Here is a 144179-nt window from a genome sequence, read left to right as displayed (position 1 = left end):
TTAATAATTTTGATAACTTCCATTATGTTGGAAAAGAGGGTTTTAAAAAAACATAACCTATGTTTTTCTGAGTTTTAGTCTCCCACTTATAAAGTGGAGAAACAGTATTTACATCAATTTCCTAATCTCATAATGCTTTGTAGACCAAGTAAATGAAATGCTAAACAAAATGTATCACTTATAATGAGTATAGCATTTATATTATATGTGATTTTTATTATCAATGCACATTTTCAGCAAATATTAATGAAAGGGTCATATAAGAATTAATTGGTGATATCATAAAGGCATTCTAAACGGTAATATGTAGTATGTGGATTCCCTGGAGGCTTTGAGTTTCACTTGCCCCTCTCTTTGGCCTTAATGATAAGGCCTTATGATTACCAAGAGGGGTACTCAAATTAACCAGAAGAAAAAAAAGCAACTTAGTTCATTGATGGCTGTTAGCTTTTGCTGAGTATATGGCTTTGTAATAATGAATTTGAACAGTACTTTGATTATACTCACCACAAAACTGTGCAGATACAATTTAGTTGGTTACCATTTAAAATCATCATCATCTCATAAAACAAGCAGCCTATGTTCATTGCATCTTCCTTTATAACTCTGGAATTGTCATCTTTGATTTACTCCTGAAAAAAATTATGTCAACAATTTATCAAGTGTCAAGTAATATAAGGACTGAGAAACAATATTCTAAGATATAGACAATCTCCATCTTCAATGAGCTACAGAAGATAAGGACTGGTAGGGAGATATGTACAAATAAGATAATTCCTACTCAAACTGTTAAGAGCTAAGACAGGTAAATCCCAGAGGGTAGGGTATCATGAGGGCACAAAGAAAATAGTAGGCCAGAAAGAATTCATGCAGGATGTTTCAAAAACTGAAAATTAACCGGAATAAAAGGGCAGAGGGCACCTGGAAGGGAGAAAAAGTTGTTCTAAGCAGCTGATATGCTACTATTTAAGAGTAAAACTAAGCATGATGTATTCAGGAACTAAAAGAACTTCATAACTAGAAAGGGTGGGGAGAGATAATGGAAAATACTATAGATATAAATGGAGGGTAATTATTAAAAATATTGAATATCATGCTAAGTATATTTAAAATTTATCTTGAGGGCATAATGAAAAGGGATGGTATGATCCTATTTATATTTTGGGAGAACACTGTCCCTGCAGGGTAAAGAACAACCTAATGGATAAGCAGAGGGCAAAGCTAGGTGAAGGCATCTTGGTGAAGAGGTTTTTTGCTGAAACCCAGGTAAGAGGTAATGATGTCTTGAACTAGGGTGATGGTTTATAAAGAATGGAGAATGCCATTTCCAAAGTATCAAAGTTGAAGCTAGAGAACTTGCTAATTGAAGAGAGAAGGAGACACAGGAGCCAAATATTATAAACAGGTTTCTGTTTAGGTAGTTGAACCTATGTTATTTTTGTATGCAACATAAGAAGGTGATCAATAAATTTTGTAACCAAGAGATAATTGTAATCTTGCACACACAGTTTAAGTGAAGTAACTGGGAAAGAATCTAGACTGCAGTGGATTGTAGAGTGTGTAGGAGGTGAGGAAATGGAGGCATCAATTGAAATGAATATGTTCAATAAAATTTGCTTATGAGAGGAAGTCCAGAGCCAGAGCAATAACTGACAACTATATGGTAATTGATGTTCAAGGAAGGAATTTGTGTTTTTTCATGAAAAGAAGGCTCAAATGGAATAAATGCCAACAAAGGGGAACTAAATGTAACAGGACAAGAAAGATAGAAGAAGCAACAGAGGGAACTAGAAGTCCCTAAGAAGATGTGAGGAAAGAGAAAGTAATGCTCACTGGAGAATTTATCAAAGGAATTATACCTGTTCCTCTGTTACAGTTGCTCCTATTTCCTGCTTTTACTTCAGATTCCAAAAGTCTGGGACACAGAGATGGGAAGTTTTATAAAAGTATCAAAAATTGTCTTGGTAGTTATTTGTGATGTACTAGTCATCTTGAGAGCATTTTAAATGCTGTCTTTTAAAATATTTTTGTAACTTATTTTATGTTATTGTTCTTTCTTCCTTCATGATGCTCTAAGATTCTTTCAGTCATTTTATTATTTTCTTTCTGTATGAAGAACTTCTTTTAGCCTTTTACAGAATCAATCTGCTAGTAACAATTTCTTTATTACTTCTGAAAATAACTTTATTTCTGATATGTTCCTGAAGGACAGTTTTCCAGATATAGAATTAACTGTTGATAGTTCTTTCAGCCCTTGAAAAATGTTGTGGTACTTCCTTATGGTCTCCTTGGTTTCTGATAAGAAATCTGCTGTTATTTGAATAGGAGTTCCTGTATATGTAATGTGTTATTTTTATCTAGTTGCTTTCAAAATCTTTTGTTGTCTTTTGTTTTCAGAAGTTTAATTTTGATGTGCCTTGGCTTGAATTTCTTTGAGTTTACCCTGTTAAAGTTTGCTCAGTTTCTTGAATATGTGGGTTTATGTCTTTCAACAAATTTGTGACGTTTTCAGCCATAATTTCTTTGAATGCTTTTTCAGCCTACTCTCTTTCTCCTCTCCTTCTGGGATTCCAGTGATACTAACTTTGTATCTTTTGATATTGTCCCACTGGTCCTGGAGGCTCTGTTGTTCATATTGGGTAAATTTTACTGATCTATCCTCAAGTCCACAGATTCTATCTCCTATTATCCCCATTCTAATATTGAGCCAGGAGCTTGTTTTGCAGATTACTCCTTGCTGGTGCTTGCTGTCCCCTGGCCATGCAGTGTCACAAAGTAAGTGGGATGAGAGAGCCTCAGGACTATTGCAGAAGGAGCAAACTTTCTCTGGTCTTTTACTGTTAGTATGGCAAATGGACCAATGATCCTCCTTGCTGGTTTAGTAGGGAGATCCTTGTGTTGTTGGAGGATTCTCCTTGGGTCCTGGTAAGGAAAGAGTTTACCTGGCCCATCTTTAGTTCCTTGGTCAGAGATCAGGAAGCATGGACTTGGATTATCTTCTTCTTTTGGGTAGAATTGTGTAAGAGTTATGCTGCTATATTGTTCCCCCTCTCCAGAGCTTCCTAACCAATTTTCCTTCCTCTTACTACATTTCATAGTTCTCCTCTGTTCATCTGTTAAGGTATTAATACATTTTATAGTTATACTTAGGAGGTAGAAGCAGGCAGAGCTGATTCTATACTACATTATATAGCAGATCGAAAGTCCTTTTTCTCTAAGTTAAATCAGTGGTTCTTTACCCCTGATGGTAGCTGACAATGTCTACAAGCATTCTTGGTTGACAAAATAGGAGTAAGTGCTACTGGCATCTAGTGAGTAGAGCCCCCAGGTGCTGCTAAATATCTTACAATGAACAGAACAATTTCCCACAATCAAAAATTATCTAGTCCAAATGTTGGTTGTGCCAAGGTTGAGATATCTTGATTTAAATATTCTCCTTTATTAAGAGGAAACACGTTGGCTACTTTTAAAATGTTTTAGGATTGGACATTGGTATTACTTTTTCCCTTCTTCATCATAGTCACTGGTCCTAAGGTAAACTTGAGCTTTCTAACTTGCAAAGAGCCTTTCCAAAAATATGCTTGTAGATTTATAATTTTGAAAAATGCAATTTTATTTAATCTGCTGCACTTATAAATGAAAAAGGCAGTTATTTCATCATATGTCATTGAGACTATGTACATTACACTCAGGCAAGGAAATTTTTAAAAAGCTACTAACATTTGCCCCTCCCATTACATTTCACACAATTATATGCACAAAATTGGTCTGGGGCTCTGGGCTTCATTTACATATCTTTCCTTTTTATGCTAAATATAATTTGGCATGCTCTTTAATGTTTATTATTCTGGTATCGTTTGGTGTTCTAATTTACTCTCTATGTCAGCGTCTAATTTACTACTAATCTTTTCAAGGGTTGAGTAAAGATCCTGGAAACCTTGCTTCTTTAAATACTGCTAAAGATTTGGGAACTCCCAGAGTCAAAGAAGGAGTTGGTGTGGCAGCTCATTACTGAACTGTGAGCTCTAGATCTATTGAGTTACTGACAGAAAATGTTTGCACTCTATAGTCATAGGCTTTATCCTTTCATCAATGAGATCTAAAGCAGGCTACCTGAATATGGTTAATGCTTCCTGATGATCTTCCTTGGAACTAAGGAATCCTTGTCAATCTCACTGTAGCTCTGCCCTTTAAAAGTGGTGTGCCAGGGCCAATAAAACAGGCAGGTATTGTTCCTGAATAAACAGCTCATCAAAATTCAGAGAACATGGGCTTCCCTGGTGGCGCGGTGGTTGAGAGTCCGCCTGCCGATGCAGGGGACACGGGTTCGTGCCCCGGTCTGGGAAGATCCCACATGGCGCAGGGTGGCTAGGCCCGTGAGCCATGGCCACTGAGCCTGCGTGTCCAGAGCCTGTGCTCCACAACGGGAGAGGTCACAACAGTGAGAGGCCCGCGTACCGCAAAAAATAAAAAAAAAAAATTCGGAGAACAGAAGGTTTCAAAAGTATCAAAGCAATTGGCACAGTTGTTCACTAGTTAATTAGGAACACAAAGGCACTTTCGTCAAGCTGCCCAGACCAGGGGGCCAGCTGTGTGACAGCACTGCCTCTCTGATGATATGTACAAATAGAGCTTAGCCAGAGCTTTCAAAGGAAGGCTTACTGACCTTCTTGCTTTAAAATATATATAAAGCATACAGAAGAGATGAAAAAATTGAATATAATCATCAAATGAGCCCCCTTTTTAGTGTTTAGCCTTCTGAAGAATTTCCTGGGGACTTATGTCCTATTTATGTTGGTTTCGATAATTGCTCTATTTTACTGATACATATTTTAGTAATAGTTGTAATTATTTCCAGGGCACTTCTGCTGCAGTAATACATAATGTATTATCATTGTTTAAGTTTTCTGCCTCCTCCAGTGTGTTTGTGAGGGTAGAAAGCATATCTATTTTGTTTAATTTTATGTCCCTTCTACTTAGTACAATTCTGGAATGTAATAAAATTATGTGATGTTATTGGAAAGTTCTGTTTATTTTTAAAAATAATGTTTTTGGTTTACTCTGACTTCTGAAAACCATATATTCACATTCATATTTGTAAACATATATATTTTAATATCTGAAATAGCTTTGTGCAATTATAGTTTTGTTTCTTATCATTCTTAGAGTTGAATGAGGGAAGAAAGTGATTGAAATGCCCTTTCTACCACCTTGGACATTTGAATATCACTTCTCTTAGTTAATTCTATACTCCTCTTTTATGATCTAAATTTCCATGATCATAAACACCATATGTTTATGCCAGAAAGATGCCATGTGAGGTCAAGGAAATTGTTACAATTTCCTTTTTAACAGGTCAGGCACTGATAATGAATGCGTCTCATTTCTGGGATTCTTTATGCCTCACCCATACATTACCAAGAGACAGAAAGAACTAATATACATGCATCATCACCTACTTTTCTGGTAAGTTATGTTTTTTCAGTAGAAGTAGATGTTTCCTTTTTGCATCAGCAAAGTTCCTGATACTTCAATTATAGACTTAGGAATGTGCATGTCTATTTACCCAAATAGACAGTGAATCTTGGAGTCCAGTGCCATATCTTATTTCTTTTTTAAAAAAATTTAATTTAATTTATTTTTATACAGCAGGTTCTTATTAGTTATCTATTTTCTTATTTCTTATTGCATACATTCCTCGAGTGCACTAAGGCTGAATGCACATAAAACATAACAAAATAACAATATGGGTGACCCTTAATGAATACTTAGTGAATATATTATTCGAATTAATCAAATAGGGACTCAACAGTAGATGACAAAGGTGTGTGTGTGTGTGTGTGTGTGTGTGTGTGTGTGTGTATATATATATTTACCTGGCATTTTTTGAAACTAAGGAGACTTCCATTCTGTTCCTAGTAAGAACAAAGCAGTCTTTCTATAAATACAGTCTAGTATTCAAATAAATTCTAAGTCAATCTCTCTAATCATGACTATTATTATCTTTTGTCCTTTGGAAGTCATTTCTTCCTTTCTAAATCACTTAAGCACATGGCTAACATCCTTTCTTGTCATTAACTTTATGGCAAGACCTATCAGAACAACAGACTCCATAGAACAATAATTCCACTTTGCTATAATAATGCTTTATGGATATAAATAAATAAATAAATAAATAAATAAATAAATAAATAAATAGCTTGTCTTCTCAATTCTCTAACTTCTTCTAAAATTAACTCTTTCCTTCCTTCCTTGTATTTTTTTTTTTTTTTTTTTTTGCTTTTTCGCTTTTTCATTGAAAAGTCTAACCTCAGCCTTGAATGTGCTAGAAAGACATACAGGACTCAGTTACACCATTATACAGTAATAACATTTACAGGTTATTATTGCAAAAAGATACAGACCTAAGTCAGCAAAGGGAAAAAACACATGGTCAAAGCCCAGGAGAAAGAAGGCACAAGCTTCCAGTTGTTCCCTCCCATGGGAGTCACATTCAGATGCAATCAATTCTCCCAACAGTACTAGACAACACATGCAAATTGTTGCCAATCAGGAAAGGTCAACCAAGCCTTACTGTCCAGGGCTTTTTATTGGGGGTGGGTCATATATTCATGCAGCACGCATATGACTGACCTCAGCTCTCAGGTTCCAACCATTCCAACCTAAATCCCAGAGCAAAGACTGGCATTCACCATAAATCACATTGTTAGGTAAACTTATTTGGTCAAACTGATACAGCATAGCCCAAAGCCACAGGCATACAAAAATAGGTATTCTTCATAAATACTGCATGGCCCAAAGCTTTAGGAATGCAAAAACTCAGGATATTCCTATCAGGCAGAATATTCCAAGGACTCAGAAGCTATCTCCTAAGAGTGGGTCAAGGATCAATCTTTTTTTTTTTTTAACATCTTTATTGAAATATAATTGCTTTACAATGGTGTGTTAGTTTCTGCTTTATAACAAAGTGAATCAGTTATACATATACTATGTTCCCATATCTCTTCCCTCTTGCATCTCCCTCCCTCCCACCCTCCCTATCTCACCCCTCTAGGTGGTCAGAAAGCACCGAGCTGATCTCCCTGTGCTATGCAGCTGCTTCCCACTAGCTATCTATTTTACGTTTGATAGTGTATATATGTCCATGCCACTCTCTCACTTTGTCACAGCTTACCCTTCCCCCTCCCCATATCCTCAAGTCCATTCTCTAGTAGGTCTGTGTCTTTATTCCTGTCTTACCCCTAGGTTCTTCATGACATTTTTTTTTTCTTAGATTCCATATATATGTGTTAGCATACGGTACTTGTCTTTCTCTTTCTGACTTACTTCACTCTGTATGACAGACTCTAGGTCCATCCACCTCACTACAAATAACTCAATTTCATTTATTTTTATGGCTGAGTAAGACTCCATTGTATATATGTGCCGCATCTTCTTTATCCATTCATCTGTCTATGGACACTTAGGTTGCTTCCATGTCCTGGTTATTGTAAATAGAGATGCAATGGACATTTTGGTACATGACTCTTTTTTTTTTGTTTTTTTTTTTTTGTTTTTGTGCTACGCAGGCCTCCCACCGTTGCGGCCTCTCCCATTGCGGAGCACAGGCTCCGGACGCGCAGGCTCAGCGGCCATGGCTCACGGACCCAGCTGCTCCGTGGCATGTGGGATCCTCCTGGACTGGGGCACGAACCCGTGTCCCCTGCATCGGCAGGCGGACTCCCAACCACTACGCCACCAGGGAAGCCCCATGACTCTTTTTGAATTATGGTTTTCTCAGGGTATATGCCCAGTAGTGGGATTGCTGGGTCGTATGGTAATTCTATTTTTAGTTTTTTAAGGAACCTCCTTACTGTTCTCCATAGACAGGCCTTTCTTTGAAATACGTATGCAGGTTTTGAGCAATTCAGACCTGCTGAATTAACCTTTTCTGTGTAACAGTCACAGAGTGAAGTACACATTGTTTACTGATTTTAAGGTAAGAGCTCGATAAATTATTACACATGGTACAACTATACAACCACCATACAGATCAAGGTACACTTTATTTTTACTTTTAACTATCTATATCACATTTCTAATGAGTTTGTTGTAAATTTCATCTAGTTATACATTTTTTAACCACTCTGGTAATCTTAGATTTTTAGCTGATAAGAAATTATGTTAGTTGAATTTGTCTATTATCTCTCTATTTTTGTTTTCCTATTTGTCCCAGTCATGAAATTCTTATTTTATGGTTCTCACATACCCACTTTTACCCCTTATGTCTCAATTCTTCATAAATTAGACAGTAATTTTTCTTGCCTTATTTCTGGATATAGGGCATTCAGTTAGAGATTACATTTCCCATTTAGCCAGATGTGGCTATGAGATCAATGTCAGACTCATGGGAAATTAGACAAAGTGATCTGCAAAATGGTTGGACAATCTATAACTCAAATATATACATATATACATATAATCAGTTTCCCTTCAGTTAGTCTCATTTTTCCTTCTGAAATTCTAAAATTGAATAGACTAGTAACCTAGATATTTCTAGGTAGATGAGGGCAACACTTCAGAGAATCATAAAGGAACAAGTTAGAAAGAACCCAAGTCCTGGAGTGACTGTTCCACCCAGCTGCCCTCCCAGCTTAGTCTAGCCACGATATTATGGGAAAGAAAAATAAACTTCTATCAAAGTTAAGTCATTGTATTTTGAGCACATTTAAATGTTATTATCTTTTAATTATCACAAATAATAATTAGCATCATACAGCAATTTACAAGGATTATTTAGAATTAAACATACTAGGTACTGTCATAGCTTGTAAGATAATTTTGAGATGCTTATTATATTATATTATATATATATATTAGCACTTAAGTCTGATATTTTATTATTTGCTCTGGTTCTTGTTCCTAAATTTGTTTTATATTATCTCCCTGTGGGTTATTAGAATATGTTTATGATTTTATTTTGATTTATAGTGTTTTTCAGTGTATCTCTGTATATTTCTATAGCAGTTGTTCTTGGTATTATGACATACAAAAATACACAAAACTGATATAAAGATAAAATAAAATATATTAAAGTTAATAATAAAAGTATTAGGCAGGGGCTTCCCTGGTGGCGCAGTGGTTGAGAGTACACCTGCCGATGCAGGGGACACGGGTTCGTGCCCCGGTCCGGGAAGATCTCACATGCCACGGAGCAGCTAGGCCCGTGAGCCATGGCTGCTGAGCCTGCATGTCCGGAACCTGTGCTCCACAATGGGAGAGGCCACAACAGTGAGAGGCCCGCATACAGCAAAAAAAAAAAAAAGTATTAGGCAAATGTTATCAATTATTATAGCATTTGATTATCCACCTAGAAACCAGAGTAGTTTGACATAAACCAAATTTCCCATACTCCTCTGTTTTTCTTGCTAAAACAACAACACCAACAACACAGTTTATTTGCAATCTCAAAGCTTATATTTTACATTAACTTTAGGATAGATAGGGGTTCCTGATCAAACTACTGTATTCCATCATTCTCTCCTCAACCAAAGAGTTGGTTAATCACCAGGGATTCTGTTGCCTTCAGATAGAATGGTGATCTAGTTGACAAATCAATGCCCAGTCAGGAATTACATTTATTAACCCCCACTTTTGCATGTAGGTGAGGTCATGTGACTTGTTCTGGCTGATAGAATGTGAGCTAATGCGGAGTGTCATTTCAATGGCAAGGTGTTTAAATTTCCTGAGTGTTTTTGGCAAACATTTTTCTTCTTTTCTTCTCCTCTTCTTGGTTGCAAGATAGATGGCAGAAAGATAAACTTGAAGGTGGGAACAGACTGAATACCCAAGTCACCACTTGGAAGAGAGCTGCCCCAAAAGCCAACAGACCAGTAACATCTATACTTGATTTTGAGTGAGTGAGAAATAAATTTGTTTTTAAGCCACTGAGATTTTGAAATAGTATATTACAGAAATTAGCCTATTTTTCATATAAATATGTCTTTATAGAGCACCCCCATTCTTGGCATTTTCCCCTCTCTACTTCCTTATATTACATTTTTTTAAGACAGGCTTTTGTAGATTGGAATATCCTTCTCAATTCTTCAATCCCTGTTGTCATGTGATATTGCAGTGTAAGGGAGAGAGTAAAGTCTATTTACGTACCCATTGGTGTTTGAATTGCCATATAGTTTTTTATTTCCTGGTTAGTTATATTTGACGAACAGTGAAGTTGTGCTAGTCTAGAGCAAAATCCTTAAGAAACAGTGTGCATTTCTATTCATAATCTTGACTCTGTTTGATCTCTTAACAAGGAGAACTAGACCTGGATAGACTGGTCTACCTTATTCTCTGGTCTAAGGTGAATGAATGAGACATGTGATGTCAAACAAACTCCAGCCTGAAGCCTTGAGCAAAAGCCCAGCTGAAGCTAAGCTGAAAGAGAAAAATAAATGCTTATTTTGGGGAGATATAAAATTTTGGAATATGGAAATTTTATTTAAAACATCACTGTTTTGACAATAACTGATGAATACAATGCATAAACTGAAGGAAATTGTATTTACATTTCCCAGCATTTAACAGAAGAAAAGAAAACAAACACACAAACAAACAAAAAGCTAATTGGCTTAAAAGGAAATTACTAGTCTCTTTCTATTCCTGGTTTGCTGAGAGTTTTTAGCAATGGGGTTTTCATTTTATTAAAATGCTTTTTCTTTGTTTATTGAGCTCATTAATGTGCTATTAATGTGACATGTTACATGAATTGATTTTCTTCTCAAAGAAACAAGTTTTTTTTTGTTGTTGTTCATTCTGTTGTTTTCTCCATTCTCTATTTGTTGATCTCCATGCTAATCTTTATTATGTTCATCCTTCTGCTGGCTTTGGGTTTAGTTTGCTAGTTTCTTAAGGTACAAATTTAGGCTTTTGATTTGAGATCTTTTATTCTTTTCTTGATGCATGCATTTCCAGCTATAAAATTCTAAAATTATGACTTAATTACATCAATATTTTAGATATTTCAAGTGTAGGCAAGGATGTGGAGAGATAGGTACTTTCATACACTGCTGGTGGTTCATAAAATGGTGTAGCCAAGGTGGCTGCAGTTTGGTGGTTCCTCAAGAAGTTAAACATAGAGTTACCATATGACCATCAATTCACTTCTAGGTATATACCCAAGAGAAATTAAAATATATGTCCACAAGGGAACTTGTACACAAATACTGATAGCAGCTTTACGCAAAATAGCCAAAAGGTAGAAACACAAATGCCCATCCATGGATGATTTGATAAAGAAATTGTGGTGTATACAAATCATGAGTGCCATAAAAAGGAAAAAAAAAAGTACTGTTATAAACTACAACTTGAACGAACCTTGAAAACATTATGCTAAGTAGAAGAAGTCAGAGAAAAGGTATCATATTGTATGATTTCTATAAACACAAATATATTCAGTACAAGCAAATTCATAGAAACAGAAAGTAGATTAGTGGGTTACCAGGGAATGGGGAGTTGGGGAGTGACCACTTAATGGGTACTGGTTATTTTTAGGGGGACACAAAATAGTATTGAAACTGGAGAGAGCTATGTGCTTCACAACATTGTGAATCCACTAAATATCACTGAGACGTGCACTTGAAAATGGTTAGTTGTATTTTATGTGAATTTCACCTCAATAAAACAATATTTTAAAAGCAATTAAGAAACAATGACATGATTGCAAGCTCCCTGAGGGAAAACACTTCCTATGTCCTGCATAAGATCTCAGGAAAGTGCTAGAAACTGAGCAGCTGAACGTAAGTCCTTATTGACTGTAAAAAGCTACAGTAAGCAATGTCCCTGCAACAAGGGCAACTTAAAATTACAACTTGCTAAAGCAATAACAAAAATATATGCTAGCCATTGTTCAAGTTGCCTATGTCAGTGAAGTAAAATGGAATATTCAAAAGTCAGTAGGGATTCTCCAAAGAATGCTGGCACCTTCTCCCCTCTGCACTGGAGAAGCCCTGTCAGTTGCTCTAGCCCTTCACCTGCAGTGACAGGCATTTAAGAGGCGTGCCAACTAGAAATACTTGCCGCCACCTGGCACTGAATTCCCCCTAAGCTTTTCATGTTTTGGAATTTTTCTGTAGGTCAGCAGATGTAGCAGTGCTCTTACTTCCAAGAAAGCAGTACCCCATTTTCAGAATGTCATTACCATGGCAGAAAAATCATCAAATTAGGATACACAAGTATTTATCCTGCTCCCTAATGCAAAGCAAAATTGTTCCCAACAGCATATTCTCAAATGCTTGGGTGCTGTTTAAATTTAAATGATTCAGCTTCTACAGATTTTTTTTTTTTCTTTTTTAGTGCATGATATGGCATCCGGTGATTTAGAGTCTGCAGCTTTGCTATTTCTGTTATTTACTGGAGGACACTGTTTGTCCGAATCTGAATAAAACAAATGCTCTCATTTCCATGGGAATAGGTGCCCAGAGAGATGTGGGCACTCCACCTTTGTCAGCTCTTTTTGAAAAGAGGAGCTATGTATTGTAGTGGGGGAAAAAAGGGGTAAATACTGTAAAGTGACTCTAATTGGGACTAGGTTTCTGTCCCCATGACAGCACAAGGTTTCCAACTGTCTGGGAACCTTATGGGCATTTGAGGCATTGCCCCTCCCTCCCCGTTGCTGTTTCAGTTCACGGGCTATCATAGGACTCCACTCTGTCATTCTCCTAGATGACACTCTGTGTCCTTGAGCACAGCTTAATTTTCCAAGTCCACTTTAGCTATCAATAGATTTCTCACTTGCGTAAGAAGTGTTGGGAAAATTCTGTCACAATCAGCAGATTTGTGGCTATTTGGTAGAAATAATGTAAGAACCAGGAAGATTACATAAATGAGTCTGTTCAGAATCATTCCAGTATGAGAGTACAACTCTTTCTACTTGTAGCATGAGGTTCTAGGGATACAAAATGTATAACACATGGTCTTTATCCTTATACTGATCCTGCAGGACCTCACCATGAAAATGAAAAAGTATCATCTGTACAAGGAAATTATCAACAACTGAAGAAAAGGCACCTACGAAAAGAAGTCTGACTATATCCCTGGGGAGAGCTCAGATAAGGGTGTTCCTAATCAAGGGCATTAGTAACTGTGCTAATGCCCGGGAAAGAGTTGGGATTTAGTCATTGTGGCTATTCCCCAGAAGGGGTGACAATGTGTACATATGCAAATTAGCATTATAGCAACATGCTTCACTGGATGGTACTTCTTTAAGAGACAGTGATTTTTTGTGTTACATATTTTTTCTACATGTGATACATTACTCTTTCATCCACTTTACATATAGCATCAAGATCCTGGATGAATTTGTTAACTAAGAGAGAAGAATCATATATGTTTAGAAAGAATTCTTATCACAAAGTTACAGACACTTTATTTTTATTAAAAGAAAAGCTTTAGAAAGTTTAGCTAAGCAGATTTCATGTGGATGCTGATGACCCAGCAAAAGCTGTAGGATTTTGAAAGGCCTTGCCCATTAAACTCTCAGAGTCAGATGGGGATGCACTGCCTGTTCCCAGGGTCCTGGATCAGCCTTCTCTGCCAGATGCTTGTTTGTTGCTTCTGCCCAACACACATCTTCAATGTATTCTCCAGCACCATCTCTTCAGTATTACAATACTGCATGACTTTTGCTTAAATCTTTGATCACAGACCATGTGAGTTTCTCATGTAACATTTGGAAAAATTCAAGCTGATGATTCTCAAATCTTGGTTGCCATAGAAATTTAAGAATATAAAATTTATCTTAGGTTTTTGTACAATATATAGTGCATTTAATATACTCTGTTTGGTGTTATTATTTTTAATAATTTGCTTGTAATCTCCAACAGTGGAGATTGCAGAATAAGTATAATGTCTTATCTGTTATACAATATACCTTAAGATCATAAAAATGCACGTTGTTTTATTTAATTAAAATACAAGTCTTGAATTAAAATAGTAGCAGTCATAAAATAATGTAATGAATCACCCAAATCAAAATTAAGTTGATCAGACACATGGCTATGTTGGTATATTTAGGGATGCACACCAAACTACATTGATGGAAGTGGTAGAAAATCGAAGCAAAAGCAGCAGTATCATAAGGTCTAGCATGCTGACTGTGACTTGCACTTTCACTAAATATGCCAGTAGAATTTAGGAAAATTGAAATGCAGAAGTCACAGTTAATTATTTCATTGTACTTTTGCAATGGTCATGGAAATTTATTCAATCTTGACTCATGCATTGTAAAAGAGTTGAAAACTGAGGAGAGTTCAGATAGGAGACAAATAAGATAGAAAAAAATAGCTGTGTCAAAGACTCACAGAAACTAGGTTAGGAGTAAGTCAGACTGTCAACCAACTAGTCAATAGATATCATATAGTGCAATAAAGGATTACTTTCTTGAAACATAATGGGCAATTTAGCTTGTGAAAAAGGGACCTAATTGATTGTTTACTAGACATTTGCAAGTATATAATTATTAATGTGAGGGCACTGCAGGAGAAAAGCAGAATACAAAGAACATATAAGTAATCGTTGTTGATCACATTATCTAGAGAAAAATAAGCAAAGTTAAATTATGGAATAAAGGGTTGTGGAGGAATAAGATCCTTAGAGCTTAAATCCAAGATGCCGTTTCAAGGTTCGGCTCTTATGATATTATTTCTTAACTTTTTGACGGTTCTATTGTGGATCTGTGTGAGATGGGGCTTGAGCAGATGATTGCCTGAAGTGGATTCCAGCTCTGATTCCTCCTGTAGCCCTTGAGTGAGTTTATAGGGATTTAAATTTTAGAGTTACTAGGCCATTAGAAAATCAGGTTTTGTGAGTGAACTCAGGCAAACAGATGTACACCCAGATACAATGATGAAAATGGTTCACAGATGTGTGACTTCTCACAAAATAATTTCATTCCGGATATAAGATGTATAATAACTATTAGCTTCCATTTCTACTGCAGACTTTCTACAAATGTTTTGCATTTCCTGGTTCTACAGGTACCTAAATAAGTAGCAAATACTAGCTTTTCTCCAGGTACTTTAATAAGTATGTGAAACACAGCAAGTAGCCTTATTAATAGTTTGGCCTTCAGCTCTGAACCTCATTTATTTGAGTTCTTAACCTATTTACTGTTTTTGAATCTGTGCAAAGCAAGTGAAACTAAGGTGCAAGTATTCTAAAGAGTGAGAATGAAGGGTAATTATCCAAACTGGCCTTAAATAATGAGTATGAAAAAGGGAAGAGTATCCAGTGAGGTCAAACCCATGGCAGAGGTGTTAACGTCACACTTCATAGCCAGCTGCCAAGGAGAAGAGAGGAAAGGGAGAAGGAATAGTGGAGTGGAGAGGGAGGCTCCAGAAAAGGGCAGAGGAAATGTTAGGCATGGTTTGAGATGAGCTGTTTACAATGTGAAAGGCACTGATAACTTCTGCTTACATGGTGAAATACGTATTTGGGGGTTAGATGTGGCAACTATAACTGAATCCTTTCCAATAGTGGGCTTCATAACTTTATTATCATTGTTACTGTTTTTCTGTTTGTTTTAATATTAAAATACTCTGTCAAGCCAAAAATTATGTCGAATACCAATACGGAAGTAAATAAAAATTGGACTGGGTTGAAGCAGGGTGGTTTAGTTACTTTCTTTACACAGTTTATCCTCCTGTGCCTTGGAGAGACCTTGATTTTGTAATATTACTGTTTTACATTTTGAAAGGTAAATGCATGAATTCCATTCAAGGAAAGGATTAATCACATCTTTCCCCAACACTTCATTTTTGGCAAATCTCTCCTTGACTGGAAATAACACTAATGCTTCATATTAACCTGTTTCCAAGATTGTATTACTTCCTTCTCTTGTTTTTTCCTAATGTACATTCTTCCAGAGTATCCCCCAAATTCCCATGGTCACAATCAACAAACTTAGTTATATTTCGAATAGGAAACATCATCTCAAGACTCTTAGTTCCAGCTGAAGAAACTACTTCGTTTGAAGTTGCCTGCCTCCTGCTATTTCAAATAATAATCAACTATCAAAAGACGCCCTCCAGGAATGTTACAGAGATGAACAGCTAGATGTAAAGAAAGCTTTCAGTACCCTTGGAATAACTGATAAACTCAAATTTCCCTCACAGACCAATGACTCATTACCATTACAGATGTGAATAAATCATGAATCCTACTTCTCTAGATGAAGGCTCTTGCTATGCCTGCAGAGTCCATAATCAAGATAGTTTTCCAGATAATATAGGAAAAAGAAAAAAAAAATACGACTTTTGCTTCAATTAGCAAGATATTTAAAGTGTACAGTTGGGATAATTTTTCGCTTAAAATATCAACATAATAGCTTCCATCCTCCTTTTTGCTTAGTGTAGAAACAGAAACAGTTTGTGAAAAAGGTACTGTTTTTCCTCAGTGGACTTGCAAAAGACACATCTGAGTAGCTTCTGGGTATGTTGTAGAAATGCATAGGAACTATAAAAAATAACTGAAACTTGCAGAGTGACTTTCAGAGTTTTATTCATTTGCTGAATTTTGCAACCTTGGTCTCTGCTCTACTTGAACTTACAGAACTAAACAATTTTCCCAGAATTTCTCAAGGTCACGTTTATTTCCAAGGATCACTCGAATCACGATCTAAGGGAAAATGATGACCTCTTAATGGTTTGTTTAATCTCAACCTGACTGCATTAGAATCACTTGGGGAGTTTTTCAAAATAGTGTTGCCTAAGCCCTACCTGCCCTACCTATGTACAACTAGGATTAAGAACAATTGAGCTAGTCAATATCTTGGAAGACTTTTACTCATTTCTTGATAATGAAATTCAACCTAGTCTACTTGTTATCATATTGGGACTAAATTAAGATCCAAATACATCTTAATTTAGAAAGACTCAAAAAATAAACTTTGGCTTTGTAGAGACCAATGGATCTTTATTTTTGCCAGTCCCTACCTTCCTCAACCCTCCCTTCTATCTGAAGTTTACTTGCAGACTTATTACAAAAAAATGCTGCTCTGGGTGGGTAATATATTAGCCATCAAGTCTCACTATATGGGGAGGAATGGAATTCATCTCACTGACATAGACCTAGTATATTATCTCTAAATCTTGACATTCTCTTACCTCTATTATAATATGACTGTTCTACTTAATGCCTGAATGCTCTTTTCTAAATATAAGTCTGGTGGCTCAGTTTTTTTGGTCAGCCCACTTATCTCTTACTAACCACATACAAAAGATCCTTCCTCTTATCACTACAGTCTCTCGTTAGTGCCTTGTTAATGAACAGACCACCTAAAACTGATTTTACAGAGGCCACATGCTCTTGGTATTGCCTGCAGAACTAATTCCTGCTATCATGGTTCCTACCCGGTCTCCACTTGCTTGAAGGACACCTGAGCTAACCATTCCTTAGCGACATCTAACTTGAATTTCCCAGATGTCCTTCAGCAGAGTAATATTTTCCCCCAATATATAATCTATTGTCTTGGCTTTCTTGCTTCCCATACTGCTCTGTTTTCCAGAGATCCCATCTTACCTTATATTTTCCTCTATCATGAATCTAATGTTCTGTAATGTTGATTTTCAAGACTAGTACTTATTCTTTCTTTTATTTTGTTTCTTATTTTCACTAATATTTATAATCCATGTATTTATTTGCCTACTATCTATTTACTGTAGATTACAAGATGTACCATATGTGTTGACAACCAGTAATTTTAGAATCTTAAGGAAAAGGGAAGTTTCCAAACAATAAAATAAAGCCTTCCAAAGGCAACACCCTGGAGATCAGACAGGGTTTAGTTATTATGTCTGAGCCTGGGGCGTTCCAAATGCCTTCCAGCAATTTGTTTTTTCCTGTTTAAAATTAATTGAACTTGCAAAATGTTTTGCTTCCAAATTTTATGCTGGGTCCAATTATTTAATATTTATTTCATTGGCCTCTAAAAGGAAATTTAAGAAATCCAAAGAAAGTTCATGAATCCTAGTATGTGGCCCTGCTTCTTACTTTTGAGAAATATATTGTTTTGATGCATTATAAAAATAAATTTAATTTCACTTATTCTTACAATTATGTTAAGAAAAGAATTTTAAAAAGACTTTCTATGGATTATTATAATTATTTACTGTGTTTTTTCCAATAATCACAACAGGATTTCTTCTAGTATAAAACATGCATCAAATAAAAAAACAAAATTATCAAGATAAGTCCATGGATTTCAATAAGGATGATGAAGATACTTAAATTATAATGATGGCATACTAAAACCTTTGTGCATTTAATTTGGTGGTAATAGTTTTATCTTTTTTTTATTAAAAAACAATTTTTTGAATATTTGAATTTTATTTTATTTATTTTTTATACAGCAGGTTCTTATTAGTTATATGTTTTATACATATTAATGTATATATGTCAATCCCAATCTCCCAATTCATCACACTACACCCCCCCTGCCACTTTCTCCTGTTATAGTTTTATCTTATGATGACCATTGGTCTCTTTTTCCCTGTAGTTTAATATTCCACTTTTTCAAAATAAATGTCTTATACATATTTATTCAAATGACAGATTGTTGTTGCCTACAGTTCTGTCTTCAGATATATCTAAACTATAAATTCTTCATACCATACAAATACTACAGAGTACTACAATGTCAAAATGATTTCACATAAGGCAATGTTGCAAAAACCAACCAACTATGAATAGGGGGAAATAGGGAAGTCTCATGTTTTAATTTTTATACATAAGGAATTCTAGTTTAAAGTGATGTATTGAACATACACCTTGACCTTCACTATGTCCTGTAAACTCACTAAAATGAGGACAAATGGTTCAAAAATGGGTAAACCCATAAGTTCAAAGAGAATAGGAGAAAAAATGACAGCAGATGAGAAATGTCAACCAAATTTTGGAAGAGGAAAAGCAGATTTTCAGTGTAACTCAGCAGATGTGAAAGTTGAAAGCTAAGAGCCTGTGGGCTGACAGTGTCAAGAAGCTGGCGTGGAATGCTCTAAAACTTGGGGCTGAAGACTAGTATAACTGATTGAAAGCCCATGTCCACTTTGTGTGAGGAGCTGACTGCCTGTCCCTAACGCTGAACATACCAGCAGATTCGCTCTCTACAGAGACTGCATGAGAGAGTCTCGAAACTCAAGTACACCAGGGACAGATAAGAAATTCAACATCCTAGTCAGTTTGACCCCAGTCTCTTTCCCACATCTGACTCCTTGAAAGCTGGCAGACAGTCTTATATACAGAAGGAAGGAGAATAAAAAAGAAATATTTTATTCAAAGAGCAGAGAATCACAACCCTGAAAGCCGTTCATCAACAAAAATGGTTGGGTCTCTCTGCTTGATTCTCTGCTGGTAGGCAGAATATTGGACCCCAAAGATATCTAGATTTTAATCGCTGGATAAAATACGTTTGTCACCTTATGTGACAGAAATGACTTTACAGATGTGATTAAATTAGGATCGTAAATTAGGGATAAGGAAACGATCCTGTATTATGCAGGTGGTTCCAATTTGAGCACATAGGTCCTTAAAAGCAGGTAGCTTTTGCTGGCAGTGGTCAGTGGAAGATGTGGTTATGAAAGAACGGTCAGAATTATGTGATGAGAAAGACTCAGACCTGCCCACCATTGCTGGGTTTGAAGATGCAGAAAGAGGTCAATGAGCCAAGGAATGTGGGTGGCCTCTTTCTAGAAGGTAGAAAAGGAAAGTAAATGAATTCTCCCTTAGAGCCTCCAGAAGGAAACGTGGCCCTGCCAACTCCTCGATTTAACCCAGTGAGACTTGTGCTAGATGTCTAACATAGGACCATAGGATAATAAATTTCTATTGTTTAAGCCATTGAGTTTGAGGTAATTTGTTATGGCAGCACTTGAGAATTAACACATCCCACTTCACAACCATCATTCAACAGGTCTTGTCCATGCCCTGAGCTTTCAGTCTGAGTTTAGTTCCTCTCTTAAAAATTTGAATGGAAGTCCTGGAATGCCAGGCATTTAAGGAAAGTCTCTAAGATGGAAGACAGGGAACAGAATGAACAAAGGACAGCTAAACTGAAAGAGAAAAAAGAGAAATAAGACAGGAAATAGAGCAAAACTTAAAGAAAAGGAACTGTAATTACTGTACTCAGATAGGTAGGGGGAAATTTTGCACTCATGTTATAAAAACAGAATGCTTAAACACAATTAAAGTTACATTCGAAAACAACAAAGCTTTAGGAGTTATATACATACATATGTATACATATATATATGTGTGTGTGTGTATATATATATATATATATATATATATATATATATATATATATATATTTAAGGAAATCTCTCAGAAGGCAGAAGAAAAAGACCAAGCAATAGAAAATAGAAAAGAAAATTAGAGGACTGACCCAGTAGCTCCACTTTTCTACTATCCATTATCTTACTGTATAAGTGAAGCTCTAGAAATAGGATCAGAGAAAACAAGAGAAAGAAACTATCAAAGAAATATTATATTTTTTAAAAAATGACTTTCTCACTTGAAAGGGCTTATCAAGGGCCCCGCATCATGAATGAAAAATGGTCCCCACCAAAGCTCATCTTCAGGAAATTTCCAAACAATTGTGAATAAAAAGGAGATTTTAAAGACATGTATAGGAAAAAAATTCACATCCTCTAACTCAAACGTATGGAATTAGACATCTCAATAGCAAAAAGCTGGCTGTTAATGGAACACTACTTTCAAAATTTGGAGGTAATATGACTCCCAAAAAAGCATTCAATACCAAGGTGAACTTTCAGTCATGTGTGAGGTTAAAATTAAAAAAAAAAAAATTAAATTATACACATTTTCAAAAATTTCCCATTCACTCTTTCTTAAGAAGAAACTGTATGATATGGTCATTAAAATAATAATGATAATATGGTAATATAATGTTGCATAATAACATAATAATACTAGGAGAGGACCAAAGTCATCCAGGAGGACAACTCTGTGGCACACCTAGAAAGTAACTGGTCCAGACAGAGGAAAGATATAAAAGTCTCTAGAAAGGATATAGCCAAGAATATAACAAATCTGGGAAATTGTGTGACAATTTTTAATGTATTGAACACAGATTTATACTTCCCTTGTAGAGTTTTGAGCTGAATTCTGACAGTGACAAAGAAAGTGAAGCAAATGATAAATAAGACAATTATTACCTCCAGGGTCATCAGAAATGTGTTTGAAAAGCAATTATAATCATAGTGAATTGCATGACTTAGCACTGAATAATATTTACATTAATATTATTAATTATTAATAACACAAACACTAGATATTGCTTTAACCAAAAATCGATAAAATTATATCAGGAACATAGGATGAGGGGAAGTGTGTGTAGCTATATACAGATGTACATGCACACCCATGTGCACTAATGCTCACTGAATGGTAGTAGAGGGTGGGTTCTAGAATTAAACCCATAACTTTCATAGAAATTAGTAGATAATATATTTTAAAAAATGCAAACACAGTAGAAGAAGCAGACTATGTAGAAATATGCAAGTAATTTTCAGAAGTGAAAACAGCCAGAAAAGTTGAAAGTAGTTATCAATTTTCCATGGGGCCAGAGAAGCAGGGATTAGAAAGGGTGATCAGGAGATTGATTTTTTTCCCCTAAACCTGTTAAAATATTTGGATTTTTTTATTCCATAAAACAGACTTTACATACAAGAAATGTTCTGCATAAAAAGATGTAATAAATATAACCGCAGATAGTTATGCTATGATTTTCCATTGAAAAGCCACTATGATATAATTCACTGTGAGGTAATTATAACTGAAATAGGAACTTAGCAACCAGAAACTGCTTTATAATCTAAACATAGGCTATGAAATAATCAAACAGATAATATTAAACCATTTCTTCTCAACTGGTAATGTAATTCACTAAGAGACTTCTGATAATAAATTAATATTGACTTTCAGATTTAATGAGTTCATTACAATAGTCATTAATACAATACGACTGAAATGCAGAGTGCAATATGAACTTGATTTAAGTAAGATGTCTAAACTGTATAATTAACCAGAAAGCACACTCACACAGATGGTGTCTATTGTCATTCCCTCTGTTACTATAAATAGTTCACATCTCTACCATAACATATTTCACCATCTTTATTGGTGCAACAGGTATGGGGCCTTAATTGGACTTTTTATTATTTTAAAATATTTACAAGCATCACTATGAGGATTTTATTCACATATTAATTGAGGTATACCACGACTTTTCTATATATACAACTTCCTAATTTTGAATAAGTAAATAAAGGTGGTGCTTCAAGCCTGTATTTCACTGGAAATAACATCCACAGGTAACTTTCTAAAGAAGAACGTGCTGACTAAAGTCATTTGTCAATAGAAAGTGTGAGAAATAACGTCTAGGCAGAAAGGAGTTTAAGAGTCAACAACATCCTGCATTCTATCACTGGATTGCTGTATGTGCATCTGCTTGGGAGTTTCCCGAAACCCAAGTTTCAGCTTCTTTAGAGAAGTCTGTAAGTCACTATATTCAGGTGAATGAAAAGATAATTATTTCTTGATCAAGCCAATAGTAGCATCTATACAAATATTGTCCCTGAACATTTGTGCATAATCTGATTTTACCTTCCTGGTTCATAAATGGCTTAATATGTTTCTAATGGTGGATATCTGTTTCACTAAATCTAGGGAGATTTTAGTAAAATGAGTCTTCAATAAATTATTCTGTATATTTCTACAGTGAGTTTCACTTTAGGAGGGCCAGATCACACTTACTCAGTGGCCATAAAGACCTCGTTGGTGTCTTCCAATTCTGGTCTATATGCTGCCAAAGTTAGCAAAAAGTTTCATTTGTTTTAAACAACAGCAACAGAAAAGTCACTAAGAAGGCCTCCCTTTCATAGCTGTATTTTATATGTCAAATGTGTGAATACTCTAAGGCAATGAGAAAACCATCTGATTCCCTAAAGGATTCTGTAGTCAGTTAAGTTATGGATTATGTTAGATTCAGAGACAGCATTATTTAATAACTTGATTTGGGCACTCCAGAATAGCCAACTCACTTCTTCAAGGTGTCAGAGGTAGGATTTGAATCCAGATCAACATAATGGCAAAGTTTAAAATAATTTATGCCTTAAACAGTTAGGCATGCTACTACTGCCTTCAGCGAGAGAGTTTTCTGGACAACAGCCAGACCACAATTCTTCCTTTTCTTGGGGAAGAAGTAAGATAGATAAACTACTTCTACTATGAATGTTCCAGCCCAAGAGATATATTATTCATGCTATTTTTTTTTTTTAAACCCCACATTTATTTATTTATTTTTGGCTGTGTTGGGTGTTCGTTCCTGTGCGAGGGCTTTCTCTAGTTGTGGCAAGTGAGGGGCACTCTTCATCGTGATGCACGGGCCTCTCACTATCGTGACCTCTCTTTTTGTGGAGCACAGGCTCCAGATGCGCAGGCTCAGTAGTTGTGGCTCATGGGCCTAGTTGCTCCGCGGCATGTGGGATCTTCCCAGACCAGGGCTCGAACCCATGTCCCCTGCATTAGCAGGCAGATTCTCAACCACTGTGCCACCAGGGAAGCCCTCCATGCTGTTTAAGGGGGAAAAAGTAATGGAAGCATTTTCTTCTACCTGTCTTCCAACTAAAGTTTTGTCTGCCAGCTACTTTAAAATGTTTATTTTAGAGACTACAGAAGCACTTGCTTTCAGTGATTCAAAAAAGGGGAAAACATGTAATAATGGGATGTTATCCCTGTCCAATATCTCTGTCTCTGGGAAGATTACAGAGGACAGGAAACATCCCCTTTTGAAGCAGTGACCACATAGTGGCCATTAAACTTGATTTTGGTAAAACTTTTTGTCAATTCCATTTATTTTGGAAAAACTCCAAAAAAAGGCACTTGAAAAAATTCTTTCAAGTTATTTCTATTTCCTAATGTTCTGAAATTTCATCTCACAGCTTTGAAAGCGTAAGCAATTAATTCATAAGGAGATTTGCAAAAAGGAGTAAGCTCTCCCTAATTTTAGCAAAGTCCCAAAACAACATAGACTAGTTTTGTTAAGAATTACAGGGGTGGCCTAAAAAAATTAGGTTAGTTTAAGCCATCACAAGTTATTATCGCATAAGTAATGTGGTCATCTGTAGGCTCCCTATGAAGGCTGACATACAGGGCTGTGACAATTGTGCCCTGCACAAAGATGCCTGGCAGAGACCCTGCAGGTGGAGGCCGAAATCACTCCTGCACGAACTCACCCAGCTTTGCATTCGGAAATGGTTGGCCTCCTCTGGGAGGATAGATGCCTTTTCCTATCTGGTCTACAAGATAGGATGCCTTTTTACAAGGCACATAAAGACTTGATATGTGGAAGCAGTGGGTCCAGCTTTACGTTCACAGGAACATGACAGTGAAAAAGAATCAGAAACAGAGGAGAAATAGCCAAGCAGGCTACAAATATATCTATAGAATTTGGCTCTGGCTTACTTTGCAAGAATGTAGCAACCATAAAAACTAGTACTGGCAGTGGTTGAGAGAGTCATGGGAAAAAGAGTGGCTAGGGTGGCAGTATTTGTACAGGTATGTTACACAAGAAGGGCTCATGACACAGCTGGGCAACCTGGGTGGGAATGGACATGGGGCCCCCAACCCCAAGCCCTGTGCTGGTTCCACTACCTCTGCATTGGCTGCTCTTCATGCCTGGATTCACAGCTGTTTTGCCTTCCTTGACCTCTATGCTTGCTTTAAACCACAACATGCATGATTTATGATTACCAGGTTATTTGATAGCTAAAATAAAATTTACATTTTATTCACTCATGCATAATGCAAATATATTTATTCCTGGATATATATACCCATGAATGTACATTCTATAAACGTATGACATATATGTGTGCACATGTACACATATGCATATATGTATATGTGTTTATGTGTGTGTATATGTGTATGTGCATGCCTGTGTGTGTGTATGTATATATTACACTTGGACTTCTCCTTTTGGCCTAAGCAGCAAGACTGACTTAAAGGAACCCATGCTATACACATGTCATTTGGGGACATCAGTAAGAGTTGTCCTTGGATCTAAAATTAACCAAATTGTGGTTATCGGCAAAACACTGTAGAGCAAGACCCCCATTTGTGGATGTATATGTATATGTGATCAAGATGTTTCAATTAAAAGGTATTTCTGGATTGACAGATAATTCCCTCAATTGTAGAGAGAAAATGTGGTGTCTAAAATCAAGTAAAATATGGATCCTAATAAGATTCTACCTTAATTGTCTGTGGGAATTGCAATTATAGTGAACAAAAAGAAAGAGCTAATCCTTGAGCCAACACTGCAGCAACACCTGTGCAAAACTGTAATGTAAAGTCTCATCTAATTTTCAAGGCTAATCCTGTAGTGGGTAAATTATTAAAAAAACAGGGAGTCCAACATATATAAGGTGTCAGGCTGAAGTACAATCCAATTCTATCAAAAGACATTGCTCAGTTCTTCTAATTTTCTGAATGTAGTTTATATATGATTTTGTGAAATGTCTATTGTAATGATTTACTAGTTTATTTTAACTGGCAAAAAAATGTATATTTATAACCTGAGAAAAGGATGTTTTAAATATCTTAGTTGGTCATATTTATTTTGTGAAAAAAGTGTGATTGCTTTAATATATCAATCTATGAATATAAAGAATTTGGGAAATCTTATGGATAAACCAAACATGTGTCTAAATATAGAAAATCATACCCAATCATGCATAAGTGAAATCTGCTACCATCATTCCTGAATGTTAAATGTCAGCAGTGATGGATATTTATACAGAAAAGGGAGAAAAGGTGGAACGGTGGCATTATGGATCAAAGTTTTTCAAAATAACATGGATATGTTTTGACAGAAGGGAGAAATAGTAAAATACTTTAAGAAAGATTAAAAAGTAAGAAATAGAAGGAATTTGTATCATGTTCTGTAGGCAACAGCCTGGAGGTCAGCACAGTTATTTATTCATGAGTGATAATTATTTGTCAATTATGTAGAGAATTGCTTTCCGACCAGGGTGCCAAGGGATCCGTGGGTGGCCCTAGAGAGACCACTGTTTCCACAAAGTCACCAGTAGGTTGATTTAGTTAATCATGTAAAACAGAAATAACTAATTTTTGACAATTCAGTGGACACAATTTCTATTCACAGTTATCCCTTGAGTTGAATCTGATTTGAAGGTGGATGCAATTTCACCCCTTTTAATTAATCAAATATATTAATAAATTTGTAAAATGTGAAATTACAAGTAAACTGTATAGTCAAAGATGATCTAAAGTGTTAGGAGTGAAGTGCAATTATGCAACTCATGGTCTCAAATTTCTATATATAGTTGTTTGATGGTAAAGACAATATTATCCCGAACAATACTTAACCGATCTCATATCACCACAAGTAAATTTCAAGGAGTAAAGTGAAATATGTAAAATGCTCTGGACTTTTTGTCCCTAGTTCTGGATAGGGTTCTGACAAGGAGGAATATTTACTGAATCTATGTTAGTTACTCTTAGTAAGTGTAGTTAAGGCACCTATGAATATTATATTTTTCATCCATAATTTTTAATAAATATCGAGTGATTACTCCAAGCCAAATACAGTTCAAAGAACTGTTCTAAACTCAATCCATCCTCACAAAAGCCCTATTGGTTTAATATGTAGTATAGTATAATAATATAGTTGCATATTTTGTAACTAGAGAAATTGAAATTTAGTGAGTTTCAATTACTTGTCCAAAGTTCCTCAGCAAGCAAGTAACAGGCATTGTATTTAAACTCTGATTTGACTTAACCCCAAAGCCATGATCTTGTGTACTATGATGTATTACAGAAATGTTGCTAATACCATAACTTTGTAAAACTTAGCTGAAGGGAAGGGCTGCAGGCTTGGATTGGAAACTTACCTATGTCTACTCAAAACATAAATGTATACAATATGGAAAATGATAACTAAATTCAGAATTAACCTATTGAAGAGAATTAGAAAGGCATTATGGTTGTCAATAAGGATCAGTAGTATATATTTTGGTCTAATAAGGAACTGCAAATAATTTGGAAAAATTTGACACTGACAAATGCAACAGTAGAAAATCCCCTTTTAACAATAAAAAATGTGGTTGGACAATTTGGTTCATTGTCATTTAACTTATTGGGTTGAGGGACTTTGCTTCAATGTTGACTTATATGTGTTGTTAGTATCATATCCAAGTAACTTTAGAGCTTCTGATGAATAGTACAACTCAAGTGTCCTGTAAGATTCAATAATAAAATTATCTCATGTGGCAAAACTCCCATGTAGATGTCTGTGCATATTTCCATGCATATGACAGTAGTTTACTTGTCCTCACATCAGGTAGCCATTCCAGTTGAAAAAGCAGCTATCATAACCCTGCAGCTCACATCTCTATGTACCTCTCACTTTTAAGATGCCAACAAAGACATAATTAATTTCCAAATGATTCAGCTAAGTCTATCAACTCATCCCATTTCCATTTTGTTCTATGAATAACCTCTTTTAGTCACATTTCCAGAGCCATCAAGGCAAAAGCAAACTCATTTTCCACAGTTATACAAGTCACTAAGAGGATGTTGGTGTGGGTGGCAGACAGGCTGAGAGCATGAATTGCTTAAAATCATTCCCACCAACGTGGTGTCAGAAGTAAGCCAGTGTCTTGTTGCTAAGATAACAATGATAAAATTTCCTATCTGGTTATGAGAATGTAGCAGTACTTAATGAAACAAGTCAGTTCACCAATGCTTTTCCTTCTTGTTAAACACACATTATGACAGATTTAGATACTGATGAGAGCTCAAAGCTGCAAAACCATCAAGGATGCTATCCGTTTTCATAGATCTCCCAGAAACTTTAGAATATTTTATTAGCCAGGCAAAAGAATGTTTTACTATATACATTCTTTGGACCAGCCAGGGTAAGTGACTACAACTGTGACAAGGAACCCTGAAAATGTAACCGCTTAAAACTCACAGGGCTTGCTGTGTCATCCATCACAATCAAAGCGAAGATCATCCAACAGTTCTTTTAAGGCAAATGTTATTTCTCTGTTTGCTTAGCATGCTGGATTTCCTGAGATGTGCCAGGAAATTTCACCTCGCAAGAAACCTGGAATTAAAGCAAAACTCCATATTCCTGACAGTAAAATCCCCCCAGGAAACAAATCTATGGGAAAAGAGCATCGGCTTGTGAATGGAATGCTTCTTATTTACACCAATGACCTGGAGAAGAAATTTTTTTTTAGCTCTGAGATATTGCCCTTGAAATGTTTAAGTAATTTATCCCCTCAGCATGTCCTCACTCTTAAGATCATTTTAGGACTGGCATCTTGGCTACCACTAAGTGGCACATGTGCTGCTCATTGAAAACATAGTGTAGATTCTCTTGTGAAAAATCAATTCCAAGGTTTACAATATCCAAAAACATGTAGATGGCTAGAAAAGAATGGACTTCATTATGTAATGATAATCCTCACACTATACAGATTCTGAAAGAGATGCATGCTTCTGTCCACATTATTACTCATCATTTATGGTTGACTTCTGCTTCAACTCCCAGAATTCCTTGCTCCCTTTTCCATCCCACACTGATGTCCTTTCCCTGATTTCATGAGTCCTAATGTCTGCAACACAGAAGTTAGCATCTAATTATGTATCAAAATGTATAACACCTTGTCTTTGTCATTTCTGTCTCTCCAGATAGATTATTCAGCATCTCAATGTCAATGGCTAACTCAGGGCTAGGACCACAGTAGATGTTCAGCAATACTTGCTCACGGAATTGATATTGTTATATTTTTTTAGGATGTTGATGTCTTTATGTTCTTTATTTTACACAAAAATAACCCTTTTAATGAAACTCTTATGACCTGGTCCTTCTTTAATTCTGGAGGGATACTTATCATTAGTCACAGAGGACAAGTCCTTTTGGTCTTCTAAGTTTGGAGAGACTTCACTGTCTACTAATCTCCCCAAAAGAAAAACCATAAACCACTGGACCACAAGAATATGCACTCTCCTTCTCTTCTGTGTTCTCCCAACCCTCTCTTCAACCTCCCTAGATTAGCACACAGTGATCTCTAATAGATACGCTTTTTCTCAGAATCTTCCTAAGTATTACAAGGCAGTACAGCACTGGGGGTCTAGGAGTTGGACACAGAACTAATCCACCACCTGTAACACACAAAACAAGGAATAAGGGTTGGAGAGTGACACACACACACACACACACACACAAAAAATAGGGAAAACAAGACTCCACTCTTTCAGATTTTAGATGGTTTTTCACATAGATCTTCCCTTTAAGCCCTAACTTTCTATTTTCCTAATTCTTATTTTATATTTTCTATAGTTTGTCTTTCCAGGATCTGTTTTAGGATTCTTGAAACCTCAGTTTTCTCCCTCCTTTTATACCTTCCCATAGCTGCTCACATAATAATGGAGACCCTGTCCTGTCTTTCTTTTTGTGTTGTAAAAACAAATCAGGTTTCAGCCAGATGTTAAAGGCATTTACCTCTTTTTTTGGCTATCCTTCTGAAGTCTCCCAAAGGGAGATATGAGTTTTGGTGTCAGGGAGCATAGAAAACACTGGGAAGTTTGGCTCAAGTTTACTTTTCACTAGAAATGGCCATGGCTATGTGTCTTCTAAATTACATAGGGGAAAACATCCACCACTACCATGAGTATTAACTCTCAAAGACCTCAGTCTACTTCATGTGAGACATGCATCTTCTTCCTTTTATCATGTCTTTGACCCTTATTCCTGAGAAATGAAAAGTATGTATTCACTGACTCCGAAGCCTATTTTGATTACAATGGAACCCAATATTAATTGAGAATATTATTAATTATTGTCTGAATAATCTTATATAAATGTTATTACTGTCATATTAATTTTTCTTGACTTCAATTTTTTTTTCCAGATAGCAGTGGAGGGTCCACCTCAATACCAATACAGAACATTTATTATGTCATTCTCCAAGTCAAAATCCCTGAGACTTACTATTTCTATCAATATCATCAATCTTCTCATCTTCCTTTTCAAGATTGCTCATTACCTGACCTGTATTTACATTTTCCATAATATTTCTCTCTAAAATTTTGGCCATACATCTGTTTATTCTTCCATGGATACATCATGCTCATGCCTTTCGCTGCATGATTACCCTCTCTTAGTTCTTTCTGGAATGATGCTAATCCTTGTCTCCACTTGTCTAAAGCTTACTCATTCTACAAATTCCATTTTATCCCACATCCTACATAAAGAATGCAGAATTTAAGGGGAAAAGGTCAATATTTCATACAATACTGATTTCTAAATATTCTAAATAAAAAGTCACACATCATATGTTCTGTCTTGCATTTTTGCTTAAATGTTTCCTACCATCCATTCATCTTGGAAAGCAAGATTATTTCTTTTCACTAAGAAAATGCACTTTTTTTTTTTTACTGATTTTGTAACACTCGTGTAAAAATATTAAACACTCAATATTAGATTATTCAAAATGTGTTTAATACTGCAAAGAATCTACACAAATTCAATTGCTTTTTCTCTATAACCTCTCCTCACTCACTTAAGAAGAAGCATTTACTTATCTATTCTCTAGTGTCCTATTAAAATATGTTAGAACGGTGCTGCTCAGAGTTTAGACTGTACACCTTCATGTATCCCTGAACTGTTCTTTATTGTTCGCAATACGGTAAGAACAAAAACTGAGAGAAAACATTTACAGACTTTTACAGCAATTTGACGGAGTAATTTCACATCTGTTTAATTTAGTAATACTAAAAAATAAAACTGGGTCTAGAATTCTGCATATTATGTTTTATTTATTTCATTTTCATAGGAGCTAATTTTGCTTTAGTGTATAGTAGGGGTTCTCCAGAGAAACAGAAGCTATAAGATATATACATATATATGTATGCATATATCCATAATCTCATAAACCCATTCATTACTATAAACAACGAGCTCAGGAGATTATGGAGGGGTACAATACCAAGATCTGCAGGGTGAGTCAGCAAGCTAGAGACCCAGAAGAGCCAATGACATATCCAGTCTGAGCTTGAAGGCCTGAGGCCAGGAGAGCCAATGGTGCATGTCCAGTCTGATGGCCAGTAGGCCTGAGACCCAGGACTAGCTGATGTTTCAGTTCAAGTCTGAAGACAGGAAAAAAACAATGTCCCCACTCAAAAACAGTCATGCAGGAGGAAATCCCTCCTATTGGAGAGAGAGTCAGGCCTTCTGTTCTACTTAGATCTTTAATGTATTGTATAAGTAACACCCACATTATGTGAGGGGCAATCTGCTTTACTCAGTCTACTGATTTAAGTGTCAATCTAATCAGAAACACCTTCACAATAAATACCCAGTATAATGTTTGATCAAGCATCTGGGCAATCTGTGACCTAGTCAAGTTGACACATAAAATTAACCATGATTTTTTTTTAAAGTGTCTATCTGGAATAAATTAGAAATTTTTTTAGAAAGTCAAATAGTTAAAGTGGCCTTCAACACAGATGTTTTGGGCAGTACCCAGATATTTCCTCAATACAACAGGCCAGCAGTGGGCCTCAGAGTTGATTCACATGGAGTCCAAAGTTTTCCAACTGCAAAGCTTTTCATGAAGAAAAAAAAAAAGGTTTAAAGCCCACCCAAATCAGGTGATCTATTTATGGGAAGGTTATGACCATTACTGGAAATAGGGCTTTGGTAAGTCAGTACTAAAAACAAAACAAAGAAAAGCATGGCCTTACTCTGGAGGAACTAGTTGGGAAAGCTATTTCAAACCCAACTAAAAGCATCAAAATCTGAAAGAAATTCAGAATCCTGAGATATTGGCTGGTACATGTGCAACCAAGTATCTGTACTAAGATCAGAAGACATCCTTCATTCAGCAGGGAAGGCATTCTTGCTGTAGCAGCCAGTGTATCCCAGCATCATGAAAATTCATCGTTCTACCATTTAAACTGACAAACACGTAGTGTTTGCAGTGGTACATTGTACAATAGCAATATTGGAATGTTTTAGAATTCTTTTAACTGAGCCAATTAACGAGTTAATGGGAAAAATATAGAACAATATTTTCTGTAAGAAAGATAGTAGGAAATATATTTATTTTTCACTATGGCATTATAGGCATATATCAAGATCCATCTTAAATGAAGTGCCTACTCTTATATCTTGAGTTATAAAACATCAAATTCTTATGGTCTTTTGAATCAAAACAAGTTCATCTCTATTCTTAGATATCCTTGCAATTTTGTGTTAATAATCTTTGAAATCTATAAAATATCTTTTGAAAGATCCAACATAGGGATGAAATTTGAATATACTAAAATTTATTGAGACAAATATTTTCCAGGCACTAGGGCAAGTAACTGAGTACTTCAGTACATAATTTAAATTAAACGTTATGGAGGAATATATTAAAGTTCAGAAAGTTAAACATCTTGTCGACATTTGCTCAGATATTAAGTGCCAAAATCAGGATTTGAATTTAGATCAACACAACACCAGCTCTATCCTCCTTGCAATGATGAAAGGGCAGGAGTGAGAACTAGAATGATGTGGGGTGAGGTCGGGGGGAAGAGGGAAAGGGGGAGGGGGCCAGAGAACAAGAGTGAGAAAGAGAGACAATTTTCACATACACTTTCATAATTTGTTGCTCCCAGCTGTTGACCCTATTCTGTGAAAATAAATATGAGATTATAAGATTTTCAAAGCCAAATCATCTGAATACATTTCAAATTGGTTTACAGTCAAATGATATTCTGAGAGTGCTGAGTAAAATGATTGTCACCTGGTGAGAATCAACTTCTCATGATTACTGCTGTAGAGTTGGCAAACTTCGAAATGTTTTTCTTCAGTGTATCTGAGAGAACAAAGAGGCATTTCATATCTTGAATTAGACCTGCTGTTTTCCCAATGATATAATCTTATCATCATGAATGAAGATGGGGGAGAGTGGTCTGTCCTCTATGCGTGGCTGGTTTAACGTTAGGCTGAGGTGGTGCTTTATCACCACTCTAAGAAGGTATCATCATTTAGGTATATAAGAATTACTCAGGTAAACTTCAGTCCAGTTAACGCTGTGAGTGAGTCCTTACCATTTTTTTTTTTTTTTTTTTTTGAATTACGCGGGCCTCTCACTGTTGTGGCCTCTCCCGTTGCGGAGCACAGGCTCCGGACGCGCAGGCTCAGCGGCCATGGCTCACGGGCCCAGCCGCTCTGCGGCATGTGGGATCTTCCCAGACCAGGGCACGAACCCGTGTCCCCTGCATCGACAGGAGGACTCTCAACCACTGCGCCACCAGGGAAGCCCCTTGCCATTTTTTAGCTTCTGCAATATGCTCCTTGTTAAGTTAAAAAAAAAAAAATTAAAGGCAGTATACCTAGGTGAAATGAAAGGAGACAGTTGACTGATGATAGGGGCTCCAGTTCTCATCAATAAATTTTATCTTGAGTTATATCATAATGCTTTTTCTCACTATGTGTATTTATTGACAGTTGCATACAGCCCTTGCTCTGGTTATCATCAAAGCATTGAATATACTAAGAAAACTATCTCAGACCAACAGGATTTCTAAAGGGTGAAAGAGGTCTCTTTAAGCAAAAAACATCAGTTTTCAACTTAAGCTTCTGCTGTCAAAGCATTGATAACAAGTGAGAATTTGCTTCACTTTTATTTGCATAAGGATAGGAGTCATTGTTATTCCAATGAAGAACTATTTACTTATTTGGGAAAGAGAGAATCAAGAGAAACAAGAAATGAGTCACTCTTTAACTTAGACTTGGTTAAAGAAGGAGCAATTTACTTGAGTAGAGTGGACTAGGGCTTGTTGAAAATTGTTATTTAAGGGGAGTGAAGTTAAGCTAATAGCTGTTTTTGTTTAGGTGCAACTGCATTATTTTTCTGCTCCGTTATTTATGCCAAGCCTTCACGACATTTCTTCTTATTACAACAGCATAGCTAAGTAAACAACGAACAATTGTTAATAGAACATGGAAGTCAATTCTAGAAATGAACTAACAATCCATAGCCCAATCTGTTAAGCACCAGTCAATATACAAGATATCATTTGTATTAGCATTTGTTACTAAGTAGGTGTAAATCTTTTCAGGGGATGTTATTGTCATCATTTACCTGGAGCAATCATCTTATAATTCCAATAGTATTTGGTGGTAAGAATGTTCTGAAAACTTAATCTACAGTTTCACTTCCACATTAACACACTTGTATCAGTTGGCTCTGGCTGCCAAAACAAAGTATCACAGACTGGGTGGCTTAAACAACAGACATTTCTTTTCTCATAGTTCTTGGGTCTGGAAGTCCAAGACCAAGGTGCCAGCAGGGTTGGTTTCTCCTCTGGCCTCTCTACTTGCCTCTCTCCCTTCTCACTGTGTCCTCACGTGGTCTTTTCTCTGTGCAGGGGCATCCCTGGTGTCTCTCTCTGTGTGTCCTAATCTCCACTTCACCAGTCAGATTGAATTAGAGTCATCCAAATAGCCTCTTTTTAACATAATTACCTATTTAAAGACCCCATCTTGAGGTAGTGGGAATTAGGGCTTCAACATATGAATAGAGTAAGAGTGGCAGGGCACAATTCAGTCCATAGCACCACTATATAGTATCTTTTATGTGATTTAAACCTGGTGGATATGTCCTTCTTTGTATTCATCTCTGTCAAAGAATTCCACATCTTTATCTTTTGTTTAAGATGAATTTTTATCCTTTCTTCTTATCTTCACTTTTCCCTGTTTTAAAGGACACGTAAGGTGATTAGTTCCATGAGATTATATGGGTACAGATAGGTGCTTAAAGTAAAACTAAGAAATAATTAAAATGAGAATGGTAAAATGTTAAAACTAATTTGAAGTCATATAATGACCTTTGTTACCTTGGGGTGGGGAAGAATTTCTAAAAGCAAAAACATTAAGGCAAAAAAGGTGACAATATTGAAAATTAGATAACAATGAATGCTTAAACATTTGTGCTCAGTGAAAAAGTATTAGGGTCAAAAATAACAGACTATAGATTGTAAAGTTATTTTTGCAAGACAAAAATGATGAGGGGACTTGTATGTGGAGTACATAATGAATCTCTGTATATCAGCTTATATGTATCAATTTATTATATTAGAAAAGTGGAACATGAAATTCATAGAAGAGGAAACAAAAAGCTAACAAGCACATTGCAGACATGCTCAAATTCATTTCTTAATAGTTAAAGAATTGAAAATGAAAACATACCACTTTTCATCTATTAGAAAGATGGATAATTGCAAGTTTTAGTGAGGATGTGGGGATGGAGGTATGTTCATGCACCATTGGTGAGAGATAAGGTTGGCATCTCCATTCTGGAGATGAAATTGTTTATAATTTGTAGGAATAAGTACAGTCTCTAACCCAAAAATGCCGCTCTTAGGAGATTCTCATAGAGATTTCTAATGGAAACAAACAAGAGTATTCATGACAGCATTCTTGTGAGTTCTGGGAATTAGAGTTAATCATGATGTCCATCACTGTCAGAATGGATAAGTAAAGTGTAATACACTCCATGGAATTCAAATAGAAGTCAGAAGCAATGGAATATATCTACACATAAAAACATGGAGAGAATTTGAAAGTTTAATGCTTAGTAGAAAAAAGTAAGAAAAATGAGTTGTAGGACACAATCAGCTTATGTACATTAAAATATATGCACATAAAAACAACAGTACACATTTTATGACAACACAGGAAATTTACCAATGGATGCAGGAAGGGAAGGGCAGTCAGTTTTAAAGGGAAAAGACAATATAATGAGCACAGACCAGAACAGACTATTATAATCAGCTCAAACCTCTGCACTAAAATATAAATGAAGGGTTAGAATTTCTAAGAAGTCTTCTTGCAGAGTTAAATTTATAGTTGGGAAAATGCCTTTACAATAATGTATGAACATTTTCTGGAATCAACACATTTTCTCTAAAAGATCTTTAAATGAAATGGTGACCACTGGCATGACCTTCTGGCAAAGAGATAGTTTTAACAGATGAATCTTTGGCTTTTTCTAATTCACATTATTGAAGCTTCCATCCAGTCACACACACAGCCTAGAACTCTTGATCAACACTCAAATTTTGCTCGTTTTGTGACAATATTTTCTGAGTTTTGTATATTTCTTTATTTAATAATAGAGACCCTTTATCATTTCCTTTCATTTTCATTTTATCTTTATAATTCAGTTCAATTCACTCAAAATCAGTTCAGAATTAATTTATTGTTGTGCTATATTGTTTTAGTCAAGTTGTAGATGTGAAAAAGAATACAACTCGGAGTAGGAAACTTGGCATCTCAGCCGCCAGATTAGCTCCTCATGCACTCTTTTCTTCCAAGGAATTCCCACAAATCACTATAAAGAAATAAATCCCAACTGTACCCAATCTAAAAAAAAAAAATTAAAAAGACCATTAGGAAATGATTTGCAAGTGAAACTCCGTTTCATCCACATGTTTCTAACTTTTCTTCTTTCAGGTCTAACCTACATGTTATCAATGGGGTACTTTTCCTTAAACACAAATTTGCATCTTCACACATTCATGTACCTTTGAAGGTTCTTTTTTGCTTAGGGAGAAAAGACCGGAACATGTCTTCTGATATTCATCGCTCTAACTCATACAATATCTGTTTCTAGTTCTAACCTCAAAACAGATCTCAATTAAGAATTATCAGAAAAGGAAAAATTCTCACATATTCCCTTCTGATATGTACCCTATTTTAATAGTGCTTCTTCTCTATCTGATAATTAAATCCATACAGATGTTTTCAACTCTGTATGTTCCCTCCTCTTCTTATAAACATTTCTTCAGTGGAAGGTTATAACTTCCTATTTTGTTTGAGTATCAGAATTTGTTTATAATGCTTCTGTGAACTAAAGTGCATTTGCCTTCTTTCTAGTATTATTCATATGAACACATTTGTTTCCATTTCTGGATGAAAATTCAACTCTTAAAAGGTAGACTATGCTTTTATAATTTCTGAATAACCTCTACTCCCATCTCTAGTTTGTAATCTGCTTTCTGCATACCATAAATGCTCAATGAATACTGAATGACTTGAAATGTCAAAAGTTTAAATAATTTTATAAAATTTTCTTAGTAATTAGATTCTAAATTCCTATTGCTTCTGTCTTCCAGGTCACTTATCCATTCTTCTGCCTCAGTTATTCTGCTATTGATTCTTTCTAGTGTATTTTTCATTTCAGTTATTTTATTGTTCATCTCTGTTTGTTTGCTCTTTAGTTCTTCTAGGTCTTCATTAAACATTTTTGCATCTTCTTTATCTTTGCCTCCATTCTTTTTCTGAGATCTTGGATCATCTTTACTATCATTATTCTGAATTCTTTTTCCAGTAGATTCCCTATCTCCACTTCGCTTAGTTGTTCTTCTGGGGTTTTATCTTTTTCCTTCATCTGGGACAGATTCCTCTGCCATCTCATTTTGTCTAACTTTCTGTGATTGCAGTTTCCATTCTGCAGGCTACAGGATTGTAGTTCTTCTTGCTTCTGCTGTCTGCCCTCTGGTGGATGAGGATGTCTAAGAGGTTTGTGTGGGCTTCCTGATGGGAGGGGCTGTTTTCTGCCTACTGGTGGGTAGAGGTGGGTCTCATTGCTCTGGTGGGCATGGCTGTGCTCAGGAAGACGTTTAGCAGCTAGTCTGCTAATGGGCAGGTCTGTGTTACTGCCCAGTTGGTTGCTTGGTCTGAGACATACCAGCACTGGAGCCTACAGGCTGTAGGGTGGGGCTAATGGTGACCTCCAGGAGGTCTCACGCCAATGAGTACTCACCAGAGCTCTGCCTGCCATGAGCCACAGCCAGTCTCCACCTCTGCAGGAGACCCTCCAATGCTAGCAGGTAGGTCTGGCCCAGTCTCCCATGAAGTCACTGTTTTTTTCCCCTGAGCCCAAGTGGGCACAAGACCTTCTATGCACTTTCCAAGAGTGGATTTTCTTTTTCCCCCAGCCCTGTGGAATTCCTGCAATCAAACCCTACTGGCCTTCAAAGCCAGATTCTCTGGGGGCTCCTCTTCCTGTTGCAGACCCCCAGGCTGGGAAGGCTGACATGGGGCTCAGGACTTTCACTCCTGTGGCAGAACTTCTGTGATATAATTGTTTTCCAGTTTATGGGTCACCCACCTGGCAGGTATGGGATTTGATTTTATTGCAGTTGTGCCCTCCTACCCGCTCATTGTGGCTTCTTCTTTGCCTTTGGATGTAGGGTATCTTTTTTGGTAGATTCCAGCATTTTTCTCTTAATGGTTGTTCAGCAATTGCTTGTGATCTTGGTGTTTACGTAAGAACGGGTGAGCTTACATCCTTCTACTCCACCATCTTGAGCTAACCTCTGTAAGAAAGAGTCAGGAGAAACAGCAGATGACATAAACTAACCTATAAACTTCAAACATTGGAAAAAACCTACAAATATGTTTCACATGTTTAAGAAATAAAAGGGGGGATTGAAACTAAGAAGAAAAAGACTTCCCTATTGCCTCTACACTAATTAAGTCATTTATTATAACTGAGTTAACCAAACCCACAGACATCTTATGTGTCTACTATGGTGAGGAGAATATAATTAAGAATTCCAGTACAGTTAAGAAGATATTGACAAGAATAGCCTTGTTTTGGGGCAAGGAAGGCACTGTGGTATGGACCTCCCTCACCAGAGGCAATGGCAGCAACCCTAGGGATGTGAGTACCACAGTACCAACCACCCTTCAGCTGATATTAGTCCTGTAATGTAGTGGTAATATTTATCTGGAGCTTGCCATATTACCAGGTGCTTGCATTCAGTAATTGAATCCTTTTAAAACTCTATGAGTAGGTACTGTTTTACCCCTCTTTTACACATGACAAAATTAAGACCTAGAATGTTTAAGTAATTTCCCAGTGTCAGATATCTAATCAGTGGCAACACTGGGCTATGAGTCCAGGAGATAGTATCCCCTTGTCTATGATCTTAAACTCTACATATATTTGTTCTTATGATGCAATCCTGACTATAAGTTTGATCCCCAAGATACAGGACCAGAACAATCACATTCTCATGGACATAGGTGAGGCTCTTTCTTCCACTAAGAATATATATTTCCCGGCACCCAGGGACTACATGAAAAAAGAAGACAGGGAGGAAAAAAGGGGTCCCTTTTGCAATAGGAGAAACAGCCCTTGTTTGATGCTTTAACTTTAACATTCTCACTATGTATTCAAAAGAGATTGAGAATGCAAAGACCAAGTTTGAAAAATGGGAGGACTGAGGTATTATTTGGCAACTTGAGATCTTTCAGGCCCTACACTGTACTCTATATGTAGAAATGGGGGTTAATAAAAAATGACATCAGTTATAGAAAGCAAATAACATTATTATTTTGTACATCTGGATAGGAAAATATGAATCACATCCCCCTTCCCCCACTACACATACCTATCATATGAAATAGATGATGGTAACCATCAAGTCATGCAGTCACTGTATTTGGGTATTATTCTTACTCCACAAATTTCACTCTGTAGGAAATATCAGATTTATTTTTTAACTTTAAATCAAATCTACTTGACTCTAAGCCTTAAAGTTCTTTGATTCCAGTGGAAGGAAGGCAGGTTGATTTCACGATCCATTACCCATGCAGACAGTCCTTAATCATCCTCCTGAACTGTCTTTTCTTTGTTCCATTTCTTTCATCCCCAACCCCTGGCCAAAAAAGGGCAGCTCCCCCTCTTCCATCTTTTTTTAGGATGTTTAATATATTACTTTCTGAGATCTTGCAAGAGAGGATAGACTGATGGCTTGCTGGCCATTTAAATATTTTATTAATATTTCAAAGTGATAAAAAAAACTTTATATTAACTGCCTACATAAACATCTAGATTCTCCTACAAAACGGACAGATCTGGCAAAACTGGGTCTTCAGTTCCTCTTGATAGCACTGCTGCCCCATCTAAATGAGCCTGGCAAGCTTCCAGCATCCCTCATCAGTACCAGGTGTCTCTCACAACACTAGTCGGATGGTCACCACTTAGCACCATATTCACACTGCTGTCCTCCACATATAACAGAAAGATTTCCCTTTGACCATATCACTTTTGACTGTAAAGGCCTTAACATTCTCCTCAGTTTGACTAAATTTTAGACAGACTTCTTCCTGACTATAGGTCTCTGACCTCCCATTTCTTGGGGCGTTTATTTAGAAAACTTGTGATTATGAATTCTTTCTCTGTCCCTTTGGATGTAAAGCTTCTCTTGGGCTCTTGGCAGATTTATAACTCAGAAAGGTCTTTCTCAAAGACCTGGGAGTCTTCCCTTTGGTATGTAATCATCCAAGGAATTCCTGACCCTATCTCCCAATCTCTGTGGGAGACGCTAGACCCTAATTTTAATAAGTGACAATCAACAAACACAGATGGTCTAATCACATAGATCAATCTCCCCACCACGTCCTCTTATGTATTTTGTTTAGTTCATCCCACTTTTGTTTCAGCAAAATTGAGTTCAATCTCTTTCTCCTATTGCAACTGTCTTGGTCCCTTTGGTAATCTTGAGTAAAGTTTTCTTTGCCTGTTTAACTCTGTTTGGTGCAGTGTTTCATGGACAGTATCAAAAGAAGAAAAGAAAAATGAACCAAAATTCTACATTAAAAAAAAAAAAATGGAAGTATACTCTTTAGTGAAAGTAAAGACAATTCCTACACAAATAAATATGCAACCAAATCGAGCCTATGTGGAAAAAATTAAACCCAGTCTGCTTTGTTCACTTAGGTGCTGCCTGGCTCTGTCAGTATTTGAATTTGCAACCCCTGGTTTGTACTTTCACAAAAGCTGGAAACAGAGGCTATTTTCAAATAAGTTCTGTTCAGGTCCTGAACAGTCCCTCAGGCAAAGAAATATCAAGACCTACTCAGAATGGAAGGAAAAATGCAGAGCAAAAAATACTGTGAACTCTCATTCTTTCTGATTCTTCCTGAGCAGAGAAAACAAAACACAAATGAATCTTCCAATAAATTATCCTGCCACACAGTATTAGTAAAGCACAGTGTTTTCTGCTCATCTTCCTTTCATTTGTGTCTCTGAATAATATACCGAGAGGGATACATCACTAACTTGCTTTTCCTATTTTGTAGTTTTTAATAAAGATAGGGCACTTTGAATTTTATTTTGATCTGTAGGATTTAGATGACAATATGCATACTTTACCAGGTAAAAAGCAATTTGAAATACTTTGAAATATACTAAGATTCTTGGATGAAAGGGACTAGGTAAATACTGATTCTTTTCAAGACCAGCAGACACTTGAGTTTCTTCTCTGATTTCTAAAAGTGCCTCCTGTCCTGCTTGTTAATCTCCTTGGAATTCTGCATACTATTTTCCACTAATTTGTTTTGTAGTGTCATCTTAATTTACATTTGCTATTGCTAAAGGTGTTCTCCAGAAAGGAGTAATAAATCATACATATATTCCTTAATTTATCATCCTCATTACTCAACATGAGTTTACTCAATTTCCAACATATGGAATTTATTCTAATGCTTCTAGTTCAAAACTGCTTCTAGTTCTAGAAGTTCTAGTTCTAATTCTAGAAGTTCTAGTTCTAATGCTTCTAGTTCAAAATAGGTCAGAGCATCATTTCTATGAGTTGTCAGAGCACTTGAGTTACTGTAGGCACATGTCTGCAATTGTTTCTCTAAAGGGAAGATTCTTATACTACTTCATGTCATCCTTATTTATAGAAGAGCTACTTGGGAAGTTGTGACACAACAGACTGTCTCATCCTCATCGTTAAGGTGTTTTTTTTTTTTTTTTTTTTTCGAATTTAAGTCATCCTCCCACACTCTGACTCTTCAAGACATCTGCCTGAAAGCAATACATACTGATTCTGGGAGACCGGCAAAGATCAGACAGTCCTGTCTTATCTAACTTCATTTTTTCATGATTAATAAGTGCCTGAGTATTGTGATTCATTCATTAAGCACATAAACTGGAATTCAGGTACATTTCAAATGTGCTGTATAGAACAATTTGACTTTAAGTTGAGGTCCCTTTGCTTTTATTGTACAGAATTTAAAGTCAAGAAGTAAATTCAACTAAGTAGAGCCCACGTTGTCTGAAAACACCATATCAGCTCTAATCAGCTGAAGGTAAGTGTATTTGCCAATGTAAGTGTTGATACATGTTTCTTTTTCTTTTTTAAAATGTTTAGTCTTAAGCAACAAACTGGCCATATTTTGTATTGTTCTATAGGATGTATTATGGGGAGTTTATTACATTTAAGTTTTCTTCATCACTTACCTTAAACTATAATTAGAGACAACTAATAAAATTGTTTTCAACACTTTTCATCTTAAAGTTACAGTGGGTAATAGATAATATTGTTTTCTAATCCTCCTTAATTGGATTGCTTGTTGCTTCCTAAAACAACCCAAAATTTCTAACATATTATTATGAGTATTTAAATATATACAACATTAATTAATTTTCTGCTGTTTAAATTATAAGACCATTTCAAGAAGGACTATTCAGAGATAACTGATCTGCAAACACTATAAAATATTGTATTAAACATTATTTAAAAGGGGGTGTAAATGTGAATATCCTGATAGCTTATCTATTGTGATGTTCTTCAAAACAGATTTATTTTGTGTCAAAATTCAAATGGTAATGTGAGACAAGGAGACTTCTTAGTCCTCAAAAATTCAGGGTGTCTCAAATAATAAATATAAAGGCTGAGAACATAGAAGGAGAGGATTTTTGCTAATGGCTTTTAATTCAGCGGTCTCCAACTATCAGAAGGGCAAATTCAAACCATGTATTCAAAAGTGATTTCTTCTTCTTTACTATATGTTCTTATATATAAATATATCAAATATGATAATTTTGAAAACAAATCAAATAACATTACTAATAATGTAATTTTATATTTTTATACTGAATAAGATAATTTTAATCTATAAAGATAGTTGATGACTATGTATTGCTCATCTTATATTTTTCTCTAGCTTTCAACTCTCTTGTCCCAATTTCCCCTTTAAAGAGAGGCACTAGGCATTCTAAAAAAAATCAACAACAACAAAGAACACACTTTTCCACTTTTATTTTCAAGTTGATTTCAAATAGTCACAGACTCTGAGTTATTAAAAAACAAACAAATTTAAACAAACAAAACCTTCAACCAACCGTAGCCAAAATAACAAATGACTGAAAGATGATGATATATTACAAGTTGCAATGGTTTGTGCATGTCAAAATGAACAACAACAAAAAAAAAAAAAAGAAAAAAAAAGTGGGCAAGCAGAAGTGCAACCAGGTAGAAAATATGTGATTGAAAGAAAATGACCAGTTGTTAGATTAAAATATTTGCAATTTTGCTATTTATATATATATCCTAATGAAAAAAATATGATTTTGCAGTCACTAAATAAAGCTGTATCATTGTTCACAATTAATGTAAGTATCCTTCTACCTCTGCTCCCTGCTTCATACACATACCTATATCCAAAGTATTCTGAAAGCTTGGAAATTTTTTATTCTTTCTTTGCATTGATTCCTAGTTTGAGCTTAATTAAAAAGATAATCCTTCATTAAGAGTAGGTCTAAATATATATGTATATGTAGAGCTGATTCACTTTGTTATAAAGCAGAAACTAACACACCATTGTAAACAAATTATACTCCAATAAAGATGTTAAAAAGAATTAAAAATAAAAGACTCAAACTGGAAAAAAAAAGAGTAAGTCTAACACTTGTTGAGATAAAGAAATGCTCATCTTTTGAACATTTATGCAAACTAGCTTTTTAATGCACGAATCAAAGCACCAGACACACTGAGAAGAAATACTTGGATGTAAGATGTTAAACCAGGATGATATTGTTCAACATTTTGATTTTAGCCCTCTCATGATGCCATTATTTCTTAGTTTAAGATTTTAATTATATTCATAATGTAATTTATCTCAAATGCTCTCAGACAGATCAAAATCCAATGAGATGTACTTGGGTATATTGTATTTATAAATAAATACATATAAAAATATCTGGTATATTAGATATATGAATAAAACCTATTGAATCAAAGTTAAGAAGTTTGTTTCAGACTCTTTTTGAACAAAGATGGGAATCTGTCACAATTTTCCATTGGTAAGAGCTTTATGTTTTCATGTTAATTAAGCCAGATCAGTACATCATCAGCCTCAAATACAAACAAATGGATTAGGTAGAATCTTTTCAAAATTTTATTTCTCATCCTTACCTAACTTTTCCTGCTCAAGAGTCAGTTTGAGACTTTTTGGTATTCCCTTAACTTTTATCACTATTTAAAAAATACAGAAGCTTCACTTATGTAATTGTTTTTATTATGCATTATTTAAGATATACTAAACAGATGTTTGGAGAAAATAAATAAACTTTTGGATATTTGAAGTAATTATGTCAGCTAAAGTTATAAGAAACAAATTATAGGCACAACATAAAAAAAGTTATTTAAAAATATAATCTGAGACGACAAATTCTTTTATTATCTTTCACTGTTGGTATTTAAATTCATAAGATGCTCATTCTTGAAAAAACAAAGTTCAACCGGTCTAATAACGTCCACATTTGAAAGAAATTAAAGGTTATTAGACTGATATCTTCAATGTCTGTGTGCATTGATGGAAACCTACCGTCAACATTGTAAGTAAAAAGCATCACACACCTTCAGGATATTCTGTAATCCATTATGTCACCAATAGACTGTGAAACAATACATTTTACTCCTAGTGAACTCCAAAATCTTCTTTATCACTTAAATCTCTTGTAATTGTTTATATTCACTTTTGTTTTTTGTAATTAATTTTAGTGGGTTCCAGAATAAACAACTACTATGATATCCTGTTAGGAAGGGTTTTTACGCCAGATGTGGAGAAAGTCATTTGTCCTAGGCACTTTAACATTCTGATTCTTGGGGCAAAGCTGAATAGACATTTCAAGCAAGGCTTGATTATAAAACAATCTACAAACCATTAGATGTAGTTATATTAAACCTGTAGCAATCAATCCCAATGCCTGGGTCAACCAAATGAGGTAGAAGGAGTGAACTGCCTGAAACTATGGGTTATTGGAAATCTCACTGATAGGAAACATCAGGAAAATGAATAATCATCTTCTCAACATTTACTAGGAGGAGAAATTCTCATCCCAATTTATTTTCCTCTGGCTTTGTAAAAGTGAATCAGCTGATTTTCTCTGATATGTATTATACTGCTTCAGAGAAAATGACTGAAAAATATTAGCCAATGTGTAAGTTTTAAAAGTCATGCTATTAAATTATTTAACCTATGTGGTTTATCGTATTTTAAATTAAAAAATATTTTGCTCCTTCTATTTCTTATTTTTTGCCAAAATGTTTTTTTTTCTTTAAGCCCATCTCTCATCACCTTCTTTTTCCATGCAGTTGAATAGATTTTGTTTATTGCTATTTATCTTAGTCAGTGTGGAACCAGTCCCCGTGGTGGATATGCCATTGGAATCACAGGCTCTGGGCAGGTGAGGATGAGTTTGCTCACAGCTGTGATCATCCCAGGGCTGAAGGCAGAAGCCTTTCTCTCTGAAATCCCCATCCTAGCCACTCCCAGGAAGACAAGTTTAACATATTTTTCATGTTTCTCATTAATATAAAATATAAAAGTGATGTTTGTCTTATCTTTGCATTTATAATTATTTATAAAATTTGATAGATATATACTGTTTGTGCAGTGTTCAACAATACCCTATTAAATATACATATTTGCTAATTAGTAAATTAGTACACTTCTCAACAGATATAAACATTTTTGAGTTCCTTTATGACAAATGCACTTTAAGCAATTATCCAGAAGCCTCACAAGATAGATGATTCTGCATTTCCATGTGTCACTTGATAGCTTTCACGATCTCAAGGCAGATAAATACTATGAATCTTGTTCATAGCAACACTTCGTATGGCATTCAATGAAACCATTCATTAATAATTATATTTAATGATAAGGACAATAATGAGTTGATCAGTATCCCAGTTGGAGAACAGATGGCACATTGAAAATGGACCTTTGAAGAGAGTTTAATAAAGGGATTATTTTAAAAGGTGTGAGCAGCTTTGAGGAAGTCAACAAGTGATGGTGAAACACTCTGGAAGAACCATGGCAGGAAAGCTATTCCCACCCTCAGCCTGAACGGCTTAGTGGAAGGAGGGTTTACTGGGATCCAGACAAAGTGGAAACTGGAGTGGGAGATGGGCGTCTGCTGGGACACCAGGTCTCTCCCTTGGTACAGAAATGTGGTCTCTTAACCAGTAGAAAGGACTCTGGGGCAAGAAATGCCTACACAAATGTTTACTTTCATTCTCCCTTCCTTTGACTTTCATTGTCTGTGTTCAGCCTATACCAGAAGAGGAGCCAGTTCAATACAGTCAATAGAGAGAACGGTAGAGAAGCAAGTTTAAATCCACAGGGAATGAGATGAAAGTACTCAGTAAATATTTAGTGAGCCTCTGTATGGCTTATTTCACTTAAATATTACAACTCCATCATTTTACTAGATGAAAATTTGAATTTCAACTTTCTAAGGACATGTAGCTGGTGAGTGGGAGAAATTCTAACATCTATGCTGCTTTTACTATGCTGTGCCCCACATGAGCAATCATGTGACTTACAAAAATCCCAATTTCTTCCTTCGCAGACAAGTACATGTGTGTCCTCAGACCTCACCAATGATGACGTCACCTTAAGCACATATATTGACTGAGAATTGAGTCTTCATCTTTGAGATCTAAGCAGGAAAGTTCTTTTCAACTACTTTTATTTCTATACTAGGACAGGGGCAAAGAGGAAGGGTTTAAAACACTTAAGATTAGAAACAGGACAAGCCACGAAGCTGACACAATAAATGGGGGAATTGCTGTACCAATATTATCTACCTCTTTGGTTTCGAGAAAGAATATGGAACTAAGTCAAGAAAATTGTATTCTCAAACTAAATATGCTACTAATTACCACTTCCCATATGAACTGTTGATCATGTGACCTCAATGGACCTTGACTTCCACTGATATTATTATAAATTTTCAAAGTAATATTTTAGAACCTCACAATATTTTATCCAGGTAAAATAAGATGAGAGATGTAAAGTAGTTTGAAATGTAAAAATAAATTAATAAAATTATAAGGAAGGATTCTTAAGAATTATTGATCATATTCAATTTTGGCCTAGTCTCCTTTGGATTATTTTTCTTTTGGGATAATACTTGTTTATTTTTTTTCCAAAAGATGTTGACTTCAATGGAATACTGCACATTGAAGACAGAGAGAGAGAGAGAGAGAGAGAAGGATGAGAGAGACAAAGACAGAGAAAAGGAAGCGAAGGGAAGGGGAAGTGAAAGAGACAGAGAGAAAGAGAGTTATTTCTAGTTTCCAGCACATAACATGAATTTTTTACCTAATTTATTTATTATTGAAAATGTATTATTAAATTGAATGAGCAGAGAACATACATTGCTATTGCTAGAGGAAACCATAAGTCACAATCTGACAGGTTACATGTATTTAATACAACTAGTTTTTATACATGAGAAATGAATTTATTTAATAATTGCCAAATCATACACTTACTGAAATGCACGGCATCTTCTTAGGGAAATACATTTACTAAAATGTCACATGAATTTATGCATATTTCAAGGAAAATTCAGAGAAAATATGTATAACAGCTTCCCAACATCCTTCCCAAAGGGTGACATTAAAGGATAGCTTACATTTTGTTGTATTTTTTTTGTGCCTGTTTTAAAATTTTTGGATGTTTTGCATATTTCAATAACATGTATTCAAATGTAAAATAGAGGCTAAATATACATAGTCATAAGGCTATTATGCAGTAATTTCTCTTTTCTTTTCCCTTATTTAGGAGGTGGGGTAGGATAAACCTATTCATTGGTTTCACAATTTCCTAAAAATATTTGATAAAGACAAGAGATCTTTATAGCATTTTAACCATGCTTTTATGGGACTCATCAATTGACACTTGACCAGAAAAATTAGCATAACCCTTTTACCAAAAGTCAGTAATCTGAAACCAGAAGTGAAAAATTAATTTATTTTCTGGAATGCCAGTGTTTCTAGGAGCAGGAAGTAATTAATAGCTAAATTCAACCACTTGGCATTTTTCAGTGTCATAACATGAATTAGAGGGATAGGGTGATGTATAATACAGCAGATCCTGAGGAAAAAAATGCTAGTGAAGTAACTATATTTTATCTCTGGCAGTCTTTACTCTTGTAATACAAACCCTCAACATCCACTACCTCAGGGAATAAATGATTATATAGTCTTTGGTAATTTAGGCAAGAGAATAGATTGTTCTTCAGGGTAATATATTAGACATAAGAGTGAAATATTCTGAGAATTGTATTTTTCCCCAATTTTTATTTTCAAAACACTATTAAACATTCTGGGCTTTTATTTCAGTCATTGGGAATACTGGGTTGAGCTTCATTGAACCTCATTCTCTGACTCATTTTAATGCCCATCAATAAACTGAGGGTATTGTCTACAGTGTCTCTGAGGATGGGTTCAAATTCATTTAAATACGTGGCATGTCTTCCCGCATCTCACTTCCCGTCCTTGTCATAAAATCTTACAGTCCATTGTTAATTTTTAAATTTTTTAATAGATTTCTAAGCATTATAACTTCTTTTCTTTTTTAAATAACTTTATTTTATGTATTTATTTTTGGCTGCAGTGGATCTTTGTTTCTGTGTACAGGCTTTCTCTAGTTGTGGCAAACGGGGGCTGATCTTTGTTGCTGTGCACATGCCTCTCATTGTGGTGACTTCTCTTGTTGTGGAGCACGGGCTCTAGGCATGCAGGCCTCAGTAGTTGCAGCATGCAGGCTCAGTAGTTGTGGCTCGAGGGCTCTAGAGCACAGGCTCAGTAGTTGTGGTGCAGGGGCTTAGTTGCTCCATGGCATGTGAGATCTTCCCAGACCAGGGAATTGAACTCATGTCCTCTGCACTGGCAGGCAGATTCTTAACCACTGAGCCACAAGGGAAGTCCCATAACTTCTTTTCTTAACTATTCCTGAAACTTCTAGAAAGAATCATTAAAACAAATGCACAAGTGCTTACTTAGGTGGAACGTCAGTGAATCGCCAAGAAATAATTGAATTTCTTCTTAACACTTCGTGTTTACCTGGTAACCATGGCACTGTGCACAAATGAAGATCTCAAAAATACCCATTTCAGAACTGATGGAGTGGCTCTGTGTCCAGGTCAGGGCAAAGTTTTTCTAGCAAGATCATTTTACAGTGATGATGAGGCAAAAGGGAATTTATCCCTACACAATCCTCCCAGAGCTGGCTTTTTTGATCATCTATTTTGATCATCTATTAATTTGTTAATTTTGGCAAGTATAATTGAGCACCTACTGTAAACACCCAGGTGCTGGGGAAGCAAAGAGAATCTGCTCTTGGAGACAATTTTGTATAAATAAGGAATTATGCTACCATAAATATAAGGTATATTTGACTGTCATAAGAGAGACATAGTAAACACATTATAGACAGCTATAGGTTGAAAATATTTTATCTAGACAGGCAAAAATGAGGGAGGGGTAAGATGTGGGAGGAACAAAGGCATTTTAGGCAGAAGTAGTAAAGCGAGGAAAGACACAGAAAGTAAAAAGCATATATTAGGGGAAAATGATGGAAAATGGTTTTAAATTTCATGATTTAGCTTGACTATTAGTAGCTCTGAATATGATATTAAGATATGTAAGACTTGAATCTGGCCACCTATGCAAAACTATTTTCCTTCCTTCACAACTCTGAATGGCATGTTACTTTCTTTTGTATCACCAGAGGGGAAAATCCAGCAGAACTTAATTAAACAAGTGTTTATGAGGAAATTATAATGGTCAGGTCTCAATTAAGGTTACAGAACACATAAGCAGAAAGAATAATATTGACACAGTGACATAACGCCAGCAGACAAAAGGGAAATTGGGTCTAGTCAGGAGGCATACCCGGGTTATGCCTGGGGGATTTTTCACCCTCATCTAGTCTAAATCACTGGTAATTAAAAATCAGACACAATATAGTTGGATAGATGTATTATTTTAGTATTGTACAAATGTATATATTTGTGTTTCCATTTAGCTAACACAGATACTTTGTTAAATTTTATCTCAGCTAGTAGGTTTGATGCCTTCCTAAAGCTGTGAATTCAAAGAAACTAAGTATCATTAAGGAAAAGTAACTTCACCAGTTCACTCAGTCAGCATTTGCTGTTTCAGTGCTGTTAGGAATGTTACCCAGATGAGTGATCTTTATACTCCTGTGCTTCAAACTTTGCTATGTAACAGATGCAGGCGAGGTGCTTGCTAAAAACACAACTTCTTTGTTACCTACCCTGGATTCTCATTCAGGATTCCTTAGCAGAGGAATCTGGAGATTCAGAAGTGCAACAATTTTGCTGGAGGTAGTCTGCAGACCATCATTTGAGAAACACAACATTATAAAGAGTTTAGGTGGATAATCTCCCACAACTGTGCAACCGATGAACTCTCCATCCAGGAAATAAAAAGTAAAATCATTTATCTACACCTTTGCAAGTGAAAATGGTAACATGAGTGACTTCTGTCTCTAGTGCCTCTTGAACTCTTATGTATTATTTCTAAAATAGAAAATAAGTTTCATCTCATGTGTCAGTAATGATAGATAATGGGTTCCTGGAGTACTACTGCATGAATTATTCTTGTTCTGATCAAGTTTTTCTGGAGAAGAACATGGTGGATTAGCAATGTCTGCAAGAATGGTTAGATGGACAAAGTAGGGCCAAATCCCTTGTGTCCTTACGTTCCCAAGATGTTCTTTGTATTCCTTTTGTTTGTTTTTAGCCCATTTCTTCTCTTGTCTTCTGAGATCTGGGAATTTTTCCTTCTCCTTCTCCTTCTCCTCCTCCTCCTCCTCCTCCTCCTTCTCCTCCTTCTCCTTCTCCTTCTCCTTCTCCTTCTCCTTCTCCTTCTCCTTCTCCTTCTCCTTCTCCTTCTCCTTCTCCTTCTCCTTCTTCTTCTTCTTCTTCTTCTTCTTCTTCTTCTTCTTCTTCTTCTTCTTCTTTCTTTTTTTCTTCTTCTTCTTCTTCTTCTTGTTCTTGTTCTTCTTGTTCTTCTTCTTCTCCTGCTGCTGCTGCTGCTGTTGATCTTCTCTTACCTTTCATTTGTTCTTTCCTCTTTCTTAGAAACATGTTTGTTCTTCATGCACTAACACACCCACCACTCAGCCTCGCTGTTCAGCTTCTCCCTGATGTGGCCATGGCATTGTCTCCTGCCATGTCCAATAGTCCCCTTTCTCACAGTAGGGCTCTCTCCATTCTTGTTCCTTCTCTGTTTTTGAAACTGTTTCCCAAATCTTAAAGGCTTCTTCCCTTTCCTCTCCACTCTCTATGATATCAATACTTCTAATTCTACCCAAAAGCCTAGATCAAGTGGTAGTTACTGACATGTGTCCTCCAGCTGAACAGTAAGTTATTAAGTTCAAAACAGTGTAAAGATTCATCTTTTTACCTCTACTATGCCAGTACAGTGGCAAGCAAACAAAACAGCTGTATAGAATTAGAAAACAAAGTAAGTAAATAATCTTTTTGTAGTAACAGATTAAAATGTGTAACCCATTACAATTTAGTAAGCATCAAAAGTTCAGCTTATAAAAAATTCTTTAATCTGAAACACATATTTTGTTTAGTATATATTGTGTCATAATATAAAATTATATATTACATGTATATGTGTACATCTGTAGATATACACATTATACACCGACACACATACAACAGGGAATATTAGATAGAACTAGAGATTTGAATAAATGGTAGCAATGTCATACCTACTCTTGCTAAATGCTATTATACCTTTCAGGGGGGAAAGAGAGCAAGAGAGAGAGAGAGAGCTGGGGATGGGGGAGAGAGAGAGAAAGAGAGAGTGAGGAAAGAAAGAAAGGAAGGTAGGGAGGGAGGAAGGGAGGGAGGGAGGGAGGGAGGAAGGAATGAAATTAGAAAGAAAGAGAGAGAAATAAAGAAAAATATCTTGAATATTAGTTTAAATTTGGTACATGTTCTATTCAGACATTTGATGTGATATATGTAAAATTTGTATTCTCTTTATTCCCTTGTAGCACTTGCTAACAAGTGTTAGCATGTGCTAACACTTGCTAACAAATACCAAAAATAAAGTGTTACAAATGTATATACTGAAAACACATATAATATAGGAACAAAAAGGAAGTTCTTTGTTCTCTGCCCACCTCCAATTCCAAGGATCCATTGTGTGAGGATTTAGACATATATATGTATATGACTTCCCTGTTAGAATATGATCACCTTTTCACCTCTGATTCATTGAGACATTTTTACAGAGTTCTTTATTTTAATTGTGTATGTTCACTCTTGGATTTTTTGGTATCTGAACTTATCACTAAAAGACCTTTGTAATAGTCTTTCAAAATTAATGAATCAAATGCTTGTGAGCACATGGATTTCTGAAGCACATTTTAAAAAGACCAGGCTTTAAAAGTTAAGTATGATAAGAAAGAGGATCAGCTAAGTGCTATAGCCAGTAATACAACTCATTCCTCAATGCTTCTGAATTTAAAATTAGAAGTGTTTCACTACACCTGAATTACTTGAATTACTTTGGCTCAGAAAAGTAATTCCAATAGATCAACCTTAGAGATAATCTTCTAACTTTAAATTTAGAATCACTGAAATGTCTGCTCCCCTCAAAATATCATTTTACAGGTTGAAGATGCTGTCCTATGAAGATCTAAGGAGATTTAAGATAAGAAACAGATGAGGTATGTTACATCGCATGCATAATATGAGCTTGACTCATTTCTCAAAATTTCACATTTTTATGTCATTATACAGTTAAAATATAACTCAAGGGACTCTTTATTATACTGTGTCGCTCTTAAGAGAAATGGTAGAAATAGGAGTAATTGTAGTGGTATGCTAGTGGAGAAAGATAATTAGCTTAGGTCAGCAGGTAAAAAGCAGAATGGTAAGCAGTTACTGATCATTAAAAGAAAGGGGGAGATATATACCACAAAGCACGAAATCAAAGGAAGAAAACTCAGGCTGAAGTAAGTTTGTTGCTAAAACAATTCTTTCTAAGTCAGTAAAACAAATGAAAAATCAATTAACTAGAGAGGACTTCACTTTATATCCAACATACTCATCATTTCCACCCTCCAATGACTTGTCACATTTGCATAAGTACAAAGCACCATTAATGTAAAAATAGAGTACACGACCATAGTTTTCCTTCGGGATCATGGGATGTCAAAAACTGTAAGAGATGTTAGTGAACATTGTAATACACCCTGGTAGCACCCTAGGGTAAAACACAAAAGGTACAAAACACTGTCAATAAATGTATAGAAGAGGGCTTCCCTGGTGGCGCAGTGGTTGAGAGTCCGCCTGCCGATGCAGAGGACACGGGTTCGTGCCCCGGTCCGGGAAGACCCCACATGCTGTGGAGTGGCTGGGCCCATGAGCCATGGCCACTGAGCCTGCGCGTCCGAAGCCTGTGCTCCGCAATGGGAGAGGCCACAACAGTGAGAGGCCCGTGTACCGCAAAAAAAAAAAAAAAAAAAGTGTATAGAAGAGCAAATCAGGCAAAGACAGGGATAAATGAATATGCAGGCCAATTCCTCACAATTTATAAAATGTATTATTTAACCTATTTAGAAGGCTAGGTGTATAATCTTTAAAGATTATATCTAAAAATAAAATCCTATTGTCAAAATGGTTAAGAGTAGGAAATTATTACATGATCTTTTACAAACAGTTTTACAATTAAATAACAGAGTCTGGTACAATATGGATGATATGCAAAGTTGATTATTTCAGTTTCTACATAAGCAAAGTAAAATCAGAAAGTTTTCTTTGATGCTCCACCTATTTTTACTCATTCATAGACCCTTGGACATTCATCATTCTCAGAGCTCTGCAGCCATTTCACACCCTCGTATCCATGCCTTACCACCATAGTGTCAAATGAGTCTCTGTTTACCTTTATTAGGTAACATCCATGTTATACTTTTTACAACAAAATTTGGCTTTCAAAATGGGACTCCTTCTTTTGTCCCTTTTTTCAGTTGAGGTCCCTCTTCTGGGCTAGTTCAAGTGCATTGATCTGAAAAATTCATTCATACCAATGATCAGTCATGGGCTAATGGGTCATCTCATTTGAAAATAGATCTCCTTTGCAACATAGTGTGTATCTAAGAGTTATCTTAATCTGTAGATTATTGAATTAATTTTAAACACAATACTAGATCACATATGCTAAAGTAAGAAGGGGATTAATGTTTTCCAAGGGCATTTCAAGTGAAAGGTAAGATAGAGAGGAATAAAATAGAATGGATTCAAACATCCTGCCTCAAAACCCTAAAATATAAAAGGTGTTCATAGGTATACCATTTGGGAATTGTTATTAAAATATAAGGAACTTTGAGGTGATAATAAATTATGGTTAGATGGTTTCAGAAGATCTTAATTTATATATGTGATTTTTGCAGGAAGCCACTTCTATACCCAACCATTCCATATCTATAATTCACAAATACTTAATGAAAATAACTTCAACTTTGAAAAGTTTATATTTGTATATGTGGGATTCATGAGGGTCACCATCCACTAATGAATATATTCAGAAACCATATACTTAAATATAAAGATTGTTAACAAGAAAAATTATCACCAGAAATTTTGTTATTTCCATAATAATCTTTATTTTGATCTAAGAGATGAGGCAAAACCAAACCTCACATAGGGACCTGGGATTCAGAATTCACTCTCACAGAGGTGAATAAAATGCATAAAGGCAAAGAAAAGTAATAAAAAGGAAAACAAAGAGAATGTCAATGAAGTGATATATTTCCACTATTCACTAAAACTTAAAAAAAAACTGAAAGTGTTATCAGCTGGTGAATAGTTTAGTCAAATATATGTTTTAGAATTGATATAATGTATTTAAAGACTTCCTTTCATAAGCAATTTTCTAAAACCATACTGAAAAGAAGCTATTAGTAAGAAATAAGCAAATGCATATGAAATGATAACTCTTGGAGGAATTCTAAAGAGGTTAGAAAGAAATATAAAATTACACAATTTTTTTAGAATGTTAGTGTGAAGGTAAAGGCCATACTTCTATGCCTAAATTAAGGCTTTTAAGTTTGCTTTTACTGCAACTTTGTTGTATGACATCCTCTTTTTCACTGAATCTGTAGAGATTTTGGAAACAATATTTAAAAGATAATATAATCAAAGTAACTTGTGAATTATGTATTCATACTAAATAATTGAAAATGCAGGGCATTTTTAAGCTAAGTGGTACTTTACATTAATAAAAATGTTTTTAAACTTTTATTGTTTTGACTAAACCTTTCCATTGTTTTTGTATGTATGTAGTATATGTTTGCTATTCAATAAAATCTAATCTTTCATTAAAAAACAAACAAACATGAAAACAGATGATTCCGCATAGCTTTGTTGGCATAACATATGCTTATGAGAAAGTAACCAGACCCTTTTAGAGCTTTGTAATAGCAGTAATCTCCTTCGCAATGGTGGTCATTAAACTTATAAAAGTTTATACAATATATATCACTAACTGGGAAAGACTGCATCTTGAAACTTTTCATGTTGAAATCAATAGTAGTAATATAAATGGTTTTATGATTTAAAAATATAATTGAAACTGTAACTGCTGCACAACTCATAATGAAAAATAAGTATATAGTTCAACCTAGAAATATCACATGATGAACATTTTTAAAATATGCCTAGTCTTCTAATTAAAATTGTAATTATCATTTTCAGAGGCAGACAGGAAGGACAAGAGAATATTAGCCATTGCTTTCTTCACTTGTCATTAATAAGTATTATGCTTTTTATAATTTGAATAGACCCAAGGAGAGTATAGTAAAATATATTTTATTTCATTTTGAAGTGAAAGTAAAACTGTCTCATTAAGAAAATCATGTTATAATGAGTAAAGAGTGACTGTGCCTATGTAACTTTATTGGGAGCAAAGGCCATGCTTAATAGACACAAAGCAAGTGCATTACTAAAGTGATAGATTTTTCTGTCATATATTTTTAATTAAAGCCAATGTTGTCACCAAAAAAAAAAAAAATTTCTTCAAGTCATTCACTAATAATGAATACCAAAAGTTCTTAGAAGAAGGAATTCTAGAAACAAATAAGGATGATCATGATTACATGAGCATCACTATGGAATGATATAGCTTCATTCCAAGGGATATGAGGGCTGTTCTAGCACAATAATTTTACTACTGATCATTTTATCCCAGGAAGGGACTCAGTATTTTTGGAGAAATATTTTTTTTAAGTTCTAAATTAAAACATATTTTAGACAAAATCTCTTGTCTTTTAGAAGTCATCTTGATATTTGTTATAATGTCATTAAGGGTAAGTTAAGCCTCTTAAGAATTTCCCCCATTATCCACCTGCAAAACTTATAAAAGAGAATGATCTTCAACCTGATCGAAATTTTCCTAAGTCAATGAGGAGAAAAGACGAATCTAATTTACTTTAAGCACTTAATTTTCACCTACTTCTATACAAATATTTCCCCCTCCCAGCTTTATTGAGGTATAATTGACAAGCAAAATGGTAAGATATTTAGAAAGCACAATGTGATGAATTGATAGCATATAAATTATAAAAGGATTTCCCCCCCTCCCCCCGACTGAGTTAATTGACACATCCATCATCTTACGTATGTATCTTTTTTGGGAGGGGGAATAGAGCCTTAAATTCTACTCTCTAAGCAAATTTCACTAGGAATCACAGTGCAATAAATGTTCTTGTATTAGACTATTTAGATTAGCAATGTGTCCCTGGGTGGCGGTTGGGGGCAGAGAGGGAGAAAGGATACTCAGGTGGCTTAGTTGAAAAAGTTAGGGGGAGAGCAATGGATTCCCTTCTTCCTAATGCCTATCCTAAGTATCTTGGCTTTTTTTTTCTTTTTAATAAGTTCAGTAAAAAGTTACTTATTGCCTACTACCAGATGGGTTAGACTGTGTAAATACTATTTTATACTGTCAACTCTAATATGTGCATTTCACTTCAAATTGTTACATTTCTAAGTCAATCTGTGTCTTACAATTTATGTTTGTTTTTAATGTGGGCATGATTCTTTCTTTTTTCTAAGTGTCTGACTTCTAAATTTATGGTGTTCCATAAAATAGTCAAACTCTTGGAATAAAAAATGCAATATTATACATATTGATGTTTTATATATGTGTGTGTGTGTGTGTGTGTGTGTGTGTGTGTGTGTGTGTGTATGCAGTATACGTCTCAAGACAGTGATAGAGACAAAAGTTACATCTGCTACTATATACAATATAATCTGTGGGAGTCTTCATGTATAATAACAATTAAAAATTATTCCCAGTATTGGATTTTGTCTCCCTACTCTTAAAACCATAGAAAGTCTTACTTTCAAAACTATAGCACAGCATCAGCTATAAATTATGGGAATATTTTATTGAAGTATAGTAGATTTACCATGTTCTGTTAGTTTCTGGTGTACAGCAAAGTGATTCAGTTATAAATACATATCAATATTTATTCTTTTTCATGTTCTTTTCCATTATAGATTATTACAAGATATTGAATATAGTTCCCTGTGTTATACAGTAAGACCTTGTTGTTTATCTGTTTTATATATAGTAGTTTGTATCTGCTCATCCCAAACTCCTAATTTACCCCCCCCCTTTCTCCTTTGGTAACCATAGGTTTGTTTTCTATGCCTGTGAGTCTGTTTCTGTTTTGTAAATAAATTCATTTGTACCGTATTTTAGATTCCACTTATAAGTGATATCACATATTTGTCTTTCTCTGTCTGACTTACTTAGTATGATAATCTCTAGGTCTATTTATATTGCTGCAAATGACATTATTTCATTCTTTTTTATGGCTGAGTAGTATTTCATTGTGTGTGTGTGTGTGTGTGTGTATGTGTGTGTGTGTGTGTGTGTGTACATACACCACTTTTTCTTTATCTATTCATCTCTCCAAGGACGTTTAGGTTGCTTCCATGTCTTGGCTGTTATAAATAGTGCTTGGTTTTAGCTGACAATTATAGGGAGCACTTCTACTATTGAGATGAATTGGTTAAGGAAAAACATTAGAATTTTGAGAATGGTTATTTACCTACTACTAGAATCATACAGGAGGAGGAGGAGGGACTCTAATACCAGAATGAGTAGATTTGATCTGTAGTGAACAAGTGGCTTGTCAGAGACGTAGAGTAGAAATTAGTCTGAAGGTACCAGACCATCAAGATTGAATGTGTGGATCATATGAATATCCTTATGGAATCCTGTAAGAGAGAATATAGGTTAAAAATTAACTAAATGAAAATTATGTTTTCTCAATTCATGCAAAATGAGGGTTACAAAGTTGCCATAATTTGGGAGGTTAAAACCTAAGTTTGTAAAAACTGTGGCATACCAATTACTTCTATATAATAGATAATAAAATTTTAAAGGAATTTTTTAAAAGTGAGTCATTAAAATTAAAAATAAAATAATGGCAGCTGAAGTTCAAACAAAAAAAATGTTTCAAAACACCACAAATTTCATAGTTTTCAAATAAGGAATTGCCATCAACAACAAATGAGCTGTCAGACGTGATGAATAAAAATACAAGATACCAGTTAAAGTTGAATTTTGTATTTAAGATATACTAACAAAAAAAAAATCATTGCTCACCTGGATTTCCTGTATTTTTCTGGCAACCCTACATGAAAGCATTTTCTCATTAGAAAACAAAAACAACACATACGTGACTTTCTCCAACATTGCAAATAATTAAAATAAAAAACAAAACACTATGGGATTTGTACATAACCTCCCTTTGAGCTCTTTTCATTTATTGTGTATTGCAATTATTACTAATATGTCAGTCACTCCTATTAGACCCAAAGACCTTCAGAGCAAAATTTGCCTTAATCTATACCTAGTTAGGTGCCTGGAACAATCATTGTAGTCACCCAATAAATACTGGAGGAATGACTAGATGAATAATTAACCTGTGTTCTAATTCTAGATCAAATAGTAACTGATTATCTTCTTGGGGAAAATATTCAACATACCTGGTTCTTTGTTTCTGAACCATAAAATGAGAGATGGAGCCGAGGGGTGTCACTAAAGTCTTTTTCACTGTAGAGCCTCAGCTACATTTAAGTTTGCTACTCCTATTTCTCTAACACATTGAATTTTTCTGAAATATAAATTTAACCCAGCGATGTATTTATTGTACATTTGTTTCCTCCGTGCCAGTTCCAAGAGTACAACGGGAAGACATGAATGACATAGCACTGCTCAGGTGGTATAATGATTAGACACAAGGACCATTCATCATGCTTCAACTAGGCCTTAAATTATGATGCAATTGCACTGAGACTCACTTCTGAAGATTTCCTTACAATGTAGTCCCAGCCTCACGTGGCAGACATTTCAGCTCAGACTCCCTATTGAAAACTCAGGACGACACAAAGAATCATGAAGGATGAAAATAGTGTTAAAAATAATAAAATAACTGAAGGTGAAATATGTCCATTATTCCATTTGTTTTTAAGTAAACCAAGCAGTTGCAGACATTGATTTGTTTGTTTTAATTGATAAATGTTTAATATGCATTTATATTTATCAAACATTTACTGTATAATAAGTGCCCTATATATGAAACCTTCAAGTTTCGAACTTTCAAAGTTGTGAACGTGTAGTTTGCAAGTCCAATCCTATAAATTAGTTCACGTGTCTGGCGTACATTGTCATGTGTGTGCAACCTCTACAAGTGGTTACGCTTTTGTGTACTTACTTTGTGTAGCTTACTAATGAAGATCTGATGTAATTAGAGGCCCAGAGAAAGGATGAAGAGGGACAAGAGGAAGAAGAAGTAACTGAAGAACCGAAGAGATTCATGAAGCAGGAAATGGCAAAGGGATTTTCTTTATTTGAGGAGGCACTGTTAGTTTTTGAGGCATAGGACCCGAGCGCAGAACCGTACATGAAGGTTGCAGCAGCCTTTCAGAAAGCAACCAAGTGCTGCCATGTCATTTATGACAAGAAAAAAAAGAGCTACTACCCAGACATCACTGGATCATTTTTTCAAGAGTGTAGATAGAATTGAATCCAGCAAGGAACCAGAACCTGTGACATCAGTGTCAGGCATGAGTGAAATTGCAGCTTGCCCTCCATCTCCTATTGCTGACAATCCTTCAGCTCTACCATCTCCCACCTCCTCCCCCTCCTCCAGTCAGTAACTCTTCTTGCCTGTTCAGGCGATGCCAACCCCTGTGTGCCAGCTGTTGTACTGTACTACTGTATTTTTCAAGGTATTGTAAGATTAAAAATGTTTTCCTTATTTTTTGTTGGCTTTTTATGTATTATGTGTGTGAAAAGTATTACAAACTTATTACAGTACGGTATTATATAGCTGACTGTGTTAGTTGGGTACATAAGCTAACTTTGTGGACTTATGAAAAAATTGGACTTACAGACGCACTCTCAGAACAGAACTCATTTGTATGTACGGGGTTTAGTGTAACTTAAATAGCTTATGTCACAGGATGGATGTAGCCATAAAACAACTTATATCAAGGCAGCATGATTAGGGGTATATGGCATCCAATGCGTACTCAGCCAGAAACAGTGAACAAAAAAAGGAACTCATGTCTTTCATCCATTCAAATTTTTCACATCTACAGAGGCCCAACCATGTGGTGTGTATTGTGTAAAATACTAGCTATACTAGAACAAATAGGAGTCCATCTCAGAAGTCAGCTGTTGACAATCCAGAGTAATTTACAGGGCATTGTGAAGGAGTTGTGTAGCAAGTAATGCTTCCTTTTTTGATATAAGAAAAAATATTTTTAAATAACTTCTACTGCTTTCAAGAAAACACCTGAGTGGAGTCCTTTCAAGGTTGCTAAAATCTGGCAAATCCAAAAAGAAAGAACTTCAAGTGCTTTTGAGACTTTACTAGGTCTTGGTCCTTTTGAGAGTCTAATGATCATGAAGATCATGAACTCTGAAGAAAAATGCAGTTGCATAAATAAACAAAATTTTGCATGCAATTTACACTCTGTACCAGTGTTGTAAATACGTTCAATGACACATTTGAATAGACTAAGTAGTACTAGAATGGAAGTGGTCTCTACAGAGTTAAATTTTCTATACGAAATGGAATAAAAAACAATTATGACTGATGCTGCATCCATAAAGTCAGGAGGAATGAGTGTGTAAACTGACTTTGGGTTAAACTAATTCATGACAATTAATGGAAGGATATAATAGAGTCGTTGTTTTGAAGGAGATTTAAAAAAATTAAAATTTCATGTTTTTTACTAAGTTATAGAAGAGGCAATTATTTTTGTGAGCTGTGTATTGACCACTCTAACCCTTATGCCATTTGATAAAAGGACTAAAATAGAGAAATAGCTTCACCTACAATCCCAATTATAAGGGAGTCACATTCCCATAGCAACTGTCACTACATTCTAGGCATTGACAAATTTTACATAATATTATGCTGCTCCTTAAATGTTTAATGGATGTTAAGGCTGGCTAATAATTCTGAAAAGTCAGTGAAGGTGTCTACCACTGGCCTTGATTCATTCTATCTTTCACTGAGAGTGTCCTGAAGAGATCACACTTAGCAAATCAGTTCCAGACTCAAGCCCTAGATAACATGTAACTTTCCATGTGAATTCTTCCAAAGCTTCCAGTACCTAACATTGCTCACTTCTCTGTGCTCCTACAGACTCAAGCCACACAATCACACTACAATTCATTCACTCGAGCTCTGTAGTCAACACTTGCTGTTAGATTATAAGTCCCTCAGGGCAGGAACTGAGTCTCATTCATCTACATTACTTTCAGCCATAGTTCTTGTCAATGAGGTAAACACTGATGTTGGTTTGCTGAATCAAAACACATTACTTAATTTAATGGCTTTCCTCTCCAAATGTAAGCTGTTAAGGATATGTGCCCTTTTAAAAAAAATAAATTCTAAGAAGCATTATCAGCAAAGGAGCCATGTTTATCTTATTCACCACTGAAAATCCAACACTGGTCGTGGTACCTGGAACACTGCAGTGATCAATAAGTACCTGCTGAAAGAATATTGAACAAATTAACTCAAAGAAACATGAAGGGTACCTAAAGAATATATTACTTCAAAAAAACATTTTTTAAAAATACTGTAAGTAAGAGGAAAGTTTTCTGTCAACTCACAGAGCTCTACTCTCATTTATTTATCCTGTAGCCTGGGTCTGGGGATGCAGGAAATCCAGAACATTTTCCTTTACACCACAGCCCTTTCAGAGTTCTATGGGAGGAAGGAAAGTCGTTTTAGGAAACTGTGACAAAGCTGATGAAAAAGAAGTTCAAGTTCTTAAGCAAAGTCATAGACCAAGCAAATGTCATAGGCTAAAATGTCATAGCCTACGATAATTAAACTAAAAACTGAAGTGTTGATCAATTAGGCTGGAAAGAAGATATGGGATGACAGTGAAGAGTGTTCTGGGAGAATAGCTTTCCTTAAGGAACAAAAGTGAGAAGAGCAGAGAGTTCCTCAAAGAAGTATCTGTAAGGATTTAGTCAATCTTTTCAAACCCTGCCACTGCTTTATCAACTAAGTTTCTGTAATATTCTAAATCCTTTGCTGTCATTTGCTGTCATTTCATAATTTTCACAACATCTTCACCATGGGTAGATTCCATCTCAAGAAAAACAATTTTTTTGTTCATCCATAAGAAGCACCTCCTCATCTGTGAAAGTTTTATCTGAAATTGCAGCACTTTAGTCACATTTTCAGGCTCTGTTTCTAATTCTAGTTATCTTGCTAATTCTACCATGTTTGTATTTACTTCCTCCACTGAAGTCTTGAACCCCTCAAAGTCATCTATGAGGTTTGGAATGAACTTCTTCCAAACTCTTGTTAATTTTGATATTTTGACCTCTTCCTATGAATTATGTATGTTCGTAGTGGTATCTAGAATGGTGAATCCTTTCTAGAAGGTTTTCAATTTACCCAAATTCATCAGAGGAATCACTATCTATGGCAGTTATAGCCTTATGAAATGTGTCTCTTAAATAATAAGACTTGAAAGTTGAAATTACAACTTGATCCATGGGCTGCAAAAAGAGTGTTGTGTAAGAAGTCATAAAAAAAACCATTAATTTCATTGTCCATCTTCATCAGAGCTCTTGAGGAACCAGGTACATTGTCAATGAGCACAATTGGGGTGATATTTTGATTTTGTTTTCTTAGCAGTAGGTCTCAACAGATAGGCTTAAAATATACAGCCAACCATGATATAAAGAGAAGTGCTGTCATCCAGGCTCTGTTGTTCCATTGATAGAGCACAAGCAGAGCATATCTAGCACAATTCTTAAGGACCTAGCATTTTGGGAATGGTAAACGAGCATTGACTTCAACTTCAAGTCACCAGCTACATTAGCTTCTAACAAGAGAGAACCTGTCCTTTGAAGCTTTAAAGACAAACATTGACTTCTCCTCTCTAGCTATGAAAGTTCTAGTTGGCACCTTTTTTCAATAGAAGGGGGTTTCATCTATGTTGACAAATCTGTTGTTTAGTATAGCCACCTTCATTCATTATCTTAACTAGATATTCTGGATAATTTGCTGTAACTTCTACATCAGCACTTGCTGCTTCTCCTTACACTTTTACGTTATGGATATGACTTATTTCCTTAATCATCATGAACCAATCTCTGCTAGCTTCCAACTTTTCTTCTACAGCTTCCTCACCTCTCTCACCCTTCATATAATTGAAGATAGTTAGGGTCTTGCTCTGTATTATGCTTTGGTTTAAGGGAATGTTGTGGCTGGCTTGATCTTCTCTCCAGAACACTAAAGATTTATCTACTTCAGCAATAAGTCTGTTTTGTTTCCTTATCATTTATGTGTTCACTGGAGTAAAGCTTTTAATTTCCTTCAAGAACTTTTCCTTTGCATTCACAACTTGGCTAACTATTTGGTTCAAGAGATCCAGCTTTTGACCTGTCTTAGCTTTCGACGTGCCTTCTTGATTAAACTTATTTCTAGCTTTTGATTTAAAGTGAGAGACATGACTTTTCCTATCACTTAGAGGTCCTTGTAGGGATATCAATTGTCCCAATTTCAATTTTGCTGTGTCTTAGGGAATAAGGAAGCCTGAGGAGAGGGAGAGAGACAGGGAAGTGATGGTGGGGGAGCAGTCAGAACACACACAATATTTATCAGTTAAGTTTGCCATCTTAAATGAGCTCAGTTTGTGGCATCACAAAACCATTACAATAGTACCATCAAAGACCACTGATCACAGACCATAACAAATATAATAACAAGGAAAAATTTAGAATATTGTCAGAATTACCAAAATGTGACACAGAGACATAAACTAAGTGAATGTTGTTGGAAAAATCATACCAATAGACTTGTTGGATGTAGGGTTGCCACAAACCTTTAATTCAAAATATGTGGTATCTGTGAAGCACAATAAAGTGAAGCATAATGAAACAAGGTATGCCTGTATTTACTTTCATTTTGGTGAAGTCTAATTTATCAGTGGTTTTATTTTATGGTTTGTGGTTTTTTGCTCTGTCTTAAATTTTCAATCCAGTGTCACAAAGATGTCCTGATTTGTTTTTTTTCCAGAAGTTTACGGTTTTAGATTTAACATTTAGGTTTCTGACCCATTTTGCATTAACTTCCAGTGAAAAATATGTTTCAAAGTTTTGGGGTTTTTTGCATATATATATTCAATGATTTAATCACCATTTGCGAAAAAGACTATCCTTTCTCCACCTTTGTCAAAAATCAGTTGACTCTATTTGAGGGTCTATTTCTAGGTTCTTTATTTTGTTCCATTGATATGTTTCTCTAGATGGAAATACCACACTTTGTAGACCATATTTAATAAATATAATTGTCTTATATCTTACTAGTAGAAAAATATAGAGTTCAGTCACCTATGACATTATAATCAGGAAATACATGTTACTATTCATTCTTGGCAGTTTAATATCCTAATAGTAGAACCCAATATCTACGTAAACCTCTTAATTTTTATGAAGAAACTATCAATATGCAGTCATTTATTTACTATAGATAGCAATTTTATTAGGTTTTAGTATTAAAAGATATGCATGAAGCATGTATGAGAAATTGGAACCTTGTGATATTTTTATCACATTTTCTAAAGATTGGGCTCCAAAACCTGTCATTTTACTATTTTTAGTTCAATTCAACTACCACTTAGAGAATAACTATCATGTTACAGTCACTGGATTAAGATTCTGGAGGAGATACATACATACATATATATATATATATATATATATATATATATATATATATATATATATGACACTGAATCTACCTTTGAGAAGTTCACAGTAGAAAGAAGACATCATATACATGTGATAAATATACTATTACAATAGTTTTCTAACTTATGTTCACATTTTCATTGAAAAATATGTTAACTTTCTGAAATAGAAATTTGATAATAACATTAATGTGATTAAAATATTTCAACAATTTTCTTCCCCTGTAGGGTAACATTATAACTCCTTAACTATACTTTTATGCACGTTATTACTAGCCATGAGTATATTTTCAGACCTGTCTGCCTCTCTGTCATCTCTGCTTTAATCTTTACATCTAGCCATCTGTGATTTTTCTTTGTTTCTCTATTCAGTTTACTGCAATTGAAAGTACAAAATTAGGGGCCATTAACATTATGAGAATTATATCTAGGATGAACAGGTTTTAAACGAAAAATCAGGTATATCTCCAGAGAGCAATAACCTTAAACTTACAGGCTTTAAGTTTTTTTAGTTGAGCCATTCTAAATTCTCCTGATTTGAATCTACCTTTATATAGATTATACTATTGGATACAATTGACAGAATCAGTTTGAGGATATTGTAAATAATGCCATATAAAGGAGAGATATGGAAAATATAAAAGGGAGGTTAAGAGAAATAAAGGAAAAATTGAGGATAATTATGTTTGACAATATTTGAATAATGAAAGGTGAGAAAATGAGGGTATATTTCCAGGCTCTTTATTTTGTTCTGTTGACCTATTTATCTTGATGGAAATACCATACCTTGTATACTTTTTTTTTTTTAATAAACATGGGGGAGAGGCAATACCAAAAGAGAAACTGATAGAAAAATTTTCCTGAATTGAAAAAAGGCATACATCCTTCAAAATCAGAACACAATGTCAGCACTATGAAGGCCAAATAACACACAATTAGGCAAAACAATGCACGTAAAAGTGAATTCCTAAAAGCAAACAAAAAGAAAACTTACCTGTAATAATCAATAATCACACTGCTACCTAGCTATTCACAGAAACAACAGAAACTCGATGATACTGTAACACAAGAAAATAGCAACCAGCTAAAACTTTAAAAACATTTAATAGTGTAGTTAAATATAGATGTTTTTAAACAAAGATTGAATCTTTTTCTTTACCAGTCCCTCAATGTAGGAGATAAAATAATACATACTTTAGGAATGTACAAAATTAAACCTTGAGGGATGGAATGAAATATAAGAAGTAGTGATCAAAAGGCTTGGATAAATTTAAATCAGTATTGGCTAGAAATACAGTAGTAATAATGATAGCAAATGTTTGGGGTATAAGACAAGTTAGAAATACATTATTGAACTAAAATAGCATTGGAGAGAGATTGCACTTTAACATTCTTCTTTTATCGATTAAATTTTGACTGCATAAAATTAAGTACAGTCATAATTTGTTTTATATTGCTTCACTGTATTGTGCTTCCCAGACATTGTATTTTTATGAATTGGAGGTTTGTGGCAACGCTCCATCCAGCAAGTCTATAGGCATCATTTTTTCCAACAGCATTTGCTCACTTTGTATCTCTGTGTCACATTCTGGTAATTCTTGCAACATTTTGAATATTTCCAATATTATTATATTTGTTACTGTGCTCTGTGATCAGTGGTCTTTGATGCTCTGATTTTTACATGTCATTATTAAGAAGTGAAAAAATAAGTCACAAAGCTGGGATATATTTACAAATCAATATCTGATAAATGGCTTGCATCCAGAATATAAAAAGAACTTTCAACACAATAAAAAGAAAGCACAGAACACAATTTAAGTTCAACCATTGTATCAAAGAAGTGTTCAGATGAAAAATAAGCACATGAAAGGATACTCAACAACATTTTTCTTTGGAAAATACAAATTCAACCACAATGAGATAACACTGCACATGTATTAGAATGTTGAAAACAAAAAATGACAACAAACCAAGTGTTGATGAGCAATTGGATAAGCTGGAACTTTCCAGCACTATTGCTAGAAATTAAAAATGGTAATATTACTTTGTTGTTGTTTTTTTTTCCTTTGGCCACACCATGCAGCTTGTGAGATCTTAGTTCCCTGACCAGGGATCCAACCCATGCCCCCTGCAGTGAAAGCCTGGAGTCCTAACCACTGGACCGCCAGGGAAGTCCAGGTACCACTACTTTGAAGAACAATTCATCAGTTTCTTAAAAATTAAACATAGTCCAATCATATGAAGTAGCCATTCCCATCTCACCCATGAGAAATGTAGAAGAGTACACAAATATTCAGAAGAGCTTTATTTGTAAAAACTAAAATAGGGAACCAACCCTAATGTCCATGGACAGGTAAATGGAAAAAAAAATTGATATGTATATACTATATATTTTTTATATATACATTTATATTATATATTTTATATACAAATTAACAGCATATATAATGGAATCCTACTCAACAATAAGAAGGGATTAACTATTTATACGTATAACACATGGATGAAACTCAAAATAATTATGCCAAGTGAAAGAAGCTATTGAAAATGAATATACAATAAACAGTCCAATTTTTCAAGAAGGTTTAGAGAATTCATTACCATTCCTAGTGACAGGAAGCAGACTGGTATTTGTCTGGGAACAGGGAAGGGAAGGAGAAGAGAGGAAAAGGCAAGAGTGAAGGATCACAAAGGCACTTGAAACAACTTTGGGGCATGATGGTGTGTTCACTATCTTGATTGTGGGGATGCTTTCCTAGCTGTATACATATTTCAAAACTTAGAAAATTTTACATTTTAATTATGTGCACTTTATATCAATTATATTCAATAAATCAGCTTTTTAAAATGTGTACACTATATAACATGCAGTGACATTAAAAGTTAATTGATGGGGCATCAACTATACAAAATGTACCTGAAGAAACTTGAAGTACTCAAAAAACCCCACTGTGATGAAAGGATGTCAAAGGAACACAGGAGCCAACAGAAAGACCACAGTGACATGCTCCCAAAGTGTCCAGCATGGAGGTAGGGGGTGGGGAGAAGTAACTGCAATGGAGAAACCTGACCAATACTACCCCAGCCAGGTGAGTGAGAATGACCTCAAGTCATAGATCATGATGATTATGTGCCCTCGTGATATGTGATGGAAATGGTACTTTATCTCTGTGGTCTTCCTCCCCCCAAACCTATAACCCTAGTCTAATCATGAGTAAAACATAAGACAAGTCACAATAGAAGGATTTTTACAAAATACCTGACCAGTACTCTCAAAATTGTCAGTGTCATCAAAATAAGGAAAGTCTGAGAAACTTTCACAGCCAAGAGGATCCTAAATCACATGGAAACTAAACATCATATGGTGTCCTAGGTGGGATCCTGGAACAGAGATACGACATTAGGTAAGGAAATCTGAATAAGGAATGACCTTTAGTTAATCGTAGTGCATCAACAGTAGTTTATTAATTGGTTAATTGTGATAAATGTTAATAATATTAACACTTATTAATTAATAATAACATATTAATCATAGGGGACATTGAATGTGGGGTATGTACTCTCTTCACAATTTTTATGTAAATCTAAAGTTATTCTAAAATTCAAAAGTGCATTTCAAAAAGTAGTTAACAGAAGCTCACCACAGGAAAGACAGACTCCAACTTTGTTCTCCATAACTTCTGCTCCATATTCAGGCCTGTCTTCTGCATTTCTTTCTCTCATTTTCCCAACTTCCTATGGGCTCCACCCAAAGAGTGAATAAGACAGCTTCACAGAAAAACTTATTGTAAGCCTTTTTGGGTTTTAGTTTTTACACATATTCTTAGTAGAATCTTCTCATTGTTTTTGTGGAGATACACAGACACTAAACATAATATTAAAAAATAGTCCAGCTGTTAGACTGTGGATGATGCTTCTCTATGTGTCTTAAAAGGTCTATAGAGCAGTGGTAATAAATTCAAACTCTAAAGGTTTCAGTCCCAGCTGTGACACATTTAACAGCGTGACTTCTACCAACTGCTTGGTAATCTGTGGGAAAAAGAAGAGTGCCTCATACAGGCAAGCTTTAAAAGGCCTGATTTATGCAAAATATTTTCAATTCTATCAGGTTATTCACTATTACTATTTCTGCCTCTCAACTTTCTAACTGTGGAAGGTGCCTTCTAATGCAGCCATAAGTTCTACATTCTTTTTTTTTTTTTTTAACATTTTTAATGTTAACTTTCTTTATACAGTTACATCCCAATTATTTTTGCTTGGAAACAGAGTGGGAGGTGTCTAGAGACTGAATTCAAGCCACATGTTAATTATCTGAAATCCAATTTGTTGTCTACATCCCTTTAGAAATGTGAGCTATGTAGTATGCAATATTCATAATATGACCAGATACCTCATATGAGAGTAATTTAATTGTCAGTGCTGCTCAACCATTGTTTAACGAATTCCTAATAATTTGAAAGGCAAGCTCTTGGAAGGCCATTAATAAATTTCATATTTGCTCTGCAGTTCTCTTCACCGTTGCTTCATTTATTTAGGATTACACTAACATTAACTTTTGAATTCCTTTAAAAATGGAACTTTTTTTGCAAAATGCAAAATTTGAACTTGTTATCTACTTGGAAAACAGAGTAAATACCTTTTTAGGCAGGCTTGCAATTAAGCCAAAGTGTGATGATCACACTAGTCTGTACAATAAAATACAAATTCATAAAACAAAAGGAATCATTGTTCACCTATTGAGACAGTAGAAACAGTAAAGAATATTATGGTACACACAGGAGGAAAAGGCAGGTAATTAGAGCACAACTTAATCTTACCTTATAAATAGCTTAATAAACTGTAACCACTAACATTTCAAAAAGCAAATTACATCAAAGCACATTTTATTTATATTATTGATCATGCCACAAAGCATAATAGACTATGTATTACTGTGTTAGTTGGTTGTAATATGTCAAGAAGCATTTGGGAAAAGAGCATGGTTTTGGAGTTCATATCAAAACCAAATAATAAGGTGAAATACGGGGTGGGTGTGTGTGGAATAAAACTGATTAAATCAATGACTTCAGGGGTTAAAAAAAAAAACAAAACAGTAAAGAAGGTATGAATCGAATCAATATTCCTAGACTCTTCAGCATTATGGACCTTGGGTCTTACAATCCAGTGAATTAAACAATTTTCTTTTGCATGCATTTGGACACTTTAAGGATCTCCAAAATAGTTCAAAAGATAATCTGTACTTATTATTTGATCATGGTAAAAAATGCTGAGGTAGCAGATAGTCACGATTGATCTATGTTTTAATATGTATCTATATCCACCTCAGGGGATCCATGAGATCTTCTGGAAAATGGAAAGAAAATGCAAACATTCTCTAGATGTGGGGAAAACATTACTAATGACAAGTCCTAAGCATGCTGTTGAAAACTGATCAACTGAATGACAAATAGCAATTGGGCTGTGTGCTGAATGAATATCATCTGGGATAGTTAGGAAAACACATCAATTTGTGTGGATTTAATGATGCTTTAGTAAAATTTTTTTAGCACTAAGTGAAGGTTTGCCAATTATCAAGAGAATTGGGATTATTTAGCACTTACATTGCAGAACCCAGTATGGATCCCCTGACCTGATATTCAATGCCTACTACTTGAATTTGTTATATAAATATTATCTGTGGAACTATGAGAGCAGTATGGGACAGTGGACAGACTACGTGGTTTGCAGTGAAAGAGACACAGATTTGAATTCCCACTATAACTCTGAGGGTTATTATATTCACTGTCTCAGAACCCTAATTTCCTACCTTTAAATAAGGAGCTCTGATTATAGGCTGTAGTTGCTATCTTTCTTGGTGCCCTGCAATATTTCCTGCATTCTTGACATTACAGATCCTATCCTGGACACAGGAAGGTCATATCCATAAGCTAGGCTAATCAACTTTCAACCCTACTTCCATAATTAACTCCCACTGTACTTCCAATCTCCAAGAGTGATTGTTGCCAGAGGATAAGAACATTACCCCAGCTGAACCAAGCGGATGTCCTCTGCTCTTGTATTCAAACTAGACATGAAGGAGACCAGGTCCCTTTTCCCTTTGATCAGGGATCTGCAAGACTTTGAACCAGAGTGACTATGGACATACCTTTAAGAGAAGCACATCTGCAATAGCAAAGAATAGAGACAACATGTAATCCAGAGACGTTCTGACGTCACTTCTATCCCATGGCTTCAATTGTAAGATGAACCATCCCTTTTATAAAATGAAACCAGTTACAGATGCATCAGCAACTTATAACTAGAGTTCCACTAATGTTCCTTCCTTGGGGGTTGTTTTGGAGTTAAGAGAGAGTACATGTAGAATATCAATCATTGTTTAAAAGCATTGTTAAGTTGGGGCCATTTTTATTATGACTTGCTCTCCTTCCGCTTTTCACATATAAGGATTCTCATTTATTAGTTTACTCAGCCTGGGGTTCAAGAATTAAAGTAAAAATTTAAAAATATTTGATAATTCAAGCCAAATATGAAAATACAACTGCTATGACTAGTAATCACACTGTTACTACTACTACTACTATCATATCTACTATTATTGCTATGACTACTGTATTACTTTCATTTGCTGAATAACTACTGTTTCTGGTAGTATGCTAATGACTTTCAATGCATCATCCCATTTAATCTTCATAGAAATTATTACTATTATTATACCAATTTTATTATTATTCCAGTATATAAAGGGGAATAGAACATTAATGAGTTTAAGTGGCATAAACTGAATTCAGGTCCAGGTATGTTTAACTCTAAACCTGAGAACCCAACCATTAAATCATGCTTACTGACATTCATATAATTCAGATGAAAATAGGGTATTTGCATGAATCATCCTGATAATTCCTTCATTTCTCCACGTTTCTCATTGTGTATGTGGCATAAGCCCAGCTGGCAGGATCACTGAACATTTCAAAATAAAATCAAGAAAGAAAATCTCCCAAGCTATAATACGAATGCCAACCCTATTTGATCACAAGTCTGTGAGATGCAAAGCAAATCATACTTCATTTTATTGATTCATCTTGAATATATTTTATAGAATATACAGCAAATTTGGTGGATAATATGCACATATTTAGGACTTATAAAATGAAGCATGAAAACAGCTCAAAGTGTGTTTTGCTGTTGCTATTGTTTTCACTGTCTAAATCTTGAGAGAATTTGTCATAAGCAATAAATCTAATAAATGCCTCTGCTAAGAAAAAATGGAAGCTGTCATAAACCCAGATCATGCTGGAAAAAATGAGATTATACTTAAACTAAATGGAAGGGTAGAATATTGCTAGAGGGAGATAGAGTTTCAAAAGGTGCCAGAAAATTCCAAGTGAGTGAATTGTTCCCTTTATCTATTCTGCATCCAATTTTTAAATATTGTTTATCTGGACTTAGTGCTATGTTGATCATATAATCTGCAACTAAATCTCTCGGTCATTTCTGGGTCAGCTCTGGTGTTCTTTTCGTTATATTATTTTCAAAAAAAGTGTTTAAACTGCCTTTTGGGAAAACTATATTCTTCCTTTTCAGCTGTCAAAATGATTTAAAGTGTGACCTCTCAATCAATGGACAATGGCCACTTGGTCTTTAAATGATTTTTTCTCTCTGCTTCTCTTTTGTTCTCTAAGTGTGCCATCTAAAGCAGTACTTTGAGTTGTTCAAATTGGTCCATTTCTTGAATTGCTTTTCCCTTTCAATGTTTCATTTAATGTTTCTCTAATGGTTAGTTACTGTCAAAAGCTCTGTAAAAAGGTATGTCTTTGAGTTTACATCCTCCCTAATGAACATAATCTTGAATATTTCATAATACAATTCTTTGAAAAGCATGCAGTTTTATCTAATTGCAGACTCATTTTCCTGTCTTTCTTGTAGGATGTGTGCTGTGAGATTTCTGTTGATATTTTTTAACCTTAATTTTGCCTTCATAATATAAAAAAAAAAATTAAAGGAAACACCTTTTTCTGAATGTCAAGCATAATTTTACTTACAATAAATACTGAATATAAATGATAAGGGGAAGGAACAGAAAACAAACATTTATTGAGTGACGACTTTTTCTTTTGCCAGTTTTTTGTACTGTACTAGATATTACCTCATTTAGTGCTCACCACAACTATTTACAATTTGGGGAATGTTCAACAAAAGTCGGCGAATAGTTCCAGTGGTTAAGACTCCGTGCTTCCAATGCAGGGGGAGTGGGTTCAATCTCTGGTGGGAAACTAAGATCCCACATGCCATGTGATGCAGCCAAAAAAACCAAACCAAACCAAAACAAACATATTTTCTCCTTAAAAGTCAATGAATAGTTGAATTTTTATCTATTACTTTTTTGCTTCACTGTAAAGCTATAAACCAAGACTTTGCAAATTTCTACATAGTAAATAAAGTACAGAAAGCACTTCTTAAAATGATACAGTTAAGAATGAAATATATAAATGATTGTCAAAAATATTGCTTAAAATGAAATACATTGTTTTCTCAGGCCAATTATTATTATTATTTTTTAACAAATCTTTTTACTTATGTGAGTGCTCCTCCACCCCTCAAATAGGCCAGACTGGTGATAGGCTCTGAAAGGCAGATCTTCTTTTTGGCTCACTAGGCATAAGGTTGATGTACACCCCAAGCTGAAAATCATATTTGTCCCTATCACTGTTTTGTCCAGGCCATTCTCAAGTCACCCTTGTCTAATTTTTCATTTTTTGCAAAGATCTCCATTTCCCAATTTTCTTCATTCTAGCTTTATTTTCTCCTCCCCACTGTATACGTCATTTTTCTGTATAGATCAGAATTTAAATGCAAAGTATTTTAAAATCTAATTCAGCATATCCTTCCAAATATACCATCAAATGCTTCACAGAAAACCTTATACTCTTCCAACTGGCCCCCTGATTTATCAAACATCCCTTTTGTAAGGATGCATAACTTCTGAAAATGAAATTAAGAAACACAGTTTCACTTAGAGTAGAATCAAAAAGAATAAAATATTTGAGAATGAATTTATCAAAAACTTCAAGACCTATTCTTTAAAACAACAAAACATTGCTGAAAGAAAATTTAAAAGATCTAAACTAAATGGGGAAACGTTCCATGTTCATGCATTGGAAATATCAATATTGTAAAGTCGGCAATTTTCCACAGTTTTAAGTACAGGTTCAACATAATCCCTATCAAAACCCAGCAGATGTGTTTTTGCAAAAATTGACAAGCTTATCCTAACATTTAAATGAGAATGAAAAGGACCAATGATATCCAAAACTATTGTGAAAAAGAACAGTGACAAAGCTTACTATAAATCTACAGTAATCACGGCACTATGGTTCTGGTAGAAGGACAGATATATAGATCAATAGAATAGATTATTAGAATGCTGTTCAGAAATAAACCCAGGCGTTTATGTTCAACTGATTTTCCACAAAGGTGCTAAGACAATTCAGTGGGGGAAAGGATAGTCTTTTCGACAAATAATGCTGGGGAAATTGGATATTCTTGTGAAAAAATTTAATTCAGACTCCTCATATCATATATAAACAAATCCAATGTACCATACACAAAAATGTAAAGGTTAAAATTATAAAATTTCTAGAATAATATCTAGGAGAAAAACTTTATGATTTTAGGCCAAGTGTTTTTAGATATGACACCAAAATAGTTGTATATAAAAGAAAAATATATAAATTGGTCTTTATTAAAAAAAAAACCTTTTTGGTTTTAAAAGACACCCCTGGGCTTCCCTGGTGACGCAGTGGTTGAGAGTCCGCCTGCCGATGCAGGGCACATGGGTTCGTGCCCCGGTCCGGGAAGATCCCACATGCCGCGGAGTGGCTGGGCCCATGAGCCATGGCCACTGAGCCTGTGCGTCCGGAGCCTGTGCTCCGCAACGGGAGAGGCCACAACAATGAGAGGCCCGCGTACCGCAAACAAACAAACAAACAAAAAAGACACCCCTAAGAAAATGAAAAGGTAAGTTATATTCTGGGAGAAATATATATATATATATATATATATATATATATATACACACACACACACACACACACACACACACACAGTTGACCCTCGAGCATCAGGGGTTTGAACTTCTGGGTCCACTTATGTGCGAATAGTTTTTCAATAGTAAATACTACAGTACTACACAATCAATGGTCGATCAAATCTGAGGGTTCAGAGGAACCATGGATACAGAGGAATGACTATAAGTTGTATGCAAATTTTTGACCACATGGAGGGTCAAACTGAGCCCCTAACTCCCCACATTGTTCAAGGGTTAACTACGTACATATATTTAACTTTTATGATTTGGCATATGATTCATTTTAACTTACTTATCTGTGTATATGTCTACATACTTTTCATGAGAATATCCAATTTTCCCACTACTATTTGTATCCAGAATATGTAAAGAGCTCATAATTTAATAATAAGAAAGACAACCCAATTAAAAAGTGGGCAAATAAACTGAATAGACATTACACCAAAGAAAATATATGAATAGCTAATAAGTACACGAAAAGATGTTCAGCATTAATAGTCATTAGGGGAATACAAATTAAAAAATCACATGAGACACCACTTCACACCCTCTAGAACAGCTATAATTAAAAAGACAAACAATCAACAGTGCAGGCAAAGATAGTGGAAAAACTGCAACCTACTTATATTGCTAATGTGAATGTAAAATGGTACAGCCAATTTGAGCTGTTTCTTAAAAAGCTGAACATAAACTTATCTATGTCCTGGCAATTTCACTCCTAGATATCCACCTGCAATAGAACATTTGTCCACACAAAGACCTATGATCACAGCAAATTTATTCATAATAATAAAAATTCTGACTACACATGACATGATTTAATTCATATGCAATGTCCAGAAAGACCAAATCTATATAGAAAGCAGACAGTGGAAAGCAGACAGCCTGGAGCTGGGAGTCAGAACCGGAATTGAAGGCAAATAGTCACATGGCATATTTTCAGGGTCATGGGAATACTATACGACTGGATTGTGGTTACAACTCTATAAATCCATTAAATGTCCAAAAATGTGAGTGAATTTTATGATATATGTGTTAATTTTCTCTTGCTGCTGCAACAAATTGCCAAAAGCTTTTTGGCTTAAAATAATACAAATTAGTTATTTTGCAGATCTGTGGATCTGAGGTGTGGTAGAGGTCTCAGTAGGCTAAAATCAAGGTGTTATCATTCTTCGTCCCTTTCTGGAAACTCTAGGGGAGAATCCACTTCCTTGCTCATCCAGTATTGACAGAATTCAGTTCCACGCAGCTGTAAGACTGAGTTTCCTTGCTGAAAGTTAGGGACCACCCTTAGCTCTGAGAGGCCTCTCTTCAGCCCTTGCACATAGCCCCCTACATCTCGGAACCAGCACCGGGCATGGAATCCTCATGCTGCCATCTCTCAGACTCTTCCCCCATCAGTGCAATATTCCTTGATCTAGACAGAAAAGAGTCCCAGATTTTAAAGACCCATGTGATTAGATTGAAACCATCAATTATCTCACTGTCTCAATGTCTTTGCCTTCAATCACATCTCCAAAGTTTCTTTTGCCACGTAAAATAACATATTCATAGTTCAAGGTATTAAGGTGTAGACATACTTGGGGATCCATTTTCACCTGCAAAAAACAGTTTTTTCCATGGAGTATTTTTTTTTTTAATCCATATCATGTGCTTAAATTCTAATAGCATACGGTAAAGTCTGAATAGGCCCACGTAGAAAATTACAACATCTGTGTATAATGACAATATAGATTTTTTCTTTTTTTTTTCTTTCAGATCCTTATGTTTTTGTTTCTTTTTTATTTTCTGATCTCATATAACCTTATGGCCTTAAAAACCTAACAGCTTTCCTAGTGTCTCAGGCTGAAAATGTCAGAGCCATCCTTGATTCCTCTTTTTTATCTCAAACCCAATGAAAAATTCCTCAACAAGTCTTGACAGCAATACCTAGAACCAAATAATGAAAATGACTACTTTACTATTTCTACTTACATCACTCTATTCCAAATCCCGGTAAGATTTTTCTTGGACTCCTCTGCTATCTGCCTTAATGATTTCTCTGCTTCCATCATGCCCTGCTTTCCCTCGCCCAGTCTATTTTTCATTTAGTAGTCAGAATGATCACATAAAATCATTATTAATCAGAGTCCCTAATAATAGCTAAACTCACCGAGTCCTATATGCCAGTACTTAGGTACATACTTTAGAGGGATTAAGCCATTGACTTTTTTTTTTTTTTTGCCCCTCCAGCTGGGTAGTGGTCTTTTTGTTTTGTTTTGTTTGTTTGTTTTTTAACTTATTTTATTTATTTATTTTTGGCTGTGTTGGGTCTCTGTTACTGCATGCAGGCTTTCTCTAGTTGCAGAGAGCAGGGGCTACTCTTTGTTGCAGTGTGCGGGCTTCTCGTTGTGGTGGCTTCCCTCGTTGTGGAGCACGGGCTCTAGGTGCGCGGGCTTCAGTAGTTATGGCACGCAGGCTCAGTAGTTGTGATGTGCAGGCTTAGTTGCTCCGCAGCATGTGGGATCTTCCGAGACCAGGGCTCGAACCCATGTCCCCTGCACTGGCAGGCAGATTCTTAACCACTTCACCATCAGGGAAGCCCTAAGCTATATACTTTTCACAATAACTCTATAAGGTAGATATTATTATTTTACCCATAATTACAAATTAGAAATTAAAGCCCTGAAGGATTTAGCTTATACAAGAGTAAACTTCTAGTAAATCCAGCAGCCAGGATTTGAACATGGGTCAGTTACTCCAAAGCCCATAGTACTCCTACAACTATGCTGGAGACTCAATCCATCATTTTCCAAATGTTGTTGAATGTTAAATTCTACTCTATCTGTTGATTTTGAGATTTGTCAGCCACCAAATGCCCAGAGCAGTCCCTGCTTCCCCAACTTTCCCCAGTGTGTGTACTTAGAAGACTAAGGAGAGCAAGGTGGTCAATATCTTTGGCCTTATGGACATAGCTCTGTGGCTGGGAGAGGCATCCAGCTCTGCAAAGAGATGACAGGGAGACTGCAAGATAATCACTGACGTTGTCACCATAAAAGGAGATTGGCTTTCTGTCTCCCAGCTGGGTATCTGCCTAGGCAGTGAACTTGTTGACCTTCCTCTCTGCCTTTCTCAGCAGGGAAAATAAGCAGCTGGAGCGAAGGCTGGCTGGCGGTCTAGGAATCTGCACTCCCATCTCTTGGCAACTGGGCTGCCGGTGTGGGTAGGAAAGGGACTGAATAGGAGTCAGAACTCCCAGATTAGAGACCTGAGCAGTGGGGAGGACCTGCAGGGCCCCCAGATCTGTCACCCACACCGTGCAGGAGCCAGCAGGTCAGTGACTGCCACACAGAGACTGACGGCCAGCAGTATCAGCTAGAGAAGCAGTGAAAGTTGTCAAGGAGGGGCCAAAACCCAAATGTGGCCACAAAGAGCCATCTGTCCTCTTCCATGCCGACCTCTCTACTCTGAACATTGTAGAGGACTACATCCTAGCATCAGAAGGAGAGGACGGGTAGAAATTTGAAACATGGGATTCAAATATGAGACTGCAAGTTTGAACGTGGACTGGACAGATTTTAACAAACTATAACCAGAAAGATGCCTCTCAAGAGCAAAAAGGAATGAATATTTTAGAACATGATTGAATACAGTGACAGGTTTAAATAAAAGGTTTATGTTTATCCACTATGCGTTGAGAGTTTTAAATTAACTGGTTATAACAGCCTCAAAGCCTTAAGAGATGGGGTTTCTACCTCTTCACTCCTGTCCTTTCTCTGATTTTACTCCAAATCCAGACCAATTTATTTGCAGCCTCAGGACCTTTTTGTGGGCCATCTGCAGGTCTCGCTTCTACTCATCTTTCACAATCAACTGTCACATTTTCAGACATTTTCCAGAGCACTTTCTCTAAAGTTGCCCCTCCCCTGACACAACCATACACTTTATATCCCCCTGCCTTGTTTTATTTATCTGTCGAATTTCCAACTATATAACATTCAGAATGGAAGAAATGCTGTTATATTTGTTAGCAGCTCCATCCAGGCATCCAAAATGACTCCAGTTTGGAAGGTTGGTCTAGAAACTTAGAAAGAGAAGGCTGGAATTAACCATTCTTTCCCGGGGCAATGTATTTTTAGAAAGTCTCCTACATGGAAATTGCACTGTTGAAGGGATGGCCTCGGTGTCATGGGGCTTATCATCACTCCGTGAGTCTCAGAATTAAGCATCCCTGTGCCTGGGACCCACGTAATACACTTTCCCACTTTTCTACTCCCTTACCAATTCCGGCTCCATTTCTCTGCAATTTATAAGATAGGAATAGTTAGAAGACTCACCTCCAGACAAAGGAGTTATAAAAAGTGTTGCTTTTAACCAGGCTTAAATTGTGACCATGTCATTGATATATTCAGTGATGAAAAATTCTGTCTTACTATGAAATTTGGTCTCACCATTTGGAAATATCTGCTTTGTTATCTCCTTTCCTAATTTTCCAAGTCAAAATTAAGAAAGTTAATTGAAAAACATTTTGCACACCTAAATATGGCATAGCAAGAGTCTTTCCATTTCCATATGTGAATGACCTAGGCAATTACTTCCGCCATTCAAAACTTCTGCTTTCAGAAATGTGCTGTTTTTCTTCTAATTTGAAGAACAAATGTGATTTTTAAAGCACTTCCACTGCTCCATTTTATTAAATAGGATGGGTGGTGAATGTAGCAGTAAGTCTGTTTAAAGATTCACTCCTGCACTGCAAGCTCTTGCCAACATTGCAAATGTGAGTTAACATTCTGGAGACCAAACCGTCTTTCACAGATAATGGATATGCAGAGTCAGACAGCATGAATCTGCTAGAGACACAGCCAGATTCCTCTCAAGCAAGAGAAAGACAGAATCATTATTCTGCTGGCCAAGTGATTACCTGGGAAAGGAGTCCTGGTGTGCATATCCAATCCCTGCTAACTGTGTTCTTTGTAAACTGATCATTTAACACATCTCTATCTAAATACCAATCATTCTCATTAAAAACTAAAGAACCATGATTTTACCCTGTTTCTATTTAGTTAGAAAATTAAACTATTTTCTATCTTAATTCTCCATTTGTCATTAGAGATTCAAACCAAAGGTAGAAATAAATAATACTATGGAAATGTGTATCTGGTGCAGCATTTTATATACCCAGTAGGAACAGTAAAGATGACAATGAGGGGCAAATAGGTAATGATTGGAAATAATATTCCATATAAATTCCAAGGCAAGTCCTGCTCTTTGAGACTTTTAAGCATGTTTTAGTGGGTGATACTTAGGGCTGAATATGAGCAGAAATGAAATAATCATGATGGTTTATATTTCATGATGTAATTTAAAAGCCATTATGAGAATTAACTTTTCCATCCTCAGAGCAACCATGGAGAATACTATTATCATTCTACTGATAGATGTGGAAAGTAAAGCTCAGAGATGCTCAGTGACTTTCCCAAAGTACCCCAGCTGATGATGACAGTAATGAACTTAAGTTGTCTTAGTCTAAGATCAGAAATACTACCACTATAGATGATGGTGTTTGTAACTTCTATGCATTATTTCCAATTGTGTGTTGAACATAAACGAGTAAGTCAAAGATGAGATGCATAGGGTATTAGCTATTACACTAAAGAAAAAAAATGCTTTCTTGTACTTCTAGGATATAGTCATAATACCTGCACAATACTTATCATTCATTTGTTCCTCCAAGTATGTACTGAGTGCCTACTATGTACCAGCAAAAGCAGTGACTACTGAGACCAAAAAGAATTTCTGTGTTCTGCAGACTCATAATCCAATGGATTAGAAAAATACAATCAGAAATCAATGTGACAAGCATCACGGTGGTCCTAAACAAGTAGATGTGGTTTGTCCTTAACCTTCCTGGGAAGACCAAGGAAAACTCCTTTGAAGAATGAGATAGAATGAGTTGAAAAGTTCAGTTACATGTGAATGCAAGGGAAAGTGCTGGGCAGAAGGGAAGTGATTTGGAAAATATGGACATAGGCAGAACCATAAAGTCGTAAGATCTTTTAGAAATATTTTGCCTGGATAGTCCCAAGCAATACAAGAGTATACACTTTGCAAGTGTATTTATTTAAAATATATTTGGTACTTAAAAATGAATTATGTGTACTTTGTAACTTAATTAACAACTTTTGGTAAAAAGAAAAACTTGTAATGGTAAAGTTCTGCAATCCTTAAACAGTAATTGGAAATCCTCAAAGAACTCGAAGACGAACAAATGATTAATGCTTAATTATGGAGACTATTATAGAAACAGAAAGTATATTCTAATTAGTGACATATTCATAAAACACCAGTAATATATAATTTTTCCATGAGCTCTCTATAGAGATGGTATTAACCAACTGTAACATCATCAAATTCTTAATGAAGTTGTCTCTGTCCAAGGTAATGGCATGTCATAGTAAACTAGACCTTCTGAAGAAAGTTAATGTGCCTCTTTGACATTCTTTCATTCTCTGAAAAATCTTTCCTAAGGTTTTATTCTTCCCATCCCTATCCATTTTCTACCACTCTTACGTATGTGCATCCTATTCTTCATTCTTTTTCTACTTACTTTCATTCACTATAAAATACAGAATTCTATGCTGGTCAACCAATAAAAAATCCAGACCTGAGCCTTAAAGCAGTCAGTTTGTGATTGTCTGTTAAGTGCTTAAGAGATCTGGGAACTAAGTATTTTCCAGGGACCAAGCTCAAAACCAAAGGAAAGGATAAAGGATCAGGTAGAAAGACTTGGGCTAGAAAAGATGGAGTTAAACTTGATGTGGCTAACAGAGTTTGGATCCATATAAGTGAATTCATGTACTGTCAATAAGATATATGGCATACTAATTATTTTGCTGAAATTCAGTAAATGGATATGAACCACTTTTCCTTCCAGTGTTTATTATCCAGTGAACCTTCTCTCTGACCTCTCTTCCTCTGTCCCTATACAAATTATTTTCTGAAGCAGGCGTTGACTAACTACAACTCATGGGGCAAATCCAGCTCACTACTTGTTTTGTGAATAAAGTTTTATTGGAATAAAATCACACCCATATCTTATTTATTGTCTGTGGCTCCTTTTGTGCATTAATAGCAGAGTTGAGTAATCATAACAAGGACCATTTGGACTACAAAGCATAAAATATTTACTCTCTGGCCCTTTGTAGAAAAAGTTTGCCTGCTCTGAAGAACTCATTAGATAATTATTACATATTGCCTCACATTATTTTCTTTTCATGTGATTCATACTTCACCGGTGAAATTGTTGGCCTTTTATGATAGGGTATCATGTATTGTATGACTTATATCACTGAACAATAACAAGTAAAGTAAGCTTTAAACAATAAATATGCAAGCTCCAGGAGTTGAGGAATTATATGTTTCTTATTCATTGTTTTACACTCGGTCCCTTGCACTGTGTCAAGTACAGGGTAGATGTGCAAAGAAAAAAGAAAAAGAATGGATGCTGGTTATTGATTGCTGAGCTTGGGGGGATATCTGAAATATCTTGATTTTAAGGACAACAACCAAACAACCAAACTGACTTAAATCTGGTCATATGTACAAACTGTACATTAATAGATAAGACATAATCAAGTAGTCAGCTCCAAACTTGGAGTTAAGGAATGGGTCATGATCTATTGTACTTGAGGTAACTATATCCAAATAAATGGACATACAGGTATAACATATTTCCTCTGAACAATAAACATTCTTCAGTATATTTTTCTATGAACATAATGCTTATTCTTTAGACAACAACTTCAAGCTTTAGCACCAACTTAAGACTAATTTAACCTCCAAAAATACACAGAGCCCTCCAGGAGAGGGCTTAATTATCAGAAAAGTAGTGCAGATTTTTTTTTTTCTTAATTGTTCTTTCATTTTTATTACCTTGCCTTAGCTCATGCCATACTTTTTCTCAGGCTGATTTATAGGATTTGAAAAGGAAGCTAAAAGAGCACATTCTGAAGCCTGGAAATGTAGAACCTGCTGATTGTATAGCAGAAAAATCAAAACATTTAGATATCTGTCTATTGACTGTTTAAGGGAGTGCATGTCAAAATAAGGGTCAGTCCAGCATTCCCAGAAAGAACTTTGTTGCTTTGATTCTCGTCCATTATTTTAAAAGAAAGGCACTTTTTTTCCCCCTGAAAGTTATAGGCCCAGATGGATTCTGTGATGCTACTCTTTTGTAAGAGTCTACAACTTGACGGCACCATGGTGTTACCGTGTGGTTTTAGCAGTCCTTTAGCAAACGTCCTAATGTCCACACTCCTCCTTCCCTGCCCACATCCATGTGGTCCACTTCAGCTTCTCCCCGAGCAGCTGTTTCAGCATACTGCCATCATCCATCCTCCACCTGTATCCAGCCCAGTGGAGTTTCATTAAAGTGAACAGAGCTTCATTGCAGGGGGATTGGCTGTTTGCCAGAGCTTCATTATTACTCATCCTTCCTTACTGCTTATGTGTCATAAGCTCTTGGGGGACACTGAATCAGGTTTGCAAGAAACTCCATGGAGAGTTGTAGCAAGCCCAAGTTTTACTGCCTCCACCTACTAACCTCAAGCTCCACTGGTGACCAGCACCTGCCTGGCACAGAGCAGCATGTGCAGATATCCTGTATTTCAAATCCTGTATACTGAAATGACTTGGCAAAGGTAATGATAAGGGCATCTACTTACTTTTATTTGTTATTCTTTTGGCCGCACTGCGTGGCTTGCAGGATCTTAGATCCCCCAACGAGGAATCGAACCGGGGCCCCAGCAATGAAAGTGCTGTGTCCTAACCACTAGACCACTGGGGAATTCCCTGAGAGCACCTACTTAGAGAAGAAAAATATATCATCACAATCTTGAATACCATTATGTTAAACCATTACAAGCATTGAGGTTTACTTACCAAGAAAAGCTAAAACTATTAGGACCTACCCTCTCCATGTCAACCAAACATGTGTTTTCCAATCCCTTAATTTCACAACCAAGAAATCTGCATCTTAGTAGAGCTTAATCTTCTGTAAAAATTTAAACTCTTCAACCAAATTAGGAAAAATACTTGGCAGAATATAAAATTAAACAGAAATATATTCTGAATTCATTTCCCATTTTTCATACAAATGAAAATACAGATCAAATAAGCAGAAAGAGAAGCTTTGAAGTGCCTTATTTCTCTACATTTTAAAACTGTAGGGAATAAAGAGGCATAAATGGGAGATTATAATCTAGTTCGGTAATTCAGCTTGCCAGGTCGCCACCTTCTAGGTTGCGTTAAGTGAAAGAATTTAAATAATGATAAATATGAAAAATATTTTGGCCCTATCTACTCTTTCTCACACTTCAAATGATGAAAAAAGAAAGTAATGTATTAAATATACAATTAGTACCAGACTTGGGGTTACAACTCTTCTCAATTTACCTTACCACTGAAAGGGCATATCATTTTGTTTGAGACACATAAATTCACATATCTGTCTTCCATCATTCAAACACCCTCCCCAAAAAACAAAAAAAAACTAACAATTTTCTGGTTTTCACTGCAATGCTGCATTCACTGTACCCTGAGAAGCCTTACCTTACACAAACTAGAGGGATGGGCCCATGAACTTTACTTTTCCATTGTGCTTGGATAGAAACATAAGTAAGATTTGTTAACGGAAGCCCAGAAGACTCCACCTGCCTTCGTGTTTTCCTTCAAGGGTCACAGATGACAAGTCTAGTGAAAAACACATGGTATAAGGAAAAAAGCATAGTTTTAAGGTGCACTTAACTACCTGCATTATATATATGTATATATAGGAATGTAGATATAGGTATTACTATATAGATATAGACAAAGCAAAAGCAAGTAAAATTTTTAATGGAGAATTAGAAGTTTTATTTGTAAAGGCAAGAATGCTTGAAGAAATTCTAATATCAAAAATAAATAGTTCTGAAGAACCTAGGGACAGGACAGGAGTAAAGATGCAGACATAGAGAATGGACTTGAGGACACGGGGAGGGAGAAGGGCAAGCTGGGACGGAGTGAGAGAGTGGCATGGACTTATATATACTACCAAATGTAAAATAGATAGCTAGTGGGAAGCAGCCACATAGCACAGGGTGATCAGCTCGGTGCTTTGTGACCATCTAAAGGGGTGGGATAGGGAGGGTGGGAGGTAGATACGAGAGGGAGGAGACATGGAGATATATGTATATGTATAGCTGATTCAATTTGTTATACAGCAGAAACTAACACACCATTGTAAAGCAATTATACTCCAATAAAGATGTTTATATATATATATATATATATATATATATATATATATATAATATTTTGGGGAGAAATTATTTGACACATTTAAACTGGAGGAGAAAAATCAAAGGTATAGAGAGATATTTGAAGTGATGGGCTATACCTTAAATACACATGTAAATAACCTGAAAAAATATTATAGAACATAAAATAATTTTAGTTATGTGGCTGAGTAAAAACATAATAGGCAAAATGATATATATACACATATATGTATATATATATGTCCTACATAAAGATAGCCATCTAGAAAACATAATGAAAGAATCCCCCATTTTTACAATAGTAACAGAATAAGATGAACTTCTTTTGGAAAATCTTAACAGGAAAAGGAGAAGATATAAAAATGAAAAGGGGGAGTTAGGATGCTTGAATAGAAAACCATGAATTTTCTTTGACTCTGTATTATAAAGATACCAGTTATCTATAAATCAATCATAAATTTAGTGCAGCATTAATACAAATCACCAAAATGATTTTCATTTGCAACCAAGCAAGCTAATTATAGGGTATATTTGGAATAAAAATCTTGCAAGAATTGCCAGGAAGATTCTTTTCAAAATGAATAATGGGTAGGAATTAGTCCTGTAAGATATTTCAATATGTATATAGTTTTAGAAAACAAAGGAACCAGGTACTTATTCCTAAAAATACAGACAGATCAATGGAATAACAGAAAGAACACAGAATTAGATGCCTAAATAGGAATTTAGTTTATAATAAAGGTAACCTCCAATTCCTGAAGAAACAATTCATCCTTGAATAAATATAAGTAGGAAAACTTGCCAACCACCTGAGAAAAGCACAATAATAAATTTGAATTCTATATCAGTCTTTAATACAAAATAAATACCAGGAGAATAAAATAATTAAATGGAAAATTAATTGATAAAAACATTATCATAAAATTGAAGGTTTTTTTCATGATATTAAAGTGGGCAAAAAATTTCAATATAGTAAAAAATGAAGAGTCTTAAAGTATAGATAAATTTGACTACACAATTTTTTTTTAAATTCTTGCATGAAAAGTATTATTATCCAAATTAACAATCAATGACACACAAAATAAAGATATTGAGCCATCTGATAGGCAAAAATGCAATTCTTAATTTATAATGAGCAATTACAAATCAATGAAAATCTGTGAAAATTCTATGAAAAAAGGGCAAATGATGTGGAAAGATAGTTCATATAAAAATTAAGGCAAAATCCTTTTAAGCACATGAAAAATACTGTGTAAATTTTCCATTATAATAAAATTTATTCAAAATTGATAAGATGAGACATGATATTTCAACTATCACAACTGCAAAAGTGTGAAAGTTTCATTATACACTGAGTTGATGTTGGATATGTTGGAATGTGAGTGTGTGGGCTCACATAATGGAAACTTCTTTGCAAGGAAATTTGTTTTTAAGTAGCCAAATAAAAGTCACATAAAACATTTGATACAGTCATTTCATTTTAGGATTGTATCCTGCAGGTGTTTTCATACTTTAGCACAAACCATTTGGATAAGGATATTTAGCTCACTATTTTTTGTGGTAGCATAAGATTAAAATCAGCAGGAATAGTTAAAAGATCATTGGTTAAATAAATTATGTATAAGCATATAATGAATTAATATGTTTTTATGGTCATTAAAATTTGTTAAGATCTATATAAATTGATATCAATAACAACCAAGCTGTTTAGTTTGGGGAAGAAGCAAGTTGCAAGAGAGCATAAATATTATGATACTATTTAGATATTCAGAGATATATCTGAAATGATTCATAGGTCACTGGTAACTGGATATTTCTAGAAATGATTGGAGATACAGAGAGACAGCATTGAAGGGAGACACATTCTCTGTTAACCGTTGGTATTATATAATTTTTTCACTATATATATATATATATATAGCTTACTAATAAAAATAGTATAAGCAAATGTAGGTTCTCAGTGATGGAAAAGGGGTCGTAAGGAAATGTGCTGTTTATTCCCTTGAACTTCACTGAGTGGTTTTTAAACCTTGGGGCATGAATGTGATCTGTATATAAATGAGCTTTATGAAAGAGCTAAGTCTACTGGCATTTCCCTGGACACACAACGAACATAAACCGTTGTTTTGAAAAATGCCGTCGACGGCTGACTGCATTTTCCCACTTGTACTCAGATCTTTTCACGATTATAGGGGAGATATTTTTTCATTCTTTCAGCAAGTACTCGTTGAAAGGTTGTAAGAACTGATTACTGTTGTAGGTGCTTGAGATGCGTCAGTGAATAAAACAGACCAAATCTAGGCCTTGCCGCTAGGAGGAGCTGCAATCGCCTTCTAATACATGTGATCACCTCTCTCTGGGGCCTGAACCCTGACTCTCCACATTCTAGCCTTGGAGGATGGCATGACACACTTGGAATCTATACACTGGAAAATGTGGATGCATAATTTATTGACGAACACGTGATGATGAGAGTGGACGGGCTAAAATATTATATTCAGAAGTGTATTTTGGCTGACCACTTTTGATGTATGGTATGTGATGTCAATAACAGAAGTGAAACCATTTTTCAAAGTACAACAATAGACTTCAGATAATTACATTTTGTTTCTGCGAAGGACTTTAAAATACTTTCATATATTACTTTCATTTGCTTCTAACAGTTCGATCCTAGGAAGGAAGCCGGGACAAGTATTTCTTACCCCAATTTACAGATGGAAATGTGAGCCTCATAAAGGTTGTAAAATTTTTGAGGTTTACTTGACTGGTAAGTGGCAGATCTTAAATGAGTGTCCAGGTTTTTAAAATCTTAGTTCAGTTTTTTAGGAGCACATTACTTCTTAGGAAATACAGGAAAAGTTCTACAGTTGTTAAATACAGAGACAGTTCACAGGGCCATAAAGTTGCACTGACAGTGCAAAGGTAATAAATACTACTAGTTCTTGCTCATACACCGAAGGGCAATTTTTAAAAAAAATCTACACATGTAATGCTATTAAGAATGCCAAAGATGCAAATATTTTGTATTAACATAACAATAAAAGAGATTAGTCTCCCACATTTTCATGGGTTCAATAGCTCTGATGAGGTTGGAAGAATGTATAACGTTAGCTTCCATCTCTTTCAGTGTTTGTTTTTATATGAAATATAACTCCAAGAATCTTAATGAATAGTGTAATCTTCACTCAGAATAATCTTTTAGAAACTATACCAAGTGTACTAAATTACTTATCAAGTGCGCTAAATTACTTACATTTCTAGCAGATAGTATCCAAACTAAATTGATAAATATAACTCGGTCTCCCTATTGAAGTATTTAGAAATGCTTAGCTAGTCAATACGTATAAAAGCCTTTGAAAATACTCTGAAAAATACAACAGAATGGGGACTATGACTTACAGTCTATGTGACTATGATCACAAAATCTGTTTGAGATCAGACATTATTTACCAACACTCTTCCAAAATAGAGACAGTGAAAGCATCATCTTATAAAAGGTGATAAAATGATGACATTAAATGTATTCAATGTGAAATCAGAGGGAGTCAATGTCAAATAAATCCGAAAATGAATGCACATATACAAATCATATGCATTCTTACTGACTGATGATCAAGGTAGGGTCCAGACTATACAAAACCCGGTATCTCGGGCTTCCCTGGTGGCGCAGTGGTTGAGAGTCCGCCTGCCGATGCAGGGGACACGGGTTCATGCCCCGGTCCGGGAAGATCCCACATGCCGCGGAAAGGCTGGACCCGTGAGCCATGGCCACTGAGCCTGCGCATCCAGAGCCTGTGCTCCGCAACGGGAGAGGCCACAACAGTGAGAGGCCCGCGTACCGCAAAAACAAAAACAAAAACAAAAAAAACCTGGTATCTCAAGATGTTCTTTGTGTGCACTTGTCATATTCTCTGTCCCTGACCATTCCCTATGTATATTTCCTCTATATCAAAAACATCATTTAGGGACATGCCTGGGTATTAACAAGCTAATCTCTGATTAATCCACATGGTTGAAAATATACCTCCTGTAGGTTGTTGCAAAGAGACATCTGACCAAAGGAAGAAGTGAAGCCTTAAATCCAACCTGGGTCCAGGTACCAAATCTTGGCTCCCATGTGACTGGACCTGGAGCTTGTCAACCTGGAAGAAAGAGCTGCTTTTTTTTTTTTTTTTTTTAATTTATCAGTGAAAGGATAAATTTTTTAGTAATGTATACAGAAGCATTGGTCTCTTTTATTTGCTATTGTGATTGAGATGTTAGTAAAACTGAGAGCCAATAAAAATACTTAGAAATAGCTTATTTTGAAAATCACAGTAAGAATTTGTGGAAGCAAAACTATTTCATAACAAAAAAAAACCACTCCAAATTATGTAAAAACTGAACACATTCTCCAGGCTGTTCTTATAATAAGCCAAGTGGCAACAGTGCTAAAAATGGAACTGAAACAGTCTAGATTATCCTAGAAGCATAGGCCTACATCACTTTAGCTCTGTATGGACTAACTCATACCAGTCTACGTGTGCAAACTAGCTTAATCACAGGGAACATACTGAACTTGTTAACCAAAATCATCTTGTAGAAGCGTCCAATAACATATAAACAAGGATTAAAAGGCAGAAGAATATACTTACTCTGCTATTATATCGTTCATAGGGAAAGGTGTAGTCATCTAACTGACTGATGGCATCTCTATTGAAGCCTGTATTTTTTAAATGAAGACTAAGCAATATTAAAGAACTAGGAAATGGAAGAGCATAGAGAATACATCTGAGGAAGAATGCCTGACGGAAAGGACATGCTCCTGCGAGTCTAGAGAATATGTTCATTCCATTCCTGGTTCTGCCAACAGCAGTCTGGTCTGACTGTGAATTCGCCTTTGCTAAGCTTGAGTGCCTAAACTGCACATGTAGGGGTTTGGTTAGACAACTTGTAAGGACTTTCCCAATCCTGAAGATCTGTGATTTGTTGAAACTGGCTACTCTCACAGCAAAGGAGGCATCACTGGCTGCCTCAGAAGGTCAAGAGTGCAGAGATAAGCAGCCATCCTCACAGAATTTGTCTTCCCCAGGGGAGAAGACTGGGAAGAAGTGAAGATGCTTCACTGTCAATCAAAGCCCTTGAGGGCATGGAAGTACTGAAAGAACACAAATTTGAAAGTCAGAACTGAGTTTGAATTTAGTTCTTACATTCACCACTGTTTGGTGTATGCTAAGTTATTTAACATTTCCGAGTCCTAATTTTCTCCTAGGTAATAGGAGTATAAAACCCCACCTTGCAGCATTGTTGGGTTTGGATGGACAGGGTTGGCTAACACAGGCTTTTCATTCGTCTTTAACAGAAAGCAAGCTTCTTGAGGAGAGAGACATATAAAATCTTTGAAGCCCTAATACACTGACAATTAAATGACACACTGTAGTTGCTTTGTAAGTGTTATGTTCATTGAATAATCAGTTATACAATTAACAGCAAGTGACCCAAAAGTAAATTGTCATCAGGGTTGTTTTCCAAGGACAATTGATGCAATTACTATTTCTTTTGGATGGTGTACAACATCACTAACATAAGCTTCTATATAATACTTAGAGTAATCGGCAAACTTTGAAGATTATTGTTATCCCCTTGACTATAAAGTGAGGTTAAAATCATGTTCACATTTCTGTTTCAGAGCTTAGGAAAAAGTCTCATATTTTAAAAATGTATCCTTTTTAATGCACAAGGACAACCACCAGTGATTAAAATGCTAACTCTTTGCTATTTTGAAAATTTGACTATCTGAATTTTTCTTACAGAAGGTTCCAAATACAGAGGCTTATGTTTCTATAATACAGAGGATTGAGCACAATCTCACTGACAAGCAACCACCCTCCACCCCCAAGCAGAAAATAGACATGGCATTCATAGCTGTTCTAATTATCTCTTTACACTTAGATAGCCATTAAGTAAAACACCTAGTGGTGTTTGTACATGTATAGATTGATCAATTTATATGAGAATAATAAAATATAGCAAGTTTCTGCTCTTTACAGATATTTTGGCCTTTTAAAGTACAAATGTAAAACGAGTGAAAAGATTAACTGACTAATCTATATAGCACAATGAATCCATTAGAAATTACTTGTGAGGCCTACATATTTTGAAAACAGTGAGGTATTAAGCTGGGAAACTATTAAGTTTGCAGGTATGTTTATGTAAATTTCAAGACAAACATAATTTGAACACAATAAAATAAATTTTATTTTCTGGGAAATTGATACCTTATTGATTTTAATTTCTCCAAATCATTCACCCAACTCATTCAGAACATGGGAGATTTTCACAGTCATTGGTTATACAAAAAATTAATAATTTTTGTATTTTCCACAATTTTTAAGGATTTTTTCTTTATGTTATTGATATTGAAGTTTAGTCATTTTCTTTTCAGACTTTACATATAATATGTTAAGTTTCATTCTATTTCTTACATCTGGTGAATAGTGTAACTTCATTTCCCTGAATAGGAATAATCTTGTTTTGTATGATTTTGAAATTGGTGCGACCTCTAGAATTTAGAAATTATAAATTCCTAGAATAGTTGGTCTAAGAAATTTCCTATGAAATCCTTGTAAATTTGCATGCAAGTTAGTTGTTCATAATCTAGTCCCAATTGCTTCATTCCTTATAGTGGAGGAGGCAAAATATAGAACTAAAGGCAAAGGAGATAAATACAAAATCATACTTGGAGATGCAACAATTTTCATCAGTAATTGATAGGAAGAATGAAACACTGTCCACCAACTTGATAAAATTGATATTTACAAAACATTGCATCTAATAACTGTAGAATAAACATTATTTTCCTGGGTACATGGAACATTCTCCAAGACAGATTGTATATTTATCCATAAAACAATTCTAAACAAATTCTTAAAATTCAAATCTTACAAAATGTGTTCTGTAACAATAGCAGGATTAAATTAGAAATCAAAAGCAGTAAGACATCTTAAAAATCCCTAAATATTTGGAAGTTAAACAACACCCCTCTAAATAATACAAAAATCAAATAAATCATAATGTATGTTATAAAATAAATTAAATTTTAGTGAAAATACATAGAAATTTGAGAAGTAATTAAAGAAGCTCTTAGAGGGAATTTTAGGCCTATATTTAAAAAATATAAAATTAATTATCTAAGTTTCCTCTTTAAGAAATTAGAAAAAGCAAATTAAAATAAAATTAAGTAGAAGTTAAAAATTTTAAAAATGGGTGAAAATCAATGACATAGGAAATAGATCAAATATAGAAAAATCACACTGTCAAAAATTTACCCTTTGAATAAAGTGAATTATTCTCATAAAGTTTTAGCAAGGTGTATAAAGGAAAAAAATAAAATAGAGTGAGAAAGCAAAAGCTATAAATGTCAGGGATGAAATAGAGGACGTTAGTATAAATTCCACAGACAGATAATAATTAGGGAATATTAAGGGAAACAATATGCCAGTAAGTGAGACAACTTAAATAAAATGGAGAAAGTTCTTGAAAACAAACAATTTGTCAAATTGGTATAAGTAGAAATAAACACCCAAATATACCTATCAAAGAAAGTGAGTTCATATTCAAATACCTTTCCAAACAGAAAAATTGAAGGCCAGAAGTCTAAGTGAATTTCATCAGTCATATTTAAAAGAAATAATACAAATCATAAACAAGTCTTTTACAAAGATAGAGAGAAGGGACTAATTTCAAACTAGATTGGTACAGCATAACTTTGATATTAAAGACATTACACACAAAAAATCAGAGAAAAATGAACTTTATGAACATAGATGCACAATTCTTGACAAAAGTTGGCATATTGAATCCAACAATATGCAAAAAAGGTAGTATATCATGACCAATTAGAGTTAATCCAGAAATGTAATGTTGGTTTAACATCTTTAATCATTGTAATTTATCACATTAAAAGTATAATGATAATTAAAATACATACAGAGAAAAAAATTTGAAAAAAATCAACAGCTATTCATGATAAATGTTTTTTTAAATCTCAGTATCTAGAGTCAGAAGAGACTTTCTCAATATGAGAAAAAGGACATCTATAAAAATCTACAGCCAACGTCTCAATTAATGGCAAACATCAAGCATTTTGCACTTAAAGCAAATAAAGAAGACAAGGATGTCTGGTAGGTGCTCATCTCTTCTATTCAACATTGTCCTGAAAAATCCTAACAGATGCAATAAGGCGAGATAACAAATGCTTTAAAGTGTAAAGATTAAAGAGAAAAAAATAAAATAGCAGTTATATATTTGAAAACCATTTGGAATATGCAAAATCGCTATTAGCTATAAGAAATGAAATTGGGAAAAATGCAGAATAAAAGATTATAATAAAATTGATTTTATTTCTGTATGCAATCTATAAACAATCTAAGAAAATTAACATAATAGCACTTACTATAACACCAAATTACATAAAATAATTAAGAATACATTTAATGAAAATGTGCAATATCTCTATGCTGAAAACTACAAAACATTTCAAAGAGAAATTAAAGAAGACATGAGTAAAAGGAGAAATATACCATGTTCATGGATTGTAGTACTTGATATTTTTGAATATACATTCTCCCTAAATTGATGTATAGATTCAATACAATCACAACCAGAATCCCAGCAGACCTTTAAAAAGAAAATTTGTAAGCTCATTCTAATATCAATATATAAATACAAAGGATCTAAAGGAATCTGACATTTAAAAACACAAACACTGTACCGGGGCATGGGTTTGATCCCTGGTCGGAGTACTAAGATCCCGCATGCAGCACCATACAGCCAAAAATAAATAAATAAATGAATAAAATTTTTAAAAAAGCACAAGCACAGAGTTGGATGATTTATATTTCCTGATTTCAAGACATACTGTGAAACTACATCAAACAGTGTTGTATTGGTCTAAGGATAAACACATGGATCAATGGAACAGAATAGGGAGTCTCAATCCACACATATATTATCACTTGATTTTTTTTTTTTACAGAAAAGTACAAAGTCAATTTAAAGGGAAAAAGGAAGGAGGGTGTGTGTGTGTGTGTGTGTGTGTGTGTGTGTGTGTGTGTGTGTGTGTGTATTTAGCATGTTTAACAAATGTTAAAACAATTGGATATTTATGCTAAAATATAGAAATGAAAGAAAAATAATCTCAGCCCCTTCCTTAATCTATAAAGGAAAATTGATTTGAAATGGTATAGACTTGAACATGAAAACTAGAGACACATAATCTAGAAGAAAACAGATTATCTTCACGATTGTGGTAAATTATTTCTTAGAACACACAAACACAAACACACACACATGGTCAATTGACCTTAGCAAAACTAAAAATTTCTGATCATAAAATACACCATTAAGAAAATAAACTGAAAAGCCACAAACTGAAAGAATGGTGCATCCAGTATTTATAAAGAACTTCTACAATGCAGTAATAGAGAACTCAGTTCAAAAACAGAAAAATTAGTTGAAAATAATTGAAAAAGAAGATACATGAATGTTCAATATATATATGAAAAGTACAACAGCGTTAGTCATTAAAGAAATACAAATTGAAACCCCAATAAAACATCATTTGTCACCTGCTAGAATGTTTAATATCAAGAAAGCTCACAATGCTGACAAGATTGATGCAACTGGATCTCATACACTGTTGAGAGTTTCATTGCATAAATGGCACAATAACTTCAGAAAACTGTTTGGTAATTCCTTTAAAATTATGCATGCTTCCACACAATGATGAAACAATTCCACTTTGAGGTATTTAACATATGTTCACACACACACACACACACACACACACACACAAAGTTTATAGGTAACGTTCATCACAGCCTTGGGTATAATTGTCTTAATCTGGAAACAACTCCCATAAATATCCATCAATAAAAGTATGGATAGATACATTGAAATATATTCATACGGTGAAATACTTATTAACAATAAATTAGAATAAAGTAATGATATGTTCAACATGTGTAAATTTGTAAAATATTTTATTACACAAAAGAACCCAAGTACAAAAGAATACAATCTCTATGATTCTATTTATATACAGAACAAAAACAAGGAAATGTAACATGTAACAATGAAATCAGAGGTGGGAAGGGGCATTTATTTAAAGGGATATGAGGGAATTTTGTTTGAAGATAGATGTGTTCTGCATCTTAATTGGAGCAATTGTTACATGTGAATTACCAATTGTAAAAACACATCAAACTGAACACTAAAGAAATTATGCACGTAAATTATATGTGAACAATTTAAAAGCTATATATCCAACAAAAATACCTGGGTTGATTCTTTTTTGCCTATAGGATAAATTTCAAATACCTTTATACACATACAGTGTTCTATATAATTAACATTTTTCATTCAGTTTTCTTCCTCACCTGTTTTTCTACTTACTTATGCCCCATAACCTCCAGTGCTACCGAACTATTGTACTTAAAATTCCCCAATGTGGGAACCCTCTTAAATCTTCATACCATTACACATTCCTTTACCTGGATTTCCCTCGATCTCTAACTCCTCCTGAATATGTTTTACTTATCCTTTGGAACTCAGCACATATTTCATTTTGTTTGAGAAATATCTCCAAACTTGCCAGTTCAGTTTAGGTATTCCTATTGTGTGCTGTCAGAGTAGCATTCTTTTTACAGCACTTGTTAGCTATTTTGTAGCTGTCTATTTGACAGCCTAAACAGAAGGAATTCCAGTCCAATGAGTGGGGAAAAAGCCAACCTTCTATTTTAATTTATTGCCTTCAAATATTTGATCAATCATAAATAATAACAATAAAGTCTTTCTATAGTGACCCTATGGAACTTATTTTAATTATATAAATTACTAGCAACTAGCTTATATAAAGTGATGATTATGATGATAACAATAGCAAATATTAGCAACTATTGAGTATTGCTATATGCTGTATATTGATGTACTTATTTTACATTTAATTTAATATACACAACAGCCTATGCAGTAGTGACTATTATTATCCCCATTTTACAGATTAGGAAAAAGAGATCCAAAATTTAACTTGTTCAGATACTGGGACTGGGTAATTTAAACAAAATAATTTAAACAAAACTTGTATGAAAAGCCTTTTTTTTCATGAAAACTTAAAAATGATAATAAATCCAGATTGAAAAATCATAAATTCTAACATTTAATCTTGCTCAATTTCCAAAGGAGAATTAATAAATCAAAGCAAAGATTTTCTATTTTCTCTATATATTACAAATATATGTAAATGAATAGTCAGTCTGCTTAATTTCCATTTTGAGCAGATTGTTGAATCTAAACATGTTCAAATACTGGAAATGGATACTTTAAACAAAATTTCTATGAGAAACTATTTTTTCATGAAAACTTGAAAACGAATCCAGATTGAAACATTACAAATTCTAACTTATTTAATCTTGCTCAATTTCCAAAAGAGAATTAATAACTCAGAGTAAAGGTTTTCTATTCTCTCTATATATTACAAATATATGTAAATGAATAATCATCCTGTTTAATTTCCATTTGAGCAGGTTGTTGAATTTAATGTATCTCATTAGTTAATTAAATGAATTCAAAACTCTTTCTTTACTAGTACATGTGCTATTGTGTATGACACCAATGAAGATAGTCATTACTACAATGTAATGCTATACCACGTTTGTTTGAAAACATGTTTGTCAACAAAAAAGACAGAAAGAGACTATTATGAGAAATTTCCCAGAATTTCCTGCCAGCACCCATCAATGTGGAAATCAAAAAAGCAGTTTTCACCACTAACATATTCCAGTAATGTGTTTAATTTTGCCTATGCCAAAGTGCTGTATATCATCTCCTAAACCTGTTTTTATTATACTTTAAGGGTTTAGAAACAGGACTCACAGTATCCATTTGGTTTTAAATATACACACGGACAGGCACATACATACACATATTTATTTGTCTTTTTTTGTCTGAATCTGTGTCACGATGGTTTTCTACAAAAATATTGCTTTCAAGTCAGTGGTCAAAACCTTTCTTAACTTAGATAATCCTTACGAAATGGAATCTCAACTGACTTTACTCTGCATCCAAATTATATTTACTAATTCGACAGATATTTGAGTCCTTCTAGTGACTTCAGTTTAGGGCAATAAACATAAACAACAGCTGTCGCATAAAGTACACATATAAGGAAGTTGTTAAGTAAAATAAATAAATGTGTTTACTAAACAAATGCTAAATAAATAGTATTTAAAATAGGAAAGAGAAGAATTCAAAGGAGAATTAATTTTGCCTAGTGGGCAGGACAAATAGTTTCATATGGAGAGAGCCTTATATTTTTAGTAAAATTTTTCTTTGCAATGGCAGTTAACACAAAATTTGTGCTCTGAGATTTGATCTTTCACAGTAATTGATACAATTCCTTGTAAAACTTTTATTTTAAAAGACTTACAATATTATTTTGCTTAGGGGAACTCAAAGAACTGAGAACATATTAAATTAAAGGTATTTTCAACAAGTCAAAAATACACAGTAAAGACCAAGGATCATCCTGAAAGATCCCTAGCTTCCACCTATGTATCACTTTGAGGAAAGTATTTAGAACCCAACCTGAAATTTTATAAAGAAGTCTCATATGGTTCTCAATTCCAAGTGTAGAATCACTGTTTCCTTTCTTATTTCCCAAATTCAATTTTTCCTTAGCTGATATTTGAATCCAACATCACAGTCAAAATATCCTACACAATTTTATGACTAATCCTAAAATTTTTAGATACAAAATTCTTCCTCATGTCCTTAGAAGGGCATTTAAAGGACTGTGTCTCATTTGTTTTTGGTTCTCCAGAAAAAAATTAATATATTGCTGGGGCTTCCCTGGTGGCACAGTGGTTGAGAATCTGCCTGCTAATGCAGGGGACACTGGTTCGAGCCCTGGTCTGGGAGGATCCCACATGCCGCGGAGCGACTAGGCCCGTGAGCCACAACTACTGAGCCTGCGCGTCTGGAGCCTGTGCTCAGCAACAAGAGAGGCCGCCATAGTGAGAGGCCCACGCACCGTGATGAAGAGTGGCCCCCGCTTGCCAAAACTAGAGAAAGCCCTTGCACAGAAACGAAGATGCAACACAGCAAAAATAAATAAATTAATAAACTCCTGCCCCCAACATCTTTAAAAAAAAAAAAAATATATATATATATATATATATATATATATATATTGCTGGCACTTGGTATACATTTAATAAAGTATTTTGCTTTCTTAATTAAAATAGACATTTAAAAGAAGTCAGGGAATGTGTTTATCATTATGCTAATTAAAAGTGTTGTATCTTAATGAATGGATAAAGAAGATGTTGTATATATACAAAATGGAATATTACTCAGCCATAAAAAAGAATGAAATGATGTCATTTGCAGCAACATGGATGGACATAGAGATCATCATACTGAGTGAAGTAAGTCAGACAGAGAAAAACAAATTTCATATATTATTTATATGTGGATTCTAAAAAAATTGATACAAATGAACTTACTTCTAAAACAGCAATGATTTTCCACTGCAAATTGATTGGAGAATTAACTGGAAGATTGAAGAAGAACCCATGGGGGAAAAAATCTAAGAGGAAAAGATCAACTTCTCCAATAGTCAAGATTAAAATGTCAGTGACAATACTTCATGGTATGATTCATATTTCCTTGGAGGTGAAAGAACAAACTTGCAAATGAATCTTCTGGGAACAGTGACAAAAATGGTGGGTTTGTTTAACAATTGAAAGGAAAGTACATATAAAGGACATCTTGTATAACATTAAATGATTCTAGAATGAAGATAACAGAAGAAAACTATGGAAGTTAAAATGAGATGTCTAGTCCACAGGGAATAAAGAATACTTGGTTGAAGTAGGAAAAAAACAAAAAAAAAAGCCCCAGAACTAGACTCAGACATAGAAAACAAACTTATGGTTACCAAAGGGGATAGTGGAGGAGGGGTGTGAGAGATAAATTAGCAGCCTGGGATTAACATATACACACTACATAAAATAGGTAAATAACAAGGACCTACTGTATAACAGGGAATTATACTCAATGTCTTATAATAACCTATAATGGAAAATAATCTAAAAGAGTGGATATAGATGTGTGTGTATATAAATAAATCACTTTGTTGTGCACTTGAAATTAACACAACATTGTAAATGAGCTATACTTCAATAAAAATGTTGTATCTTAAATTTTGTAAGAAAATTACAAAGAGGACAAAATGTATTGCAATAAGTATTAATAAACTTTTTTAAACCAATTTTGCAGTTTCTTTAAAAAAATGTTTTATTTTATCATCATTTATTACTTCCTCTTGCTGGTATACTTCAAGCCACTAAATTGCTTCCATTCTTCCAAGATATTCAGATATTCCTTTGTCATTTAAGCATGAATGAAATTAAAAGGAAGATTGAGGAATGTTTCCTGCTTTACTTAATAATTTTTTTTTTGAAAGATTCAAGGCAGGCTATATATAAGCACCAAGCAGCTTCTGTGGTATACTTGCAGTGATCCGACCTCAGTGGATGTAAAATCCCAGGATGTGATACCATTTCAGTCCCACAACCTTGATCTATCAGATTTGTAATCCTGAATTCATGGACTATCTTTCAGGAAAATTTTGATGGCTCAGAGAATTATGTTATCTCATCATTTTCCTCCTACCAATTTTTATCATAAGAAGCATGTGTTTCACTAATCTCCTCTTAAGAAAATCTTTGCATCTGACTTGCCTTTGGGGTTAATACATCCATATTGCTTATAAAGTATGGCAAGATTCAAACTGTTCTTCATTCTTCCCCCCAAAATAAAATGTACCTTGCTTTTAATACAGTGATATCCTAAGGGAAATGTATATTGTCTTTAAGTTAAAGCATCCTTTGAATGCTTGGATAGACATCAGTGAAAACTACATGCAGTTCTGTATTATGAGCACTGTATTTTTTGAAAAATTTCCAGCTGTGTTGTTTTTTTCTTTTAAATCAGTAAAATATAGCTGTTTTTGTGTTTCTGACTTTTTGAATCTTCAAAGACTATAATTTGGAGTTTCAGACAAGCTTTTAATGTGTTTAATTTAGTTAGTAACCTAAATTTCTGTTGGATTCTTCAATAACAATGCAATTATGGGGGTCATCAAACAAAGCTGCATTTAGCCTCTCTCTAAGAGGTTTGAAGAAATTGCTTGGAAATTAATACCTAGGTGAATAATTATGATGTTGCCATATATGCACTATCTATTAATGCAATTTGACAACTTTTTACTATTTCTGTGATTACTTGTGACATATAGCAATACAGTCAAAGTACAAAATATATTTTATGGATAAGGAATTAGTCTGAGAAGTGTGTATCTGGACTCCCTCATTTAATTTTAGTTGAAATTAGAGAACATTACAGTTGTTTCACTTTCTTTTGTTTGTAACACACATATATACATATATTTAACTTTTGTGCAATGTTGAGTAGTTTTATATGCATATATTTTCGTACTATTTAAAGTCTACTACTCTAACAGTTTCTTCCTTTACAATTAGTTTATATTCAGAGATAAATATAGCATTACTGAAAATTCTTGTTAAAATCAGATGTATTCTTATTTCTCTAGAATCATGTAAGTGTGGCCTGTCTTATAAAATCTCATTTGAGGGCTTCCCTGGTGGCGCAGTGGTTGAGAGTCCGCCTGCCGATGCAGGGGACACGGGTTCATGCCCCGGTCCTGTAGGATCCCACATGCCACAGAGCGGCTGGGCCCGTCAGCCATGGCCGCTGAGCCTGCGCGTCTGGAGTCTGTGCTCCTCAACGAGAGAAGCCACAGCAGATTTGAGATTACCAGATGCAAACTATCATATATAGAATGGATAAGCAACAAGGTCCTGTTGTATAGCAAATGGAATTATATTCAATATCCTGTGATAAACCATAATGGAAAAGAATATGAAAAAGTATATATATATATATATATATATATATATATATATATAACTGAATCACTTTGTTATAGAGCAGAAATTAACACAACACTGTAAATCAACTATACTTCAATAAAAGTTAAAAATAAAATCTTATTTATAGACTGTTTAGCTTCATAGGACACTTTAACACAAGTGTTAAAGTGTTTCATCTTCAGATTTAAGTGGACAGTGCTTCAAATTTTGGGTCCGGCTCTTCCTATCTGAGTGTTAGTTAATCTCTCTAACCCATAGAATGCTTCACTTCTAAAGCATGAAATTGTAGATAATGTACTCATATACTATTAAATAATTATGTTGCATCTATAATACACTAGTAAATATAAGATAGGAGATTTATGACCAGAAACCTTCTTCCACCATTTATTAAATTCATGATCTTGGCCTCAGGCTCTCTGAGCCTCAACTGCCTCATCTGTAATAAGAATGTAAATGTTTACCTTGAAGTGATTTAGAAACAATGAAAGTAAAACAAGTAGCAAGAATTGCAGAGCACAATAGATGTTCAGTAAGAGAGAACTGTTTTCATTAAACAGCACTTGTATTCTTTTCCATAACAATGATAACCTTTAAACTCCAGGAGCTCAGAGCCTCTGATTCACTCTCTATTTGAAGTAGTCATAACTCCTTGCATTGTAAATAATTTTGCTGTCTTAATTGTATCCCTCAATTAGCCAATAAGGATTTCTCCCAGTGTCTAGCACTGAACTTGGTTATAGTAGGAGTTGAATAACTTTTTATTTACTGATTGATTTGACTCCGATACAGGCAATTTAAACTTTAAAATATTTTACTTTGATTTTGGGAATATGCAGTTGTGTCAGGTTCCCCAAGACCATCCTAAGACACAATGATTTGCTACAAGGACTCCTAGGACTCAGAAAAAAGGTTATGCTCATGGTTATAGTATGTTACAGTGAAAGGGGGCAGGTTAAAATCAGCAAAGGGAAAATTCAGCTGAGACCAAGACTAGAAGCTGTGTGCAAGCTCTCAGTGGTGTCCCATACCAGTAGAGTCACAGGAGGATACACTCAGTTCTCCCAGTAACAGTATATGACAGTATGTGTGAAATGATGCCAACCACAGAAGCCCACCCAGAGCCTGGTGTCCAGGGTCTTATTAGGGGTCAGTCACTGAGGCATGTAGTACCTACATGGTTGACCTTAGTTACTCAGACACCAGTCTTCCCACTTCACTATCCCCGAACACTTGAGGAAAAGCAGGTGTTCACAATAAATTACATTGTTAGAAAAAAATGTATCTGATCAAGCTGGTAGAGTGTGACTCAGTGTCTCTGGTATACAAACACAGGTATTTACCATAAATACAGTGTGATGTAAGGCATCAGTCATACAAAAATCATTCTTCCCAGACAGAATATACCAAAGACTAAGATGGTTCCTCCCAGGAGTCTACCAAAGGCCAGTCCTGAAGACAGACCTTTCTTTGAAATGTGCAGAGTTTGAGCAATCCAGGACTGCTGAGTTAACCTTTCCTTGCCCAGTAATACATTCACATATGGAAAAACTTTTTAAAATATAAGAACATTCATGGAAAATTAGTCCTCCTACTGTTTCCTTATCCGCCTAGTTCTCCTAAACATAGTAAAAAATAATCTTAATTTCTGATGAAGTTTTTTCAGCTATGTGTATACATTTTCCTCTTTTAGGAAATTTCTATGCAAAGTTTGATATTTTAATTATGAGTATATCTTAGAGCTCTTTCCACATTAGCACATAAATAAGCAACCTCATTATTTTCTATGACTACAAAATTGTCCATTTTGTGATTGTACCGTAATTGATTTAATCCATTTTTTATATATATTTATATAGTTTCCAATATTTTGCCTTAGAAAGAATGATTCAATGACTGACCTTGTACAGATGATATTTTGAAAGCATGCAAGTATATCTGTAGCATAAATACTTACAAGTAGAATTTCTGGGTCAATTTTGATATATACTTCCAAATGGACTTCCAGTAGAGTTTTGCTAATTTGCACCTAAACCAGGTTGTGATTATTATGACATTAAAGCAAAGGTTACAAAGATAGATAATTATAAGTTTCTAAATAGCAGCAACATGTAAAGTATAAATATGAAGCATCATATTTCAACCTGAAGCAAGCAAATCTTAGGAAGGACAATTTAATATAGCATTAAGTATAGTATTAATATGGATATAGAGAATTAAGGGACAGTGCTTGGGTGTGTTTTGTGTTGTTTTGTTGAATTTTATATATATATATATATATATATATATATATATATATATTTTTTTTTTTTTTTTTTTTTTTTTTTTTTTTTCGGTACGCGGGCCTCTCACTGTTGTGGCCTCTCCCGTTGCGGAGCACAGGCTCCGGACGCGCAGGCTCAGCGGCCATGGCTCACGGGCCCAGCCGCCGTGCGGCATGTGAGATCTTCCCGGACCGGGGCACGAACCCGTGTCCCCTGCATCGACAGGCGGACTCTCAACCACTGCGCCACCAGGGAAGCCCCTATAAATTTTTATATATCAAAAAATGAGAGCACTGCTATAGATACTTTTGTGATAGTGTTTCCATCTTGACCTCTCACTAACCTCGGATATGAGTGTGTAAATAAAGTAATAGTTATAACCAGGTTGGACAACTAGACATAAAAGAATAAATTACTGTGAACAGTAGATTTGTCCATTAACCCTATCATGGAGAGTACAGCTTCATGAACTTGTATCATTTCCTGTCAGGAGAGTTTTCCCCTAGAAAGAGAATATTTTTCTCTAAATGAAACTGGAAATAAAAACTGTTTTAAATAGAGTAGAATCACATTTCAACTAATTTAACTAGAGTGTGAAGAAAGCATTTCCGGCAGATAAGCTAATACCGTCTTCATTTTGATGACGTACTTGGCCATTTTGTGTGGTCCTAGGGTTTTTGTTATAACAATAGATTCTTTTTTCCTTTGTCATTGTCATTTCTGACACAACGACAAGATATCAGAATTTTAATATCATGTATATATTTTCAGTGATTTTGGCTAAGCTAAATTACCAGCAGGCTACATTATTGTAATTCTCTTTGCAAGTCTCACAGCTGCAAGGTTTCTTGTTCATGACAAGTTTCATGAACACATTTCTTCTTGTTGGAGCTTCTTCTAGACCAATGGCTACCTGTGGCATATTTTATGAGTTGTAAAGGAAATCATTTAAAGACTTTTATACCTTGAGATTTTTCCATGCTGGTGATTTGTATGTAACAAGTCTTTTGTACCTTGCTTAAATTCAGTTTTTTGAATTCTAAAGAGCTTATCAATAGCAGGCCTTTTCATTTTAGTATTTAATTATATACGATAGAAGAAATAACAAAATTTAATATTTCCAGAGCTAGATATTTAATCAAGTTAATTACTGTGATTCTTTACTTTTTTATCTAAAGCATCTGGGACTGTGTTATTGTTATTGTCTTCACTTGCAGAGAGGCACTAGTTTTTGTGTAGTTATAGAGGTAAATAACTTGGAATATTTACTTCCTGCCTACATACCCACTTATTTTCTTTTTTTATTTTCAATTGACATTTTCCTGACTATCTCTTAGAAAAGAAAAATTGAGAGTGATAGTTTTTTTTCTTTGAATCAGAGAGGAAGAAAACACCTTCTAAAATCATTCATTTAAATCCCAGTTGATAAGAGCATTAAATAAAGGTCTTTATCTTCTCTGAGCACCAGCAAATGGTCCTTCTCTTTGTGTAAAGGAAGACAATACTTCCTTCAGAGATTCTCTCCTTTGCTTTGACATGTTACCTGTATTCAAGACACACGCTGTCCCCTATTCCAAAAGCACTCTTTCCTTCAGTGGTGGACTTACTCACCTGTTTTCTGTTTTGTCTGTCTTCTTAACACTTGTTACAAACTTTCAGAGATCTGAATTCAAATCCCCTCCCAGCTTATTAATCTTGGGAATGCTTTTCCTCATCTTTAAAAATGGTGACAACAATACTGTCTTAGTCCTTTAGGCCTGCTATAACAGAAATAACATAGACTGGGTGGATTATAAACAACTGAAGTTTATTTCTCATAGTTCTGGAGGCTGAGAAATTCAAGACCAAGGCACCGGTAGATCTGGTGTCTAGTGAAGGCTTGCTTCCTGGTCCATAGATGGCCATCATTTTGCTGTCCTCACATGGCAGATAGGACAAAGGAGCTCTCTCTAGGGTTTCTTCTACAAGAGAACTAACACCATTCATTAGAGCTCCACCTTCATGACCTAATCATCTCCTAAAAGACTCACCACCCAATACACGGGGGTTAGGATTTCAACAAATGAATTTGGCGGGAACATGAACATTTAGCCTACAGCAAGTGTCAGTCTTTCTCTTTGGTGATATCATATAGGTACATCCAAAAGTACTGAGAACATAGTAGGCATTTAAAAAATAAATGTTTTCTTGCCTTGTTAAATTAGTTAAATGAAAACAGAATGAGTCACTGCATCCAGATTGTATTTATACTGATATTCTAGTCAACATTGGGTTTCTAGTAATTGACCAAAGGCTACAGCCCTACATTCTAGGTTGAGAGTTTATTTGATATCTTTCCTGCTGAGATAATCAGTAATAGTGATGCAGGAAGCTTGGCATTTTAGGCAAGCTGGAAATCCAGAAGATTCTATCCTATTTGAAAAAGTCTTATAGAGTAGCAGGGCTCTTGTTATAAAGAAAAATTTCTTCTGCTGGTGGCCCAAGGAAGCTTGGGGATTTATTTATTTATTTATTTATTTTGAGGAATGAGTTTAACTCTGTTCTACTAATTTTCTCATCTAAAGCCCTTCATGTTTATGTAAGATACAGCTTCCCTAAAGATTCAGAATGGTAAGGTAATAATGATATATAAAGCTTTGATGAAATCACTATTCAAATAAATTTTTTTAAAGGCTAAATGAATGAAAGTGTTCCAAAGAAGAAGAAAAAATCTTCTTATATCTTGGAGTAAGTCCCCTTAAGATCACTTCCACATGTGATAATCAATTCATAAAGTATGTGTGAATGGAGAGTATAACCAATAATAACAAAGATAAACATTAATAATTAAATTAACATGATGAGATCAAAGAGATAGCTATATTTTTCCTCCAAGAGCAAGACTAAATATAAGTGCTTATCTGCTGGGTTTGAGATGCAGATTGAGAATAATATTAGGCAATAGGCCCATTAGGGACTGACACTCATTTGGCTACACGTAAAGTATATACCCTTTCTTGAGCATTCATCATGTGCCAAGAACTGTATGGAAAATGTTCCTTAGAACATTTTCATTTAGTTCTTTCAATACACTTATGAGATAGGTATAATTATCTATTCATAGTAGAAGCATTAAGTAAAATTTCCAGATTTAACAGCAAATACATTTCAAGGACAGAATTTTAACTAAATTCAGCCTGATTCTATAACTAGAATTCTTAGCCACTGCAAAGCAAGGGTCATTGTCTATTTATTTGAATAAGTATGCAAGCGTCTGATCCATGAGTCACACAACAAAGACCATTACTTTAGTCCTTGCCCTTAATAGTAAACCGTAGGGACCTCCATAGGCTGCCTCTCTCCTTTCGGGAAAGTTGATGACTGCAGCCTGCTCCCCTACCCCCTTCAGAGTTTAATCAATTTGCCAAGGTTCAGTCTCTCCACAAACAGTGGTGACCAAAATGGTCTTAATATTCCCTTTAGCTTACCTAACATTATTCAGGTTCCTTCCTGACCATAGGCCTCTGATCTCCCTTTTCTTGAAGCATTTACTTTATTTATTTAGGCTGTGCAGTGCAGTTTGTGGGATCTTAGTCTCACAGGGATTGAACCTGGGCCGCGGCAGTAAAAGCACCAAGTCCAAACCACTGGACCGCCAGGGAATTCCTCTGGAGCATTTACTTTAGAAAAATTGCAACTATACATTTTTTTTCTCTGTTCTTTTGACACGTATGTAAGTTTTCTCCCAGTCTCTTGCCAGTTTCCAACCCAGGGAATGTCTTTCTCCAGGACCTGAGAACTATGTCTTGGAAATCTAAACTTCCAAGGAGATGGTAACATTATCTCTCTGTCTCTGTGGGCAGGTAGGAGCCTAACATAGGATGGGTACCAATTAGCAAACATACATGGCCTAATCGCAGAGTAAAAAAATATTTGCAAATACAAGAATAACTCAATGTGCTCAACACATCCCATTGATCAACCTCCCCGCTACTGCCCTCCAGTACTTTTCCACTAGCTCACCTTGCTCCACTAGAGTGATGAAGCATATGAGACTGCTAAAATAATCAAAAGTGCCTGGAGATTTGTAAAACCAGAGAGAAATATTAAATGATATTTAATATCACCTACCACCCAGGGAAAATATCATTATTATGTCAACTAGTTGAAACTTGGTTTAGACCCACGACATCAATTTCTATCCCCACCATTTACAATGTTCCTTTCACAAAGTGGATGTTTAACAAATCTGTTTTGAATAAAATATAGCTCAGAGACTAAGAAACCAATGAGATAAATTCTCTCCCAGCTGTAATAACAGAATAACAAAAGGAATTAATGACCTTGATTAAATATTTTATTGGTTTGACAGTGCTGAAATAACTGGCTTAACAGGGCTCTACTGTACCTGAATCTGTTGTCTGTGCAACTACTGAGTCTTGGGTTGGGAGAAGCAGCTATAAATGTCAACCTTACGTATCGATACAGAAACAGCTACAGAAGACAAATGGACAATTTGCAAAAATGTTAGTATCAGCCTCTTCCTTGGGAGATGTTATGTCCTGCAAAAAGAGGAATTGAAAGATAATCCTGCAACAAAAATAACAACTGATTCGGGGCTTCCCTGGTGGAGCAGTGGTTGAGAGTCCGCCTGCCGTTGCAGGGGACACGGGTTTGTGCCCCGGTCCGGGAGGATCCCACATGCCGCGGAGCGGCTGGGCCCGTGAGCCATGGCCACTGAGCCTGCGCGTCTGGAGTCTGTGCTCCGCAACGGGAGAGGTCACAGCAGTGAGAGATCCACATACCGCAAAAAAAAAAAAAAAAAGAAAGAAAGAAAACCCATACTTCCAAGCCATGCTTGAGTTTGTTTTACATCCAGGAAATAATACAGTAATATTGTTCTATTTCACCAGGGTACTCTGAGGAATAACTAGTAAAAGTGCCTATAGCACACTTTTGTAAAAGTAGAAGCACTATGTAAATGCTAAATAAGACTTAGGGTCATAAACACACAACCATGGCTATGTTCATAACAAAGAATAATACATTCGAATAAATAAATGGCACATATCCCACACGGAAATCAGAGGACCCTTAGTTCTTAGGCAGCTTTTAATAATTTTCAAGAGAATCCTCTCTGAGGGCAAGAGATTGATGCTGACTCCTTTCAGATCATTCTAAGTAACTCCTTTCAGATCATTCTAAGTAAAAGGATTCCATCTCTTCCTAATTGCTAATCATGTATAGTGGTGGCCAGAATAAAATCTCAGAACTACTGAATTTGGTCCTGAATACTATCAAATAAACTGTCCAATGTGTATTTACTCTCTCTGCCACATGAAAGATCACAAGATTTTGCTCTGCATCTATTCAGAGAGTAAAATGGAATTGTCCAATTTAAACATAAAAGTCAGTTATATGGAAAATATGAGTGTTTTTCCAAGTCCAAGTTGCTCTCTGTTGCAATAGCCTACTAAGTTAGTCGCCTTAACTTCCTTTTTTTTTTTTTTTTTTTTTTTTTGTGGTACGTGGCCTCTCACTGTTGTGGCCTCTCCTGTTGCGGAGCACAGGCTCCGGACACGCAGGCTTAGCGGCCATGGCTCACGGGCCCAGCTGCTCCACGATATGTGGGATCTTCCCGGACCGGGGCACGAACCCGTGTCGCCTGCATCGGCAGGAGGACTCTCAACCACTGCACCACCAGGGAAGCCCCCCTTAACTTCCTTTTCATTTTTGGATTCAATTTTAGAAAATGGAATTTCTCTGTAATACAGTTACCACCAGCATTACTCTTAAGGGAATTTGTATTCAGACAAATTATGTGCCATAGGAGAGGAGTCTCTCCATGAAGATTGATGACACTGTGACCTTCATGGGTTCACCCGCTAGAGGAAGGAGAACTGGATAGGAATAACCATCTACACTGGGGACACACTCCACAGGTTCAACTTGGCCCTTAGTCATTGATAATCTATTACTCACTTCTGGTAGGCATTTACATAGACTCACATTATGAGGAGACTTTGAAAAAGAGTTGAGGTTGTGTGTTCTGGTAAGAGAAATTAGGAAGGAATTCCCTTTAGTACTTAGCAGTTACTCCCTTAGACCGTCCCCTGAGGAAATCTTACAAGGAAGTACTTTTGATGTCACTGCCAAATTGAGTTCAGTATTCCTGTATATTCCTATATTTACTGTATGTCTTTTGTGTGAGAATTTCAAGATTTTAAATGACTTCACAAACTTCCACACTGTATTTCTTCCACAGCTACTATGATATAAGGGGGTGACTCTTCTACCTTCCCTCTAATATTTTTTTTAAACAAGACAGAAAAGTTATCTTTAAAGAATCTTTACTAGGAATGGCCAACCTGTTCAGAAATAACTTCACTGAAAGCTTCATGCCTTTTCAGAATTGAACTTAAGCTGTATCTTCTCCTTTTCTCTTTTAAGGCCCTGAAATAATTGGAAGAATATTTTTATTATACCATCCATCTGGAAAAGGAAGGCTGGGGTACTCTGAGAAGGACCGTTCTTTCTTGTGGTATTTTTGGCGCTGTCTCAGGGTGGGATGTTTGATATGTCACGAGGAAGACGGCGTTCATTAGATTTTCAGCCCATTTGCGCAGGCACCAGAAGAGCTCAAAGGGGAATGATCAGCATCCGGCCAGTAACCTATAAAATTTCTATCTTTTGACTTTTAGTTCTAACTAATTTTTATAACAGCAATTTTTTTTTCCTTTTTGTTAAGATTCTTTTTTTTTTTCTTTACTGCTTTTTTACACTGAATTTCTTAGCAGTCTAACCACGTGCCCAGGACCATTTGCCATTTTATAATAATAGTAATAATCCATACTTATTCAGGATGGTTCCCTCAGCTCTGAGCACTTCGCAGATGCCAGCGCATTAAACCCAGTAAGTTCCCTGATGGATAGGCACATAGTATCCTTCTATCTTCTTGAATTTTTAGACAGTGGATTTTTAGATGGGAGATTAAGAAATTTAGATACGTGTTCATGTTCATTCTCATCACTACTGTTGCTGCTTTACTGTGCAGAAGTATAACATTATAAACAAACTCAAGATTGAAACAATATGACCTTATTAGCTATATTAGTTTCTTTGTAATAAGTAGGTCATTGATTTGGGCAGAATTTCATGATACCTTGCCTGTTAATTAGAAGCACTGCTTTCTGTCCATTAATCATTCTCTAAGACTAAAGGGTAAAATTTTTGTCTGAATCAGTCTCTTTTTTGAGTTTCCCAACAAATTCAGCTTTGTTTGCAGTAGCTACAAAGGATGTTAATATACATGAATCAAAATTTAACAGAGTGTCAGCAAATTCACATGCAGATGCAAATTATTAACCTGTAGGATTTAAACATAAAATAAAGAAATTCATACAACTGTATGTATTTTAGGTTCTGGACCTACTTTGGCAGTGTTTCTGGGCAATTGTTTCTATGGCTTAGGTATGATTATTGATAGAAAATTTGTACCTGAGAATATATATAAAAAAAAAGATAAACCAGAAATTGGTTAAAGGTCATATAACTCATTCAAATGCAAAAGTGGCACTAAAGATATATTGAGAACCAGAAGTTGCTGTATATAACATTTGTTTTTAGTAGTATCTTTCTCTTATAATCCGTCTTTTGGCCCTGTTAATGGCCCCACTCCCTCCTTGGTCCAGCACTTTACCACAGGAAATTAAGTATAAAGATTAAAATAGGGGGCTTTGCAACATCATGGGTTAGCATTGGAATCCAGCCCCACCCCTTACTTATTACAGAGGATGGGTAGTCTACATAACTTCTTTGAGCCTTGGTTTCCTTATTGGTAATAGAGGTTAATAAAAACACCACCACAACTACATAGGGTTGTTGGATGGATTAAACATACATAAAGGGATTAACCATGTGTTAGGTATCAAGTCTGTGTTCAATAAATAATAACAATATTAGTAACAATTAATTTCTTATTCTCTAGTTATTATGTCTTGGGTCCTTACTTGTGGTTTCCTTTCCCAGTTAGCATCCCAGTCTCTGTACCAACATTGTATGCATCTAGCATTTGTTCCTCTGAATTTCAGTGAAATCTACTGTGACTTTGTTTTATCCTCATGAGCCAAGATGTTTAGGGTATTTGATGGGACTACTTGCTAGACTGATAATCCTTATAAAGCCAATAGTAAGTGAAAAACAAAGTAAAACTTCCAGGTATTTTCTTTTACCCAATTTGGCAGTGAACACATATTTTAAGAAAGAAACTCTAAAGGCCATACAAGCAGTCATAGAACTTACAGCTAAAAGGTTTTCATCCAGCAAAAACCTTTCTTTTTAGTAATGAAGTAATTAAGTCTCAGAAACTTTTCAAGGACATAAATGTGGTAGTCTGAATTTATTTAGGAGACAGAAACTACATCATTTTTTAAACCCAGTATAATATATATATTTATATATTTATATATATATTTATATATATATTTCTAATTAGCTAATGAAGAACTGAAGAGCCAAAAACTATCACAGAGGTAGTAATTGTGGAGCAGTTTCCACTCCTGATGCAGAGAAGGGGCTGAAATTATTGAAATTTAGAAGCTACAAGGAAGTATTCTGCAAAGCTGAAACACGGACAGCTAAACAGATGATGCCGTTAAGCCTGCACTGATGTCTCTAAGAAGAGGGACCCCGTGGAGCCATTAGTCAGAATTGTTGGCTTGTGCTGGTATCTCCAAGGCAGGGGGACAATGAGACTGGTCCTACAAATGTTTGATAAAACTTCAAACTGGATTCAACTACTACTAACTAGAATGAACTGCAACTACCAAGTGAAGACACATTGCTAGAATAATCCTGACAGGAGGAAGGAACAAGTTTCTTCTTCCCCCTCCAGTCTTCTATTTACCCTCTAGGGTCCCTCACTGGCTGAGCACAAAAGGGATCCAAAGTGGGAAAACAGAAATGTGGTTGGCAGTTCCAGCCCCAGCATCACAGATTATTGAACAGAGGGTTAAATCTGATGTACTTTACTAACTGGCACAAACAGTTAGTGAAATAATCAGGTATAGCACCAAACCAGATAGAATAACTCTGATGGTATTTCCACATAGTTTATAATAGTTCACACCTTGACTCCCTCTCATTTGGCCTATTTCATGTCATGGAAGATTTTGAAATCAGACTGTTAGTCTCTCATCCATTGGATACTGGAAATTTGCTAAGAGAACAGATTTCAGGTGCTCTTACCACACATACACCCAAATGGTAACTATGTGAGGACATGGAGATGTTTATTAACTTGACTGCAGTAATGCATATCAAATCATTATGTTATATGTCTTCAATATATACAGATTTTATTTTTTAAATATCAAGAAGGAAATTCCATGAGGCAGGAACTGAAACTTTAGTGGGTCTACACTCTAGCTGGAGTGGATTAACCTTGGCTGCACACCACCACCCAAGATTTATACTCTCCATACAATCTTCTACACTCAGAGGAATTCTCTATTTGAGATACTCTCTTGAGCTCTGGCAATTCACATCCTTCCCCATGTTTCTCTCAACCTAATCTTGCTTCATTTTCTTTCTTTGTTTCCATGGTTTCTGTACACTTAGTTCGATGGACCTCCTCTCCACCTCTTGACAAAGATTTCCACTGTGGAAAAGTATCTGTAATCAGCTGATTCATACCACGCCACACGTAGTTGCCGTCATCCAGTGCATTTGGTTAGGTTACATTTCAATAACAATCTATTACCCTAATCTCTTATCTTTAGTTTCAGTGTACTCTAATACATCTTTCACATATTAGTGGTTAAGGATGTGGCTTTAGACCCATGATGCCTGAGTTTAAATCCTAGCTGTTTTATTTACTTACTGTGTGACCTTGGAACAAATCTCTGTACTTTAATGGCCTCAACTCTAAAACTCCTACCTTCTTTGTTTGTGGTAAGGAATAAATTAGTTAGCACATGTCAAGGGTTTAGAACACTGATGAGCATATAGCCAGTACTTTAGAAATGCTAGTTATTATTTCACTGGGATCACAGTTATCTTCCAAATCCAAGTAGGTGAACACTTTTGGCTTAACACCATACTAGCTATCTGATTTTGTGAAAGTTATTTAATTTTCTTGAGAGTTAATTGCTTTCCATGCTTAAAATATTGCTCGAAATGGAGATAGTATCTAACTTATAATATAAGGTGGTTGTTAAGATTAAATGATAGTGCACAGTTGACTGGTTGTATGTTTGAGCCAGACCTGAGACTTAGATAGACCAGTGGGTGGTATACACAATGACTACTTCTTAGAAGTCCCCTTAGTCCTCCAAATAGACCAACCACTTGAATGTAATACAAAGTTCTAGTGTTTATAGAAATGTCACAGATTGTGTAATTTTGCTAAAACATTACCCAGCCACAGCTTTAATTTACACAGGTTATAGGAGCACAGTGTAAAAGAATGTGAACTTCTCCTTTTTAATAGACTTATCCAAAAACAAAGAGCAATTGAAGGAAATCAGATGAAGAGAAAGAATAAGGAGTGTTACTGAGTCCAAGCTCATACTGCTCACTGAAAGGCGGACCAATAAATCAAAAGATCAGTTGTTGGGGCAAGAAATAGTGACTTTATTCAGAAAGCCAGCAGACCGAGAAGATGGTGGACAAATGTCCCAAAGAACCATCTTACCCGAGTTAGAATTCAGGCTTCTTTTATACTAAAAGGGGAGGGAGGGAGTGTGGCTGGTAGTTGCAAACTTGTTTGTGTTGGAATCTTTTGTTCTTGCAGCTGTTCATGTAGATCTGATCACAATATTCCTATAAACTTCCAACAAGACAATTGTTACTGCAGCACTTTATCTCTATATGAATGGAAAAGTGTTATACATTTAAAGATCAGAGCCTTGAGAATGGACTATTCTGTATATTTCAGGCTATAGGTAATGTTTTTTTTACAGTCTGACTAGACAAACACACAGAGCCAGCATGACTAAGCACAGGCAACAGAACACAAGTGTTAGAGCTAAAGGAATAGATCCAATATGGAGTCAGGTTTGTTCTTCTCTGTTACAGGAACCCATCAAATAGAAAATAATATGGGAATAATATGGGAGAGAGGTCTAGAAGAAAGGGCCAGGCAGAGCAGCAGGACCTAGAATGATTACAGTTGACATGTAAGGGATGCACCTGACCACTCTAACCCAAGACCCACCTGGGTCCTTTTCTCACTCCCAGATTCTGTTTACTTTGAGAAAGAAAGTTTCACAGGATCAGGATACTAATCTCTCTGCTGTGGAACACCTTTTGAACAACTGTGCATAAGAAGTATGGAATACTTCACTTCTGACCAGAAGAAACCAGGCAGGAGCTTACAGAGAAAAAGAGCAGGATGGTGGTAATTACATTTGCAATAAGACTTCAACAAATTATCTAGTAGTTACATATGAAAGCATCTCTGGAGATTCTCAGGTATACTAGGAAAGAAGAAACATGGAAAAAGGTTCAATTTTCTAAGAAGATGGTGTTTTTGATTTTTTACTTTCAAAAATAAACATTTGCACTAACCATTGGTAAATCTTGAAATACCAGCTATATATAGTAAAACCTTGTATATGACCTGGCACATAGCAGGTGACCAATATCCTTCACTGCAAAAAAGGCATAATAGTTATCAATTTCCATCCAAAATCGAAGGACAATTTCCTACTGGTATTCCTTTACTTACACGGTTTCTAGAATATCTCCAGTCAACATCCCACAGATATTCATTATAAGTGCAATTTTCTAGTCAAGGGAAAGCTTATTCTTTGAGACCCACTTCAGACAACTATCCTTTATACCTTCATTGCTCAGTTTTGTCCATAAAACAGCTAAATCAGTATTACTCTGGAGCTTGTTAGAAATGCAGATTCTAGGTTCCACACTAAATCTACTAAAACAGAATTTGCATTTTACAGTGACCTCCAAGAGATTACCTTCATTAAGATTTGAGAAGCCTGGATTTCTCACTTAATTTGTGCAGGTCTTATATATCCTGGTAAATTGAAAGTTACTTGAGAAAAGTCTGTACACCTTTGAAAAACTCCACTGCCTAGTGTTTTCTAAATAACAAATATTTTTAAATGCTCATTAAATTGGATTTAGAACATTGGTCTCATCCATGTGAAAAGTTAATCATTTGTAACATTTTTTTTTTTTTTTTTTTTTTTTTTTTGCGGTACGCGGGCCTCACTGTTGTGGCTTCTCCCATTGCGGAGCACAGGCTCCGGACGCGCAGGCTCAGCGGCCATGGCTCACGGGCGCAGCCGCTCCGTGGCATGTGGGATGTTCCCGGACCAGGGCACGAACACGTGTCCCCTGCATTGGCAGGCGGAGTCTCAACCACTGCGCCACCAGGGAAGCCCGTAATATCTTTTTAAACTAGATCATTTTAATCTAAAATTAGTGATATTTTAGATCAAACGCTATAATCAGAAAAAACAAACAAAAAAAGAGCTTATCAGTGTTCTCATCCTCCCTTTCCAGTAATGAAATGTTACATGTTTGCCTCATAGAAATAATATCATCACCATGTTTTTCTAGCAAAGAGAAAGCAAAGACTAATAGACTTTCTCCTGTTAATCTCCTTGCCCAAACTAGATCCAACAAATGGTATCATATCAATCTAGTATCATATTTCACATTTTGTTACAACTTAAATGTGAAAATTATATCTCAGGTGGAAATCAGAGTGCACATTTTATTTGTCAGGGTTAGGGTTTTTTTGTCAATTTTTATTTGTATTCTTAGAGCATCTTGCTATCTCAGTTCTGCACATGTTCCCTTCTAACTTCTATTCATTCTTCATTGGGTAGATGAGTATTGCTGGAATGTGAAAGAAAAGGAGCATAGCACTCCTTATACTATTTTTCATATGAAACCTGTTGACATTTCCATGGAAATGATCTGTCTTGCAGAGTTCTAATCACTATCATAAATGCTCCAAAGTGGAAGAATTAGATTTTTTTCTCTCAAAAGTGTTGAGCTCTCTTTCCTTCTAATTCTATAACCATTTCAGTGAGAGTTTCTTTGAGTGTATTGTTCAGAGAAAAAACAGGAATTTGTCTGACACAGCATACAGTAATTCAAATGTAACATTCCACTGTCTACAGGAGATCTTGGAATCTCATGTTTTCTATAACACAAAAATGCTTTACAGGTAGAGAAAAGATTTGTTAGGTTTCCCCTGACACAAGGAGTATTTTATAAGCTTATTCTCAGGTGAAATTTTAGTAGATTTTCCACCTATGCTATATTCATTTTAATCTCATTACTGTTATACAAACCAAAGGAAATAAGCACTAACACTTCAAAATACTATTCATTTTATATCCTATAACAGACAAGCTTACGTAAAGGTTTGTATGAAATTTTCAAGCACTAAAACATGAAATGTGGAATTAAAACAAAAACTCTTTCATTTTAAGGAAAAGAGGATAATAAGCTGTGTTCTTATAAGAAAAGCAATTCAGTGCTGATCTACGTAGAAAACATGCATTTACTTCTTCACAAACTATTTGAGAGGCCACCGTGGGCTCTATTGCACTGACCCACTGGGGATGCATCTGTGAATCATTTTGCCCTCAAGGATCTTACATTCCAGTGAATACACAAATAATAAACAAGTGAAAAACAAATAGTATATACTTAAAATATAATAAAACCATGAAGCAAACAAACAAGGGCAAGTAAGTGAAAAGAGATTGTTAAGGAAGAATTTTCTGAGGAGGTAGCATTTAAGGTGAGAGCTGAAAGTTCAAGGTGGGGCGCCGTTTTGAAATTGATAAGACCTGAAAGGAAGTATAAGTAGCTTGTGAAACAGTGACATGAGATAAAGTTTAACAGTGAGCCATGGGCTAGATTATCCAGGGCCTTACAAAGCATGGTGGTTTGGATTTTATCTGAAGTATAATTGTCAGCTACCAAAGAAGTTTAAAGAGGAAGTGAAAGCTATCAAAGAAGTTTAAGGAGGAAGTGAAATGATTGAATTTATATTTTTAAAATGTTTCCTTATGTGTTAAGTGGATGTTAGTTTGGAGTAGAGCAAAAAATGAAGAGCAAATAAAATGATATGGCATCTGCTAAACAAAGAGAGAAAATGGTGACCTGGACAAGGTTTTTAGAAGTCATGATGGAAACATCCAGGTATGAGATTCATTTTGGAAGGCAGAACATTAGACTTGCTGGCTGAATAGACAGGGAAAGTAAATTATCTTTAACAAAGATGATCATCAAATTAGCCTTTCTTTACCTTAACAGTATATGATGGTTTGGCACGGAATTGTCTTTAAGGACACATGAATTCAGTTTACCAATTAAAGTTGGCTATTTATATTTGGCTTTTTGAATTTTAGCCATTTACTGTTCTGTATGCAAGCAATAGAAAGTGACCCTATTTAAATAACTAAATAATTAATTTGAACACTACAAGGGATCTTACTAATACAGACGTAACATTAGCAAACTAAGTTTGGGGGAGCCCTGGAAGTTCTAGAAATTATTAGAGCAGAAACTGCCCCCGCCCCAGTCACCAGGGTACCACAATTAGAATATAACTCAGTCACTTTTTCCATCTTTGCATTATTCACTCAAGATTCAGTGTTCCAAGAGAGAGGGTCTGATTATACATTCTTTTGAAATACTGGGGCTGTAAAAGAAAGGACTTGTTAAAGGAACTGCCAGGAACATTTTCAACAGCATGGTGAAAGCCAATATATGAATTACATTACAGTCCAACTATCATGGCATGAAATGAGGAAGAGATAATTCCCCCAAAGAAGATGGATGCTGGAAAACCACAGATCTAAAAATATCCATGGAAATAACAGAATAGTCATCTGCTGGCTTCTACTGTTAGGTTAGATAGCTTTGATTTTCAATGTCAATCTTACACCTATTTATTTTATTTTATCCATAGAATGGGATCTAGAAGATACTCCATAAAAGGTAATATGTAGTGATTCAAAGTACATTGAAGAGAGTGCTTTATTTAGTTGATGAAAAGTATCTGCAAGCCATAGGAATACCTTCTGCCAGCCTTTACCTATGACAGTGTTTGTTACAGATTTGGTTAGCTGCTGATGGTTTCCTCAGTAATTCCCCTCTTTACTGGGGAGTTAAGTTCTTTGATCATTTTTATTTTGTCCCATTTATCTTGCATCAGTCTGATTAATCCAGTTCTTTAATTAAAAGCAAGAATGGACAACACATGTTTTCACCTTTTCCATCACCACTTAAATTTTAAATTCTTTTTTGTAAATACAAGGAAAATTACATTGCTATGTGAGAAATTATTAAAATGAACAAAGGAAACAAACCAAGCTTCACTTCATTGCTATACCTGTCTTTAAAGATATGTCCAGAATAACCATTTGGAAATCAGTGTCAAATAAAATTAAACCACTTGATTGCTTGTCAAAGAACAAACCCATGCATGCAAATTTGTTCTTCCTACTGCCTGTTAAATCACAGCGTGTTTTTCCATAAGCCTGACGTCTAGGAGGTGGGTTGTTAAGGAGTAGCTTTGCCTCTCAAGGGACTTTACCTTAATCTGGCAACTTAACAATAGCACTTGATATTTGGATTAAATTCATAGAAGAAATATGTCTGAAGAACAAAAGTATTGGAACATCATTGTTGAAGCAGTATTGCAGAGTGGTTAAAAGCCTTGTCTTTAGATTCAAACATGGTTTTGGATCTTATTTCTTCCATTTATTAGCTTGTGACTTTGAAGAGGTTAATTGTATCCTAAGTCACCTTTTTGAATGTGCAATGAACATAAAAATACACAGAAGTGTTTTTTTTGATAATGAAATTATATTGATTGATATATTATAAGTACCCAATAATTTTTTTTTTTCTTTTTTTACGGTACGCGAGCCTCTCACTGTTGTGGCCCTCCTGTTGTGGAGCACAGGCTCCGGACGTGCAGGCTCAGCAGCCATGGCTCACAGGCCCAGCCGCTCCGTGGCATGTGGGATCCTCCCGGACTGGGGCACGAACCTCTGTCCCCTGCATCGGCAGGCGGACTCTCAACCACTGCGCCACCAGGGAAGCCCAGTACCCAATGGTTGATGACGAGAAGGAGGAAGAGGAAGAGGATAAGCATGATGAGAATGATGGTGACGAGGATATAAAGGAGCATGGGAGGACAAGAAGTCCCTCTGCTGTGAGATAATGGCTGCCCAAAGAACCTGTGTGAACTAAAGCAAAGAGAAGCAGCAGAAAGTCAAGGAGAATCACAGAGCACAGTACCATCCTTTCTCAGAAAATCCTTGGGCTTGTCAGTTAGGAACCGAACTTTAATATTACTTGACAAAGTTCATTTTATTCCATCATATTAACCTTCTTCCTACCATCAAAATTATTGAGGCAGGTGGTAGGATTGCTGGCCATGGGAAGCTCTTGGTACAGTATTGGACTGTTAGTTCCCAAAGGCATCTGAGGAGAAATCACAAGTAGTGATTTTCTCCCCCTGGTGAATTTCACAGCATGAAATCTCAGATAGTGTTTCCTGCCATATCCAACTTCTTTAAAAAATAAAATAAAATCATAGACTGCCTTTCTTAATGAGAGTGCAGAATGCTGTCCACATCAGAGAGTAATCCTTTTCAGGCAGGAATACTGGGTTTAATTTTCTACATAAATAGAAAGAAGTAATATTATCTCCAGTATATTTCTCTTCTGTGTTATGCAGGTTTAGCCAGGCTAAAGCTGTTGACAGAAAATTCTCCACTCGGATGATAAGCAAAGATGAGAAGAGGTATTGCAATGGTGATGGAAAAGCTTTATATAATGAGACAAATCCCAGCCCCTCTAGGGAACTCTTTGCCTATGGAAACCATTTCATGTTTCTTGCATTATGGGAATGATACACTGTCTATTAAAACTACAGAAGTGAGATTTTCCAGACAGTTATTTTAATAGGGTGGCTTGCTTTGGATCGTCATTTGGTTTGGCAAACAACAGCATGTAAGAATATTTGTCTACAGCACCATGCTTCAAATAAGTCCAATCTATCATAGTATGGTGGCGTTAGCACTTCTCATTATATAAACCTGTCAGGGTATTACAACATAAACAACACATTCTGCCCAGCTGTAAAACACTTATTTAAGGAGTCCATTTAGTTTCATAAACTTTTTCTAAGTCTCTGACACCTTAAACAAATTATGACAGGCATTTATATTGCATGTCAAATAGGATACTATATATACTATAGAACTCAGTATATAAAATGTATCTAGTGACTACCAACAAAAGAAAAAGATATAAGATAAAATAAATCGCTAGTGGAAAAAAATCAGATATATTAATAATTCCAAGGAAAATATTCAATTTCTTTTTCCTGTTTTCAAAGCGGGCTGTGACAAAGCATAAAATTTAGCTCAGATGCAGACATTTTTTCAACTTTGGTTTACATGATTGTTTTCTCACTGATAGAACTACTCTCCTTTTGGTGGTGGTTTCCCCTGCTAATCCATTTGATATGATGTTATTTAAATACATATGGGGTAAACATGTATTTATATTATATAATATATACACAACTATTACGTGACTGTAAACATGTACTTAAAAATGTGTATTCTCCAGAAATCACAGTTTTCTCCCTCCTGTGTGTGTGTGTGTGTGTGAATATATATGTGTTTGTGTATATAAAGCAGGAAATAAAATCATGAAGTGAGTGAAACTGTTCCGGACTTGCATATCTATTTTCTATAGAATAATTACTCTTCTCTAACGTGAATTTCCTAACTGAAACGTGCCCTAAGGAAATTCTGCATCATAGCCCTGTGATTTATGAAACTGGTATCAATATCCTCCAGCTATACCATTTAGAAGTCTCCCCAAGTATTGACAAGGTGAGCTACAGCCATTCGCAGAGGAGAGCAAGCTTATATGAAGACAGACAAGTATACTTTCAAGGGACTAAGATTTGAAATATTGATATAGTCACATTAATTGAATTTTTGCCTTGAGAAGTGATTACAAAAATGTTGCTCCAATATTAATTTGTATCTGCTTTGGATAAGATTAAATTCATTTCTTCGCCAGTCCCCATTACTCTTTTATTATTCATTAGCATCTCTCTTTGCATGTGTAAGAGACCTTGATGAAGCATGTTTATTCATAGACTAACCTTTTTAAATAATTCTAACAGCTCTCTAACAGTCACCTTCCTGGCATACAGAATATCTTGTCTTTGTTTCATTATTCAATGCTTGCACTCCTTCCTCCACTTGAGATGCTGAACATGAATCATACCCCTCTTCCTATTGCTCTCATCCTCCCACTAAAATGTCCTCTGCAGCCCAATCCCACAGGAGAGCTGTGTTCACAAAATACTGCAGCAAGAGTCTCTTGGTTGGATCAGGGACAGTAAAATTTTCACAGATCTCAAGTGCAATTATCAATCGATTTCTTTGCAGCTCATTACATATTTGTTACTTTGTTTTAGTTCATTGTTCCTTTACCTTTTGTTAGAATATTTAGTTTGAGTCTGCCTTTGATGAAAGCTCTGGAGGTGACATTTTATCTATTCTTTGTGTATGTAGGCTCTCGGGCTTATTTTTCTGAGCAGATAAAATGGACAAAGCTGTGAAAAGGAGAGGGAGAGAAAACCAGAAGAAAAGTAAAATCAATAATTAGGTTTTTCTACAAGCTGGAACATCATTGTCTTTAAGTCACAAAGGCTGTATGAATGCTTGAAAATGAGCAAATATAATTTTTCAATGGAATTACAGGTTTAATGTTAAACATCTACCTTAAAATAAAACCCAGAACTACCTGTCACATAAAATCACAGATTTTCTTCTTTTTGAGTTAGAGTCAATTTTTTTTACTGTGGAACAGACCAAAAATATATGTTTGGATATTTCTGGCCTTAAGCATTCTGTTTATGACACTGAAGTGACAGTATGTGTAAAATTTGTCCAGGAAAATAAAATTTTCTTATCATCAGTAAAATAATGATTATTTTACCAAGTTTAAGGAAGGAAATTATTTATTTTTCTTTAATCACTCAAAAATATATTTTTCTCATAGTTTCTTATACTTTGTCACAAAACAGAAATAAAAAATAATAATTCAGTAAATTGACAAACTCCCTGAGTTGTCATTTGACAAATTACAGAAATCGTGTAATATTATTTATCATTTTTTGTAAATGAACTGGATAGAAGTATAATTTGAAAACATTCCGCATTTTAATTTCTAATGTTTGGATTACATTGGGTAATTTATTATTATTAATTGTTTGCTTTATAAGATTTTTTGTTTTAACTTTGAAAGCTGTGCCTGTACTGTCAGGCTCCAGCAGCAAAGGCAATGCACAGCAAATATGATTTCTTGTCACCAAAGCATCACAGTACAAGGAAAGTCTCGTGACACAGACCACATGAGGCTACAGTGAACCAAAGGTCCTGGGTTTGATATAACATTCACAATACTCTGGGCACCTCTTACAATTTGTTATAGCAAAATTTAGTTCAATTGAATGAATTAGTTAAGTTTACTATTGACTTCATCTCACCCAGTAAGATAGTATAGAAATTTACAGCCTACAACCTAACCAACATATGCACAAATCAAGGAAATAAACTTCTGCCAAATGAACGGCCGTGGATCTAGGAACTTACTGTGCCAGGCCATGTACATGTGGCAGAACAGAGCAAAACCAATGAGGAAAATGTCACCCTTTTATTAGAAAGTGAAGAGAGGCTCCCATCCAATGACCCCAGTGAGACAGAAGCTTTCATTAGGAAGCTGACGTCTTTCTTTGACAGAAACAAGACAATGGGCTCTAAACATAGCAAGGACCTTCACCTGTGAAAGACAGGAGAAAGTCCTAATTAAATGAAGAGACTTGAGAAAGAGGGGTTAAGTTCAAATTCTAAAATTCCATGGGACTTAATAATTGAGTGGAGGAGTGAATGGCCAAAAATCCATACCAGATATTCCCATCTCTCTCTCAAGAGAGAGACAGAGAGACAGAGACAGAGAGAAAGGGACAGAGAGAGAAACACACACACACATACACACACACACACACACACACACACACAGCATACATATATAAATATATGTTATGTATGTGTGTTCATGTGTAAAATGTATATATGTATATTTGTGTACTGTAAATTTTCTTACATGTTGTGAACCATTTTTCATGTCACATACAGATCTATCCCCTCAATCTTAATAACAGCATCATTTTCATTACCTATCTGAAACATAACTATATTTAAAACAAACCCTTACTGTTGGACATTTAGATTCTTTCCTTTTTGTCTTTTTCTTTTTTAAAAAATATATATAGTCTCAACCACACTGAGATTAACAGCCTCAAGAGTATATCTCTGTGAAATTTGTAATTATCTCTGAAAGAATTACTAGAAATAAAAATTTTATACTGCTTCAAGGAGATAGAGAAGAAAGTCGGAGCCCAAAGGGCATATACAAATTGAACATTTTTGAGACCTACTGATGAACATTTCTCCAGAAAATTTATTCCAGTTGACATTCTGCTCTGGCAGCTTGTAAAATAAGATTTCTCCCAACACCTTAGCTGCCCTGGATTGGTCATTGTTCTCATTCACCACTGGTGGTACAATACTGACTTTTAAACGTGTTGCACAATACTTATACTGCACTCTTATCATACCTGGAAATTTTTTCTAATATTCTATCCTATTTCCCTTATATGTATAGCTATTATTTTCATCACTACAGCATATTTATAATTATGAATTTTTAATGAATTTTAATATCTGGCAGTACAAAAACTACTTTACTCACCTCTTTTCCATGATTTGTTAGCTATTCTATTTTAATTTTTCTGCATAAGGTTTAGAATTAATTTTTCACATTTTTTGGACAATTTATTTGAATACCAGAAAGAAAATGGTATTTTGATTGAAGTAATTGTAAATTTAAAGATCTATTTGAGAAAAATTAGCTTCTTTACAGCATTAAGATTGCCATCCAGGACAAATGACTTTATGTATTTTTATAACAATGAATATAGTTCTGTACTTTTTTTACATAGTGCATTTTGTTACACTTGTATATTTTAAATACTTTAAAAACAGTTTCATAGTTTTAATTATTTTTTACATATAACACTACTTAGATTCTGTAAAATGTATTCTTAGCTGTATTACATGTTTTGTTTTTCTTGGAAATGGGAGCTTTTTACCAACTATAATTTGTCAATGATCTTTTCTGGGAATGTAGAAGAGATACTAAGTTTTATATATTGACTTTGTGACTGACTATTTTAGTACACTCCCTGGTTTAAAAGCTTTTCAATTGATGCAGTTAGGATTAAAGAAATCCTGTAAATTTCAGAACATTTAAAATATGTTTCTTCTTTACTAATACTTGCCATTTGGTTATTTCCCTAGCTCCCTCTCTCTTCCTTCCTTCCTTGTCTTCTTAATTGAAATTTCCATATAGGAAGAAAAAAAAAAAGCTAAACGACTTTTCTCAACATGAGGATCCTGTCTTATCCCTGGTTTCAGTGGATATGACTTGAGTCTTCAGTTTCTGAAAATGGTAACACCTGCAGTGTTCTACAAGATTTTAATATGCATGCTTCTCAAAAGGAGACTTTTTGCCTCATTTATATGAGGAATCTTCAGAAAAAAAGTCAAAACAGAAAGTAGTAAAGTGGTTGTCATGGCCTGGCGGGGCGAGGAAATAGGGAGAGGTTGGTAAAAGGGTACAAACTTTCAGCTACAAGATGAATTAAAGTCTGAGGAGCTAATGTGAAACATGATGACTATAACTGATAACACTGTAAAAAATTACTGTGGCAATGCTTAGTTAAAATTAAAAAAGGTTATTTTACTATAGGATTTCTTAGGTCTTTTTAAACGCACATGTACAAAAGCACCTCTGAGAATAAATGTGAGACATTTCTCACATGCATTTGAACACAGAATGCTTTTCTCTTTTTCCCGTAGAATATATGTTATATCTTCAAAAAGTAATTTTCTACAGATCTCAGTTGGAAATGCCGCATTTACATTTCATCTTAAATCTAGTTGATGATTAGCTTCAGTTTTTTGCACTAGGTGTTAAGGATGTATTCTTCTCCCCTAAGTTTGCTAAATGTCATCAGAAAGGAAAAATGAATTTAATTAAACCCCATCTCATATGATTTTGCCTTCTAAGACTTAATAATTTATGAGTTACATTGATAGGCATCCTAATGTGCAACTACTCTACCATCTATATGATAATAAACTCTTGTGATAAGCTCACATCCAAATCCAAATCACTTATAAATGAGATATGTTTGAAGGATTTAGTTTTGTACAAGTCATTTTTTCAGGTTTTCTTACAATTGCAATGTTGATTTCTTTGTTTTCTTAATTGGGGATTTCCAAAAAATTTATATGGTTTTTGTTCTATGTATATACTCTGCCTGTTCCTTGAAAATTTTGTATTTTTCTCCCATGAAAACAATTGGGGAGATTCTACTTAGAGGGGTTTTATGACACTAATTTTCTTTTACTAAGCTTTTTATGATTAATTGACTATTCTCATTTTCTACTTTTTGAATTAATTTGGGTAATTTTATTTTTCTAAGGAAATTACCTATTTCAATATGTTAGCACAGGGTTTCCCAATGTGATGGTTTTACAATGTTTAAATTATCTGTATCTGTACCTATATGATCATTTTCATTTTCAATGTTAGAAGTTTGTTCTCATATATATTTTTCATTATATCAGCTAGAGGGGTTTATTGCTCTTTCCAAAGAACTAGCTCATTAAGTTACTGATTAATTGTAATTAATTATTAGTTATTCTATTTGCTTTACCTTATTAATTTTTTACTCATACTTTCCTATAATTGTGTTATTTTTTAATAAGTGACCCCTGAAAGTCTATTTTATTTATATTCCCTTTTTTTTTTTCTAATTTATCAATAACAACTTTCAAGGAAGTGTATTTCTTTGAATAAGTTTTGTTGCCTCTCACAAACTTTAATACATTATATTCTCCAATAAAAGGTTCTCAATTTTTAAATTTATGAATTAAATTCATATTTAAATTAATGATTTCTTATAAATTTTTTTGTTTTATTTTTATTCAGAGACTGGGATCTGCACAATTTATTTATTTGAGATATTTATTGATTTGTCCCTACACAAGCAATTTCTGTATGTGTTCTGGGATAGTAGTATGTTAGATAATAATTCTAATTTTGTTCTAAATAACATGAAACAGGTAGAAATATATTAATATTTATATATCTATTAATATGCCTCCTAACACCAAACAAAATTCTTGGCACAAGGCTTTTGCATGATGTCTAAATAAATCTTTTATCATATTATTCTGATATACTATATTTCTATTTACTTTTTGCCTAGACACTTCATTAAGTACATTATAGATTATTTTTAATTTTAAACCACCGTTGCACCCTTGAAATACACCCACATTCATTATTAGAGAAAAGATATTAAATATTAGAATATTACATTCTGTACCTTTCATTTATGTCTCTTTCTATATTTTTATGGACTTATACAATTTCTGAATGACATTTAATTCAAATACTCACATTTATTATACACATATTATAATGAAATATCAAATTGTTGAAATTTGAGCATTTTTTACCTACAAAATAAACATGATTTTTTATTGTTCATTCTGATTGATTTGTGACTGGTGAAAAATTTCAAAGTCACTTGTGGGTAGAGGGTGATGGAGGGGGTAGGGACCGTGGGCCAAGGATTAGGAGTAACTATTTATATCACATTATATCCAGTCAACAGCTGGCCATTTTAGACAGGTTACAAAAGATATCAAGAAGTACTTTAAGAGTGCAAATGGAATAATTTGAACTTCCAAGGAAGGTTAAGAAAACATAAGATACTGCCAAAGACATCAAATATAATACATCAAATTTTACCTAAGCAATGTTACTGTCTTCAACTGCAATGTTTGAAAAGAGCACTAAGCTTTTTTCTCCAAATTCCACTGCTCACCTGTTGTACCGATAAGGTAGAGATATAGACCAGTGAATTTTGAATGTCCCTTGAGCATTTAGCAGGTAGAATTTTCCATTCTCTCTCTCTCCCTCTCCCCTCACCTGTTCTTGTTTTTAGGCTGTCAGGTACCTCTACGCAATGAGCCTGAACCATAATATGAACTCTGATTGCTATACAGAAGAGCCTCTGTAATCCATGTGCAAAACGTATTTGTTCTGAAGATTTCAAACCCTCACCTAAACAGTTCCTCCTCTCCCTCTGTTTAAACCTGCAGCTTAATTATCTTTGAATTCTGGGTATAACACTTGTGATTAGAAATCATTTCCTTCAGAATTCTATAAATATGGCTACATTGTTTTCACGTATCCAGAGTTGCTGTTGAAAAGTCAAACTGCCACTGTGTTTTCTAATCCTGTAAAAGAAAAATGGTTTTTATTAGTTTGGTTGTCTTGAGCTTTTTGTTTGTTTGTTTGTTTGTTTATCTCTGAATGAATTCTGGTGTCTTCTATCCCCTATGAACCCCTTCTGAAGTTTCACAATGATATATATTGGAGTAGGTCTTTTTCACTCTTGTGCGGGGTTCTCAGTGGATCCTCTTAATCTAGGTACTGATGGTCTTCGGTTCAAGAAAAGTTGATTGCATTGTTTGATAATTTTATCTCATATATTTTAATAATTATTTCAACCTCTTTTTATAAAAATTTTAACAGTTTTATTGAAACATAAATGACATACAATGAAATATGTGAATTTGAAATATAAAATTGAAGAAGTTTTAAAATAGGTATACCTGTGTGAAACTACCATCACACTCAAGATAATGAATTACTCTCAAGGGAATTCTCATGACCTTTTGTTGCCTTTCTGATTTTTATTTCATTGATTTCTGCACTGATTCTTATTATTTTTTCTTATTATTATTTTGGGTTTTATTTGCTTTCTTCACAGTTTCTTAAGTCAAGTTTTTTGATTGGAGAACTTTTGTCTTTAATATAGGCATTTAAAACAGTAAATTTCATTCTTAGTACTGCTTTAGATACAACCTACAAATTATGATATATTGGGTGTTTATTTTATATAGATTTAATATTCATTGACATGCCATTAAAACCATGACTCCCTTATTCTTGACCAGGTAATATTGTATTTTCTTTCACTCCCATGTTGTACATCTTATAAACTATTTCAGAATAATATTGAATAATATGATTTCTAGTGTATCTGAGAAAACTACTTTCTTACCTTCACACAAAAGTTACAACATTAGGTGTTACATTCTTGATTCACATCTCATTGTAGTTTTGATTTGCATTTTCCTGATGACTAGTACTGTTGAGCATTTTTTTTTCATGTGTTGGTTGGCCATTTGTGTGGATTAAAGACTTAAACGTAAGATTTGAAACTGTAAAGCTTCTAGAAAAAAGCATAGTGAAAAAGCTTCTTGATATTATTCTTAGCAATGATCCTTTTGGACGTGACACCAAAAGCACAGGCAACAAAAACAAAAATAGATAAATAGGGCTACATCAAACTAAAAATCTTTGGCACAGCAAAGGATATAACCAATAAAATGAAAAGGCCACCTATGGAATAAGAGAAAATATTTTTGAACCTTATATCTGATAAGGAGTTAATATCCAAAATATATAAGGAACTTCTACAATTCAATAGCAAAAAAACAATAACCCAATTTAAAAATGAGCAAAAGACTTTCAAAGATATTTCTCTAAATAAGGTATACAAATGTCAAAAGGTACATGAGAAGGTGCTCATTATCATTAATTAGGGAATCTCATGAGAGGATTTTATGTGAGGAAATAGTCCATATTATGTCAGCTCAGGTTTTGTCGGTTAGAAGTCAGTCGTATGGCCACTTCTACCAGCAACGGTGACTGAGAAATGTGGACGGATATGTACCTATGAAGAAATGGGTGTGGTGACTGTCTATCATACTATCACTATAACCTACCCTGACTTCCACTTCAGATCCTTTATAGGAAGAGCAGAATTGAAGATTCTGAATCACCAAGATGAATCATTGTCGCCCCTTTGTGGCTCCTTGAGGCCATAACCATTTCTGGGCAGACTATTCTGTGACCTTTGGTAGGAATTAGACTTTCCTGTTTCTGGCCCCCAGGAGCCAACCAGGCCCTTAGATGTAACAACAAGAGATCAGGCAGAAACAGAGACACAGTCATACTTGTCTTAAGGTTTTGCTTTATCAGTTTGCATTAGGTAGTGCTCTAAGACTGAACAGTCCAGACAGGGTCTAAAACCTGGATAAAGGCAACTGAAAAAACAGGTTTTCTGCAGTCAAGGTGAAATCCAGACCGAGGAGGAGAATTCATAAGGCACGCAAAGCAGCAGTGAGGTTGAGGCACAGACAATTCAAATGGTGTGAGACAAGTTGTCTTGACATGAATTTCAGGATCAGAGGCATTTTCATCTTTAATCCAGCAACCTGAGGCTTCCTAATCAACCCACTCACTCCCTGGGAGACCCGTGATCTACAAGGTTCTGGAAATTATCAAAGATCTGTAAGAGTAAAGCAGAAAGTACAAAGAGATAGGTGGCCACTTAAATGTTTAGTGTATGCCTTTATTCAAGGAAAAAGAGGAATATAAGTTCAAACCCATTTTTGTGCTGCTATGGGCAGGGGAATCATCCTGTTTTATTAAGGAACAAACTTCCCAATGACCTCTTGGCCAGGAGGACTGAGTCCACTTTCCCGATGAAGTGTCTCTGCTGGAGCATGACTGCTTTCTGTGATGACTGTCCTTGCTTAAAATGTACGATGTTTTTGAGTCTCATCTTCCCTCAGGTGAGTAAAATCATCCAGTTTGGGGGTTGAAAAGAACTGTTAGAATTTTTAATGCACATTCTCTTTCAGTCACTACTGAATTATAGGCCATTTGTGGGAATGAAAGCCAAATTTCTACCTATCACCTAAATAACCTCTGAAGACTTCTGATCAGTTTAAATGATCCTCTCAAACATTGAAAAATCAGCTTTCCCATGGATGAAATCAGTCTCAGTTTAACTGAGAATTGGTGCTCCCTAGATCTATGTTGATGACATATTTGGCAGTATTGCCTCTCTAAAGGATTTAAAAGATCCTAGAACCTGTATGTGAAGTTAAATTGCAGACAATTTTAATGTACATGGCTAGAGGCAGTTTGGTGATTCTTGCTATTAAGTTTTCAATTCTGCTTACTGCATAGTCATCCCAATTGATCACTTTACAATTAATCATGAAGCCAGGCTAAAATGTCAAATCAATAGACCTTGGCCAAACTGGGTACATTGAGGGGATTTAGGTCTGCTTTAACTTTATTCTTTTTTAAAAATTTTCATTTTATATTGGAGTATAGTTGATTTACACTGTTTGTGTTAATTTCAGGTATACAGCCAAGTGATTCAGTTATACATATATCTATTTTTTTCCAAATTTTTTCCTGTTTAGATTATTACAGAATATTGCTTTAACGTTGCTCTGAGGACAAGCAACTTCACAGTACCACTCACCAACTAGATACCTAATAAAGATTTGATGTGAAAAAAAAAAAAGATTTGATGTGGATGATATTGATTGCCATCACTGGAAAAGTAGAAAAATAATGAACAGAAAATGAATTTTCCATCAGGCTAACATATTCTGCCTTTTAACATAGAAAATAGATTTTCTTGTCTCTGAAATTTGCTTTCATCCCTAAAGTCAAGATGCCACAGAATTAGCATCACCATCAACACTGTTCAGCACTTACAGAACGAATTTATTTGTATTTGTAAGTTACAATGAATTTCCAACATGCTGAGCCATGTGATCTGTCACATTAGTCCAGGTGCCAGGTGCCTAAACTTTCTCTGGGAGAAAGTATTTGCAGAGTTTTTGCTGAAGAAGTCATAAAGAACATATGTGGGAGACGATTGTTATTTAAGTTAGTGGATGGTAACTATTACGAGCTTTTTTAGAAATAAAAATACCTAGACCGACTAGTTTATATTTTGGATGAAAGGGATTATTTTCAAACCTCATTTTCTCTAATTAAATAGTTGTTTGTTACGGAAACATGGCAAACTGTCAAATGAGTGGAACGTCTTTTTCTAATCCTGACTTATTAGTATAAATTTTCCCTTCAAGATAGGCAGCAAAAATATCCATGGGAGCTATAATTGACTACGAAATGAGACAGTCGCCTCTGGCAATAGAGGTGAAATAGGTTGACTGTTGAAATGTAAAACCATATTTTTCGTTATTAGCTCACGTCCCTCCCACTTACACCATGTGCACAGGTGAGGTTAATCAGCAGTTACATAGTAGGAAGCGCCATGGTCCTCTGAACTTGTATTTGAGCTCAGTTTCTTACTATGTAAACTTGGAAAAGGACTTTACTCCTCTAAGTATCAGTCTCCTCATCTGCAAACTGAGAATAATACCTTGTTGAACTTTGTTAAAAATAATTCAATATCGTGCCTGGCAGAAAATACTCAGTAAATGGCAGTGATTATAATGATGAGTGGCTATAGTCTGGGCAATAACAATTTACCTAATTCGAATTGCATAGCAAAAGAACCCTACCCTCTCTCCCAGAGTATGACTGCCTTCATTTCATGGTCAAATAAATATATATATATCTATATATATATATCTCTATATCTATATCTATATCTATATCTATATCTATATATCTATATATATATATCTATATATATATCTATATATATAGATATATATATACTGTTGCGGAGCACAGGCTCCGGATGGGCAGGCTCAGTGACTATGGCTCACGGGCCCAGCTGCTCCGCGGCATGTGGGATCCTCCCGGACAGGGGCACGAACCCGCGTCCCCTGTATCAGCAGGTAAACTCGCAACCACTGCGCCACCAAGGAAACCCCATGGTCAAAACATTAAATGTCAATTTTAAGTCCAGAGTAAAATTTTATAGCCAGTTATCAGATCTAGAAAATGGGGGTAGATAATGAAAATGCTGACAACTCTTTTGATGTTTTCAGGAAAGTAATGGGCTTCTTAAGGAACTGAAGTTGCAAAGTAAGCTGTTTACTCTTTTTTGCTAAGGAGGCAATTATGCAGGCCTGTTGCAGAAGTTTACAATATGATTAAACAGTCAACATTAAATCAAATGATGATTGAATCCCCAAGAGGCAGTTCAACTTCATAGCGCATTTGAGTTACTGAATTGTATATCCAGATGTCTTTGCACTGGACAATGAAAAAGAAAACACCAATGTTTTTAAGACAGCATTAAAATGAAGATGGATTGATGGAAAAATAACTTAAAAAAATACACATATCCTAATCTCAATATTCAATAAATGAGAAAAGTTTCTTCTATTTGCATTTTCAAAAGTCTTCAAAATAACTACAATCTAGATAACTGGTCCAGACAATCTACTGAATATTTGCTCATGTTAATTTGCATCAGATTTATATTTAATATATTGCGAAGCAATTTGTGCTAACACATGTAGCTAACAAAGATTATACTTTAAATCTGTGTAATAATTCAATTTGCAATTTATTTCTAATATACTAGATATTAGTAATTTTATAAACAGTAAAATATATTAAATATATTGCAGAGGAAGATTCTGTGTATTAGCCCAGAAGATAAAATGCTGGTAAATATTTACCAATCTGTAAATAATACGATTTTTATATTTAACACTGGAATGATTTATTTACTATCACTGTGTCTGCATGAAATAAAAATCTACAGTCTTGCATCTTCTGATATGCATTAAAAATAAACAGTAACCTCTTAATCAGTGAATTTACACTGATTTTTTAAAAACTAAATGTATAAGGGAAAACACATTATATTCAAAAACAGATCAGCTGAAACAATATAGTAATTGTATGGAACTGAGAAAATCATGTAGCCTCACTAAGCCTCTTAGCTAGTATAAATTGGAAGTAAATAAAGATTAAGTTAGGGCTTCCATGGTGGCACAGTGGTTGAGAGTTCGCCTGCCGATGCAGGGGACACGGGTTCGTGACCCGGTCCGGGAAGATCCCATATGTCGCGTAGCGGCTGGGCCCGTGAGCCATGGCCGCTGAGCCTGCGCGTCCGGAGCCTGGGCTCCGCAACGGGAGAGGCCACAACAGTGAGAGGCCCGCGTAACGCAAAAAATTAAGTTAAACAAAGTGGGGTAACACTTCAAGTTTTTCATAAATGTTCAACATTCTGGTTATGATGATGTGGTTGTATTTTTAAAAACAGAATAACTCTAAGAAGAGTAAGAGGATGCTTATTTAATAGGTAATGTGAAGAGTAGTTAAAAGCATGGAGTACTAGATTACCACGTTCAAATCCCTGCTTTTTCCCAACTGACTTTGTGGCGATGGGTAAGTTACTTAGACTCCTCTGGGCCTGGCTATATCCATGTGTAGAATGGGAAATAAATAATACCTCTTAAGTTTGTTTTAAGGAATGAAGAAGTTAATATATGTAAAGTTCTTCAAACTATGCCTGGAAAAATATACTGAATTGTTAGATGTATGTACGTACATGTTTTTGTATGTATGTCTGTATATGTATTCGAAAGCCTATATATCATGCGGCCATTTTCCAAAAATTTCAGATAGACTCTCATAATGAAAACTCACACTCATTCTGTAGTAGGTATGACCTAGAAGAGTATTATATATTTTATACAAAATATCACTGTATTATGAAAAATGAACTCAGAATTGGTAAGCATTAGATTAGTGTTCCTCAAAGTTTATCAAAATCATGTGGATGACTTGTTAAAACACAGGCTGCCGGGTTCTACCACCAGAGATTCCTATTCTAGGTCCTGGGTGAGGCCTGAGAATTTGCATTTTTCTTAGGTTCCCTAGTGATGTTGATGTGTTCCTTTGGGGACCACACTTTGAGAACCATTGCCCAAGTAGACAATTTGGAAAAGAGGGAGCCACTTGAATATAGACTGTGTATATAGAATAAAAAATATATATAGAATATATATATATATATATAATATAGAATATGTGTGTGTGTATATATATGATTTATTTAAATAAGAAAGAAATTCCATTAATGCAGTTTGTGCCGGTTAGTTGACATGTAGAGGATATAAATGGTATTAAAGAGGAATAGGATGGCTGTTCACATGTGTAAAAACAAAATGTATTCAAATAACTTGGATTCCACCTCTTAAGAAGTCCCTCTTGGCAAATCAGTGTGGTCTGGAAACATCTTTAAGCACATCCAGTTAGGGAAAATGCTCAGACTTTTTTCAGCCAAAGATAACTAACAGAAATGGTGGGAAAATGATGAAGTGAGTCGATGTATTAGCGACTTGCATTGACAAGCTAATCATAATACACTTCAAAGCTAAGTAGGGGACAGCCAAGTCTCCCCACCTGCAGGGCCTGTGACCAGGGGAGTGTCATCTAAGCAATGTTTTAGGAAGATTAATTTTGTGGTAGAATAGAAAGGAATAGAGATTAATTTAGGCTGGAAAGAGGCTATAGTCATAGAACTCTTATGAATGGTGGCAGCAATAAATAGAGAGAGAAAGAGAGGGCGGCATCTGGAGGAAGCATTTTATGGGCTTTATATTGAATTAACTTTCTGACTCTAAACCAATGTGGCTTGGCTTCAAGGGTAGCCTATTTTCTTGCTCTGCATAAACTTGGAAGCAAAACTCAGCACTGGTCTTCATGTCTCAGATAAAAACCACTCTACAAGTGATTAGTTCAACCAGGATTTCATGTCTCACCCTGTCAATTTCTCCCCTCTCTCTCAAGCTTCCAAGACCTTTCCTCTTCTTTCTTCACTCCCACCCACACCACCTCATGTGAAACTTGTGGCTAGAAGGAAACAGAGTCAAGACAAAAATTCTGGTACTGTTATATTTTATTGACTTGTTTTGTTTGATTTTATCTGAACAGCAGAGAATAAGGATGTACTATAATTTGGAACAAGAGAGGAGAGGGAAATTGAAGAGAAATGAAGAGAAAGAAAAATATTTTAAGAGAGCCCTCTCCAGACCACATTCTAATTGCTCATCCTTTGTCATCTTATTTAGAAAGATGAAGGAAAATCTCTGTGAGCACAGATGAAAGGATAAGCTCTGGGACTACATATGGAAAAAGACAGAAATCTGGAGTAGTAAGGACAGAGAAAAGTGCTGACTGGGTGATACCTGGGGCTACAGACCCCATCACTTGGTCAATCGGGGGCAGAATGTAGTGAAGTCAAGGAGTACCCAAGGTCATCAATCACTTCACTTTATCCAGGCTTTCCAGCTGTTGCCAAAATGGTAGAAGCAGTTCCATTATCTAATATCATTGTATGTGCATTATTTCTGTTGAACACAGAAAGTCAAAGGTGAAATGATGCAGCTGCATTGATTCTTTCGTTTATAAAAGCTAAGGTGTATTGAGTAATGTATTACATGTTAGGCACTAAGCTGCTCTTGTTGCCAGTAAACACTATGAAGCCAAAGCATAAGAACAAACATTTAAAAGCAGAAAGGTAAGAGGAAGTCACTAGATCACAAACCTCCACACACTGAAGTTAAAGAAATACCAAAGCTAGTACATCCATAGATATTAAGCATCTAATTGGAGGATTCTAGTCACTCTAAATTTGTGAAATCATTTTATAATGAGTACAGCAGCTAGGATCCATCTATGTACCATGAGACGATGTCTAAATGACAAAGCTGTCTGCAAATGTCTCCTTCACTTTTGTGTGAGGTATTTTTAGGGGTGAATCTCCATGACACAGTACTGACAGCTGATATCTTGGTAGTTGCAGGAGTCTTCAGTATGTTGATACCAAATCCATCTTAATGCTTCATGAAATGCAGCATTTAAAGAAACACAATCCAACAAAATGTGTGTATTATTTTTGCCATATGTATTTTCAAAGAGAAAAAAATGAAAAGTTGGAAAAAAATTATTTTGCTCATTATTAAGAGAATATTCACTTTTGAAACTGCTATAGTCTTTTTACATTTGGGTTGTTATTTTTTTAACTTTTAGTCTTAATTATAAACTGACATCCTGGAGATGCTTAGATCCATAGAGAAAAGAGTGATGAAATTAATCTTCCATTCAGGTGGAGGTTTTTGTTGTTGTTTTTTTTTTTTTTTGCTGTACGCGGGCCTCTCCTGTTGCGGAGCACAGGCTCCGGACGCGCAGGCTCAGCGATCATGGCTCACGGGACTAGCCGCTCCACGGCATGTGGGATCTTCCCGGACCGGGGCAAGAACCCGTGGCCCCTGCATCGGCAGGCGCACTCTCAACCACTGCGCCACCAGGGAAGTCCCCCAGGTGGAGTTTTTTAAATGTGATATTTTTCTGAGTGGTGGAGAAAGATTTGAATAGGAAGGAGGGTAGTATTCTATCCGGAGAGGGGATTGATATGACAAATGTCACTGGAAGTGACAGAAATAGTAGCTAAAGTTTTAACAGCCTTTGGAATCTCAGAGAGCAGAGATGAGGACAGTCATAAAAATGCCGTCATTGGCCTGGGGGCCCTTGCTTTTCTCAGGACAACCCACCATACTCCTATGCAGTATATACTCCTTCCTTGACCTCTGCCTCTAGTTCTCTTTTAGAAGCAGAGACAGTGCGGGAGGAAAAATAAAAAGAAGTTTAGTTCATATCTGATGATGTGGACTAGAAAGAACATAAACCCTACTGCAATTATGAGTTTATATTATTCAAATGTCCTCTTCCTCAAAGGTACAGAAATAGGAGGAAAATTATCTTATGCAGAAATGGGGATTTGACAAATTAGTCATTGGTGCCCTAGAATAACCAGTGTGCCTTTCCTGTTGCAGCAAATGAACTGCTACTGCAGACAGGGATATTCGCTTCTGGCATATTAAACAGAAATACAAAATGCATGGTATCAATGAGAGTCAGTCAGAGTTGATGGGATACTATTCTTCAGTGAACATTTGAATCCATTAGGCTGGCCTAAGAACTACCACTCAGAACATCGTTCCTGTTGAAAAATATATTTTGAATTCCAAACAGTTGATCTGCAGATGAACTTCTGGTACATTCACAAACTGGGGCCCCAAATTTCCAGAACAATACAAAGGAGTTGCAAGATGCTATTACTTGAATACATTAGAGTGAGATGAGACAGTAGCCATGCACCTGGAGGTAATCTGAAAGAGCCCAGCACATGCTTAGTCATTTACCTACGTTCCATTAGCTCTCCTTAAGTTTATTCATATTAAGGCTTCTTTCAAGTGCTTATTGATACTCTTATCTGGTGTGCTTAATTAAGCACACTATTGATAAGAGCTGGATCTTTATCTAATCTAGCCCAGTAGAAGTTAGAAGCACTCTTTCAATTACTGATGAAACTCAGCCAAAGCAAAACAGAAACCTTAGGGTGACAAGTTAGCTAAGTTAATATTTTGTCATTTATTATATGCTAGATGCTGTCCTAACCCTGTAGCAAATATTGTCTCTTTACTCTTTCAAATAACCCTATGAGATGAGTATTATTTTTATCCCCATTTAACAGACATGGAAACAGAGGCCAAAGTTTCCAAAGCTAGTAGCAGAACCAAGATTTAGATCCAGCCATTTTATTTCAAGAGCCTGTTCTTAATTACTGTGCTGTGTTGCTAGCCATTTGCATCTGTCTGAGAAGTGATGCATTCATTCTTATTAAATGGATTTTGCAGCAGAGTTGAGTTGTCAGTAGGGAAAATCAAAAATTATTATCTTTTCTCCCCCAAATGATAATAAACTGTTTTTCAAGGATTGGTGACTTTAACACATTTTATTATTTCTCAATCCATTTAGAAAAGAATTTTGCATTTTAGGAACTCAGTAGCATTGACTGATATATCAGCAAAACTGATATATATATATATATATATATATATATATATATATATATATATATGTATCATATTAGCTTTTAAGGATAGATATTTCCTATCAGAATAATTAATAACAAAATCATCTTTTTAAAAAAATTTGATGTTTCTTATTCCCATAATATGTGCTTATTTATCAACAATACTTTATTCCATGCCATTCACTGGATTACTACCTGGAACTTTCAACATGTATATTAGAAACATAATCTAAGATTAATTTACAAATGACATATACTTTTGAAAACATGAACAATAATAAAAGGCTAAAATATAATTCTAGTTCTACATAGACTAACTGAAAGAAAAGTAGCACCTTTTTGAGCCAAGCCTTGCTCTATGTTCTTTACTTTCATCATTTCATTTAACTTTTCTAGACTGTAAGAACTACTAACATTCCATTTGACAGGTGAGGACACTGAGATTTAGGGAAGTTAATAAAGTTGTCTGTTGTCAGACAGCTGGTAAATGATTGAGATGGAATTTAAAACTAAGTATGTGGACTTGAGAGCCTTAGGTCTTAAACACTGCACAACGCTGGTTCTCTGTAGTTATAAATCATAAATTATATTTTCTTTGATATCTAATTTCTTTGAAGCTTTTCTCCTGTTGGGGCTACATACTACCCAGTTGTACTGTGTGTTTGGTGACTGTAAATTAGGAAGAATGTTCAGATTTTCATCAAGATTATCTTTTTTAAAAAACAAAATTGGAAAAGTCTGATTTTTATAACATTTGTTGAGCACATTTTTATCTCAAACATGTTATGCTGAAGAATGTAGGGTTTTCAAAGAGGTTCAACATGAACCCTTCCTAGATGGTTTTATTTTCTTTATCTATGTTTCTCAATGAGAATGGAGTAGAAGATGGTGGCTGGAGGGGGATACAAACACCTTATAAGAAGCATTTCTTAACCTTGTAGTTGACACCCTTCCAAACCTCTTCCTGAGAATATGATATTCCCATCTCCAGTTCCAAAATGATAAGAATATCCTTAACTTGGAGGAGCAAAATGTTTACAAGCTCCCTTCATCTTCCCAGGTCCCTCTCACTGGATGTTTTCTCCTTAGATGTGAGGTAACATAACAGGGATTTCTCCCACTTCCTATTTAATAGGCTAAATGTGAATAGGGTGATATACAGGGGGAAAAAGGCTAAGAACAATTTCCTTACGTCTGCTTATAGTCTAGACATAAACTATAGGCATAGCATGTGTTCCTGAACTCAGGGATGTTCAGCCTATAATGCCAAGGAAATAATTCACATGGGATTTGGCATTCTAGATCAAAACAAAGCAGTCTTCCTGAGGTGTACCCTGAATCAATTTCCCCTAGGAACTAGAGAGAGTCTAATGTATTCAGGGACCATGGCCAGGTCACTTTCCATCTGAACAATGACTGAGTTATAATGTCTCAAGTTTTTTAAGCCTTTATAAAGTTAGTGGAACAATGTTACTAAAATTTCCACATTGGATCCTCATAGTAATCCCTGAAAATAAAGAGTTTTTGTTTTACCAGTGGGGGAGAAAATGACCCTCTCTAGGAAATGGAGGAGAATAATGTTAAAAACAAAGTGTGCATTGATCAGAGATGTGTTAAATGAACAATAAAAGCTGTGTGGGCTGACCTGTGTGAGTGTGGTTGCTATGAGGGGAGAGGGGGAATACAGGATAGAGTTTGACTAAGTAAGCAAGCCTGGGGGTTAATCCAGTGTACCAGTTCACACAGTTAATGAAAGATGCAAGTCAAATATGAAAATCTCATTCTACTATTGAATTAATAACACTATAGATGAAAATATAACTTCATCTATATGTTCGTGTCTGTTGGGGTTTAGTTTGTTTCCGATTCAAAAGCAGGTGTTAAATGTAGGTCTGAATACTGTTCAGAAGATTATAGTTTTCATGATCCCCAGGCCTGCAAAATCACTCTGTGAAAGTTGTTCAGAAAATACCTAATTACAACTTGACATGTTAATAAGACCATGATAAAATCCATACATTTTCTTCATAGAAAGCAGGCTTTCATTGGAGTCTGAATTCCATTTCTTCTCTCATTTTTAATTTAAAAAGCGAACAGATTTTCTATTTGAATGTTGAGGAGGAAATGCCTGAAAATTTACTACATCTCCAGGGCTAACTTTTAAAAATTCTTTGTATTTAATATGGCTTTGATGAACAATTTTTAGCCGGTAGAACTTAATAACCAAAACAATTGAATATTATCTAAAGTACCTCTGATTTTTACAAGCAAATAAAAGCCAAAAGGAAAGAAATAGGCTTTAATATAATTATGCTTGCATGTGGAACCAACAGTATAATTAAGTATTTCAATTATTAGAGAAGTGATTTCAATTACATACCCTCAAACGTTGTGTATTTGTATTAAAAAGGCAAAGATGTAATGAGTCTTATTTTAAAATATATGATGAATTCTACTTTCTTATTTTAATAAGAATAAATATCCATTATTGCAAATAGTGTAACATAAAAATGTTGTACAGATTGTTTGGCTTCATGTTATGGTCTTAATGCAACATAATGAAATATGTACATTGACCAATGCTGCAGTCTTTGAAACACACCATGTCTGGATAAAATATGCTTCATTCCGAAACAGATTGATATAAAAATGCATGCATACTATAAAAGAACAAAGACAAACTGTTTTCTAAAACATTAACTTTCTTATATTCACACATTTGGATATTGGTGAAAATAAACATTGAAAGCAATCTAACAAGCTGCCCAAACCTGCACAGTCCTATTGTATTCTAGTAGAGTGACAGATGTAAGACTGGAGAGTGAGCAATAGCCTTCCGAAGACATACTTAAAAAGCCAGTGTTGCCAGAAGTTTTATGAACTCTCTCATTGCTCACGCTGAAAGTAAAATAAAATTTAAAAACAAAGGACTTCCCTGGTGGCGCAGTGGTTAAGCATTTGCCTGCCAACGCAGGGGACACGGGTTCCAGCCCTGGTCTGGGAGGACCCCACATGCCACGGAGCAACGAAGCCCGTGTGCCACAACTACTGAAGCCTGCATGCCATAACTACTGAAGCCAGCGTGCCTAGAGCCCGTGCTCTGCAACAAGAGAAGCCACAGCAAAGAGAAGCCCGCGCACCGCAATGAGGAGTAACACCTGCTCGCCGCAACTAGAGAAAGTCCACGTGCAGCAACAAAGACCCAATGCAGCCAAAAATAAAAATAAATAAAAATAAATAAATTTATTTAAAAAAACACAAAATGTGTAGCTGTTCTTAATTTTTTAATATATGCCATTTTGTTACACGATATCTGTTTGCTTCTGTCAATCTGTTGGCATAATTGAATCAATTCTCTTGAGCCTCAAAACACAAAAACTTAAATTTGGTACAAATCTGTAAAACAACTCGTTAGCATTTCCATGGTGTAGCTACAAAGCATTGAAGTAATCATGCTCTTAAAGAAAGTCATGTTAGGCTCGATTTTAGTAGATACAACAGGCTTTCCCAATTAAATTTGCATATAAATACTTCACCAGTATTTGATGCTCAAAATTTAATTACAGTAGGATTCATTTTCCCATTAACTTTGTGGTTCTGCATGCTTTCCTTCCCACACCACTTCCCAGAAGCCCAGAGGAAGCAGCTCTGGGGCTTATGATGAAACTGTTCTCTAAAATTTAAAGAAGCTTTTACCCCTTCATGTTTCTTAATACTCTGACTTTTGACCTCATTAATACTAAAACTCCAATGGAGTTCACAGGATAAGAAATAAATCTAGAATGAATTGAATAGCTACACTCAAGTACCAATTTGCAATCACTGAGTTCTCAGACAAGATAACTTACCACCAGTAATTTGTGAGCAAAACCATCCAGTTTAGTAAGTGTTAGACTGTCTTGCCTAATCTAAACAAAAAAGATTATTTCTCCCCCATATCCTTCTTTTATCTTTAGTTTACTGAGATATAATTTAAATACAGTAAAATCCACCCTAAAAAGGTATACAGTTCTGTAAATTTTGAAAACTTATACAGTCCGGTAAGCACCACCACAATCAAGATATGGAATATTTTCTCATCCCATAAATTTCCCTCATGCCCCTTTATATTCAGTCACTTTCTCCCCATTCCCAGCCCCTGGCAAACACTGATCTGGTTTCTGTCTCTATAGTTTTGCCTTTTCTGGAATGTCAGATAAGTGGAATTATAAAGAATGTAGTCTTTTTTGCTGGATCTTTCACTTAACATAATGCTTTTTAAATGTATCCATGCCATTGCATGTGTCAGTAGCTTGCTCCTTTTTCCTGCTGAGTAGTATTTCATCGTATGAATGAACCACATATCCTTTTTCCACTCCCCTGTTGGTGGACATTCAGGTTGTTTACAGCTTTTGGTGATTATGAATAAAGCTGCTGTACAGATTTACCTACAACGTTTTATCTGTGTCTATGTTTTCATTTCACTTGAGTAATAACCTAAGAGTGGGATCACTGGGTCTCATGGTAAGAATATTTTTAACTTTATAAGAAACTGGAAAACAGTTTTCCAAGTCACTATACCAATTTATATTTCCACCAGAAATGCATGAGAATTCCAGTTACTCTGAATCCATGACACTTGATATTGTCTAGTTTTGTTTGCTGGTTTTGATTGGAGCCACTCTAATAGCTATGTAGTATTGTCTCATTGTGGTTTTAATTTTATTTTCCTAATGACTAATGACGTTGAGTATCCTTTTATGTGCTTATTGGCCATTCATATATATTCTTTGGTGTCTGATCAAATATTTTGCCCATTTTCAAAACTGGGTTGTCTTATTACTGAGTTTTAAAAGTTCTTTATGTATTATGGCTTTTATATATTCCAATTCTTTGTATATTCTGGAATGGGAGCATTTTTTTTTTTTCAATTTTCTACATCTTAAGTGGAAATAAACATTATTTATGGGAAGACAGCAAATATGCTATTTTCAGATAACAGCTGTATAAAACTCAAGTGGTCATAAGCTACTTAGGACCATCTTGTTTACTGTATACTAGTTCCATGCCTATGTCTTTTATCTAAGTATATATACATATATATACTTAGTATATATACTAA

The sequence above is a fragment of the Stenella coeruleoalba genome (genome assembly GCF_951394435.1).
Source record: "Stenella coeruleoalba genome assembly, chromosome: 18".
Lineage (NCBI taxonomy): Eukaryota > Metazoa > Chordata > Mammalia > Artiodactyla > Delphinidae > Stenella > Stenella coeruleoalba.
The sequence above is the reverse complement of the archived record's forward strand: the minus strand, read 5'-3'. Positions refer to the sequence as shown.